The sequence below is a fragment of the Anas platyrhynchos genome, chromosome 21, assembly GCF_047663525.1.
Source record: "Anas platyrhynchos isolate ZD024472 breed Pekin duck chromosome 21, IASCAAS_PekinDuck_T2T, whole genome shotgun sequence".
NCBI lineage: Eukaryota > Metazoa > Chordata > Aves > Anseriformes > Anatidae > Anas > Anas platyrhynchos.
Genome location: NC_092607.1, coordinates 9,022,466 through 9,160,900, shown reverse-complemented (window position 1 = coordinate 9,160,900; position 138,435 = coordinate 9,022,466). Strand labels below are relative to the sequence as shown.

At 47.0% G+C, this 138,435-nt stretch overlaps 6 protein-coding genes and 1 long non-coding RNA gene across 37 annotated transcripts in view; 5 read left to right on the top strand and 2 right to left on the bottom strand.

Annotated features, from left to right (window-relative positions):
• ROMO1 (reactive oxygen species modulator 1) overlaps positions 1 to 3,397 on the bottom strand; it is a 4,702-nt gene extending 1,305 nt beyond the window's left edge. Inside the window, exons 1-2 of the mRNA XM_027442906.2 lie at positions 3,263 to 3,397; positions 649 to 779 (exon numbers count right to left, since the gene is read on the bottom strand). Of these exons, the coding sequence (XP_027298707.1) occupies positions 649 to 779 (131 nt within the window). The 5' untranslated portion in view covers positions 3,263 to 3,397. The remainder of the gene's footprint in view (positions 1 to 648; positions 780 to 3,262) is intronic.
• On the top strand, positions 3,362 to 16,587 carry NFS1 (NFS1 cysteine desulfurase). The gene is made up of 12 exons (XM_027442905.3): positions 3,362 to 3,532; positions 3,763 to 3,879; positions 4,500 to 4,583; positions 6,060 to 6,212; positions 7,243 to 7,336; positions 9,013 to 9,147; positions 10,414 to 10,571; positions 12,156 to 12,261; positions 12,425 to 12,506; positions 13,862 to 13,945; positions 14,067 to 14,156; positions 14,798 to 16,587. The coding sequence occupies exons 1-12, from the start codon at positions 3,362 to 3,364 to the stop codon at positions 14,859 to 14,861; spliced, it is 1,338 nt and encodes a 445-aa protein (XP_027298706.1). The 3' UTR covers positions 14,862 to 16,587.
• Positions 16,588 to 20,671: 4,084 nt separating this feature from the next.
• On the top strand, positions 20,672 to 61,011 carry RBM12 (RNA binding motif protein 12). Of its 6 annotated transcripts, XM_072026418.1 has the most exons (18): positions 20,675 to 20,832; positions 23,462 to 23,544; positions 27,943 to 30,595; positions 46,825 to 46,953; positions 47,212 to 47,391; positions 48,157 to 48,231; positions 48,469 to 48,540; positions 49,176 to 49,259; positions 49,751 to 49,840; positions 53,185 to 53,283; positions 54,187 to 54,273; positions 54,375 to 54,434; positions 54,869 to 55,002; positions 55,671 to 55,725; positions 55,804 to 55,855; positions 57,625 to 57,758; positions 59,138 to 59,374; positions 60,197 to 61,011. In XM_072026418.1, exons 3-18 carry the CDS (start codon positions 27,965 to 27,967, stop codon positions 60,311 to 60,313), a joined length of 4,236 nt encoding a protein of 1,411 aa, XP_071882519.1. In that variant the 5' UTR covers positions 20,675 to 20,832; positions 23,462 to 23,544; positions 27,943 to 27,964; the 3' UTR covers positions 60,314 to 61,011. The 6 variants fall into 6 exon arrangements, with proteins under 6 accessions (XP_027328818.2, XP_071882519.1, XP_027328817.2 ...); XM_027473016.3 differs by lacking the exon at positions 27,943 to 30,595 and having other exon boundaries at positions 20,676 to 20,832; XM_027473018.3 differs by lacking the exon at positions 27,943 to 30,595 and having other exon boundaries at positions 20,692 to 20,832; positions 23,494 to 23,544.
• Positions 61,012 to 64,507: 3,496 nt separating this feature from the next.
• On the top strand, positions 64,508 to 109,460 carry LOC101792763 (fer-1-like protein 4). Its single transcript, XM_027473012.3, has 45 exons — positions 64,508 to 64,903; positions 65,013 to 65,068; positions 66,314 to 66,402; positions 67,493 to 67,592; positions 69,262 to 69,353; positions 69,973 to 70,014; positions 70,115 to 70,282; positions 70,563 to 70,623; positions 71,670 to 71,801; positions 71,958 to 72,020; positions 73,167 to 73,251; positions 73,526 to 73,685; positions 73,891 to 74,074; positions 74,715 to 74,901; positions 75,120 to 75,484; positions 76,178 to 76,286; positions 76,504 to 76,702; positions 77,443 to 77,563; positions 78,145 to 78,245; positions 78,805 to 78,892; positions 79,271 to 79,387; positions 80,452 to 80,604; positions 80,859 to 81,042; positions 81,600 to 81,724; positions 82,132 to 82,266; positions 83,417 to 83,590; positions 83,833 to 83,949; positions 84,308 to 84,469; positions 84,895 to 85,057; positions 86,076 to 86,167; positions 86,580 to 86,711; positions 87,339 to 87,387; positions 88,240 to 88,346; positions 88,711 to 88,842; positions 91,245 to 91,355; positions 91,828 to 91,955; positions 92,437 to 92,607; positions 93,437 to 93,591; positions 102,678 to 102,856; positions 103,939 to 104,024; positions 104,975 to 105,073; positions 105,323 to 105,564; positions 106,822 to 107,102; positions 107,794 to 107,894; positions 108,429 to 109,460. The coding sequence occupies exons 1-45, from the start codon at positions 64,825 to 64,827 to the stop codon at positions 108,607 to 108,609; spliced, it is 6,057 nt and encodes a 2,018-aa protein (XP_027328813.3). The 5' UTR covers positions 64,508 to 64,824; the 3' UTR covers positions 108,610 to 109,460.
• LOC139999204 (uncharacterized) lies at positions 95,740 to 101,472 on the bottom strand. Its single transcript, XR_011804430.1, has 2 exons — positions 101,008 to 101,472; positions 95,740 to 97,682 (listed from the first exon to the last, which is right to left on the bottom strand). It is a non-coding gene; the product is annotated as an uncharacterized lncRNA (long non-coding RNA).
• Positions 109,461 to 110,635: 1,175 nt separating the features above from the next.
• LOC101802747 (arf-GAP with SH3 domain, ANK repeat and PH domain-containing protein 1-like) lies at positions 110,636 to 132,392 on the top strand. The gene is made up of 26 exons (XM_021271314.4): positions 110,636 to 110,807; positions 112,678 to 112,750; positions 113,004 to 113,149; positions 114,056 to 114,130; positions 115,663 to 115,712; positions 115,827 to 115,956; positions 116,429 to 116,514; positions 116,957 to 117,032; positions 118,394 to 118,480; positions 118,616 to 118,716; positions 119,867 to 119,936; positions 120,395 to 120,482; positions 120,896 to 120,944; positions 121,250 to 121,413; positions 121,548 to 121,681; positions 122,212 to 122,303; positions 123,564 to 123,741; positions 124,577 to 124,662; positions 125,002 to 125,117; positions 125,867 to 125,934; positions 126,399 to 126,506; positions 126,656 to 126,860; positions 127,493 to 127,669; positions 128,123 to 128,268; positions 129,107 to 129,229; positions 130,447 to 132,392. Exons 1-26 carry the CDS (start codon positions 110,682 to 110,684, stop codon positions 130,519 to 130,521), a joined length of 2,829 nt encoding a protein of 942 aa, XP_021126989.4. The 5' UTR covers positions 110,636 to 110,681; the 3' UTR covers positions 130,522 to 132,392.
• A 459-nt stretch (positions 132,393 to 132,851) lies between these two features.
• Positions 132,852 to 138,103, top strand: LOC101802936 (CMP-N-acetylneuraminate-beta-galactosamide-alpha-2,3-sialyltransferase 2). Of its 26 annotated transcripts, none has more exons than XM_072026426.1 (10): positions 132,860 to 132,993; positions 133,892 to 133,975; positions 134,311 to 134,406; positions 134,628 to 134,876; positions 134,991 to 135,272; positions 135,484 to 135,674; positions 135,804 to 135,983; positions 136,381 to 136,426; positions 136,751 to 136,870; positions 137,317 to 138,103. In XM_072026426.1, the coding sequence occupies exons 5-10, from the start codon at positions 135,003 to 135,005 to the stop codon at positions 137,482 to 137,484; spliced, it is 975 nt and encodes a 324-aa protein (XP_071882527.1). In that variant the 5' UTR covers positions 132,860 to 132,993; positions 133,892 to 133,975; positions 134,311 to 134,406; positions 134,628 to 134,876; positions 134,991 to 135,002; the 3' UTR covers positions 137,485 to 138,103. The 26 variants fall into 26 exon arrangements, with proteins under 26 accessions (XP_071882531.1, XP_071882527.1, XP_071882525.1 ...); XM_072026424.1 differs by having other exon boundaries at positions 134,066 to 134,406; XM_072026427.1 differs by having other exon boundaries at positions 132,904 to 132,922.
• The last annotated feature ends 332 nt before the right edge of the window (positions 138,104 to 138,435 follow it).

Sequence of the window (138,435 nt, the reverse complement as noted above, 5' to 3'; positions counted from 1 at the left end):
AGATTAAAAATCCTCAAGCACAAAGAGTTCTACAAAATGCTAAGGCACTTATTCCCTTTAATGGACAAAGAGTGCCAAAACCAGTCAGTGAGCAGCACAAGAGCTAGCAGCGCAGCAGTGAGCATTTTGTTTCTCCATGCTGTTACGCTGGATAGTGAGGGAAAGGTGGACTATTGCACCACAGGGTTGTGCCAATGACAACCACCAGCTCTTGCAATCATGACTCCAGGTAATTAATTGCCTCTGTGCATGGGTGCAGGACGCCCAAGCCAACACGGCACAAACACCTGAGAGCCTGCAGAGTACCTCAGACAAGCCTGAGAGCTAAGACATGGCTACATGTGGATCTGCACTGAGAATTCACCCAGCTCCTCTTGGAGCAGCATTTTGACAGCTCAGCAGTGCTTCCCAAAACAACCTCCACCACAAGTGGCAGGGAAAGGTCTGCGTAACTGTGATCCACTTGTACACAGTTACGGGTGGTACCTGTCCATCCCAGAACAGGCCAACTTCATCCACGGGCAAAGTTTCATCTCTGTGACAAATAAGAACCAGACCTGTGCCTCCCATCCTAGCCCAGAGCAGGAAACATTTCTCCCTGGCTGCGGCTGTCGTGCCCTATCCATGGGAGCCGTTTCTGTGGCATACCTGAGGCAGGAAAACGTGCCGAACAGCGCTCCTGCTGCCATGCCCACAGCAAAGCCCATCATGAAACCCATCTTTACTCTGTCAAAGCAGCTGGGCTGTGATTGCCCGTACGGGCCCACGGTCACAGGCATCTAGAAAACAAAGCACACATACAAGAAAAAACACAGATGGATTTACTGCCACACCCCACACACTTCTACAACCAAACTGGGCTGGAAAGCGGCAACTGTGAGGTCATGGAATCATTGAATGGCTCGGGTTGGAAAGGGCCTTAAAGATCATCTAACTCCAGACGCCCTGCCGTGGGCAGGGATGCCACCCACTAGATCAGGTTGGCCAAAGCCCCATCCAGCCTGGCCTTTAAAGCCTCCAGGGAACACCACAGCTTCTCTGGGCAACCTGTTCCAGTGCCTCACCCCCCTCTGAGTGTGAAGAACTTCCTCCTAACCACTAGTCTAAATCTCCCTTTTAGTTTAAGATCTCTCCCCCTTGTCCTATCATTACCTACCTAAGTAAAGACTCCTTCTCCATCTTTTCATAAGACTCCTTTTAGTACTAAAAGGTTGTGATTAGGTCTCCCTGGAGCCTTCTCTTATCCAGGCTGAACAGCCCCAGCTCTCTCAGCCTTCTTCATAGAAGAGGTGCTCCAGCCCTCTGATCATCTTTGTAGCCCTCCTCTGGACTCGCTCTAACAGGTCTACGTCTTTTTTTGTGCTGGAGCCCCAGACCGAGATGCAGGACTCCAAGTGGGGCCTCACAACGGCAGAGCAGAGGGGCATGATCACCTCCTTCCACCTGTTACCCTCTCCTCTTTTGATGCAGCCCAGGATGCAGTTGGCCTTCTGTGGTATCAACCACACCTCTCAGCTTGGCGGCATCTGCAAGCTTGCTGAGCATGCACTCGATCCCCCTGTCTATGTGGTTGATAAAGATATGAAACAGCACCGGTCCTAGGGACAGACCCCTGAGGGACACCGCTCGTCACCAGCCTCCACCTGGGCACGGAGCCGTTGAGCACCACTCTGGGTATGGCCTTCAGGCCCATTCCTTATCCACGGAATGGTCCACGCACCAAATCCACATCACTCCAAGCTGGAGATCAGGATGCCATGTGGGACCGTGTCAAAGGCCTTACACAAGGCCAGGTAGAGGACATCGGTCGGTCTTCCCGTGTCAACTGACTCAGTCACTCCATCCTAGAAGGCCACCAGATCGGTCAGACACAATTTGCCCTTGGTGAAGCTGTCCTGGCTGTCTCGGAGCGCCTCCTTGTCCTGCGTGTGCCTTGACATTGCTGCCAGGAGGGATTTGTTCCATGATCTTCCCAGGCACAGAGATGAGGCTCACTGGTCTGTAGCTCCCCAGGTCTTCCTTTCTACCCTTTTTTAGAATAGGAGTGATGTTTCCCTTTTTTCCAGTTACTGGGGACTTCACTTGACTGCCATGATTTTTCAGATATGATGGAGAGAGACTTGGTTACTATATCATCCAGTTCCCTCAGGACCCTGGGATGCATGTCATCAGGCCCCATAGACTTGTAGTTGTTAAATTGCATCAGGAGGTCCCAAACTTGCTCTTTCCTTACGGTGGGAGGGACTCTGCTCCCCCTGCCCCCACCTAGAGGTTTGGGGTCTTGAGTGATGTGGCCAGTCAGGCAGCAGCCATGGAGCCGATCGACCCTGCAGGTGTCCTGGGTCTGGCTGGGATGGCGTTAACTTTCCCTGCAGCAGCCCACACAGCGCTGTGCTCTGCACTCGTAGCCAGAACAGCAGTGGGATCACCCCAGTGCTGTGCCTGCTGCTGAGCAGGGCTGGCACAGCATCGGGACTCCCTCTAACCCCCAGAGCCAGCAGGCTGGGGGTGGGCGAGGTGAGGAAGGAACATCACCAGGGCAGCTGACCTAAACCAACCCAAGGGATGTTCCATACCATGTGGGGTCACACTCAGCAATAAAAGGTGGAAAGAGGAAGAAGAGGGGAAGGGTGGGCTCCTGTTGTGAAAACGTCTGTCCTCCCAAACACCGGCTACATGCATTGAGGCCCTGCTGCAAGGACGTGGTCGAGTATCGCTCGTTGGTGGGAAGCAGAGAGGAATTTCTTTCCTCTGCACTTCCACACGGCCTTTGCTTGTTTTTTGTTTGTTTGCTTGCTTTTTCCTTTCCCCCTTTCTCTTTTTCCCCTTTAGTTAAATTATTTAATCATTAATAAACTTCCCCTAGTAATTATTTTCCCTTCAATTCAACCATCCTTATCTCAACCCGTCAGCTGTTCCTTTCCTTTTCCTCTCCTCCCGAGCAGGGGCACTCAGGGAGCTGTGGCGGCGTCCAGCGGCCCAGCCCGACAGATCCACCACAGCAGGGGGCTCGCTCCGGGGCCCTGCCCGCACCGCAGCCGCTGTGTTTTCCGCCTGTTTTTCCCTCACTTTTCGGGATTTCGTCACTCCGCTCCCCGAGCCCCGCTCCCCGGGGAGCCCCCCGTCAGCGTTCGCGCCCCGGGCAGCTCCTGGCACCGGCGCGGCCCCGCTTCTCCCCCCACCCCCGGGCCCGCGCCGCAGCCACCTCACGGCGGCCCCGACCCCCGCGGCCCGGCCCGGCCCGGCCCGGCCCTGCCCGTACCTCGCCGCCGCCCTCTCCGCTCTCCGCTTCCGTCGCTGCCGGGACGTGGGCGGAAGGGGCGGGCAGGGCCCGGTGTGTCCCGGCACAGCCCCCTCGGCCATGCTGCTGTGGCGGCGCCTGGCGGCCCTGAGGGCGGCCCCCGGCCCCCGGCGGCTCTCGGTGGCGGCGAGACCGGGACCGGCACCGGCACCCTCTTCCCCAGAGCCAAGCAGCGATGGCGAGGGCGCCCTGCGGCCGCTGTACATGGACGTCCAGGCCACCACCCCCCTGGTGCGTGCTCGGGCCCTGGCGCTGCGGTTTGCGAGGCCGGCGCCGTCCTCCTTCTGCCGAGTCCCCGTCTCCTCCCCGTCCCCTCCCCGGCCCAGCGCTGTCCCAGGCCCTGGTTGGTGTCGTCCTTTGTGGCACCTCCTGCTTCTCCTCAGAAATCCCTCTTTCTGCTGTGTTTGTTTGAAGAAATGCGTGTGTTTGCTCCTTGTCGCTGAGCAGTTTGTGTCCTGCAGGATCCCAGGGTCCTGGACAGCATGCTGCCCTACCTGACAGCCTACTACGGCAACCCACACTCCCGGACACACGCCTACGGCTGGGAGAGCGAGGCCGCTGTGGAGAAAGCCAGGCGGGTGAGTGGGGGCTCCAGGCAGCCCGTGGTTTTCCTGCTGGCGAGGGCATCTGGTGCCAAAAGACGATCAAAAGCGGTGATGATTCTGTGATAAAGCCTTTTGTGTGAGTTAGTCGTCTGCAGGCTGGATTGGGCAAATTCCTTTCCTCTGTGTTGAGCTATTCTTTGGCAGACGTATTGAAAGGAAAAGCAGTGATATTAGAGCAATTTGAAACGGCAGAAAGCAATACCTCAGGCAAAGATGCCTCAGAATTTTGGGTCTCCTGAGGGTCATGAGTGTGCTGCTGCAGTAAGGGGACTAATGTCCTCATTCTCCTGGTCTTTGATAAGTATTTTTGTTGTTTATTTTGGAAGCAGTATATACTGTTTTCTTGTGTACTTATTTTTTTACGTTAATTTATGACAGGCTAATGCTTAATGCCATTGCTAATAATGATTATGAGCTTCTCGTGTATTTTGTATTAATGGAGATGATTGTATCTGCAGCATAACTTTGTTAGATGCTAGTTGTGACCCTTCTGAGACTCTAAAGTGTATTCTTGAAAACATTTTGACTGTGTTATGGTATGGTGAATTCGTTGCATTTTATAATAAATCAAATTTGCATGTTTTTTTCAACAGCAAGTTGCGGATTTAATAGGAGCTGATTCAAGAGAAATTATCTTTACTAGCGGTGCTACAGAATCAAATAACATGGCAATTAAGGTAAAAGGTTTATGCTGATAGATATTTTGTTAAAACTATACTGTTAAGAACTGTGCACATCTTTCAACAAATTAAACCAGTCCTCTTCAGTGTTTTCCTAAACTATTTGGATGAGGACTTGAAGGTTTTTTGAGCAAGTTTGCAGACGGTACCAAATTGAGTGGAGCTGTTGACTCTGTCTAGGGGGGCGAGGCCTTGCAGAGAGATCTGAACAAATTAGGGAGCTGAGCAATCACCAACAGCATGAAGTTTAACAAGAGCAAGTGCTGGATTCTGCACCTGGGAAGGGGTAACCCTGGCTATATGTACAGACCAGGGGATGAGATGCTGGAGAGCAGCCCCGCAGAAAGGGACCTGGGGGTTTTGGTTAACAGCAAGCTGAACATGAGTCAGCAGTGTGCCCTGGCAGCCAGGAGGGCCAACTATATCCTGAGGTGCATCAAGCACAGCGCTGTTAGCCGATAGTGGGAGGTGATTGTCCCACTTTGCTCTGCACTGGTGCGGCCTCACCTTGAGTACTGTGTGCAGTTTTGGGTGCCACAGTATGAGAAAGATTTAAAACTGCCTGAGTGTCCAAAGGAGGGCTACAAAGATGGTGAAGGGTGTAGAGGGCAAGATGTATGAGAAGCAGCTGAGGTCCGTTGGTGTGTTCAGCCCAGAGAAGAGGAGGATGCAGCTCCCTTCCAAGGGGAGCAGAGGGGCAGGTGCTGAGCTCTGCTCCCTGGGGACAGCGACAGGACCTAAGAGAGCAGCATGGAGCTGCAACAGGGGAAGGTCAGGCTGTACCCAGGACATGGTTTTGAGGACAGTATACAATACTCAATGTTTTGGTTTCTTCTTGGGGTTAGGGGCTGTTTTGTGGTAAAAAAGCACCTCAGTGTTCCACCATTGGCCCAATGATTCACTAAAATTCTTTGGGTTTAGTTTTCCTTTGTCATGCTGATTTAAAATGCATTTCCATTGAGTCTGAACAAAACTAGTTCGTGTGGCTTTTTTTTTTTTTTATTCAATTTTATTTTACATGGAAGTAAAACATACACTTAACTTATGTGCACCAAGTACAGCTCTTTTGTTTACATAATTTAAATCTTTACAACAAAACAGTGGTGGTGATTGCAAACTTTTCTTTGCTAAGATTGTGTTTTAACCTTTAATCTAGAGTCTGTGGTTGTTCAGAGGTCTCATTATATATGACTCATAACAAATTTCTGAAAAGTGCTTCTGTTAATAAGCAGTGTCAAGAATTTATATCTATTAGCATTTCCATAGGCTTTTTTTTGAAGTGAGATGCTGTAGTGCAACAAGTACTCATGAAAGTATCTAGTATGAATTACAGCTCTGTGCATTTCACAGTCAAGATTGCATTATTTTTATAATATCTAAATAGCAATTTCTTGTTTTTGTGCATTTTATATAAAGCTTGCTCTCTTCGGTGTTGTAACAGCAAATTTCTTGTTCATGTATTGTGCCTGACAGGGTGTCGCAAGATTCTATAAATCGAGAAATAAGCACATCATTACTACGCAAACAGAGCACAAGTGTGTGTTGGATTCTTGCCGCTCCTTAGAGGCAGAAGGTTTTCGTGTCACGTATCTGCCTGTTCAAAAAAATGGGCTGATAGATTTGAAGGTAGGTTATTTACTGACAGATGGTGAAAATGGAAGATCTTTTTGCTTCAAACTGGTGCTGAAGAAGACCTTGTGACCCCTGAATAATAAAGAGAGAAAGGATGATAAATAGCACACCGTAGAAGGAGAGTCACAGTCAAATTTGTGATGGCTGTAGCAGGATTTTCTGTTCTGTCGTGTGCTCTAGATGTTTCTCAACCAGAGTCCATTCCTCATCCCAATCTGCTGGCAGTTGTGTCCATGTAGGTAGAACTGTCACATACCCTGTGGGTGGCTGCTGTGGAGCGGGATTTGATAAAAGAGTTAGTGATGAAATTTCATGACCTGAGCTGCCCAAGGCATCAAACACAATGACTGCGAAGCTCCCTTCTGGTTTCTGTCTATCAATTGACCCTTCTGGGTATAAGGGCTGCAGTCCTGGGATTTAGAAGTGTGTATGCTTATTTCATCAGTTGTGTCCTGTAATACAAGTCAGCATCAGTTTTGCTTGTAGGCCTGTCATCTGGCTTGGAGAGAGTTTGTGGGGATGTGGAGGGGAGTGATCAGGCTGGCAGGCACAAAAGTGTTAATTAAGTTTTATAAGAACTTTGCTGGCAGACTCCTCCTTTGTGTGATATTTTTGCGTATATGGTACAATTCCTTTGTAGTCAGCCTTACTTTGTCTAGATGTGGGTTAAGATGGCTTGTGGGTGTTTAATTCTTAAAACAAAAAATAGTTCATGGAATATACAAGACACGTGGCAAAAACTTTTGCTGACTTGATCGCGTCAGGTGGCTCTGTGCATACCACGGTTAGGATATGCAGAAATGCAGTTTGTCACGCTCCTCTTCCTGCAGGTATCCCATGTTTGTGTGGATTAGTTAAACATGTTCAACAGTCACTGGGTCTGTTTGTCAGAAGCCACAGGGATTGTTGACTGTGTGCTAGTTAGGGGGCTGGTTAAGACTTGCTAGCAAAATGGATGTGTGCTTCAAGAATCTTTTGCTTCTGCTTTTAGTCATAACTTCTGTCTGCTTGAATATTTCATCAGGAGCTGGAGGCTGCGTTCCAGCCAGACACGGGTTTGGTTTCTGTAATGACTGTCAATAATGAAATAGGAGTGAAGCAGCCAATTCATGACATTGGTAAGTAGATGCTTGCTTCCAGAGGATAGCTAATGGCACTTTGCTTCATTTTACTTATTTTTTTTTCACAGAAAAATGCTACAGAGTCATGCTGATGTAATACAGTTAAGGATTAAGTAATGTGCTGTTCCAAATAAGTATTTTAAAAGGGGAATAAGTATAAAATTCAGTAATGATTATAGCCTTGTAATAGAGTGGCTGCATTGTTTCCAGTGTTATTCTGAATTTCTGAAATGTTCTGAACGGTGGTGAGGCATGGGAACAGGTTGCCCAGAGAGGTTGTGGATGCCCCATTCCTGGAGGTGTTCAAGGCCAGCCTGGATCAGGCCCTGAGCAACCTGATCTAGTGGGTGGCATCCCTGGCTATGGCAGCGGGGCTGGAACTAGATGATCTTTAAGGTCCCTTCCAGCCCAAGCTATTCTATGATTCGATGCAGCTCCCAGGATCCCACTCTGATTGTGTGATAAGAGCTTCTGTGACAGTGACCCCAAAACATCCTCCCTGTTCCGTATTAAAGATGTCCTTTTTTAAGATGTTTGAGTTTGTAGGCAGGTTTTAGGCCTTGGTGCCTGTCCTGCATGATTCTGGCAGGTGTTGTTTTGCCAGGCTGTGGCAGCTGTCCTGTTGTGCAGCTGTCTTTCCTCTTGCTTAACTGCTGCCTTGGTTTTTTTCCTCTTTAACCTTTATTGCGCTCAAGGCAACATTTTCTTGGTTTTCAAGGTTACATTTCTTCACTATAGAAAAGTAATTGACCATCAGTTAATTGTTTATAGCTTTGAGGACTCTATTTTCATTCTGTGCCTGTGCTCTCAAGGCCATTACGGTTGTCCCACATTCAAATGCCAGTGTTCTGATAATGCCTTGATAACAAGTTGAGTAGGCCAGGACTAAGGCCTTGCAGAGTAAGCCTTGTGAAGGTTGTGGCCTCGTATTAGCAGTAGTAATGCTGTTCCTGCTGGACCACAGGGGGCCAAATCTGTTGTGCAGAGAAGTCTGGAATGCATCTGTGCAAAGTATTGATTCTATGGAAGATGAGTTACGAGTTTTTTGATGACAAGAATAGTGAATATTTAAGTTCGCTGCCTATGAACATTACATAATTCTGTCCCTCAGGGTATTATCAGGCTTGAGTCAGTTCAGATGTGGGTCATCAGCGTGTGTTCAGAGAATGGTTTTGGAGCTGAGTATTGTAAAACTTGGAAAATAGAGCAAATGGCATAAAAACACTTGGCAAGAATGAGCATGCAAGTAAGGCTAGCTTGTACTGGACTGACAGTGAGAAGAAAAAGAATCAATGTGACAATTTTAATTTTGTCCAGCTGTGGAGTCATCTGGGGAAACTTAGGTGTCTAGTTTGGCCATTTATACTTAAACAAGGCTGTGCTTTGATAGGTCTTCTGAGAAGTGGGATTGTTTCCAAACCCACACCTTTTAACTATTCAACTGAAGAAATACACTTTAGTGTTACCTGCTGACCTACCTAAAACTGTGCCCAGCTAGGCGCCAGCTAGAACACTTTGATGTAGTGTAAAAGAGATGTGAAATACACATTTCTTCCTTTGTCACCTCAGAATTAGTCCCTTTTATAAACTGATGCTTTATTGGAGTTTTTGGAATTTTAACAATTAGATGAGATAATGTGTTTTTCTTTCATGCTTTTGTGTTTTTATTACAGGTGAGATCTGCCGTGCACGTAAAGTTTTCTTCCACACAGATGCTGCGCAAGCAATTGGTAAAATTCCTATGGATGTGAACGACATGAAAATTGATCTAATGAGCATCAGTGGCCATAAAATTTATGGGCCCAAAGGTATTTATTGAAGAGCTTTTCTGAAGATTTGTAGTTCTCATGCTTGCCTTAGAAGGTAACTACATGAGTGTATAACCTAAGCCTGTCTGTGACAGTGACTATTGCTACTCAAACTGTAGAAAATTGTTCCAGAATGGGTAGTGGACTGACTTTGGAGTAGTTCAGGCAGTGCTGTAAGGCTAACAGCTGTGATAAGTGGATCTCATACTTACTGGTTGTGAGGTGGCTTTGTTGAAAGAAGAAATGGTGTCTTATAATGATGGCAGCATTAGGATGAGTGGCTCTTCAGAAGTCATCTGCATGGTGTGAAGCAGCTTTGATACTGCAGTGGTTGAAATGAAATCACAGTGCTGTAGGGCTACGTTTAAATCCAAGTGTAACTTGCAACATGGAGATCAAAACATTAAGTGGAAAGTTTAAATTCTTGGTGATTTTGGTCATCTTCTATACTGAATTGCTTCTTCCTATCCATCCCCTTTTGTGCACCTTCCATGCAGAATGGGGTTTACAATCCAGCTAAGGGTTTTGTAGCTGACTCTCAAATACTAAAAGTTTAGCTATTATTAGCTATTGCAGTCCATTTAGTCTGTAACACTTCATGTAGAAAGACAGAAATAACTTTGCTGTATTCCGTGTGCTATTCAGAAACAAAAGGCAAAATGATTTCTTATTTTTTCAATATACATGTATAGAGCTGAAGATGTAACTCTGGACAAGCATTATGTTTTCAAACACTAACTTTGGACAGGTGACAGACAAATTTTCCCAACTTCTTATGACCAGAAGTTGCAGCCATTCTTCCTGTGGTGACAGTCACTGGTTAGGTGTATGCCAAAGCACATGAAGGTGTGGAAATCAAGTTTCTAGGTGAGGAGACTTGTGGGTTAAATTAGGTGGCTGTAAAAACTGCCTCATCCAATCTGCCCGTTGGAGATCAGTGCCACTGAGAAACATACGGACTGGGGGATTAAAGGCTGGAGTACCAAGTCTTTAGGTGCCTCAAGTATGCTGGGAGAAACCGAACTTCTCCCATGTCTGAAGCTCTGGGAGCCTGACTTAGAAGGAACATGAATGGTGGGAACAAACCTCATTTTCTAAAAAATACTGTGCTTCTGTATGCATTCACTACATTTTTCTCCAGTGAGGTGTCCAGATACATGTTTGCTGTGGGAACAAGGAATGTTTCCAAATCCTGGGAGTCCCTTCTCCTAATTCCAGAACTGTGCGTGTATACCACATAAATCCAACTGTTTTCCTTGTTTGAAGGGGTCGGTGCTGTCTATGTTCGCCGTCGACCGCGCGTGAGACTAGAACCCCTGCAGAGTGGGGGAGGCCAGGAGAGAGGACTGCGATCTGGGACTGTGCCCACTCCGTTAGCAGTGGGCCTTGGGGCAGCGTGTGAAGTGGCACAGCAAGAGATGGAGGTATGTGGGAGAGCGTTTGACCTGGACGACTGAAAATAATATAACAGGGCCAGCTGGATCTTAGGTTCCTTAGGTCTTTTTGTGTCCTTGTGTGTGAACTAAATTTGATTATCTTATTATAACATTAAAAGTTTTGGGATCTTGAAGTGTAACTGGAAGTTGATTTTCAGCTTTCTTAAATTCCTTTTTTCTTGAAGGGGTTTGAATTTTGTTTTACAACAGATTTATAGTTGGCTGTTTTAGTGAACTACAGCTTTAAGTGCTTGTGTTTGTTTCTCTGTTCTGCCCCAATGTATTAGCAGCCTCTCTGAAGCTGAACAGATATGTAATATATATTGGAACAATAAGATTTTCAAATCAACTATTCCAGCCTATTATCTATTGTACTGGATGATCTTTAAAGGTCCTTTCCAAGCCAAACCTTTCTATGATTTTGTGATTCTGTTAAATGTATTTATGTTCAAGTTTACTGCAGCTTTGCAACTAAAAATGTTACGGTGTCTTCTTTTTCTTGGTCATTTATATGTAAAATATATATACCTATAACCTATGTAAAACCTATATACCTAACCTATATAAAAGGTTATTTGCTAGACCTGGTGTTTAAGGCTCTGCATGCTGCTGTACCTGTTTATGCACCAATGCATTCCTCACAGCTGGAACGTAAAAAACATTTAAATACTGCCAGTGGGATACATAGGCTAGGATATCTGTACAAATCAAATGGAGGTTTTTCCTGGGAGGCAGGCAGAGATCTTCTATCTGAGCTGTGTGGTTATGGAAGCCTTGTTGCTGGTGGGAGAGCTTGCAGAGCCTGAATTTTTGAATTCTACAGGAGCCTCAAATCTAGAATCTTTTTCTAATCTCTGAGAATTTTGACATTAAACAAACAAACAAAAAAGTCATATTTGAGAATGCCTTATTTCTCTTCAAAGCTTTTTTGAGAATGTGACCAGGCGATTATAAACAAATATGAATTGCACGTGTGTATCTGACCATTTCTGTACCCTAGAGCTGATACTATACCTTACTGCTTTTTTAGTGTAAGTGACCTCAGGCTTTAGTTTAGAATGAGATTATGCTCATGGGCAGTTCTCATTTAGGAGGTTATGTGTTGTAAAGTCACATTATGGTTGGGTTCACAGTAATATGTGAGTGTGTGTTGTTATGTAATACAGTTTGAGAGCTTCTAAGAAAGTAAGAGACACTTTTACCACAGTAGATGCACTTTCTTGCGTTGCAAAATAAGTCATTTTTTGTATTGCCTAACTTGTCTTTAAGCGCAAATAGCTTGCTGTGTTTACAAAAGACAATTTGACAATTTGTGTGTTTATAGATCTTTCTGAATGATTTTTAATGTTTTTGAAGACTGAAATAGTTAGGATCAAACTGGTAATATTCTCTTTTAAACTGTCACTAGAGTACTGAAAGCTTTAAGTTTCAAACGTGTTCTTTCCCCAGTCTAACCAAATGCAGCTACTTCAGTCTACTCATGGCTGCTCATGAACTGTTTGAGTGAGCTCAGACATGCTAGAATTAGTGATCTGTTGATTTTTTTGCTGTCTTTTCTGGTTTCTTTGCTAGTATGACCATAAGCGAATCTCACAATTGGCAGAGCGACTGGTTACAAAAATAATGAGTGAAGTTCCTGATGTGGTTATGAATGGAGATAGAGAACATCGTTATCCAGGTAACATTAGCAGAATCCTGACCCTATTAGCTGGCTCCTTGTTGTTAATGTCCATGAATAATGGAGATTAGCCACATGCTGTGCAAGTACTGCCATGCAGATTTGCTCTAGATTTCTGTTGCTGGGAATTCTCCATTTTTCTATTTCATTTATTTTTATGTAGGATGCATCAATTTGTCTTTTGCATATGTGGAAGGAGAGAGTCTTCTGATGGCTCTGAAAGATGTGGCTCTATCTTCAGGGAGGTAGGTGGAATATGTAGGAAGGAGAGCAGTGTCTTATAGAGAAATGAATGTAATGTCTGCTGTAAAGTTACTAATAGGGAGTGGTCTCCACTGTGCCCTGTACTTTCTTGTTTGGTTGATGAGTCAGCCTGGCATTGACTGCATTCTGAGAAAGTGTTTCTCTTCAGTGGCACATTGCAAAGGAAGGTCAAATGTATTCATCCTAAAAGCAAAAAAGCAGAAATTCCTATCTGCCAGCTTTGCAGATTCGTTAACTGTGGTCTAAGTGGCCTTGACTTGTAGCTGCCAGTGACACTTGCATTCTAAAGGCTACCATCATTTGATCCACTACAGCTTCTGTCCTTCAGCAGGATTTTACACAAGTGAAATTTTCATATAACTAGAATCTAGTGAGTCTGGACACATATCTGAATTAAATTAGTTAATAGTGCCAAAGTTTAATGCAAAAGTAGAAAGAAAATTTAATACACTCTTACAGAGCTGTGTCGACTCTACAAGAGTGACCAATGACATTTCTAAGACCAACTTCATGCTTATGATGAAGTTAATGAAGTGTAAAGATGCCCTCCTTTCCACACCTTTTGAGAACAAAGCAGTTAGAAATGCATATCTTAATTAGAAATGTGTTGACACTATGAACAGAGAGAACAAGTTTTCACATGACTGTGAAGCCCAACACTTCTGTCGTGTTAAATCTCTTCTGAGGCTCTGCTTTGTGCACATTTTTAAGCAGTCCTATGGTTTGTGCTGCACGTTGCTACCTGTGAAAATTAAGTAACATGTAACCAGTTTTTCCTACTGCTTTGAGGTGGAAATTCTGCCTCCTGACTTTATGTAGCTATATCATCTTGTTCTATATTCCTCTGTGCACTGTTTTTCATTGACAGCAATACAAATCAGATAGCAATTTATAAAGCCTTTTTTTCTTTTTTAATGTGCCCATTTATAGGTTATCATCTGTGGCTATTTCTGCCTTGGCTCTTGTCTTCTTTCCACAGCCTTCACTTCAGCTACCTCAGTCTGCAATACTACTGCTTCTGTTTGGCATTGTGTTAATTCTTAGAACATTATTTATGCTCTCTCTTCTTTCCTCATGCTCCTAACTTATTACCCTCAGTCCCTTCTAATGCATCCCCTTCTGTACTTTTTCCTTAGCAGCAGAAATACCACTCTTCTTGCTCCTGTTGTTCACTCATAGTTTCCAAAAGGCTGGGGAACCTGCTATATAGGTTATTGTAAAGATTCACAGCAATATTGAATGTCTGTAAATGACCTGTTCTTTGTTGGAGATTAGTGAAACATAGAATCTGTGCGTGGATAGAAGTGTGAAATTGACCTTTTTTCCCTTTCCTTAGTGCTTGCACATCAGCTTCTCTGGAGCCTTCCTATGTTTTGCGGGCGATTGGAACAGATGAAGACTTGGCTCACTCCTCTATAAGGTGTGTGGAGTGGTCTTCCCTGTTGCTTCCAAATATGCTTCTTTTCTGCTGAAAGTATGTGGTGGTTTTGTTTCACCCATCTGTAGGCACACTATTCCAGTTCTTAATGTTTCTCTTTTAGATTTGGCATTGGTCGTTTCACTACTGAAGAAGAAGTAGATTATACAGTGCAGAAGTGCATCCAGCACGTTAAGAGGCTTAGGGAAATGAGGTGAGCCATCCTCTTATTGAACTTAAAGGCTTTGTAGGTATGATAATCATTTGAGGAATTGGATTTAGTTGAAAGTAATTGTTTATTTTAAAAATCTGTCAGTGTCCCTGTATATAGGCAAGTAGTATTGTCAGAGTATGTAGTGGGCCAGATCTTAACAGTAGCAAAAAAATTTTTGAGCAAACAAACGTTTTAACCATTTTTCTCCCAGATCCTGCCATTGTCAAGGAAACAGCGTGAGTAGGGCAAGCGCATAGGGTGGTTACCTAGAATTTTCTAAGCTAGGGGTGGTATTACTGTGTTTATGTATTTTGTTTTATTTTGGGAACACTGAAATATTCCTGATTTATCTGGCCATTATCAAATAGGAGGGCTCAGTCTCTAGGAAGCACATGTACTTTATGCCTAAAATGCAGGAAATGAGCTGCGGCACCTGCCCTCTCCCCTTTTGTATTTTGTCCAAGGGTAGCACATGTGAAGCTCACTGACCTCCAGAAGGGGAAGATAGATAGATAGATAGATAGATCGATCGATCTTAATTTTTGTGTAGTTGATGAAATTGCCTGTTTGGTTATTGTTTTTGATGTTGTCGTCCAGTGAATTTTAGATTTAGATAACATTCATTTTTCTCTTCTTCACAGTCCTCTCTGGGAAATGGTGCAGGATGGAATTGACCTCAAAAGCATTAAATGGACGCAGCACTGAGAACACAAGCTCTATCCACTGAGAAAACAAGCTCTATCCTTGGACTAGATGGACGTGGATTAAAATGCATTTTCTGTACATTCCTGAACAAAAATCATGCAGCACTTTTCTGTTTTCTTTTTTTTTGTCACTTGCAATTTAGATGGAAAACTGTCTTTTCTGGTAACAGTCTTAAAAAGCCAAAATGAAAGAAGTCTTTATTCTGGAGAAAGGCAGGATGATATCAAACCCACTACATTTATATTTACCCACAGAAATTTATGCTGAGACATAATTTATTTCGAAATGTATTTCCTAATGTGAAAAATGAGATCAGCGTGTTACTCCTGTGTTTGTGGAATTCTGGTGAGAGGTTCCTTCTCAAGCATCCTGTATAGCCATTCTGCTTGCAGTACAGACCTGTTGGCAGGCCTCCAGTTCATTTTGTTTGAGGCGAGTACCCCTACAACTGCAGATGTTTTTGTGCTGCTTAAATATTTTGTGAAATTCTCACACAGTAAGAAGTTCAGTGTTTCTAGAGGAAAAGGATGCCTCAGTGTGACTAGGTGCCTTCACAGTTAAGTTGTATGTGGAGTTAAGATTTTTTTTTTACCAAAAAACTGTGTTTTGCTATTTTCTTTTTTTTGGGGGGGAGGGGAACTTGGGTGATGCTCGCACAGGTCAATGTGCATTAATCCAAATTTTAACATGTTTCAGTGTTACAGAACTTAAAATACAATGATGATGCACTTTGCTATCCCTTCCGCTGTGTTTTTTTCAATGCAGTTTTTATATAAAAAGGAAAACTTGAATGACTGTGAGAGGGGAATATGCAGAATATGTCAGCTTCAGTTGCAATACCAGTTTAGTTGGAACTTTGGCGGTGGTGGTGGGGAAGCACATGAAGTGCAGTGTTTTCCGTGTTTTTTTGTTTTGTTTTGTTTTGTTTTCATTTGTAGTGAGTCCTTTGCCATTACTTTGCTTATGGACACTTGGCTTCTGTCACTTTTGGGGGCCTTGCTCAATTGAGCCTGGGTGTTTTGTCTTTAGATAAGAACATCTGGTTCTGGATTTCTCTTTCCATGCCAGAGTTTACTTCTGTCATATCTGAGACTTCCACAGGAATCCATGCCCTGCAAGTGATGGGGAGAAGTGTCTGTAAAATGGGTTTGAGATTAATTCATATCAGTGTTTCTTCTTTCTTATTTTTTTGATGTTTCCAGTAGGAGACTTAACCCAGTAATCCGAAGTGCCTTTGTATCAGTTGCATAAGCAGACAGCTCTCAGATCGGTTGGTTGATGGATGCTGTAGTAGCTGTTGAATTTAATATACCTTATAGACAATATGTCACCAGTTCTGGATAGTTTCTGCGTTGAGGAAGAACCGCTTTACATAGAAGCTAAAGCTAAGTCTCACGGGGTGGATTGTATTACAAAAGCTTGTTTGTTTTTCTGTTACCAAGGACAGATTTGGTTGTTTGTAATGTGAAGCTAATCCTGAATTGTTCTATTTGAATTTATCAGCTTTAGCAGCTTTAATATTGTAAGACTGGCATATTATGTTTCATCACAACATTTTTAAAACTTCCATATGTGTAACTGGATTTTAGAGGTGTTTGTTTTATATTTTATCCTTGCGCCATGTATGGTTTCTGGATTAAGCATGTAATAGTGTGCTTTGGAACTATATGTTTATGAAATTGTTCTTTGTGTTTCATGAATGATAAAAATGCAGATAACACTTAAACTTGGCTACTTTCAATCTCTGTTAGTGACTGTAAACTTAGAGTAATATCAAGAAAAAAGTTTAGGACACTAATTATTTTGGGGGGATCTTCCTTTCTGGCTGTACCTCTGCAGCATAATCATTAAGTTGCTAAGTTGCAGCCTCCCATTAGAGAGCAGCGAAAGATAGACTCCTAAGTTTTCTGTGAACGCTTATACAAGCCCTTTCTGTCATCTAGTTGACATTTGACTTTTGATGAGTCACTCCTCTCAAACTTAATGTCCAAGCTGATCTAATATATTTTTTAAAACTCACACAGCCTAGTTTGTGATTATTTGGAGAAAAGGGAACTCAAATCTTGAAGATCCTTAGTGCCTTTTATATTTGAAATATTAGTATATTAATGCTACATGTAAAGGTTTGGGCAACACATTCACACTATTAACTAATGTTTGTTTAAATATGCTTATAGGTCAAGATGTGTAAAAATAATGGAGATAATTCTCATGAGAGAAATACCAAGGATGAATGTTTAGTTCTAAACCAGTGAATGCAATTAAAGCTTTTTGTACAGGGAAGTAAGCTTGTTTGGAAGCGGGATGTTTACAAATGGAACCACTTGTAACCTGAACCACTTGTAACCTGTGGGGCTTTGTGGGCTTTTTTGATGATTAATTGCAGCCATCTGCAGGACATTAATAATATGAGCTGAAAAAGGTGAAGATTTAGTGTCATCGTTCTGTGAGAGTCATAAAAATTGAGGCAGTAACAGACAGGAATGAAATAAACTTTCAGTAGTATAAGATAGTTAGGAAATATGCGAGGAAAGCAAAAAAAAAAATAATAAAAATGCCCTTGATGGGTTTTAGCACTTCTAAAAGCTGACAGAACATACTACCTAACTACAAAAGCAATGTTTCTCCAGGAAGGCTAATACAGAAGTAGACAGTTACCCGTTTTAGACTTGTGGAGACAGAGAAGAAGAGGGTAGGTTAAAAGACTTGTTGACAGTGCTATACAGCCAGCCAAAAGCTGTTACTGGGAATTTTAAAAATGACAAATTAACATAAAAGTTCTCAACACAATATTACCTCATTTTGGATCCCATATCTGCCTGATTAACTGGACTGCTGTTCTCTGCTGTGACTTAAGTTACTTTCCAACTGCTTTCAGGTCGAATTGGTTTTGCTAATAGTATGTACACCACGTGCTTGGAAAAGGTACAGTTTTGCAAAGCTGAGTTCCCCAAAGTTGGCCTTAATAGATCTTCACCACTGAAGACAGTTTTGATTAAATCTCAGGATGGTAAATAAGGTTCCACGCTGGAAGAAAGTGAATGTCACTTTTCAAAATGGACAAGCTGAACGCTTGGAAGAACTGAGCACTGACAGCTGATCTTCCACACTCCTGTCCAAAAGAGTAATGAAAAAAGTTTGGTACAAGATACTCTAATAAGAAGCAAATCTCTTTCTTTAAACAATCAAAGTGGTTTTGTGCTACGTAGGTGTAGTAAAACATTTAAACAAAAGATTTAATTTAGGGAGGTGAGATATTTTTAAAAATAACTACACAGTTATCAATAAAGCAATTTGAAACAAATATCTGATTTACACATTTCAAATACAGATACAAATGAGGAATGAAAAAAAATATCTGGGAAGGTTTTGTAAGGATTATTTATATTGAACATTTGTAAAAATGATCTGGGAACAATTAAAACTTGTAGTTGGCACATAGTAGTCAGGAAAAAAAAAAAAAAAAGGTAGTACAAGCTCTTTGATAAGCTGGATTCATTCACCCAAAATCCATCCTTGTACAGAGGAATGAATAGGAGTGCGAAGGGATACAAACCATGTGGTGGTAGCACGGGGGCCCTGCTGAGCAGCCTCACCCCAACACCTCACCACAAAATGGCCTGGCCCCTGCTGCTGCTAGGTGATGAGAAACAGCCAAGGCAACCCAGCTGATGGATTCTCAAGAGTCAGTAGGAAAATAAATAAATTGCTATATGAGGTGATTATTTTTGTTTCTTGCAGGAGGCTATGCAGCGTTTATTTATTTATTTATTTTCTCCTCTGTTAGAAATGCATTATCTATATCCATGGAGGTGCTGTGGCAGAGTATCTCCTGAGGAGCGTTGGCTGCTCTTCAGGTTGGGATGCTCTCTGGTTATGCGCACTGCAAGGAAATTCAATCAACAAAGTGTAAATTCCCGGTAGACTGGAAGCTGGCAAATGTTGTGCCGATTTTCAAGAAGGGTCAGAAAGAAGACCCTAGCAATTACAGGCCTGTCAGTCTCACATCAGTGCCTGGTAAAATCATGGAGAAGATGGTTCTCGAACGTATTGAGGCGCACCTGGGGGACAATGCAGTCATTGGTCCCAGCCAGCATGGGTTTGTGAAGGGTAGGTCCTGCCTAACTAACCTGATTTCCTTTTATGATAAGATCACCCGTATGGTGGACCAAGGGAAACCAGCTGATGTGATTTTTTTGGACTTCAGCAAGGCTTTTGACACGGTTTCCCATAGGATCCTACTGGACAAAATGTCCAGCATACAGCTAAATAAAAACATCATACGATGGGTGAGCAATTGGCTAACGGGCAGGGCCCAAAGGGTTATGGTAAATGGGGCTGCGTCAGGCTGGCGGGCGGTCACCAGTGGGGTCCCTCAAGGCTCCATTTTAGGGCCGGTACTTTTCAATATTTTTATAAATGATCTGGATGTAGGAATAGAAGGCATTTTGAGCAAGTTTGCTGATGACACCAAACTTGGAGGAGTTGTGGACTCGAATGAGGGTGGAAAGGCCTTGCAGAGGGATCTGGATAGGTTGGAGAGCTGGGCGATCGCCAACCGCATGAAGTTCAATAAGAGCAAGTGCCGGGTCCTGCACCTGGGACGGGGAAACCCTGGCTGCACGTACAGACTGGGCGATGAGACGCTGGAGAGCAGCCTTGAAGAGAGGGATCTGGGGGTCGTGGTAGACAGCAAGTTCAATATGAGCCGGCAGTGTGCCCTGGCAGCCAGGAGGGCCAACCGTATCCTGGGGTGCATCAAGCACGGCATCGCTAGTAGGTCGAGGGAGGTGATTGTCCCGCTCTACTCTGCGCTGGTGCGGCCTCACCTCGAGTACTGTGTGCAGTTCTGGGCACCACAGTATAAAAAGGACATGAAACTGTTGGAGAGTGTCCAGAGGAGGGCTACGAAGATGGTGAAAGGCCTGGAGGGGAAGATGTACGAGGAACGGCTGAGGGCACTGGGCCTGTTCAGCCTGGAGAAGAGGAGGCTGAGGGGAGACCTCATCGCAGTCTACAACTTCCTCGTAAGGGGGTGTCGAGAGGCAGGAGACCTTTTCTCCATTAACACCAGTGACAGGACCCGCGGGAACGGAGTTAAGCTGAGGCAGGGGAAGTTTAGGCTGGACATCAGGAAGGGGTTCTTCACAGAGAGAGTGGTTGCACACTGGAACAGGCTCCCCAGGGAAGTGGTCACTGCACCGAGCCTGACTGAATTTAAGAAGAGATTGGACTGTGCACTTAGTCACATGGTCTGAACTTGGGTAGACCTGTGCGGTGTCAAGAGTTGGACTTGATGATCCTTAAGGGTCCCTTCCAACTCCGGATATTCTATGATTCTATGATTCTAAATACAGCAAAGGGAAGTTGCAACCAAAAGGGCATCAATTCAGGGTAATCTGACTTAATTCTGCAACACGTCTCCAAGTGAAGGAGTCAGGAACAACCTGTCTCCTCAGGGCTCTTGTATTCGTTAAAAATTTGATGCCTCTGCTTCCTCAGCAGTTACACCCATGCTCGCTTGTACTGCCTTTAATTTCCACAAAACGTGTCATATCATCATTGTACTGTTATTGTGCCAGAGCCAACGATACACATCGTCTGGCAAAGATCCGACATCGCTCTGCTCAGCCTTCTACCTCTGACTTTGCCTTAAAAAACGGCAGCGCTGCCTCCACACCCGCGCGTCCCCGCCCCTCCCCGCCCCACCCCAGCCACCCCTGAGACGAGGCGCGGCGCTGGCGTTGCGCATGCGCCGGCCGCCCCCGCTCTCGGCCCTTTCCGCCCCGGGCCCGCTGCGCGCACCGCGAGGCTCCGCCCCCCGAGCCCCGGCCCCGCCCCTCCCTGGCGGCGCCGCAGCGAGGCGGCCATTTTGTGGCGCTGCGCGGTCGGTGGCGCTGGGCTCGGCGCGCAGCGGGGCCCGGGGGCGGTTTGGCTCCGCTCTCCGCCTTTGTCCCGTGCAGAGCCCTCGGTAAGAGCGCGGCGGCGCCCGGGCGGGCCGGGCCCGCGCCTCCCGCCCGCCCCGCGTTGCGCTGCGCTGCGGGCCCGCGGCGTGGCGAGGCGAGGCGAGGCGAGGGGAGGGAGGCCGGGCGCGGCGCGGCTGGCACGCGGCCCCGCGCACAAAGGGCCGGGCCGGGCCGGGGGCGCCGAGCGGGCGCCGAGCGGGCGCCGCTGCCGCCTGGCCGGGGCCGGGGGGCCCGGGCCGCGCCCCCGCCGCCCCCGCTCCCTGTCCTCTCCTCTCCCCTCGCCTCCGCCCGCGGCCCAGGTGAGTAGGAGCGCGCCGAGCGCCGGCGCCGCGGGGCCCGGCCGTTGGGGGCGGCCGAGTGACCTTGCGGCGGCGCCGGGGCCGCGGGGCCCGGGAGAGAGGCGCCGAACGGGCCCGGGGGAGCGGCGGGGCCGGGGCCCGGCGGGGGCTGCGGCGGGAGGTGCGCGGCCGGGGAGGGGCCGGCGGCGGAGCCCGGCCCCGGCGGCCTCAGGAAGCGGCGCGGGGCCGCTCCCGGCGGGGCTCTGCGGGGTGGGGGGCGGCTCCGCGCCCGGCCCCGGGGGCGAAGCGGGGCGAGCGCTCTGTGTGGTGCGGGGCAGGAGGTCCCCGGTGCTTGCGGCGCTGCCACCGCGCCTCGGGGTTACCTTGTGAGCGTTAGGGAGGCTGCCGCACAGCGCTTTCAGTCTGTTTTCCAGCAATGAAAATCAGCTCTGGGGGAAGAAGTGTGCTGGAGTGGGTCCCCCTGCCTAGTGTCTCTGAGCTGTCTCAAAAAGTCTCTCGGCTCTTGTTTTACCAGTCGTTCCTGGACTTATACATTTTTCTTAGCGACTTTCTTACCCCCTCGATGTGCTGGGTTAAGGCAGGAATATGGACAGGGTGCACGCCTTCAAAGGTTCCTTCGCCAGGGGTTCTGTGTTCACTGGAGGGCGGATATCCATGCACAGCCGGTGACAGCATGTTGTGGTGACCCTCTCCCGTGAAGTCGCAGAGGTGTGGTGTTGAACCACCTGTGCTCTGGTCGATGTTTGCTTTGTTAACATGCTCTTACGTGTCAGGTTGACTGGAAGGGATGTCTTAATGAGAGCAATGAGTGTTCTTTGAGAGAATTCAGTTATGAACAAAAATAGATGATGCTTGCTGGAAAGCTTAAATATACAGCAGAGCTTTATACCTTTTCTGAAGAAAACCAACCGCTTGGTTTGGTTTGTGTTGTGTTTCACATTGTAGTGTGTTGTCTTAGTCCTCTACAAATCCTCAGCTTGTTGTCAAAGGGAACACCTGCAATGTTGTGGTTGATTGATTGGAAGTATCTTAAACGACTTTTTTATTTGAAAAGTTCCTTGCGCATGAAAGATTTATCTGCTTCTTGAAAAGCAGATAAGCTTTTGCACAAAACTGTTTTTGAGGTTGTTACATTTTTTTCTTACCTGTGTTGTAAACTACTGTTTAAAACTGCTAGAAATGAAAGTATATAGTTGAATACATAGTTGAATCCTCTAATATGGGATTGCCTGCTTTTCGTAAAGGTATAATAAAAAGTCTTATTTTCGTAAATACATTTGCCATTTTAATGAGTCTGGAGAGCATAGTTTTGTCGTCTCATTTGTGAGCCTGCTGTTAAATGTCCTTGAAGATCTGTGAATATCTGCACTTGTTTTAATTCCCTCTGTTAAGGAGTTTGTGGATGGTTTAGTAGTAATTCTGTCCGTAACTTTGCTCTGATAAGGATGCTTATAACTGAAAACTGATTGTTTGGGTTTTGTGAGAAGGAGGCAGTTAGTTTTTAGCATGTTTCTTTTCTGGGTAGCATTCCACAGAAGGAAAACTTCAGCATGAGGTGGTCTGCTAAGCAATGAAAGAGTAAGAGGTTTTCCGTCCCTTCTTTTAAATGCAAAATGTGTATGTTGCTACTTAAACTGTTTAGCTTTTTTTTTTTTTTTTTGCGAGTTGTAATCCTAGGAAGACGCTTTGTACTTTCAAAGATGGAAAAAAAAAATGTTAATTTCATCAGGGTTTGGATTATAAAGTGGCAGATTACAAAGTGTGGTATCTCTCAGGGAGTTCTTACCGTGTGCTCTGTTGAGGTGACTTGCCTAGAGGTGTCTGTGAGGTGTTGCTTATTTTCACCAGTTTGTGTGACTCTTGAAGAGTTCTTCGCATGCAGCTGTAGGGAGACTTTCTGAGTTATGGGTTTTCTTCCTTTTTTCAAGTTAGAAAATGCACCTTGGAGAAAGAAATATTGATGGAGCAACAGCTTGTTAAAATTCAGAATTTAAGTCTTTGCTTCTTAACCTTTGCCTTTGAAAGAGTGACTTGTTCATCTGTTAGGAATGGGAAAATTTGAAAGATTCTTTGAATGTTTGCTGGTTCTTCCTATATTCTTTGAAGAAGGCATGTACTTGTGTCATTAACTATATAGCCACTGCAATGCAGTTACCAAAAAGTGATACAGGGATAAGGTATTAGAAAATGCACTCTTACTCTTGTGTCTGTTCTATGTCACAGTGCCTTGTGGTGGTCACAGGTTTGAACTTTCTGTATATACAGTTCTTTGTGGACTGTTACTGCTGTTGTGTTGCCTGCATTGATTTTTGCCTCCATTTATTCTTTATTGCAGTCTAAAAGTTGGTTTTAATTGGTTGCCCACAGGATTGGCTTGGCTTCTGCTACTTGTTAAGAAAAAAACATCTGTCTTTGCAGGTAAGAGACTTTGAATTGAAGACTTCTTTTTATGCTTATTGAGTATATCTTAAGAAATAATTGAAGCTTTTGGAATCTGTGAATCGGTATCAAAACATTTGGGTCAAATTATCTGTAGCTGGTCTTATTCCTTTGACTCCCACTGGTGATGGTTGTTCTGGCAGTGTGGTTCTTGTAAAATAGAATTTTCTGCCAAACTGATGTTTTGTTGTTTCATCAGCATGTGGTAGTCTGTAACATTCTCTCAAGTTATTCTGCACTGTTTGAAAATGTAGCTGTTGGAGTGCAGAAGCTAATTCAGAAGGTTCTATTTTGCTTTTGCAGTATTTAAAGGGATCAGATAGTTATCTGTCAGCTAATTCGAATTATGCTAATCTAATGGGTTAATTTTAGCATTAAAAAAATAAATCTAAAAAACAAATAAAAGCTGTACTCTGCAGTCTTAGGTATTGCTACGTAGTCCCAGCCTGGGTATTTCAAATTCTTGCTACAGCAGCAGTGTTACTCCAGTTCTTAGCCTTCATCCAGGAACTGCCAGGTACGCTGTGTATGTACCATGTAGGCATTGTACTTCACAGGGAGTAAGTTGAATCTTCTTAGTCCTGAATTGAAAAAATACATGCATCTGCCTTTACATGCATCAGCCTTTACATGCATAAAGGCTAGTCCGGTGTTGTTTTACCAACTGATGTATGTGACCCAACATTTCTGTTTGTTTTACTGACTAGTGCCTGGGGGAAGAAACCATCTTGTATACACCCTTTCATAGTGTAACATCCACATCTTAAAAGATGGTGCTGTTAAGATTGATCAGATGACTTGGATTAATTCTAGTCAGCTCCTTTTAATTTCTGACCTCAAGTTGTTAATGGGGATGGCTTGTCCATAGTAGAACTTGAGGATCTAGTCTCCAAGATCTACAAAACAACAACAAAAAAAGGCGTTTGCCTTAAAGCATCTGTTTATACAGGAGGGAAAGCAGGCAGCCTGAGAATTGCTCTTATAGCCCAAGAAACTGCCTTCAGTGCATACCTTAGAGGCGCTAACAGCCCGTTCCTGCCTGGTGTTGCCTCTGCACGTATATTTGTCTTTAACAAGTGACCAGTGAAATACTTGACAGGACTTTGCTTTTAGTGTTAGTTTGAAAATTAGAGCGAGTGACTTATTGTCTCCTAAGTGCATTTTGAAATAAATCTGACTTGTATGTAAAAATGTGAAATTTGGCCCTTTTGTTATTATTCTGATGTTTAGTATTTAAAACACAGAAGCAAAACTATTGCTTTTTTAAAGCAGTGAAATCCTGATAACTCAAAACCTAGCTGCTGCAAAACTTAAAGTATATATTTTTTGACAAAAATATATTACAACTTTTATGCCATGTCCCTGTTAGCTCTTGTTTAATATTGAGTGCTTGTTTAATGTCATGCATGGCATTAGTTACTCAGAGATCACTGCAGCTAGTTTTCCCAGTGACTGTATGCCTCTGTCACTGTGTTCTCTTGTCAGTAGTGATTGAGTGGACCTAAATAGTATATTCAGTAATAATACTTTGTTTCTTAGCATTTATAAGGAACCTTTGAATTCAGTGCAAGACTGAGCTGCTAATATTATCCCAGAAGCTGTCAATGTTTTCAGATGCTTGAACTCATAAGAATTCTTTTTGTAACCTTATCTGTTAATTTGCCTACTGGGTTAGGTTCATAGAATCTAGTAAACTAGTAAATACAGTTACCTAACAGGCTGTTGATTCTGATGTATTCTACACCAGCACATCTGGGGGAAAATTCCCTCCCAAGATGGCTTTGTTCAACTAATGGCCAGATCAGATTGTCATGCCTTTTGCATTAGTAAGGAAGTACCTATGAAAAAGTAATCTTCCATTTAACAGAGGAAAAAAAAAAAACTTAAAATGTCTGACTGCATAAAAACTTCTGAAATTAATTTATTTGTATAATAGGTAATACAGAAAAAATGTAAACCTCTTAGCAAGTTATACTATTATGCTATTTTTTTTTTTTTAAAGAATAAATGCAGAAACAGGGTTGCTTTTATAACCCGTGGTTGTCTCAGAGTCATCTAATTTGAAAGCAGTCCTGTTGTATAATCTGGTAAACTCTTATATTTTGCAGTTGCCTTTAGCGTGGCTTCCTTTAAGAAAGAAGAATTTTTAACTCCCAATTTCAGAGGTTGCTGCTGATGCTAGGCAAATTTAAAATAAAGCTACAGAATCACTGAAAAATATTGTGGTTTTATAACAGTGCAGAAAGTCTCATGATTCATTAGATGTGTACTTATCATAGATAGTTCTTTGACCTGTTTATTTTTCATGTGGACTTTTTTTTTTCTGTTGGAAAGTGATTGGGCAATGAACATGATTCTCTAGTTAAATGTGTGACTAGAAGAGATAAATGCTAAGTGTTGCTTTATTACGTTGCTGTGAGTAGGGAAAGTTGATTTTTTAAAAAACAATCCTTGAAGGTTAGCATATATTTTCCTTCCTGTTGCTGTCGTTCCTTGGTGAAGTAGGGGGTTTTCTAGTGGTATGTAGAAGTAGATTTTTCAGATGTTTTCATGTTCATCTTGGAAGTTCCAGTGTATTGTTCAAGATGGTCTAGCAAGGAATCAGATGTTCACGTACGCTGGGCAGAGCAGCAGAGCTGACGCTGTGCCAAGGAGCTTCTCTGCTATTGGCAAGGGTCTCCCCATGCTTGGCTCCTGTCAGCTGGATGTGGGCCAGTGCCCTCCAACAGCGGTGTGTTGCTTGAGGTCATTACTGCACAGAAGGGGTTAACTCTGGTTTATGGGCAACAGAACAAAATATTTAAGTACTCATTTGAGTAACCAGCGTGCAAACAGAAGAATTTTTTCAGTTCTTCCCTATGGAAGAATTATTACTCTTGTTTTCATTACATACTGAATTCAGCCTTATGCCACGTAGTTAAATTGTTGGATAGTGACTTTACCTAGTAGTTTAGGATGTAATCAAGGTGTTTCTACTCTAAACTGTTTGGAATACCTGGGCAGGCAAATGTAGCTGACTTCAAAATTGGATACAGTACTCAACTGAATGTGAATGTTATGAGATAACTATCAGTTGGTCATATCTTTGGTGTATAGCCTAAAAGATGGTCTTTCTGGTGGTGCTCTGCCTCTTGGTGTTGCATTGTATCATCTGGTTCATCCTCAATTTCAAATGTCTACTGAATATTTTAATGCCACATACATGTGACCTTAGAGGTCTTCCATGCAGTTACTGAACTGGTTTGTGCTCTAGGAAGTCAAGAAGCTTCAGAGGTAAGGTGGTTCAGATGAAACAAGGCGCTACTGCTGAGCATTTAGGATAAGAGGCTGGCTTTGGAACTGGTGAATCGTGCTAGTATTATTATGCTGCTTTCAGACTTCAGTGAAGCTTTGTCAAGAATAAGTGAGAATTACCTAGTTTTCTGTTTATCTTGTACTTCTGATGTGACCGCAGGTTGTTCTTTAGAATGTATGCAAGGTAACTTGAAATCTAGATGTTCAAAATCAATCTTAAGTGTCCACTAGCCTCAGCTGCAGAGGTAGAAGTCATTTACTCATGCCAGAGATTGAAAATGCAATATTATACTGAATATCTACAGCTATTACAGTTATGGCTCGATTTTTTTTTTTTTTTTTTGAAATCTTCAAGGCCATATATCCAGCTAGGATATGCACATGTGTTGTTCTAGTTCAGGTGGGGTCTGTATAGTCACAAAATGTCTTGGGCTATTTTACAGCTGTTAGCTTCACTCTTGCCTTGACCCCTTGCTTCTGCTAGGAGTAAAATCTAACGTTGCTGTAATGTAGATGGCCTCTGTCAGGATGGATAGTGATTTATGCTGTTGTCCATAATGGGTTTTTGTTCATAACTCCCTGTATGTTCTCAGTCCTCTTCACCTGCCTGGAGATAAAATCTCTCACCAACTGAAAAGAATAACTTTTTATTGCTCAGAGGTGTACAGAATTCTTGGCAGTCACTTTGCCAGGTACAGTGGATACCATATCAGTGTATGGTAACTTAATTTTGTCTGCTTGGCTAAAATGCATTTAGCTTATGTTCCATTAAATACTCAACTATTGATGTGATAGTTCTAATCTATGCTGTTCCCTGGTTTTCTTTCCACTGACACTTACGGGTCTCGGTTTAACAGTTGCTTTGGAATTTCTAGTGCAAAATGTATACTAATTGTTTTGGTAAATGTTTAATACTTCAGTCTGCGTGAAGTAAACACGAATAAGGAACTTGCAATATAAACATGCTTAATCTTTGCAAGATGTTAGGAGTATGTAAACAAATGTAGTAGATGGTGTCTGTAGGTAATTGCATGGTGTCATAAACAGTAGTCTGACATAGCCGTTGCCTTTTCTCATCTGCAGGTGTGTGTTGTTTCAGCGCAGCATGGCTGTGGTCATCCGCTTGCAAGGTCTCCCGATTGTGGCGGGGACCATGGACATTCGCCACTTCTTCTCTGGATTGACCATTCCTGATGGGGGCGTGCATATTGTAGGGGGTGAACTGGGTGAGGCTTTCATCGTTTTTGCCACTGATGAAGATGCAAGGCTTGGTATGATGCGCACAGGTGGTACAATTAAAGGGTCTAAAGTAACACTATTACTAAGCAGTAAAACCGAAATGCAAAACATGATAGAACTCAGTCGTAGGCGTTTTGAAACTGCCAATCTAGATATGCCACCAGCAAATGCTAGCAGGTCAGGACCACCACCTAGTTCTGGAATGAGTGGAAGGGTTAACTTGCCCACTACTGTACCTAACTTTAATAACCCTTCTCCTAGTGTAGTAACAGCTTCAACTACTGTGCATGAGAGCAATAAAAACATATCCACATTTTCTACTGCCAGTATGGGGACTGCACCTCCAAATCTTGGGAGTACCTTTGGTAGCCCAACATTTAGCTCGACTATACCTAGTACAGCGTCCCCGATGAATACAGTACCTCCTCCACCAATCCCTCCTATTCCAGCTATGCCATCTTTGCCACCAATGCCTTCTATTCCCCCAATCCCTGTTCCTCCTCCTGTGCCCACACTGCCTCCTGTTCCTCCGGTTCCCCCAATACCCCCTGTGCCCCCTGTACCCCCGATGACGCCTATGCCTCCCATATCGGGAATGCCTCCTATGAATCCTCCACCCGTAGCACCTTTACCCACTGGAATGAATGGGTCTGGAGCAGCAGTGAATATGAACAGCGGCTTGAATCCATTGTTTATTGGTCCCATGAATCCTGTAAATCCTATCCAGATGAATTCTCAAAATAGTGTCAAACCAATTCCAATCAATCCAGACGATTTGTATGTCAGCGTTCATGGAATGCCCTTTTCTGCAACAGAATCTGATGTGAAAGACTTTTTCCTTGGGCTCCGTGTGGATGCAGTCCATATGCTGAAGGATCATGTAGGTCGAAATAATGGAAACGGACTAGTTAAGTTCTTTTCTCCTCAAGATACGTTTGAAGCACTGAAGCGAAACAGAATGCTGATGATTCAGCGCTATGTTGAAGTTAGTCCTGCAACAGAGAGACAGTGGGTGGCTGCTGGAGGCCACATAACTTTCAAGCAAACCATGGGTCCCTCTGGGCAACCGCACCCTCCTCCTCCACAGGCTCATTCTAGGTCCAAATCTCCTAGCGGACAGAAAAGGTCACGATCTAGATCTCCCCATGAACAGGGTTTCTGTGTTTATTTGAAAGGTCTTCCATTTGAATCGGAGAACAAACATGTAATAGATTTTTTTAAAAAGCTGGATATAGTTGAAGACAGCATCTATATAGCTTATGGACCTAATGGGAAGGCAATTGGAGAGGGTTTTGTTGAGTTCAGAAATGAAGCTGATTACAAAGCAGCTTTGTGTCATCATAAGCAGTACATAGGGAATCGCTTCATTCAAGTTCATCCAATTACTAAAAAGGCAATGTTAGAAAAGATAGAGCTGATTCGTAAAAGATTGCAGAACTTTAACTATGACCAGAGAGAAATCATCATGAATGCTGAGGCAGAGTCAGGTATGCCAAAATTGTGTGCACATATATCTAATATTCCGTACAATATAACAAAAATGGAAATCCTTCAGTTTCTAGAGGGACTGGCAGTAGAAGAAAACTCCGTACAAATTCTTGTTGATAATAATGGGCAAGGCTTAGGACAAGCACTGGTTCAGTTTAAAGCTGAAGATGATGCTCGTAAGGCAGAGCGTTTGCACCGTAAAAAGCTGAATGGAAGAGATGTTGTGTTACGTTTGATTACTGTAGAAGAAATGAGAGATATCGAGAGAAACCCACAGTCTCAAGGGAAAAAGATACTGAAAATACCAATACAAGGAAATGCACCTGTGCCCGGAGCACAGGCCCCTGCTGCGGAGGAGCATGCCTTCTTGGGGGGGAATCCTAAAGAAGCGAACAATGGCCCTCCGTTTAATTTCCCTGGTAACTTTAGTGGGTCTGGCGCATTTGGTCCTCCTCTGCCACCACCTGGATTAGGTGGCTTTCCTGATGCTAGACCAGGAATACCTGCAGTCGCAAGTAGTGGTTTGCCTGCTGCAGGTATTGAGGTCCCAGGTTTTGCAGGTGGTCCTGGTAATTTGAGTGGACCGTCAGGTTTTGGAGGGGGCCCTCAGGGTTTTGGTAATGGTCCTGGCAATTTAAGTGGACCCCCCAATTTTGGTGGTGGCCCTCCAGGAATTACTGGTGGTCTTGGGCATTTAAGTGGACCTCCGGCGTTTGGACCTGGACCGGGAAACATACATATTAGTGGACCCCCAGGTTTTGGAACAGGGTCTGGGAAGCCAGGACCAACTGTCATAAAAGTGCAAAATATGCCCTTTACTGTTTCGGTGGATGAAATTCTGGATTTCTTTTATGGTTACCAAGTGATCCCTAGTTCAGTGTGCTTAAAATACAACGAGAAAGGCATGCCCACAGGAGAAGCAATGGTTGCATTTGAGTCTCGTGATGAAGCAATGGCAGCTGTTGTTGATTTAAATGACAGGCCTATAGGCTCAAGAAAAGTAAAACTTGTTTTAGGGTAGCTGTTAATATGAAGTAGTTGTAGAATAGATATTCATAGTGCTGTGATAAATGCATCCGGATTGGTTTTTATAGTATTTCCAGGATAGAACCTGTGGATTGTTTAAACTGTAAACCAGACTTGTTTTGATAAGACAGAGCACTGGGTTAGCCATTACAGAAGAAACACTGCAAGGATACGCGCGCAGTGGATTTTCCCGTACAAATGTGTGGAGAAGGTAGGCAGATTGCTTTTCATCATAGAGGTTTGGTGAACTATACTGGACACAGTGCTTATCAAGGAATCTAGATTGGTTTTATGTAGTTTCGGATAAGGGAAATAGATGAAGTCAGTGAAGCTCTTCAGTGGGTGCTCTTGCAAGCCATTGTAAAATAGATAGCTATTTCTAGATTTGGTTAAAAGCTGGCTGAATTTGCTTTGTTTACAGGTCAAAGCTTTGTTTCAAGTCCTGATTTTACCCTTCCAATTGAATGAATTCTCAGTGTACACAGATTCATTGTTTTGTGTATGTATCTTTATTTTTTTCCAAGATTCTCGCTGTACGAACAGTTGAATTATGCCCATTGCTGATATGTCTACCGAACTAATTCCTTTAAGTATGAGCAGAATCGTTCTGTAAAATTCAAGCTGTTCTTTGTGGAATAACCTTTAGTTATTTATATATTGCAATTATAACTGTGCAGAATAAGACTTTTGCCACAAGTATAGCTAACCTCGAACATCATATGAGTTTTATAGTACACTTAAAACGTTTTCAGTAGAAGTAACAACTTGAAAATACTCATTATTGTTTAAGTAGCTTGATTTGTTAGGATTACATGAACCAGTTGGGATGGGATCTTTGACACTAGTTGGATATTGATGTTGTATTTCTCATGTGTCTTTTGAACTACTTACATAGAGTCTCTGCTAAGAGAACCAAAGTGGTGATTATTAGTAGAAGATTGGAGTCCAGCTAAAGTTTTAAATTAGTTTATATATGAAAGAAGCTTTTATCTTCAGCAACTCTGTCGTGAATTATTGCTATGGGTGAATTCAGAGATAAAATTTATTTTTTTCCAAAACTTGAAAATACTGAGTTTACTATATATTTTTGCAATAAACTTGTGCTGTTGTATTTAAGTCTGTAAAGAGTTGCCATTTTCTTTGCTGTGCAGTAAAACCTTTCATGGAAAAATGGAGAATTGGAAAGGAAGTAATTCACAAGTTGGAAAGTAGAAACTTTTGGTTCATCCTTGCTTGGCTTATGATAAATTTTAAGACTTGGGCATTGCCTGAAAAATCCTGCTATTCCCTGCAAATCATTGTACTTAAACATGGTAATCTTTAAACTGTTTTGTTTTTTGGACAAGAAAAACAGTGCCTTTTGGTGTTGCATATCATGGAACACTGAAGTGTGTTGTCAGGCAAAATTGAGAGGTGCAAGTGGCAACAGTTTTATTCATGTGGTATGTAGGAGAGATTTGGAAACCTGTGCGGCGCTGCATCCTGAGAGGATTTCACAGTACAGGAATATGTGGAAGGATTGTATAAAGGTGTACTTCAATAAAGAGGCGGTCACATCACACAGATGCTTCTGTAATTCATTAGCATAATTTTGTTTTTTGACAGATTATTAGGTGGTCCCAACTTTGGAAAAGTCATGTGATTTGTATATACTGTTTAAAATTAAGCCTTCTGTTAATAAAACTGTCTGTCTCTGAAGCTTCATGTTATGCGTTTCAACAGTCTTTGGGAGTAATGTTTCAACAGCAGATCTGTTTTTCTTTGAAAGTCTGAAAGTACTCTTGCTGATGTCAGAAAGATGTGTGATTAGGAGTCAAGCCTTTCAGTTTATTTTTAAAATTTTGCTCTTTGTTTTTTAAACAACTTTTATTAAAGTTTCATACTATATTGGAGTTACTTGGGTGCTTGTTTCTTCATGTTTCACATTAGAATAAAATTACTGAAAAGGAAAACTTGGCTTCATTGTTCACAGAATTGATTTAAGATATTAGCGTGTGTTGACTTGCAGAAACTGGTGATAACTTTTTCAAGTTCAAATGAATCACAGCAATGCTTGCCTTGTTGTGAAATGTAATTAAACTACAGGTGTCTGGAATTAGATACACAGATTTTTTTATTTACTTTTGATATCATTTCTCTTGATTCTCTTGGTAATGGCTACAGGGTTACTGGTGTTTGTGTTAGACACAGCATATTCTGTGAAACATGCTTCTGTGTGTGTTCCTTTGAACTTTCTAAAAGTGCAGCTTTGTTTTGGAAATCATTTTCTGATTCTTGATTTTCTGTATGGATAAGGATATTTAAATGCTTATTTAAAAATGTGTAAATGAATATAAAAAGCCATTGGTGTTTGGAACATGGACACGGATGGAATGCTTAAGTGAAGGATTTGGGGCAGGGAAGGGGCTCCTCGTTTTGCCAATCAGTTGGTGTTCCTTTTCTTTTTTGTGTAAATGAGTAAAGAACCATTCTCAAGTGTAGGCCCTTGGAAAAAGCAGAAGTCCTAACATATTTAGAATTTCAGCATGTAGTATAAACAACATGGCTGCTGTCCTGAATTGTTACAGATCTTCTAAAGTGTAGATAAAGATCTATATCAAGTATTAGTTTTAAATAATAGTTAGAGGTTTCCTATAAACATAGGAACAGTTTCATAGTAGAAGCAGTCTTAAACTGAATGTTGTGATAAACTATGGAGGATACTCTGATATCAAACTATGTAACTGGATGTGATGAAATTCTTTATTTTGCAGATATTTATTTATGTGAACAGCCTTAAAAATAAGGGGTAGGACCTTAGGGGTCTTGTCTCCACTGTGCAAAGTGTGTAACTGCCCTCTCATACACTTCAATGCTGTTTGCTAACAAGAGGTAGTATTAGAAGGAATTAGCTGCTCTGGCTTTGATGCTTTGAGTGCCAGAACTGATGTCCTGTATGGCCTGGTTGGAACAATACAGTGAAACTGGTGTCACGCCTTCCTCCAATTATGGAAAGAAGGTACTTGTGTTTATGCAACTGGCTAAGTTGGTGTTTTTAGCAGTTCCTTAAGTGTTTGTGTCGAAGTACTACTTGTTAAAACTACTTGTTAAAATAAGTGATAGAGCGTTACATATTTTTGTCACGTTGTGTGTGTTTAACAGCAATCATATCATTGACAAGAAAAAGCATGGCTATAATAAATTATTCAATGAGAAATTTGTGACCCACGCAGGAGAACTGTAACAGTTACGTGAAAGCATAACATCAAGGCTACCAAGTTTTCAAGTAGTTACACGTAAATGTTCCAATCAGATTTGTTTAAAAAAAAATCTGAACTTGCTAATACTATAGAAAACACTTCAATAGAGAATTGATGTTAGTGTTGCCGTATTTTCAGTGTAGGCTTCTAAGCAGTTTGAGGCTTTATTGTTTTAAGAAGGATGAAAGCTATTCCTTTTTTTTATAAGCAGTGTTCCTTTCATAGTGTTAAATGTTCTTGAATGTTCATGCTTTGAATTTGTTGCAAATAGAGAGGAAGGTTGATGCAAAAATGAAGACTGGTTGTGCTCCAGTTGATCTTGACGGTCTGCCTTGTAAAGAACATACCTGCTGGTCGGTTGTGCTAAATTGTTCAGGCTGTCCTTGAAGATATTGTTTCTACTATATAAAATTGTTGGCATCTTTCCCTGAGACTGTTGGTATACTAAAGACTGCAGACTCTAGAGAAAAATATATTTTTTTTCTGGTTACCAAGGTACACGAATGGTGCATTAACTGTAAATCATGATTTCAGTGTCTGTATCTTGTTCCTCCTCAGTCTTCTAGCATGGTGGTTCCAAAGCCGCTTCCAGCAGTGAATGGTGTCGGTCCTCAATGTCTTGTTGAGCTGTGTGCGCCTCTGAACGTTGTTGGCCTTCTAGTCTTTAAACTTGGAACAACTTTATGTTATGGACCTACTATTTGGACTGTGGACCACTATTTGAGAGTAGTTGTTTCTAGATGATTATCCAGGTACTACATGGGTTAGGCCCTAAATCAGAGGATTGCAATTTGTTTCATACAAAGACCAGTGCAAGCAAAAGGTCAGCTTCTAACTTTGATAACTGTTGGAACGAGGCAGTTTTGAACCTGGACTGGTATAATAGGAAACAATTTTAAATTTTGTTTCTGTGAGAGGTTTTTCAGAAATGGTGCCTTGGGCCTGGAAGCAGTGTTGCCAGATAAATGCTTGGCTTTGCCCCTTGCAGGTTTGCTGGTGCTGCTTTCTGTTTTGTGGGTGTGTGCTCTCTTGCATGTCTTTGGGAAATCTGAGATGGTTTGCGTATGGAGTTGAATGTTTCTTCCTCTTGGTGAAAGAGGAAGTGAAGCTGCCTTTTAAATGCTTCTGAAGGAATGGTAACCTCAAGGGAGCTCTTGATACCTGTTTTCGGCAGTGATAACATGATGTTGAAAGATTTGGCTTTCCTCAGTTGGTCATATGTATTTGACTAAGGCTTGCGGCTGCATATGGAGCTCCCCTTTTCTTTCCCTAACTTTTGATCAGGTAGGTATGCTCTAGCTTGTTTTCTATATAGATGACTTCTCAGAGCTTTGTTCCTATATGGAATGCATTTGGGTGTTGTTTGTGTTTGGAGTGCTTCACACATTCCTGATTTAAATTCTTCTCTCTCATGGATTTAAATACCAAATGTAAAAACACATAGTTCTAGAAGTGTTTCTTTTCCATTGCTCCAGACTGAACGCAGGTGGTGGTTCACAGGTGGTAGACGGTTTAGTTGTGACTCTTGTTTTCACCGGGTGGCACTCACTTGTGTGCAGTTTCCTTTGTCGTTCTTTTGTTTTTATATATGTATACACAGCATGGCAGTTCAGGAGAGAAGCAAGCAGGCAGCTTCTTTCATTGCTGTAGGTCAAAGCTTCTTCCTTTTTGGCTGGTTTTCTCTTGTATGCTCTCACATGTATAGCTATTTGAAGATAGCCTTAGCAGTTGCATCTCAAACACGTTAATGCAAGCTTTCAAATTGGGAGAGATTTTTTTTTATGAGAGTATTTTCCACAAAATCAGTTTTATAACTCTGAATTTACTACTTTCATGCTAACTTCACTGTTTTTGCCCAGCTTTTGGGAGGAATTTTGTTAAGTTACCAATGAACTAGACTGTTGTTCTTCATTTACTGGGTAGTAGATTACTGCCAGGATAACTTGATAGGGTGGGGATAACAAGCGTTTTCTTGGCCTTTACTGTACATGGTTGAGGGACTGTAATTTCCCTGTAAATTCTGAAATGGAAAAATTAGGACTTGGCAGGCTTGCAACAGGGAAACAGGAATTGATCCTGCGTGAAACTTGCATGGTTGGCAGAGTCAGGTTTTTGGACCTGTCGCTGCTTCTGGAAGCCTAGTGACCTTTTGAAATCTTCCTATTGTAGTTACAGTGTCTTTAATCAAAGAATCTGTAGGATGGTATGACTTTGATTTCTGACCATCTGAAGGTAGGTAGAACTTCCAGCTATCTGTTTCATGGTTACACACAATTAGTTTCATGTCAGTCATTTCTCATTATATACAATTATGTGGATGTAGTGTTGCTCTGTGTGATAGTAGAAAGCTTAGAAATGTTTTCTAGCCACATAGAAATGAAGACAGATTTGGGGATGGAAACTTGCAATGTGGTCAGAACCTAACCTACTTCAAAAATTCCTTTTAGGAAACTTTAAGTGCCTTTTTCGGTTAAAAACTTGTGGAATTGTTCTTGCTTGCTGAGGAAGATTTCAAGCCTCTATATAGCACCTACTTATTTGGTTACCTGCTTGCTTTGACAGCATCTGCGAGAACATGTTCCATAAAATCATCTTTTACAAAAAACATCGTTTTCAGAAGTTACTAAAATGTCACTGCTTGTTTTGACAGGACAATGGATATGGAATGTGAGAAGTCCTTTCTTGTTTGGCAGGAGACTCAACTCAAACTTCTTTTACGTTTCTTATACAGTTTCATTATTGGCCAAATGTCTCTAATAAAAGGACAATATTTATAAATCCCATGTTCTTGAGGAAAGCTAAATGCAACTAGCTACAAAAGCAAAGAGGCTAATGAAAGTAAATCAGACACTAGCAGTTCATTGAATATAGGGAAAACCTCCTCATCAAGGGGCGGAGGGGAGGTAGAGTTATTAAATATTGCCAGTTAACCTGTCTAGGACCCCCTCCTTCCCCTTATTACAGCATTCCTGCAGAGACAGTCTTCTGTCTTAGGTCTAGTTTTCTAAGAATGAAAGGAGCGGGTTTTAGAGCATAGAGTTTTTCATCTGTGGACCTGAACACTTTTCAGAGGTGAGGTAAGTGTGTGTGCAGGGTGGTGGTGCGTAGTGAGCTTGTCCTTCAGGTCACTGTTAAATCAATGGCAGAAGCAACTTAATGAAGCATCAGCTTTCACATCAGTGAAAAGTTGCTAGGGTTAAAGTGGAGGTAGAAGTTTCACCTTGGCTTTAGTAAAAAAAAAAAAAAAAAAAAAAAGCCAAAAACAAAACAGAAAGCCACAAAGTGATGCCTTAATCTAATGAAAACTATTTGTGGTCCAAAAACTTCGCACTGGGCTTGTGTGAAAAAAGAGCAAAATAAAACAGTGAGTAGCCAGTTAAACTTTTAAACTAATATGAGATTTAAATTGAATTATTAATGGTAGAATATGAGGTCTGTAATTGATCTAAATGGCTTGCTGTTTACTAATAGGAACAGTTAAATGTGGATACTTCACAATCTTACATTTTCTTAAGCTTTAAATCGGAACTGTTCCAGATGGTCAGTTGTTCAAAGACACTGTAGTTCTTTTACTTTTGTCAGTGATACTACCTGCGTATGCATAAAAGCATTTTGAGTGAATTGCATGTTGTTAAGGCATCTCAGAAAAATTTTAAAGTATGTTTGATAAAGTACATACCACCTAACAATGTACTGCACAAAGGCCCTGAATTTTTTTTGAAGGAGGTTTGTCATCCAGCTTCGCATCCATCCCCCTGGATAACTGACACCATATTTTTGTTAGTGATAATCCAAATAGCATTTATTCCTTGCAGTGCAAGCTAAGTGTCATGCTATTTCTTTGAATGTGGTGGTGTTTAGCTATTCTACTCCTGGCAGCAGAAAGGAGAGTGTGTAAGCAGTGTCTTCCTTCTGCTGGATGGTTCATGCTTTAGCATGAAACTTCTTGTGAAAATTTGTGTTTAGATGTGTGTTTACGAAAGTAACTTAAGTCAGAAATGTAAGTTTTCTGATACAGAAGTACTGTGATTTAAACAAAAGCAATGATAAATTACTATGAAATATCAGCTGTTTTGGTGCAGTGACCTGGCTGAATATGACTGTAGCGTTGTCATTAAATTCTGTTATGAACTGGAAGGTGAAAGGCAAGAGTGGTCCCTGTAATAGAGATCTGTGCATGCTGTGGTGAGGTGATGGAAGTATATAACAGTCCCTTCTCCCTTGCTAGTCTTGAAAAGGTGGCATGAACCCGTTGTTCTTGAATGTTTTTAAAGAGCAGCCCACACTCCATGGTTATTTGCATCTATAATATAAAAACAGATGTTGTTGTAATCCTTTTGTGATCTTCAAATCCTGCTGCTGCATTAGGTACGCATAAAAACCCTGTCGATGAAGAATCTGCGAACAAACTGTTAGTGTGCTGAGTCTTGGCACCTAAGTCCTGGCATCTTACTTGTCTTAGGCATTTGGCTGTTCTCCTACAGAGGCAGCCCTCTGGTGCCCAGAGAAGCTGCAACTTGTGATGTGAGTTTCCAGGTTCCATCTAATGGTGGTAACTCCAAGTTCTCTCTCTATGTAGAGTAAAAGTAATTCATGCTTTTACAGCTGTTAAATCTACACTTCTTTTTTATCAAATAACTATTACTTGCTAAATGAACTTTCCACTGCCCTAGTTTGGTCATGTTCATTAAAAACATTGGAATGGTTTATTTCTCTTGGAGAAAATAAGATAAAGTCAAATTTACTGACAACAGACTTATTTAGGGAAGAGGCTGAAAATCTGCAGAGTATACACTACAGAGAGCAGACATAGAGTAAGCACTTTAAGAGATGTCTGTTTGCAGTTATGGCATCTGTCTCCTAAATGAAGGAAGAGTATATGTTCGTTTTGGACCACTTGTGCTGGGATAAGTAGAGTAGTTTGACCTTGCAGCTCTAATAGGTGACTTCATGCTGCTGGGAAGGTAGACTGGCAGGAGATGTTGGATCTGAAGGAGAACAGAAAAGGGACACATGGTAAATGTCTTGTGCTTTCGTAGTGCTTTTCTTCACCTGGCCTTTTAAATATTCCTGTTGTTAGTCTGAATGGGGGAGGAGGGGAAAACAAACAACTTTGAGTTCCTTTACCAAATCCTTTCCTTGGTTGTATTTCCTTGATATCAGGCTCTTGTGGTGGTGGCTTTTCACAGTTTGTTTTTTTTTTTTGAAGCATTATTCTGCAACAGATTAGGATGGAGAAGTGAAGATATCCAACTAAACACGGTAATAATTAAGTGTCAGAAAAGTATTGGGAATGTGAATCTTTACCTTGAGAAAAGGACATACTCGGAGGAGCAAACGTTGAAAGACTGTGTTGGCATATGAGGCTAAACTAGCAATGAATACATTTTAAGAAGTTGGTTGCTTATGAGCCCTGCAGAAGAAGTATTACAGGGTTTGTTTCTGGATCGTATTTCAGAGGAGTTAAAGTCCATGGAAGAGAAAGCCTTGGAGATGTAGAATGATTCTATAAAGAGAGAAAAACTTGAGAGGTAGCTTCTGCTTCATGTTCGTACTCATTCTCTAGGAAAGGTTGTCACTGTGCGGTAATAACTCCAGAGCAACCCAGAACTGTCTGTCCAAAGTTCATCTGGGAAATCTCAACCTTTTTTGTCATAATTCTGGAGTTCAATAAAAACAAGAAACATGGCCCATTTTTCATTAAGTGATCACCGGAATTCTTAAGCTGCATGAATTCATTTGATAAAACAGCAAAGGCTTTTGGTAAAAGTGTATACTGCTGACATGTTCCATAAAAGTTTTATTTTGAAGCCATGCTGTTGGTGCAGTATGTACTAGTCTGAAGAGATGTACTTCAGTGACTTCTGCCTCACCGTCACCTGTATAACGTTGTGTCTGCGTTTGAGGGAGTAGATAAAGTCATGCAGGCTCTAGAGTAAGAATGGGATGCGTTGGGCATTGGTTTTCCAGCTCTTGAGAAAGGTAGAGGATGCTAGAGGAAGCAGAAGAATGAACACCAAGAAGTATCCTCAAAAATCACGGATGTGTGTAAGTAAGAAGGGGTATGTTGAAGTACCTGTAGGCCCTGTTGCAGCATAGTGTAATAGAGGAGGAATATGGTGCAGTCTTCAGTCTCTGCTGGAGGAGTTGATGCTCAACGTGGAAGTCTGAGCCATAACCAGCTTAATTCATTTGGGGCACGGGACAGAATCTTCACGTTTGTCCCTGAGATTGGAATAGTTAAGTTTCAATAGAAAAAATGAAGCCTTCCTTGAGAAAGGCAGAAGTGTGTAAAATGCGTTGTGTTATTACAAAGGTCAGAGTGGTTGAGCTGGGTTGTTGTTTTTTTTTTTAAATCAAGTTCATTATATTTTGGTAATTTTTGAGAGTCACAGGGCAAAAAGTATAGCAGCTGAATATGTATGTAGAAAGTACAGAAAAAGTCTTACTTGGTGGGTGAACTTAGTGAGCAATTCAAGGGTTGCAGTTACATGTTCCACATTAAGCCAAATGAATGATTGACTCTAAAGCCCTAACTTGCTTTCGGTTAGTTTTTCAATACTTTTTTTTTAGTTTGCTGTTAAGCGTTACGGGGAACTGCTTTTTCTTTCACAGGAGGAGCTTGTAAAACTAGCTCTTTAAGATTGTATCTTTATAATTGGCTTAACTTTGAGGTGTTAGCTTGTCATACACTACGATCGGGTTCAAACTAGTATTTGAAATAGAATCAGAGTTGATCTGTTCATTTACTTCATCAAAATGAGACTATACTAAAAAAGTCACAGGCTTTTCTTCTGACCTTGTTGGTTATGATTACGTGGACTTTTTTTTTAAACTGTCCTAAACTTGTTATTTTTATTAGCATAAATGAGATTTGTCCCTGCTCAGTCATTTCCTGGACCTCTCCCAAAGGTCAGGTTGCCACAGCACCACTACAGCATGTGGGCCAGGAGGCCACCTTCAGGTACAGAAAACCTAATTCTGGTGGTGATCCTGGAGCTTCTGGCTCATGTGGAGACAGCTCAGTAAGTAGAAGTAGGTCATAACTTCCATCTATATTCAGTAGTGTCGTGGGCATGTTGTAATCAATAAATCTACTCTCCTATGGCTTGGAGTCAAATTTGGAGCTCAGAAACGCTTGCCTGTGTTGGCAGCTGGCCACCTACCTACCTCGGTCAGGGCTTGGGTCACTTCTATGTCAGCACAGCCAGACATTGTGCCCTTCAGAAACGCGTGCCAGCTTGCCCTTGCTTGGGGGCCATGTGCCCGTCCTCGTGGCTGCTTTTCCCAGGTGTTCAGGCTGCTGGGTGGAGCACAGGTAACGCATCAGGCTGGCACCTGGCTTGGTTAGAGCACCTTGGTTAGAAAGGTGCTTTTATTGTTTTCTTTAATGATTAGCAGATAGCTTGTTTCACGTTTCTTGTCAAGTTTGTAATAATGGCTAAGCAACCTCCTTTTTCCAAAGTTTTGATTAATCAATTAAGATGCATGATGCCAGATAACATGAAACACTGCATATAAAGAACAGAATTTGTTACCTGCATGTAGAAATTTCTACTGCTAGTCCTACCTTTCCCCTTCCCAATCCCTAGGAGTAATGAAAGGGTGGAAAATTGTAACTCTTCAGTGGTCTGGGCTGTGGGGCCCATGGGAGATCCAGAGTGCTGCAGAGGAGCTGTAATCACTAGTAATTTTTGTGCACTGTCCTCCCCACACGGGTCTCATGACTTCATCTCTGAATGAAGATGCTTTTTAGTGCATCTAGTGATGCAAAATCTAGCTTTATTATTTCTGGCAGGGCCTCATGAGGCTTGGGAAAGTACGATCATATTAAGATTTTTATTTTGGTAATACATATAAAAAGTGGAGCTGACACTACTTCTGCACTCTGCACCAGTGTTGATTTTGTAATATTAAAATCTGAAATGTTACAGCCTGTCCTCTGAAAAGTGAACTAGTAACCTGAGAAAGCATTACATCTGACAGTCTGTGCACATAGGGATCTTGGGAGAAAAGAAAACCTTTTTTGAAGAAATAAGGGTGATAAATGCAAGATATTAGATTTCACTAAGCAAGGGACAACCCTAAGGTTACCTTAGGGTAACCCCTTAGGTTACCTTAAGGTTGTTGGGAAATTATGATTTATTAACTGGGAATTTGTTACAAGTGCTAGGTGTATTGAGTTGTTGGGAAGCATGACACCAAAATGGTGAAGCTGGTATTGCTGGTGCATTTTGCTAACAGAATTGCTGGTGTTTGTGGTGTTTGTAAGCACAATGTAGGGTGGAAGCTATAGCCAGAATAGTACCAAATAACCTCATTGAGTACAGTTATTTCTGAGCACGTGCATTAAAACTTCAAGCTCAAGTTCTAACAAAAATCTTAAGTTGATGTGTAGTATTTCTTGTAAATTGATGTAGTATGAATGTTGTATACAGAGATGCAGTTGAGAATTTATTAGTGATAACTGAAAATAAACTGAAGGTTTTCTTGTGCAAAATCCTTGCTTATATGACTTCCTCTGTGGAGCAGTGAAACCAAGCTGACCCAAGACTGTCTGGATTCTGTGTTACCATTGACATTCCTCTCTCCAGAAGGCGTCGCTCCTGGCTCTACTAAATGATGGCCCTCATATTGCAGGGAGATAAGTACAGAGAAGTTTGTTTATGCCTCAAACACCAATACATGACACTTCTGGGAAATGTGAAACCCTTCAAGGTTATGAATTTGTACAGTTAAAATCTTTAAGTAGGGCTTTTTTCAAGTGTAGGTGGGCATTGTTTTCTTTTATTTGTTTTATTCTCTTTTAAGCGTTGGTACATAAGCAGAATCAGTAGAGGAATAATAGTGAGAGAAGTATAAGGTACTACTAGGCTCATCTGTGGAGTTAATGTTGTTTACATTGGAGAATGCTCTTTTCTGTGTGAAAACTTGTTTTTTTCTATAAAAATGTGAGAATTGTTGGAAATTCTGAAAAGCTTGTATAAAATTCCAGAAAGTAGCAGATAATGGATTAGTCTTCTACATGTATAGCATGCATCTCCTACACGGTTTTCCTAGAATGCAGCTTTTTTTTTTTTTTGGGGGGGGGGGGGGGGGGGGGTCTTGGTTACATTATTTAGGACCTTGCTGCAGTTCCTCCAACTTATTTATTGGTGTGCCTCCATTTAGTGTAGAACAGTTTGGAAATAATGAAATGGCATTTACTTTTCTGTGTGTATTACAACTCCTGGAATTCATGATCATCTTCACAGTGCAGAGGTGGTATGTGTAGTAAGACTTAATCATTTTGACATTTTTAAACTGGACTTCAGTTTGGTTGTCTGAGCAGTTCTTAATGCATATGTAGTTCTTAAGGGTCTGGAGCTGATTTGTGTTTTCTAGAAAACTGGGAATGACTTCTGGTTGAGCAGTGAAAAACTTCTATGGAGTACTAGTGGTTTACGAGCACAGGATCTTGCATAGACTTCTGTGGGTTGTAACCTGCTCTTGAGTTCATAGGAATAACACAGGTGATGTAAGACCATATTTTGAAGAAAATATATTATGTGATGTCCTAACTAAAGGCAAAAACATAGGAGTCTGATGGATCTGAAGCCGGGTGCTGGAAACTCTTCCCTTGAGAAAGGAGTGTGCAGAATTCAGCTCAAGGTGAAACTTCATGGGTGATACCTCTCAACAGTGAGATCCCCGAGGTGTGAGAGCATTGGATCAGATGTGTGCAGCTGTTCTCAGTGTAAATTGTTGATCTTGGTGGTGTAACATCAGTTGTGATTTTACAAGCCTTTTCTAACGGCAACACTTACCCAGTGGCTTGCTTATGTTGCCTTTTTTTTTCTGAACCTGTTATGCTATGATGCATCCACTGGCTCTGTTTTATATATTCTAAACAGAATTTGAATATATCTGTTTGGAGTTCATTTTTACTTGGCGAACTCTGAATTTGTGCAGCTAGAATAGCGCTGTGATTCCCAGATCATGCTGTACTTTAATTTGCCTGCGGCAAGTTGTTTGATAAATTGTTGTTGCAAGCTATTAAGGATCATTTTCTAATAAATACTTTCTAAGTTGGATGTGTTTTAATACCTTTATGAAAACCAGTTTGCTTTATCGGCTGTTTTCATTTTGGGAATATCCTTTGTCTTTGAACTTCTTGAAACCAGAAGTTTCAAATAAAACATCAATATCAGTCATCTAGGGTTGTTGTGAGGTGAAAATAAGAAATCAATGCATTTTGGAGTTTCTGGAACTGTTGAAAAAAGGATTTTTTTGATTGTCACAACAAATGTAAACAGTATTCTGTCATTAAAGATAAATTATTGGAATTCTACAAGCTAAATATATTGTGTGTATGAATGGATACATAAACGTGTGCTTTATGAAAACTCAGACAACGTGAAATTTATTTTTGCAATTGTTGACTTGAATCTTCAAGGTAAATGAGATTATTTGGTTCTTTGAATGCACATCAGGGAATAAAAGTAAGGCTATTAATAAAACTAGAACAAACAAAACCCAAGTTCACCTAGAGAGAGGCCAGGCATATCTTCAGGCTTGACTGAAATAAACTGTCTTGACAGATCACCTACTTCTTCCTCTTTCTGCTGAGATACGTAGAGTAGTTCATGATCAGGATTTTTCTGTTTTATTTTCTAAAGGAATGGATTAGAACTGGAGAACACCGTACAGTGTATTTGAAAAGCTGTGAAGTATAAAAAAAAAAAAGCTTAGTGTGGGCTTTTGAAGGATGTCTGTAGGCAGCAACATATAAACAAATGCTGGCAAAGATTCAAACTGATACTTTCAAATGAAACGTGAGTATTTTATCTCGATCTGCTGAGGAGCTACCGCTCCTCTTTTCATAAGGGTGCATCACCTGGTGCCCTGCACTCACCAAATAGAACAGGAAGACGTAATTGGAAAGGATCCTTTCTGGTCTAACTACAGAAACAATCCATCTGGGCTGTGTTGCAAAGGATTTCTTACGTTTTAAAATCTAGAATAGCAGAACAAGACATCTGTGTGTGGTGTACTGAAAGACAGTTCCTTGAGACAGTGGAGTAATTTCATGGTTTCACTACTACAGATGTGAGAAGAGATTCAGGTAGCATGTGGGAGGTGATTGTGAAGACTGGTGCTTCACTTTACCTTCTGGCTTTCTTGTGTGGTTTAACGGTTCCTAATGCAAGCTCTAAACTTTCCTCATCAGTGTTTCTGTAACACGGTGTTGAACAAATGGTTAGGGACTCATTCTACATGCAAATTCAGACCTATAGTAATGTTCCCTTCTGGGAAGGGATGGCTGTTGTCCGGCGATGCCAGAAGATTTTGGGGAGACATTTCTTTGACGTTTTCAACTTGATTCCTGATCACTTTGTGCTGTACAGGGGAGGGAAAGTGGTTACATGATGGTACAGAAGTCTGTTGCAATACAGAAAATAAAGAGGAGAACTGTTGGCCCTGCAGCCAAGGCTAGCTGTCCTGATCTTTGTCAAACAATGTCATGTGGATGCGTATGGCTGTTTGTAGAACTGCAGGCTATGCAGAGGTGAGACTTTGTGTGAAGTTAGCCGGTCTGGTGGAACAACACGTGTAGGTAATGAAAAACTGATACCTGTAACTGTTGTGATTTTAGAAGAAACGTGGTATTAAAGATAATGATGGTGGTTTTTTGTGAATCTTATTTGAGATCGGATGAAGCAGAAGTGGAAGACAGAGGGTTCTAACTAGTCGTTTGAACAGTGCAGACTACTTCACGTTAGCCTCTTTGATACTGGGGTTAAAGCAGATGATGATGACCTTAGAAAGATGAACAGTTATCCTCTTTGTCTAAAGCTTTGCTAATTCTTATTCGGCACAGTGTTTGTCCTGCTGCAATTACTACAGCTGTAGTGTATTAAGTGACGTGGGTAACATCTGTCAGGGGAGATTGCAGATTGGGAGGGCTGAATGGTGCTCTAAGGGGATCAAAAGGTGTCTAATAAAAGTTCATCTCTTTATTGAGATAATTAATATTTACACCATGCAAGTATGAGAAAGCTATGTGGATAGGCGAATACCAGAAAGGCCAAACAAATCTACCTTGCTGAAGTAGCTTCTCTACGGAAAAAATCACACTTTAAAGCATTTCTTAGAACTTTCAAGCAGCACAATATTTTATTTGCTACTGGAAGGCTTATTTTCAGTTTTGATGATTGTAGCTGTTCCTTCAGCAAAACTGGCCTTAATCTGAAATGCAATAAAACTATCACTTCTGTTTTTGGGAAGGCAGCACCTGAAGAAAGGGGGCTTTGTAGCATGTAAGGACAAGACCCGAGGCAGAGCTTGCCCGCTGGGGGGTTGTCCAGCCGCCCTGCTCTTAGGCCTTTTTGCTTCTGCGGCTTCTGTGCTGCGTGCAGGAGCCTCCCCGAGCAGATTTCCTGTCAGTGTGAGAGCAAGGGGGAGGCTGAGGGGGGAGTGTCTGCACAGGCAGAGCGGGAGCTTCAGCAACTGCCGTACTGAACCACCAGCTGCCCCCTTCAAAGGGCAAAAAAGTGCCGTCGTTTTACACCCGCCCCCTCATAGAGAAAGCTCAAGGCCTGAGGGAGAATCGCGGGGCGGCCCCGAGTCCTCCCTGGCCCCTTTCTGCCCGGAGCTGGCACCGCCGTCGCCGCGTCCCTGTGGGCAGCGGGAGCCCTAAAGCAGGGGGCGAGGCAGAGCTCGGCCGGGGGGGAGGAGGGAGCGGAGCCCGGCCCGGGCGCTGCGGCGCGGGCAGAGGCGCCTCCATCTTGCTGGGACGGGGGCCGGCAGCCGGCCCTGCCCGGCGAGGGACCCGCGGCTGGGCTGGCGGCTCGGAGCCCCGGGCGGGCTGAGGGTGGCGGCCCGGCCCCACTGCGGGGCGGGACCGCCCGGGGCCGCGCTGCCGCCGCCGCGAGCACCTTGCGGGGTCGGGAGCGGCCGCCGGGCCTGACCCTTTCTGCGCTTCTGCCCGCAGATGGCGCAGTGCGTGAGCAGGGTGGAGCTGTCCGTGTCCTGCCAGAACCTCCTCGACCGGGACGTCGGCTCCAAGTCGGATCCCCTCTGCGTCCTGCTGCAGGACGTGGGCGGCCGCCAGTGGGCTGAGGTACGGAGGCGGCAGCGCCCTCCGCGGTGCGGTCGGGTCCGCGCTCGGCGTTCCCGGGGCTCGTGGGGTGGGGTCGTCGGGGTCCTGCTGCTGTTGGCTTCGTTCGCTGCTCGTGTGCTCGCCTGGAGATGTGGCAGGGCCGTGGTTTGGCTGCTCCAGCACGTGCTGTCCTTTCTGTGCTCAGAGTGCGCTGTGTTCCTGGCCTCCTGCTGTTCTTTTTTGCCTTTTTTCTTCAACTTTGTTTCTGTGTTTGTACAGTTAGATCGCACGGAGAGGATAAAGAATTGCCAAAACCCTGAATTTTCAAAGAAGCTGGTTGTCGACTACTACTTCGAGAAAGTGCAGAAGTTGAAATTCGGGGTGTATGACATTGACAACAAGTCCCCTGATCTAAACGACGATGACTACCTTGGAGGGATCGAGTGCACGCTGGGACAGGTATGCAGGGGAACACGTGAAGCGATGTACAGTGTAACAGCAAGCACCGGGTTTGTTGTGAAAAACTGGAAGCAAGGCTGGTTTATGAAAGGCTTTGACACATTCACGTTTCAAAACGTCTTGTTCCTTATGCTTATTTAGCATATTGGTTTGTGTCCCTGCTGAATGTAGTTAGAGAAATCACGTTGAGTGCAAAGTGAAGGTTAGATGTGCATGGTTTACCAGTCGTTATGGAATGTAAGAAGCAATTGTAGCACTAATGGGAGATTGGGAATGAGGAAGGCGTGGAGCCTGGAGAACTCTAACAGAGCCTTTTTGGTTTCCTTTGCACAAAAAGATCGTCGGACCATAAATTCAGGGACTGTCTGAAATTCTGCAGTTGATTCCTGAAGAGGAGTTTGTATTGTTGGGTAGGAGAAGAAAGGTGGTATTTGGGATATTAAAGAAAGACTTGATTAGCTAAATAGTCTTTTCTGATTTTCAGCAGCTGTTTGACTACTTGTAATGTAAATATATTGGGGGAAGCAATAATAGGAGACTAATGTAAAACTTGAGATGTACTAGTGGATATTATTTTGTGGATAGGGAGGGAAAATTTTAAGACTGCTTAATCATTTCAGAAGCACAAACTAGTATTTGTCACTGCAGGAAATGGACTTAAACCCTTTAGAGCTTTTTAGGAGAGTTTTAAAAAATTCATCCTAAAGAGTAATTCTTTGTTTTTTGTCTACCTTGATGTTTATAATATCTGTCTTTTAACCTCAGGTTGTGTCCAGCTCAGTGTTCACTCGACCTTTGGAACTGAAGGAGGGAAAGCCAGCAGGAAAAGGCACCATAACGGTAAATGACCTGGTTGTGCGTGGAAAAAATGATTTCTTTTTCTTTGGTATGTGGTCTGGGACAAAGTAACGTTTCTGGTTTTGTTTGTCTAATTTCAAATTCTGCATGTGTACAGGAAAGGTATGCATTTGTAACCATACACAGAGTTTCTCCAAGCGCAAAGCATAAGCAAAACTCTGTAGGGTGTGTGTGTGTGTATATGTGTATATATTTATATTTTTTTTCCTTTTGGCACAGATTTCAGCAGAGGAGATTAAAGATACCAGGGTTGTCTATTTAGAAATTGAAGCCCGAAACTTGGACAAAAAGGTATTGATTGATTTATTTTTAATGATACTTCATGCTTCTGTAGGTTTTGCTAGCAAAAAGGCAGTAACTGTAAAAATAGTCAGTCTCACTGTGTTGTAAACCTTCAACTAAGCTCTGTAATCCTTGTGTAAGAAAGGCTTGCTGTGTTTTCTTACTGATAATGAAGTGAACTAGAGACATAATAACATGCTGAAAAATACAGTCTTAGATGCGAATTTCAACCACCAGGTTTTGGTTCTGGAGGATTGTTTTGGAATAATGTATGTGTTAGTATATTAAATAATTGTCTAGATTGTTGTAACTGTGCAGTTAACTGGGCTTTCTGTAATGATATTAAAGCAGAAGAGGTAGAAATTCAGATCAGCTACCTTGATGTTATATTAAGCCAAGCAGAATGGCACAATTCATCGTAACAAAATACTCTGAGGAAGCACTGTCTTGGAATCAGAGATGATGTATTATGATGGCTTTGAAAGTGCTGCAGTTTAAAAGAGAAAAACAAAATGAAAGAGGAAAACAAATGTATAGCTTGTTTGACTGTGGTTTGTTTGAAATGTTATGTACTGATGAGCTAGCTGTTCTCTCATTTGAGTAAAACACGAGTCTGATGAGTTCTGTCGGGGTTTTGTTTGCAGGATTTCCTAGGTAAATCGGATCCGTTTTTGGAGCTGTACAAGCAGGGCGATGCTGGAATGTGGCAGTTGGTCTACAGATCAGAGGTAGTATTTCTACACTGATGTGTTTCTTAGTGTTGAGTTGATCTGACAGCTTGCTCCTACCTACCAAAAGCAGGAATGTGTTGCTACTGGTCATGCCATGCACCAGTTCTGTGATGAAATTTGTATTGTACCCAAAAAAAAAAAGGGATTTGGCTCACTGACCTGGAAGAAAATGGTTAATTTGCTGCCTGGTCAGTGGGTTAAGCTGGGTTGATGAAGAGTCCAACCGTGCACCAGGGGAGAAAAGTGGTAGGACTCTTCTGCCTTTCAGTGGCGATGATTGGCGTGGCTCTACAATTGAACCCTACTTTGTATTTCTATCTTCTATTTCTAATAGAACTTTTTGCTTGGCGTTCCATACATTGTCAAGGTGGAACTGACTGGGGCTGTTCAGATAGCCCCACAGAAGTACAGAACCCTCATGATATGTTTCTTAGTAACTTGCATACTGCATCCCTCATATGACATTATGCTGTCATTTTTTTTTTAAGGTGATTAAGAACAACTTAAATCCGTGCTGGAGGAAGTTCAGTGTTCCCTTGCAGACGTTCTGTGGTGCTGATTTTAATAAACCTATCAAGGTACAGCCTTCAGAATTTGAAATTCTGTTGTTGTAAGAAACCCAATCTGTTGCTATCTAAACTATGAGTAATCAAGTTGTCTAATCATATTTAAAATTTTAGGTTGCCCTTCTGGAATAATAAGAGTATGGCACATAAGTGATTATATGTCTATTAAGTATGAAGTCTGTCCTAAAACATTGTGAGTTGTCAAATTGAGAAGTTAGGGAATGCAGAAGTGACACTCTTCCTAATGATTCATCGTCATAAGAATTATAAATGATTATTTGGCTATTCTGGCTAGCATTTCAGGTTGGGGACTTTCTGTTTAATTGTGGTTTTCTAACACTAAGTAAAAACTGTGAGACTTGTACTTGATAAGCTTGAATTTATTAGGATACTGACAGAGTGGGCAGCTAACAGCTTTGTCCATTCATGAGAATGGTGGTCTTATTACAGCTGTTTTTCTTTGTTTGAACAAGAAATTTGGTTTTGAGTCAGAAATGAAGTTCCTTGTAGTCTTGCGTATGATGATTAATGTTCTCTGGTCCTGAATTACGGAGGTGGTAGCAGACCAATTACAACTTTCTACAAGTTTCTACAAAAATAATCTGTTAGCAAATTAATTCAATTTCTGTTCTAAGCAATGCACTGATAATACAAAGGCATTTAAAGCCATAACTAGTCTTACGTTGAGTATAGTCTCTGTTTATCTAACTCCTAAACACTTTCCGTTTGCAGAATTTTCCTGCCTCACCCTGTTTGTGAAGAAACCTCATGCTAGAAGTTTGATTTGAAAGGTTTAACAAAAAGCAATGCATGCTAACCTTTTAATTTGTGCAGCATGAGAGATTGAAAGAATTACTGAGATTATTAACCTGGAAATAGATGTTCAAATTTGCTGAGTTTGTTGAATATGTGACAGTGTTCTCAGTGGCAGTCGTGAGCTTTTGCTCTAGGGTAGTCAACAGTCTTAGGTCAGAAAGAAGTCTTGGTCCAAAAATTCTGAAATAAATGTGGAAAGGAAGTGGCAAAGAGATGTATGTTACCTTGTCAAAACTGACATGACATGGCATGATTTAGACATCATATTACTGAAGTTTAAGTTTCTACAGTCTAAATTCCTTTTTTTTTTTTTTTTTTTGGAAGCTTTCTGTGCTTTGGGATTCACTTTGAAAAGCTGTTCTAAAAAATTTTAATTTAAGATTTTTGCTGTTAGTTCCTTTCAGATAAAATTGTTGATGCATGTGCAAATAACATATTAAGTTTCACAGTGCATCAGAGAAAAAGGATTAAATTTTCCTTTTTTCCCTACGGATTATGGAAGTTGATCATAAAAGGGACTTGAGACAGGTGGGAACAGTAGCACTAAAGAATGTAAAACTGCACTGGAGATGTGTTTTTCATTTGGTATGTGATGCTCTGAATCTCTTGTTCGAGGCTTCCTAAGATCTTTTTGGAACAGTTACGTGTAGAAAAATGATTGCTGAATGGAGAAGTCCTTGTACTTCAACATAATGGAAATGTCCATGCATGTGCATAAATCAGTTTGTTGTGTCTCGTAAACATTAGCTTTGCTAGCAACGCATGATACTTCTGTAGTGGGGAACGTGCACTAAATGTGCGTCTGTAAACATAAATCTTTAGGTCAAATTAACGATGCTGCCTAATATTTTGGTAATTCTTTCTTTGCTGTGATGCAGTCATGTTGTTTTTGTTCCCTGCTAAAGAACAGCTCAGATTTTTGAAACAATGTAATCTTCTTACAGTTTCTTCAAGAAAAAGGGCAAATAAAAGCAGTTTTTCTTCCCCATAATTGTTTAAATAGAAATAGTAAACGTAAGATTTAAACAAACAAAACTCCCTTCCAGTCCATGCATTTGATGGCATGTGCATAAAGGCGAATCAATTTTCTGTGAATGTCAGAAATTTTTCTTGTAGATTGAAGGGGGCCTTTGACCCACTGGATATATTTCATAGTTCTTAATGAATATTGCGTTGTTCAGTTGAGAGTAATTGCATACAGTATCTTGCAGTATTGCTATCTGACCCCTGAGGTCAGGCCTTGTTTCAGAAAGCAGTTGTTGGCAGCTTCAGGTACTTGTTCCTACGTCACATCTTCCACGTGTTGTTTGTAGCAGCACCACTCTTCAGACTACATGCTGTGAATCTAAGCCCATTTTAGAAAACCCTTGCAAAAGGAGGTTTGTTTTAAGCTATATCATGCTGTGAATTGATAACAGGAACTGGTCCTAAATATGTATTTTTGGCGTGGACAAGAGCAAGCAGGAGGAAAAAGGGAGGTGCGTAGAGGTGGCAGCAGCTAAAATTCTCTGCAGTTATGTCTCGGCTGTATTAGCACCGAGGACACCCCCAGTCTGTACCTCTGCATGATGGCCCCCTTGAGCAACCTCCCTCACATGGTCAAATCACTTTTGAATGATGTTTTAAACGTTAGAGTTGTTGAGAGAGGCAGAGTGGGGTTCATGGAGGAGCCTGGAGGTTGCTTCCTAGTGAAGCATGCAGAAGAGAGGAATGGAGCAGTGGTGGGTTCGGAAAGACGAAGGGGAAGAAGCATGAGGCCCAATCTCTAAAGTGATCTTGTTTTCCTATTGGAGAGACTGAAGGATAGCATGGTGCTTCCAATTTGGCTAGGTTAGACCACAATTCATCCAGCTTTTTGTATCGATTTCCCACTGAAACCAATGGAATATCCCTTGTGGATTGAAGGCAGTAGGAAACCTTCAAAGAAACCTGTCCTCGAGATTGGTGATGTAGCTATTCGATGCGACTTCCTTATCTAGGTGTCATTTGTAGGTTCGTCTTGTCCCATTGTCCTGAGGAGAAAGCTGTTAGTATTTTTCACTGAGGCAACACCAGTTCCTTGCCTAATAAAAGCAGACCTCATAGCGAGCTTTTGAGTCGGGGTAGTACATGAACTTCAGCAGGGGGGAAAGTAGCTGTCCACAAACTTTTTCTTGACTGACTGCTTCTGGATTTATGTCCTGCTGTACTGTGTATCATGCACGTTCTAAATGCTTCTGTAGTTGTTGATTGGCTGGGGAACTGTTGCCAATGTACATTGTACTGGTTTTGTTCTAAGCCACAGTTGTTACCAGCTTTATTTTTGAATATGTTGGGGTTTTTTTGCATTCTCTACTTCTAACTGAAATTCACGCTGTGTGTCTCTTTTTACTGTGAGATTTCAGTTAGTGATACGGATGACAAGACCAGTTCAGATTTGATGGGGGAATATACTACCATCAGTGCAAAGCTGTTGGAAGCAGAGAGATTCTGTGGTGAGCAGCTGTCATTCTCCCTAATGCAGTACACTTGCCCATTGCTTGCTGTCTCTTCTCTTCCAGGTACAGTGTGCAGATCATGATAGTGATGGGTCACATGACTTGATAGGCATTTTTGAAACTAGCCTGGCTCAGCTGCAGAAAGCAGGTGACGGCTCTCCGGTGAGCTTTCTTAGTTCCTCAATTAAGTCCATATTTCGGTCTTTCACAAACCCTTTTTAGTACTGATCTCTAAGAGATTTTTAGGTTTTGCCTGCAAAACTGATTTTTTTTTTTGGTTGTATCTTCGTATTACTAAGCCAGTATTTGCGGGGGGGAAACCTGACAAGGGGAGGATACTACTGCTTTTCTTGGGTAGTGTTAGCCCTCCTGTTCCTACAGACATCCTTGAGCCCATTGTCTGCTGGCCATGTGCCATTTCTTGCCAGCAATTCTTTGTGCTTTTGCCTCTGCTGAGCCAAGTGGAAACAAAAGAGCTTCTTGTTAATGCTGTAACAGAAGAGCACAGAGGTAGGACTCCTCTCAGGTAACATTTGTGCCTGAGCTGGTTGCCCTTACTAGCACTCTGGTTGCTTTTTTAGCTAGAGGAGAGAATTGGTGTTTCCAAGGGTCTGCCATTAAGAACCTGTGACGTAGGGTTTTTGGCCTCCTTCCTTCCCTCTGCCTGCTTTGCGTTTTCCTCATCTGTTTGTGTTCATTCCTTTCCCTTAACTGATAAAGAATGTGATTATGTTAAGAGAAATGCTTGCGTTTGTGACAGACTTTTTTGTCCTCTGTTACAATGACTGTTCGATGATTCTGTACAGACTAACAGTCATGTCCCAAAGAGGGACTTTCTTGAAGTCTTGACGTATGTGCTTTTGCCTAATGATGGTAGCAAAAACATCAATTTAACTTGTCAAATAACAGCCACAGTAATCACAAACCTTTTTAAAATGAAGTCTCAGAATATTGCCGGGTAACTCTGAAATTGTGTAATGTCTGACACTGTTCTGTTTCAGTAGTTTGCACTGCTGGAAATGCAGGTGTTCTATTACTTGCTTCTTGAATGCTTGCTTTCTGTAGGTGGAATATGAATGCATTCATCCTGAGAAGAAACAGAAGAAAAAGAGCTACAAAAACTCTGGCATTATTAGGATAAAATCCTGCAAGGTAGGAAGATTATTGTCATCGTTTGGCTTTTTTATGTTCTTATTGTAAAGAAATGTGTTTTTGTGGGGAGGAGGTGTAACGCTGTTTGTCTGTTTCTCTAGATTGAAACAGATTATTCATTCCTGGACTACATCATGGGAGGCTGTCAGATTAATTTTACGGTGAGTTGTTTCCCCGCTGCACATCTTGGTAGATGCTAAGACAAGGGCAACGGAGTTGTGGTTAGTACTTCAGTTTGCAGTGTGTGTTTTCTTAGGAAGTGATGAAGACTGCCAAAAAGAAGTAACTGTAGATTTTTACTTTTTGCTATTAAGTAGCAAATTTAATGGATCCTGAGTTTCTTATGCTTCTTTTGAGAAATCAGTTCTCAGTCTGGCAGTGGAAAGGACTACTACTCCTTAGACATGCATGTGACTCTGTCTGAAAAGGTGTGCGGGCTTGTTTGCCCATCCCTGTACGGGACTGTCTTTGTGCCTGGGAGGAAGGGAGCAGTGTGGAGCTAGCCTAGCCCTCTGTTTTTGGTTATGGTTGTTGGTTCTCAATTGCTTATGGTGATGCTTCAGTGACCTGTGTTATCATCTTCTGAACTGATTAGGTGGGCATAGACTTCACTGGCTCCAATGGCGATCCCAAGTCACCAGATTCTCTTCACTACATTAGCCCAGATGGGATAAATGAGTACCTGATTGCCATCTGGAGCGTGGGAAGTGTAGTCCAGGATTATGACACGTATGTAAGAGGCTCTTGATTGATCTAGTCACCACATGAAAATGTGTATTAAATGACACACAGTGTGTCACAGTGGGTGTCATTGATCAAGGCTGATCACTCATTCCAGAGCTGTAGCATTTGGGTGACTGAGATGCTGCCTTTCCTTGGAAGATCCCCACAGGTGCTGCTGCTGCTTCCTCCTGCTTCTGGCATTGCCAGGAAAGGCAATGGCAGCACTGCTTAATTCAGAGTGTTTGCTTGATTTGTCTTCCCATATCTGCCCTTTTATGGCCTGGGTTACTCTAGAATGCTGCTTTAGCTCATTGCTAATCCTTTATTGCTGATGGTGCATTTCAAACACAAGTCTCCTGTTTAATTCATTGGGAACATGTTCAGCCTGCTCTGTCCTTCAGCCAAGCTGTGACTGGGTTGGCTTCTCTCTTGCTACTCTGAAATCTCCCAAGAGTCCTGTAGGATGCTGCATTGAAACAAATTCTGAATCTGTCAGGTCCCTGCCTGAAACCCTTGGGTAGTTGGTTACTGGCCATGGGAAGCTAGGTGGTGTACCCATTCCTCAGGGCAGGAATTGAATCTTGGTCTCCAACTGTTTTCTGGGAATAAAACAGAATACTGAAATATTAAAGAATTGCTGTTTCACAATTCTTCTTGTTACCCTTTCTCCCTAGGGACAAGCTGTTTCCTGCATTTGGATTTGGAGCTCAGGTTCCTCCTAGCTGGCAGGTAAGGCCTTCACAACACTACGCAGTTGCTCTGTTCATCTCTGCATTGTGTCACTGATTGTAACATCCCTATTTCTAGGTGTCTCATGAGTTTGCTTTGAACTTCAATCCCAGCAACCCTTATTGTCAAGGTGAGGACACCTTTTTATTAATATTTCACTGAGAGGGATTGATGTTAGAAGTGTTGCATTTCTTTCATAACTGGTGAAAAGCATATGTAGCATGAAGGCATGCAGCAAGCTACATGTACTCTTACCTGGATGGTGACAAGAGTGTAATTGTGTTGATGCAGATTTCTGTGTGGTCTGCATAAGCTTCAGTGATTGGGACCTGATGGGATTCATCCCAGTGTACCAAGAGAGCTGGCTGATGTCATTGCTAGGCTTCTCTCCGTTATTTTTCAATGGTCTTGGGAATCTGGAGAGGTCCCAGTTGAGTGGCAAATGTTCCAATTTTCAAGAAGGGCAAGAAAGAAGACCCTGGTAATTACAGGGCTGCCAGTCTGTCTCACTTCAGTGTCTGGTAAAATTATAGCAAAAATTATTCTGGGAGTTGTTGAAAAACATCTGAAGGACAATGTGGTCATTGGTCATAGCTAACATAGATTCACGAGGGGAAGGTCCTGCTTAATTTCCTTTTATTGAAAAGGTCACCCATCTAGTATCCCTGCTTGAGCACAGCGGATTAGACCAGATGATGTCCAGAGGTCCCTTCCAACTTAACCATTCTGTTATTCTGTCAGTCTGTGCGGAAATTTTTGTTGCTGCAACTTGGTTACTTTTGTTATGTTAGAGGTGGTAGGGAATTCAGATCAGCAATGTGTCTGTTAGTCACACTTTCAAAGCAACCATCTGCTAAGTCTGTTAGAGATTGTGGTTACTTCTTCAGCAATGTGAATATGTTTGAATGTTATCTTTTAAAGGGTTGTCTCAAAATATTATTTTCCTTAAAGCCATCTTCTTTTGCAGTAGTTGTTTCAGCTAATCTCAATGGCTGGTCTGTAAGCCAGGTTAAGAACTCCTAGGACTAAGGACTCTCTCAGCACGGAGCAGTGCAGAATATTTCTTGAATGAACATTTTTTCCCCAGTTTAGTTTTTCTCTCCGGTCTAAGGTCAAGAAAGAATGGAATCTGAGAACTGGTGTTAAAATCCAAGTGTTTCCTTCATCAGTTCTGTGTTGTCTGCTTCACTGGAATCTGTGCCTTTGCTCTGTGATGGTTCCTGTGCAGTAGTTCAGAGGTAAAGCACTAAAACATGTGGTGGACAAGGTGAGCAGCAGCAGTAAATGAAAGTACATAAATACAAGTTAATATGGGGATCCATCTAAATTGCTCTCCACAAGAAAATACACCATTTAAGATCACATTTATAGGGAAAACAACAACAACAACAACAACAAAAAAAAAAGAAAAGCTTCTTGCAGGGGAAAATCCTTAGAGGTTTCTCTTATAGAAATGTTTAAATCCAGGTGTCACTGTGCACAAGAGAAAAATAAGCAGTTAACTATTCCAGAGAGTTTCTGACCTTGTTGTCTAATTAGATGGTAAGCAATTAAACGAGAAACTGGATGACAGAGTAGAAAGGACACGGTCATAAGCATGCCTTCACTAGATTATTTTTCCATCAACTTCCATGAACTTTATTATGTTGGAAGCATAAAGAATAATGTAAAGTATACAGAATGGTGAAGAAATCCGGAAATCTTGTCTCTACAGATGTCCACTGGTTTTAGACCTTTGCTTTGTATATTCGCTGCTATCCTGATGTTTATTTGTCCTTTCGGAGTTCACAGCTGTGTGTGAGTGATTATCGTTTTGCTTCACTATTCAGTAATGCTTATAGAATAATTACTGGAGAAATTGTGAGGCTCTTCTGGCAGCTTGCATTTCTTGTGTTACAGGGATCCAAGGAATAGTTGATGCCTACCGCCAGATCCTTCCTCAGATACGACTCTATGGGCCAACCAACTTCTCTCCCATTATAAACCATGTGGCAAGGTTTGCTGCACACTCAGCACAACAAGGAACTGCTTCTGTGAGTCCATGTCGTTTCCTGCAAATGGGTGATGTTTCTGTTTCCTGTGTTCACGATGGGATAGAATTGTATGGTAAAGTGATGCATTCTTCTTCCTCAGGATCTCAAGTTTGGTCTTGTCTTACCAGCTTCCAAAGAAGTTGTTGCTACTCCCTTGGTTCATATGTGAACCTGTACCAGTGAAGTATGCAGGGGTCCCGTGTTGGCTTTTAGACCAATTGGTCTTTGTCAGCAGTTGCCTCACCCTAACCTCTCTCGCCAGACTCCATCACCCGTAGGGAGAGCACACAGTATAAAGGGGCCCTGTGTATTTTATTCCAAACAACGTTTCACTTGAGCATGTACACAAAGACCACCTAAGAAATGTCAGAGAGCTTGACTATTTGTCCCACCGTGTTTGCATGCAGAATCAAAATATCTAGAGGGCCAAACTACCAAAGTAGTGTGAGAATTGGCAAATCAGTACGCTAACCGTGTTGCAGAACGCCCATACTACATCTGCAGTTGCATTGCATGTCTCATTTGTGTGTTGGCATGGCCATGACTGCTGCTAAAATTCAACTCCATATCTTAAAACTTTATTGTACTAAAGGATGAAGGGATCATATTTCCTGATGTATTTAACTGATTCCATTTTTGACCACTCAATTAGAAGGAATTTTGATGTTCACTCTGATACTTTATGGTCTTAGCTGTACAAGGATTTTGAGTTCTACATAAGTTTGTGCATACATCAAATTAATTTCCCACACTGTGGGGTGCTTGGTCCAGGGACAGCCATTTATTATATTTTTGAGGGTGTTTTTTAGCTATTCATACAATTGGGGGAAATCTGATCTTTCTTAAGCTCCTGTGTTCTTCCCCTTCTGTCATTTCTAGAATGTCATCATGTCATGACGTTTGTCACTGCTGTATGTTCAGATTTCTAATACTTATTTAAATTACTAATAACTAAAAAAGTTTTTTTGAATTACAAACGGATATTGAATAATGTATTCTATCCTTTTTGAGATGTCAGTGAATAAAGCAGCACCCATCAGTGAGTTATTTATGCACCTTTGTTGATTTAGGATTACTTTGGTCATTGCTAGTATATTCTGACAACTGGTGTAATTGTTTTTTATAAATTGAATGTAAGCCTGTATCTTTTATCTAATGCAGAGGATTCCCCTGAAAAGCACAAGGAAAGGTGGTTTGCATAAGAAAAAATGGGAATAAACAAAAGTTTGTTTAACGTTCTGTTCTTGTCTTATCCACTGCACAATCTGCTTGCTTTTTTAGAGTAAGAAATTGCTTCATTTGCTTTCAGTTATGTGAGCTTTGGTGCTTAACTCCCTAACTGAGTATTTTCTTTTTTTTTTTTTTTTTTTTTTTTTTAGCAATATTTTATCTTGCTGATCATCACAGATGGAGAGATCACTGATCTGGATCAAACCAGGCAAGCAATTGTTAATGCATCTAAGCTGCCGATGTCTATCATTATTGTTGGAGTTGGTAAAGCTGATTTCAAAGCAATGGAGTTTCTTGATGGGGACAATGGCATCCTGAAATCCATAACAGGAGAGCCAGCTGCACGGGACATTGTTCAGTTTGTGCCTTTCCAGCAGTTCAAAAATGTAAGTTGTTTTTAACTTCGTGTGAATTCTGCTGCTAACATATGTGCAGTTATTACATCCAAAAAATTAGCATGTGTCTAGGCAGCTTATTAATGTTGCAGGCACCAAAGTGTATGGTAAAGCACTGTCCAAACTGTTTCTTGTGAGAGTAGAGATATATGTGCTTCTGGATTCAAAACTGTGTGCCTCATAACTCTATTGCAGCTTTTCTTAGAGAGTTCTCATTGTATCATTACTATCTCTTGGCTATTGCAGTGTTACAAGGAGTAAAGGTGTTTTCTCTCCTGGGATGCAAGTATTTAGTTAAGGAAGTGAGATCATTTGTCTCAGTTTCTGTTGTTGAGTCCCATGAGCAATTTAAGCTGAGATGGAATCTTTCCTGCTATTGAAAGCAGTCCTATCATTCTCCAGCTCCTCCCTGCTTTTTCTGATGGGAAACTAGCGTTCATGCATGTTACACAGTGAATGAGGTTGAAGAATGGAGTTAAATGGAAACCCAAAATAAGACAAATTGGTAGTGGCTGGGGCAGTGTCCCACCCAGATCAAGGCCATATGAAGGCTGTGTGAGTCTGGGCTTGGGGTAGGAACAAGCGATTTTCAGCAAGAGTACTCTTTGAGACTGACTGCAAGTGCTCCTAAGACTGCAGCAAGACTGAACCAGAGGGAGTGAGACGTGGACGAAAGGCAGATTGTGCTGTCTTTTCAACTTTGCTTGCCTGGCAGGTGGGGACTGCAGTCTGAATTCTGTAAGAGAATATGTCACTGGGCTGGTAATCCCATTCCCTGCAGTATCTTTGATTTATTCTCACTGTTCCTTGCAGGCTCCCCGAGAAGCTCTTTCCCAGATGGTCCTGGCTGAAGTACCAAAGCAGCTGGTTTCATACTATAAATTGCAGGGGTGGCCACCTGTGAAGCTGCCGGAAACGAAGAAGATGTAGATTGCATCCTCACCATAGCCATATGTATCACTGCGGTGAAGAGAGCTGTCTGCACTCACACTCTTCCCTTGCACACTTGGTGCCTTAAGGTCGTACCATTCACGCTAATACTCTTACCTGCTTATACTCTGTATGTTTGATCTTTCCTGTTCCTAACTGCAAGAAATGTAAATAAGGAAGAAATGCAACTGCTGGCAGTTCTTGTCAAAGAAAAATAAACCTTGTTGGTTTTATGCCTTGGAATAGTGATACATCATACCATGCATACTTGGCACGGCCCACCTGCTGCCTGGTGTTAGAGTGGGCACATGCACTGAACTGCTCACGCAACACTGCTTCAGTGTTCATTAGGACAATCATATATACAGTAATGATACTCTGTACATGTTCCTTGATAATTTTTTTTTATTCTATCAAGCTGCCTTGGGAATGGGGACCCATCTGCATTGGTTGGTATGAAAGTCAGTTGGCTAGATGCCTGAGGTAGTTCCTGTTGTGCCTTCATAAGGTGCCAGTATATTTTTTATATGTAAAGGTTTATTTTTAAATTTCAGTTACTATACTTTGCAATCATCTTATTTTTTTAATCACAGTTTTGTATTAGCAAAAATTGCTTCTGTGGAGATAAAGGAAGTTGGACTTGTCATTGCACTACAAGCTGTCATCACTTTCATAAATAAATAATGTGCTGTCATTTACAGGCATGTCTGGTCTCATTTCATTTCTGGGGTTTTTCTTTTGTTTTCCAGCAATGTTTATGTGTGGTTTAAGGAAAATATTTGCTATGGTATTAGCCTTGGTCATTCAGCCTAGGTTGAGCATGAACAGCTGCAAAGCAGAACAAGTTGTCTGTATCATTAGTTTTGTTACCTGTTAATCACTAAGACTGCTGAATGTATATCCTGCAGCCCTGTCCTGCAGAGATGAGCTGTTTCTTTACTGTGAAATTATGAAAGAATTTGTCTGTTCTACTGCACACACCAGGAAATTGTGAGAAGAAATTGGAAGACTGCCTTGGTGATTCAGCCTATGAAAATGGTAGGGCACAAATGTGTGAAAGCAGAACCATGGTGTGGATCCGTATCTTCAACTGGACTGGTCATTATGGATTGTATTTGCCAGCTAACTAATTCATAGCTTGTGCTTGAAGGGCAGCTGGTCTAGGACCAACCACTACTCAGCAAAGAAAACTTACGTTAGTTTTTCATTCAAACATTGTGGTGACCACGATGTATTCTTCCAGTTTCTATAGGCAGCAGCAGCTTCCTTACTCTAGAGGAAGCTGGACTGTCTCGCCTGAAACAGTCCATCCTCTAGCCTGCAACACCCAGTTTTCTTGCACTTAGATTCTTGAGAGAAAGCAAGCAATCTCTCTAGTTGAGTGTCTGCATAAACTGAAATGTGTTAAAAGCATGGAAGAGAGGGAGGAAAACTGCCAAGTCATCTCAGAAACTGCCCTGTGGTTTTCTACTCGTGTTTTCAGCTTATTACAACCTGTAGGCAGAGCTCTCCTTCACCCTTAGGTGTACAAACAAATCTGAGTCCAGTATGTGTATACATGTGTGTGTCTTTTCTTGCCTTTTTAAAATGTTTTTCTTTAAAGGAGGCTTACAGCAGTAATTCTGAGATTTCAACAATCCTTTGGCCCAAGTAATACCAGTGGCATTACATAGTCTTTGGTTTCAGTTTAACATTTTTTTGGCAAGAAGCTATGAACATATTGTGACTTTCCTCCAGCCTTTAGAGGCAGAGTATGAGCTCTGAGACAGCAGAATGCATAGTGAGAAATGCATTTTGCCTCTCCTTTTTAAATAAGTCCCTGCTCAAAAGGAGGAAAAAGAATCCTTCCTAGTATCTATCTGTCTTCAATGGCTATGAAGGGAGCTTAGAAAATCTGTTCCTTAGCTGGCTGAGGTGACTGCAGATGCTGGATTTGATGATAGGGGTGACTTTCCCTGTTTGGGAGAGGAAAAAAAAAAGATGCGGTAGAGGCTGTTATGAGGAACTTCCTTCTTTTGCAGTTGGAGGTGCTGCTTACCTGCAGGAAAGTGGCTGAAACGTGAATGAGCAACAGGATGGAAGCCTGTCACTGGAGGAGGAGAAGAGCTGCATGGCTCTACGCTGAGATAAAAAGCCACAGGAGGGTCAAACTTGGAAGCTGCTAAAGCAGGATGGTATGGTTCTGACTGGTTTCTCTCATTCTTGACTCTCCCTAGGGCTCCTGTTCTAGACAAAGTGGAGGCTGCTGCTGGGCAGTTCCGTCTGAGGCTGGGATGCTTTGTGCCTTGTGCTGCCCTGGGTGTAGCTGGAATGCAGGCTTGCAGCATGACTTGCTCAAGGCAGATAAGAGCTCAGGTTTCCTTCTCCGTGAGGCTTTGCTTTTCTCCATTCCACATCCCTCTTTGGTTTTATGTCCTCCTTTACTTGTTCAGGCTGTGTCCTGTTGGACTCCTGTTCATGAGTTGTTCCTATGTGCAGACAATCTACATTCAGCTGAGAGGTATGGCGCAGGGGGCACCTTGCTCTCCAGAACTGCTGCCACCCATTCTTCATGATGCATCTGGACTTGAGAGCCATTCCACCCTTGCCTTTTGGACTGTTTTCAGGCAAGAGTCTCACTCTGAGGAGCTGCCCCTTCAAGGGCTACACTTCCTTGTGGGCATGCTGCTCTATCCAGAGAAAAAGAACAGCTGCAGACCTACCTCCAATTTAGTAAAGCCTGTGCCTTCAGCTGTAGCTGCACTATCCTTGTCATCAAGAGAGGAGCTTGATTTGTGTTTCTTAGTTTTGAGATACACATTGGAGGATCACATGTTCTGTTCTGGCCAGGGTCCTTCTCACAGCCTCTGCTGAAGGAACAAAAGCAGCAGGATCTTGCTGCAGGCACAAGGGTAGTGCACTGTCCTGTGACGGGCTTGGAGCTGTGGTTGCATGAAGAGCCTGTTGGGGCCTGAGGACCTTCAGAACCCCTCAGAAGTCTGCTTACCCTAGCCTTGGCCATAGATTGGGGAAGCATGTGGGCACTTCCTGTCACCAAAGGTATTTTAGCCTTGGGGCTTTGTATAAATGGAAAGCTATTTATGTGGGAGCTCCTCAGGGAGCTATTACTTCTAGGACACCTGGCAATAATACTCATGACACTTCAGGTCAGAGTTTGCCATGCATACAGAGCTTCCTCCAGGCTCTAAGGGGTAAGGAAGCTATGCAAACTCCCTGAGGAGAAGATGACTTGTGATCTCCTTTGAGCAAGTACCAGGTTTGTCTGTCAGCAACACTCTTTGGTGGTCTGAATGCCTGCTTCAACAATCTGAATTACATCCCTTCTACCCCTCCAGCCACAACTGGGTTAAGGAGTCAGTGCATTCAGCTTTCTGTGCTGCTGCCTTAGACTGAATAGTTCATACGTTTGGGTTCCCAAATGTGGTGCCAGACACTGCCCACCTGCTGTGCTTCATTGCTATGCAGTGAAGCTGTATCCTTGTCTGCCATGGCTCATTTCTACTGCCACCAGCACCTCTTTCCTGGTTCTTGAGTAACCTGCTGGATAAGGTGAAGATAAAGTAGGTAGCCGCAGGGCTGGCTCTGGAGCAGCCCAGCATTGCCCAGGCATGATTCAGTCACTTGGTGTTTGTGGAGCTGAATTAGCTGCTCTGACCCTGTGGAACGTGCCCTTTATGGCAGGCATGCAGGCAGGTGTTTTGGCACAGGGTCCTGAGTGGGAGACCCTCAGGATAAAGAAATATTTGCAAAATCCTGCTGAACTCATGATAACACAATTTGATCTAGCCTGTGCCTGGGCTCCAGCTTCTCTCATTTATGAGTTCTTGCACAGGTGAGCTGTGAGCTGCAGCTGAGCCTGGCAAAAATGGGGAGCGCAGCAGGAACTGCAGCCACTAGGGGTTGGTGGCCCATGACCTGTCCCAGGTGGCTCCCATTCCCCACCCTCCCAGTTTGCTGTGGAGGGTTCTGATTGCTGCAGCTGTGATCTGTGCTATGGAAGCCATCGGGCTGGGGGACAAGAGGGGCTGCAGCTCCAGTTCCAGAGGTCCTGGGCGCCTGTCCAGGGACAGATCTGAGCTCCATCCTCACCATGTTGCTCCGCCACTAGCAGTGCACTGAGGCCGGTGTCCTCCAGCTTTGGAGGAAGCCCTTGTCCCCGCTGCACCACCGTGCCTGTTGTGAGGCATGGCTGAGATGGCCTCCCATTGCAGGGGTTCCCCGGGCCATGTTCCCCATGCTGTTGGTGCGGCTGCAGGGCACAAGGATGACACCATCAAGGCCTGGCTACTGCAAAACAAGCCCGCAAGCCCCCTGTGGCCAAGTGTTCCCCTCTGCTTGGCTCTGCGACAGTGGGGAGCCATTGCCTGCCGAGTGCCAGCCTTGTGAGCGGGGACAGGGAGGGGACGGCTAAACCGGCCGGTTGAGCCGGGGCTGAGTCACACAGCGGGTGGAGCAGGCCGAGGAGCGGGAGCAGGCCGAGGAGCGGGGCAGCGCTGCTGGCCGGCGGCTCCATGGCGCTCAGTGTCGGTGTCCGGCGGCTCTCCCACCTGCCAGGCCGTGGCGAGCGGCAGGTGCAGCTCAGCTTCCGAGGTGGGCCCCGTGGGCAGGGAGGGAGGCATGGCGGGGGGCTGTCATCCCGGCGGTTGAGCGGGGCTGTGCTGGTTGTGGCAGAGCCTAAGCCTTCTATCTCTTTCCCAAGGCTTCACGCAGAAGACGAGGAAAATCCGCTGCGGCTCAGAGGCCGTGTTCGGGGAGGTGAGTGTTGTGACAACTGGTGAGGACCAGGGCAGTGGGCACTGGGGTGTAGGGACAGGGACCGGGACCGGGTGGCCCCTTGGTCAATGCCTTGTGGGGCAGGAGGTGAGTGAGGATGGGGTGTGTATCTCAGGGTAGGATGGGAAGCCTTCCTCCCTGTGCCCATCTTCACTGTCCCATGCTGGAGCCTGTGGTGCCTGGCTGTCAGGACTTGCAGGAGAGTCCCATCTCTCATCTCCTGTCCCATCAGGATGTCTCTGTGTTGCCTGAGGCACCAACATCTGGGGCAATCTGTAACGTGCATGGCATTAACCTAATATGCCTTTTGGAAAGCCTGGCTGCTCTTGCAGAAACGAGCCCTCCCCAAAACAATTTTTCAGATCAGTGAGCCCAATCGGCACCAAGCCACAGGGTGGGTAGGAGCAGGACTCAGGGCAGCAGGGATCTGTCCCTCTCACCAGCCACCAGCTGGACAGTTTGGGAGCGGGGTGAATCACAGCCTCACACATCTTCGCAGCGTGCCTGTGCTTGGTGGCTCCCTGCCCGCCTGTCACCCCCTGTCCACCTCCCTCATGTGCTGGAGGCTTCAAATGGAGGCAGTGAGAGATGGCAGCAAAGGGAGGGACATGGTGTGGCATCCCTGGGAGCAGCTAAGTTCTGGGACGTCCTTAGCTGAAAGTTGGTGCATATAAAACAAGGGGATGGGGAAATGGCTCTGGGCCCGACTGCTTCCAGTAGGGTGAGGGGAAGTGCTTTGCAGATGTGGGCAGAAGCTGCCTTCCTCTCAGCAGGAGCTGGGAGGCTTTGGGAGGTCCTGCAGAAAAGGAGCACGTGAAGCTTTCTGTGGCTAGATAGCCTCACTTTTAGGAGGAGAGAACAATAAATGACTGTAACAAAACACCTCTTTGGACCTTGCCCTGTCCAAGGCTGGCTTTGCCACATCTTCCAGGTGCCTGTAAGGACTGATCTTTCTAATATAAAACTGAGCAGAAGCCCCTTACCTTCCAGAGAGCTCAGCTCACAGCTTCCCAGTGCCATGAGCCTGCTCTGGCCCTGCAGGGACTCAGGTGCTTGAGGCAGGTCCCAGTTTTCATCTCCCTCCTGTTAGCTCCATCATGATCTTCGATACTGCGGGGAAATTCATGTCACTGACAATTCTACTTTATCCAGTATCTGCACTGCACCTCCCAGTGCTGCAGAAGCAGCGAGAGCTGAGGAGATTCACTGTGTACTGTTTGCTTGCAGCTCTTTCGCTGGCCTCACTATGGGAAGCTCATCATGGGAGAGGTGCTCTCCATCAAGGTTTACAACTGCAGCAAGGTTTTCAGTAACAGGTAGGTCCTGTAGTTGTTGGTGACCAGCAGAGGTGGGGGAAGAAGTGTACTGGACTTTAAATGAGATCAGAAAGGATTTTTTGGAATTGATGGGAGGAAGACAAACAGGATACAATTTATAGAAGAGGGGTGAAGCTGGTTGTTCTGATGCAGCAGCAGTGCTATGTGTACAAAGTCAAATAAGAATGTTATTTGCTGTAACAGAGCAGAAAATGTGGCTGAACTTTGTGCCACTGTTTACTGGATGCTTTCCTTATCGGAGATAGATCGGAGGAATTGTCTCTGACTGAAATGTCAATAGAGACTGCTTTAGGACAAACTGATGAACAGTAACAAGTCACTCAGTCCTGATGGTGCTGAGCAAAGAAGTTCAATGGGAAACACCTGGACTGGCATCATCTATCCATGCTGATGGGCAGAGTAATGGTGGGTGACAGAGATTACAGTTTCAGAACATTTGGTCAGTGCTCTGGGATGCTCAAAAGTAGAAAGAGGGTAGAAGAACAGAAGGGAAAGTCTTGTTATGCTGCTGTACCGGTGAGAGGCTCCTTCCTCCAGGGAAGAGAGGAGGCAGGCTCTGCATCTTGGAGAAGAAGAGGTGAGAAGGGACATGGGGGAGGTCTGGGGGTGACTGGGGATGATTGCTCCTATCTGCATTCTGGGTGGGCTGTGATGCACTCCAAAGGCTCTGAAAGCAGTGGGGCGCTCTGTTTCATACTGGGCTTAGCTCAGCTGCTGGCACAGCTGCCACAGGGAGCTAGAGGATAAAATAAGAGTGGACTCCAGACAGCAGTGACACAAGCTGCTGAACTCCACACGCGTTATCACCACTTGCAGGGAGCGGGGATGGTCCTTCCCCAGCAAGAGGTCCCTTTGGGCTGGGTGGATTTTGGCCTGACTTGCTGTAGACATACCTGCAGTCCTGAGCTTATTTTCTGGTGATGTATTTCTGTGTGTAAAGCCTCTGCTTCTCAGCTGGCTGCAGAACATGAGGGTCAGTCCAGCTGCTGGACCCCTGGTGCTCTCCTCCCCCAGGATGAAAGCACTGATGCTGTGCATTATGTTGCTGCAGCCTGTGATTTTGTTACAGGCTTCTTGGTACCCTTGTCCTCAGCCTCCAGCACCTGATGACATCTGGGAGGCTGATCCTCCGGGAGGCCCTTGTGGACAGGAACCACAGCATCACCAGTGTAAGTCCTTTATGGGCAGCCTGGGGATGGGCACTGCTCCATCACTCATCTGAGCAGGTGTAAAGGCCTATAAGCATTCAGAAAGGCTTTGTAGGAAACCTCTGGAGCTTTCCAGGTGGATCTGGGGCTGATGAGGAGCACAAGGTGCTGCTTGGAGCCCTGTCTGTGCAGGGGTGCAGCCACTTCACCCCTCTGAAGTGGCTCTTTGAAGGTTCTTAAGTGCTTGGGGTGGGCTGGGGGACCTGAGGACCTGCTGAGTGGGTAAATGGGGAGTGGGAGACTTAACAACACCTCTCTGGGACTGAGGGGTGTGTGCAGGACTTGGTATTTCATCTCCTTCCAACACTGTGCCTGGGCAGTTTTTGAGTTAAACATGAAGTCTTAATGGTGGTCTGTAGCAGCAGAAGTGTCTTTGATGCCTGCCTGCCCCTCTGCTCCATGGCTCCTGCTCCCCTCCTGCCCTGGTGCCGGGGTTCACTAGCCCTTTGTGCTGGCAGAAGGTGAACACAAGCAGAAAACGAGCTGTTCCCTGCCCACACAGTGTGAGGCACAGTTCAGTGAGCTCTGGATGGCCAGGGCTGGGTGCCAGGGCAGGGCTGGAGGAGAGGTGGAGGCAGACAGAGCTTGGTGCTGCTGGCAGCCCTGTGAAGTGCTGCACCTCTGTTTGTCCTTCCTTTGGGCAATATGAGTCACCCCCGCGGTGACAAGGTGCAGTGACCACAAGCCCAGGAGGAAGCTGGGCATTACCAGGATGATTTTTAGCCTACTGCAGCTCACTGTGGGAATGTTTGTGCTGACAAAGGGAGAGGGGGCCAGGCTGACCAGCTGGCAGCTGGCAGTGCTTTGGAGGGACTGAGCTGGGGCACTTACACTGTCATAAGGTCAGAGCTGCTCTTTTGCCCGAACCCTTTGCTCAGCTGCCTCTTCCCTTGTGCTAAAAGCAGTGCCCTAGTCCAACCAAAATCCAAGAGCTTTCATTTTTGATGGGTTAGTTTTTGTCTGGGTCAGACTAGGCAGAAAAACATAAGTGGGACAAGAGCAGCTGGAGACCCTCAGCTCAGCTGGGAAAAGATGAGTCCCTGAAGGAAAGAGGCTGCTTCAACTGCTGCTCCTTCTGCCAACTGTGAACAAGATCCTGCTATTCCAAGTCCTGTTCTTCCCTGGAACCATGGGAACTTGAGTTATTTGTACCCCTTTTTAACTCCTGGTGCTTTAAAGGGGCTTCAGAGCCTCAGCTAGTCACCTAGTCTTATCCCAAGGTTCTGCCTCCATCCAGCTTCTGCTGCTGCGTCTCCCAGCTGTTTGCTTCCCAGGGTTGTATTTCTCTCCCCAGAGACATCCCTTTTCTAGGGCCTGAGCTGTGGACCCAGCTCATACATCCTCTTCAGCCTACTGAGAGGTAGATTTGGAAACTTGATTCAGCTTTTATTCAGGCTTTGGAAAGCTGTAGGGGATGGAGTTTGGTTAACTCCAGCTTGCTGATGGAGACAAGCAAGGAGAATCTGATGAAATTAGGCTTTTCAGGGGTTGTGACGTTCCTCTTTTGCCTTCTTTCCACCCACATCTCACTTGTTTTTACCTTCCACACATCTATGCCTGTTTTTGTTGGCATTTCTGCAGGTGTTGTGTGGCTGCCAACCTCTCAGGCAATTTAATTTTCTGGTTTTAGATCTACATTGAGTTGGATTTGCGCTACCAACCTCCAGATGGCTCAGCTGGGACCTGGGTTGAAGAGGACTTTGTCTATCAGATGAAAGACAGGTATTGAAATCCTGGGAGGGGAAAATTTCCAGGTGGTGTTTACAGCTGCCTTTGTCAAGGGCAACCAAGAGCTCTTTGAGATGCAATCCAGCCTCGCTGACTCTCCACCTCTAGCCAGGCTGATGCATTTCTGCTCTACATTAGCAGTAAGTGACCAAGGCTCTTGGAAATAAAACATCTTGCATTCACAAAGAAGACGCTTTGTGGTTGACTGGAATAACCCACTGCATCCCAGGAGCCCCTTTGGACTCCCAGGCATTTCTGCAGCCTTCCTGGCTGATAGGAGCAAGACTTTGTGGTTGCAAAGCTGCAGAGAGCATGGCTTTGCACCGTAGCAGCCCCAGGCACCCTGCACACAGGTGGAGCTCAAAGGTACCCAAAGCTAGTGGGTGTCAGGGCAGGCAGGATGACAAGGTCCAGGGAGCATCACTTCTGAAGTGTCTAGAGGCAAAGCAGAGGGTGTGTAGGGTGGGAAGAGAAAAAACATCAATTTGGAGAATGCTTGTGTTAAGGTGTGGTGGTCAGGAGACAAGCAGGAGCATGGTTTTGTCACTGTTTCCTAAGTGCATTGGTTAAGAGTTCTTTTTTTTCAGTAAAATATCTTTTTTTTTCCTTACAGTTCAGAGTTAATCATCCACAATCCTGGATTTGAGGAGCCGGAGTAAGTATCTGTGCTTGAGGTTATCCACTCACCCTCCCGCATGGAGGAGAGTCCACAACCCACTCATCAACACTGATGGTGATGTGGTGGGGGATTTCAGGGCAGCCAAGGGGCCAAGAGCAAATGAGATGGACAGAAAGGCAGCTGCACTGGGCAGGAAGCTAGCAAAGGGCCTGGAGACTGAGGAGGAGGAGGAAGAGGAGGAAGAAGACTTTTATGATGTATCTGACATGGAGGTCTCGGGCATTGTCTTCAGCCCCGTGAAGAGGTATCTGTGGTTGTGCTCTTCCTGCATGGGCTGTGGAGTGGGAGGTGCCAGCTCCTGGGGTGACTGCTGGGGGCAATCCTGCATCTCGTGGCATTTTGCTTCCATAAAATATCAGAAAATTTCAGTGTTCCCAAACAGATCCCGATCTGCTTTGGATTTGCTCATTCTTGGGTTGAGGGGCTGTTACTTGCTGGGTTCTCAAGTTGCTTCCCTTGGTGGGGTCTAACTTAGGTCCATGCAGTTGAAGGGACAAGCTCACCCAGGTTGTTTTTCTGTGCAGCCGTTCCAGACTTTGCTCCGCACGGGACCTGTTTGCCACCCCAACCCCACAGAGCTTCCAGGTACTGCAACACTGGGTGTGTGTCCCTGCAGTTACCACTGACCCCGCAGTAGGTCCCTCACTGCCTTCCTGTGGGCCTGAGCTTCTCCAGTTGCTGTATACTCCAGCATGGCCTCTAGCATGAAGAGACCTTCTTGCTTTGTGTGACTTCCCTGGGCAAGGTCTAAGATTCCCTGAATGTCTGCATCCAGCATCCACAAGCACTAGCTCCAAAACCAGCCGGTCCAGGACAGAATTTCTTTTTGGGCCCCATAGGGTGGGTGAACAGGAGAAAGGAATCACCCTAACACCCAGAGTATTGTAGCAAAACACAGCCTGAGCAGAGCTTTGGAGAGCTCCTGGGCATGGCTGGTGCCTGCCAACCTTCTCAGGACCTTCCACAGGCCCTCATGGATGCCTGTGGGATATGGCTGGGGGTGGATGTCTGCTGCAGGGGCTTTTTCAGACACCCCAGGAGGATGACTCTGGACGGTGCTCTACACCAGGTTGATTTGAAACCACTGTTTGGAAGTGGGGTTCAGTCACAACTTTTGCCCTTCAGATTTCAGGGCCAGGTCATAGGCTGGATATAGCTTCAAATCCTATCCTGGTTCTGAGTAAACATGGACTTGCATCCTGGTCTTTTGTTTTTCAGGGCTGGGTCTTATCCATCTAGCAGAAAGCTTTTGTGGGGGTGGAATTTCCTACCTTCCTTTCCTTGAAGCTATTACTCTTCAATCTAATGACTAGCTAATTGCTTATACTGTGAGAACATTTCTCCCACATTTTAGACCTGTAACCAGTCAACAGCAAATGAGACAGCCATGTTCCAGACAGTTCCAGACACATGTCAAAGATGTGGGCTTAATTTCCTTGCCTGTCTGAAATGAAGAAATGTCTCAAATACCAGTTTGATTTGTTGCTGGCCAGAGAAGATTTCAGCAGCTGTGCTCTTGCCTGTTCTGAGGGCCCTGCATGTTTGCATACTGGTATTGTTGGAACAAGCTCAGAATGGAGCCAGAGAGAAGCAGAGTGTTGATGTGATGGTTTTCTCCCACATTTCCTCAGGTTGGGATTAATATCATTGAAGCACAGAAGCTGGTAGGGGTGAACATTAACCCCTTTGTGGTAGTCAAGGTTGGAGAGGAGAAGAGGCACACAGTGACACAGAAGTCAACAAATTGCCCTTTCTACAATGAGGTATGTGTTATGGAGAAAGGCTTCATCATCATTGTGTCCCAAGTGGCCAAGGCCATCCATACCTGAGGTGCTCTGGGTGCGGCTGCTCTCAGGAAAAGACATTTATGGGGTTCTGTTGGGAGCCCATGGCTCAGCTGTCTTTCTCTTCTCTTTTAGTACTTTTTGTTTGAATTCCATGAGCCAAGGGAAGTTTTATTTCACAGACTCATAGAGATTTCAGTAAGTATGTCTTCCTCATGGTGCTTCGTTTGTAACTGGTACAGTCTGCTGCTTCTGTGTGTGAATGCTGGGAGTGATGGGCAAAGCAAGGCTAATACTACCAGCCAGGTTTAGCAGGCAGAGTCAGCGGCCCAGAGAATATGTGGATGCTCCATCCCTGGAGGTGTTCAAGACCAGGCTGGACAAGGCTCTGGGCAACCTGATCTAGTGGGTGGCATCCCTCCCCATGGCAGGCGGCTTGAACTGGATAATCTTTAAGGTGTCTTCCAACTCAAGACGGTACATGATTCTATAAGCTGCGACACAAGGAGACCAAAGGACCTTCCCATGGTCACAGTGGGGCAGAGATCCATCCCTGGCCCTGCCCTGAGCCAGTGCTGGGCAGTGCTGCCTTCTCACCTCCCCACTTCCAGGTTTTTTCTGCCTCCAGTGACTGCAGTGGAACCTCTGGTGTAGTTTCTCTGCTGTCACCTTGCTGCCCCACTGGTTTTAGGGTCCTACAGTCCCTTGCTCAGAAGTCTGATCCCTGCAGGGTGTGGAGGCCAATGTAGGGTGAGCACAGGGGAGCTCAGCAGTGATTTCTGCTTGTAGGAGAGCCCAGCCAGGCAGACAGGGGTCTTAAAAATCCCCTTGTCCAAAGCACTATGGGGCTTTTCTCAAGGTAGCTAAACCCAGCCAGTACCTTCTTTGCCATCTGATCTCTGGTGTTTTCCCTCCAAAAGTCTGCACATCCTTTCTGCCTGTGTGGGCTCAGCAAGCATTGAGTATGGCTTGGGTTTTGTGAGAGAAGCTGGTCTGGTGTGGACACAGGGATTCCCTGCAGGAAAGCAGGTCTGCCCTTTGTTCTTTGTAGGTGTTTAGCTTATCTGGGGCTGGCAGAAGAAGCCAACTTGGTTGCAAGTCATGAATTTGCCTTGGCCCAGGTTTGGCTGTGGGCTGCAGGCTGGTAGGCTTTGCAGGAATGGTTTGGTCAGGGATGGGTTTGGCCCAGGGCTAACTTAGATGGAGGTCAATGTGCATGAGGAGCTTGCAGCTGCTACCTGAGCTGTGAGTTGGAACAGGCATCTGCTAGCATCCCATCCTCCTTGGGGATGTCTGGATGTGTTGCCCAGCTGCCCGCATCTCTTGTATTTCTGCTGTCTGCAGGTTTTTCACTCAAAGAACATACCATTTCTGGCAACATGCATAGGAACATTCAAGATGGACATTGTAACAGTGTACAGCCAACCAGGTATGACTGACTGCACAGCGTACCTGCTCCTTGCCCCAACTTCATTTGAAGCTGAGACTTCCTTCAGGCACTGCTGGGCCTGGTGAGGGTCCTGTCTTTAAATCACTGTGTTTAAATAAGGACCAGCACTCACTTCTCCTCCAGCCTTTCTGTAGGCTTGTGAGACCTCCTGCACCTTCAGAGGGAGGGTTGGGGCAATGTTTGTGCAGACATCATTGGATGTGAAATGGTAACCAAGACTTTTTTATAACGAATCCCTTCCCTTCTCTCTCAGACCACAGTTTTTTCCATAAATGGGCTGTTATCAGTGACCCCACAGACACTCGGGCAGGTGTGAAAGGCTTTGTGAAGTGCAACATCTCTGTCACTGCACGCGGGGACATTGTGGGCTCCCTTCCCACCTCCTCCAGCAGCCATGTTGAGGATATTGAAAGGTGGGTGCAGCAGGGTCTTGCATGACCCCGGGGGAAAACAATCATGTCTCTCTTCATGCCACATTTTTTTTCCCCATTAATCCCTCTTCTGATGGGGGAAGACCTTTGGTGGGGCAGGATCCAAACATCCTGCCAGCCAGGTCATTTGCTGGCATCACATTTCCTGGGCTCCATGCAAGAGCTGGAACATGAATTTGTGTTTCAGGAACCTGCTGCTGCCTAAGAGAGTCCCTGCAGAGAGACCCTGGGCCAGGGTCTGTATCAAGCTGTATCGTGCTGAGGGCCTGCCCAGCATGAGCGCAGGCATCATGGGTGGTTTCTCCAAGATCATAGGGGAGAAAAAAGTGTTTATTGACCCATATGTGCAGGTCTCATTCTGTGGGCAGCAGGTGAGTCTGTCTACTGGGAGATCTGCGTGGGGACGGGCTGATCCTCCCTTGTCTGTGTCAGCCCATGCTGGGCTGCTGCTGGTGGCAGTGACGCTGTGACATGGCAATCCCACTGGAGACAGGCTGGAATAGCCCAAGCCTAAACACGGGGAGAAGGTCAAATAAATCCCAGAGCAGAAGTGCTCCATAGGGGGCTGAACTCAGTTTGGCACCCTTGGGAGAGTTTACTTAGCTAATGGACCATTTTCTTGCACCAATAGCTGAGGTTTCTGTCCCATTAAGAAGAGAAGTTGCTAGGCCAGCCAGCTGCTCTCACTCAGTCCCTGGTTAGCCTAGTGGCTCTCCCACGGGACCCTATGACATCTCTGGGTCTGGTGGTGTTGCTTGTTTGTGGTCAGTGTTTCCCTTGGCTGTGCAGCGCTTGGCCAGGGCCTTGGGACAGCTCCCCCTGATGAATAGCAGAGAGCAATAGCTGGGACCTGGGGGAAGGGGCAGGGACCTGGCCATCTCCAGATCCTGCCAGGTACCACCTGTAGGCATGGCAGGGGGCATGCCATTTGCAGATGGGCCCTGAGGCATCCCTTGCTCTGGCTGCTGGTCTGGTTGGTACTGCGTGGCTTTCACACTTTATCCTTCCCAGGGGGAGACATCAGTGGAGAGCAACACCACTGAGCCTGAGTGGAATGAGCAGATCAGCTTCATCGAGATGTTCCCACCTCTTGCCAAGAAGATAAAAGTCCGGGTGCTGGATGATGCCAATGTTGGTGATGTAGCCATCGCCACGCACTACATTGACCTGCAGCAGATCTCAGACCCTGGCAGGAATGGTGAGGCCTGGCATGGCTGCTCCCCTGGGGCAGGGTGGCATGGGCAGGCCTGTGCTGGACACCCACTGCTCAGGCCACGGTGGTTTCCTGGAGGTGGAAAGCAGAAGTGTGTCTGGGCAGAACATGCTCACATTGTGTGTCCTGGGCTGTCTGCTTGAGGGAAAGGTCTATGCAGCAGCACTTTGTGGTGTAATTAGACCTTGGCCCTGTCACTGCAGGCTTTAACCCCACGTTTGGCCCAGCATGGGTGAATCTGTATGGCTCCCCCCAAAATTCAGCTCTGAGAGACATCCACAAGGACCTGAATGAGGGTGTGGGTGAGGGAATCTTCTACCGTGGGCGCATCCTCATGGCCATCACAGTGGAGATTTTCAGCAGCCCCAGTGTGGCAGAGAGGAAGCTCGTGGACAAGATGAAAAGTGCCCTAAGCAAACCAAAGCTGAAGAAGAAAAGTAAAAAATCCAAGGAGAAAACCAAAGAGCTGAGCCAGCTGCAGGGAGAGGAGGAGGCTGGGGGCTCTCAGGAGGCTGAGCAACCTGGGGAGGTCATTGTGGAGGTGGAGGAGCTTCATCCACTACCTGTGGTGAGTCCTGCTGAGCTGGCATGAGCTGCCCCATGCTAACCTGATGCATGCGTAGGCTAATGGGAAAAGGCAGTGGGGACGCTGGCTGGTGTAACAGTGCCAGAGCAAACCCAACCTGCCCACTGCTATGCCATCAAGGGCTCTCTGAGCTGCTGCAAGGGCCAAGGCTCCACCTGCAGCCCCACAACTGCCTCTCTCGGTGAGGCTGGAGCACCCCTGCATGCATCACATGCATGCATCAGTCTTTCCTATGCCAGGAAAGGCTCTCATGTGGGTGCTATTCCCAGGGCATAGCCACCTTAGAGGACATGCTTCTTTCCAGAGTCAAGGAGCTGCTAGCTGGCTCTGTGTCTCCACTTGGTCTCTAAAAGGTGGATAAGCAGCGGCTGTATGGGTACAGAAGCCATCCCTTAGCCTACAAACATCTTCAGTAGCATTACACAAGCTGATGGCAGAGCATCTGCCAGAGCCACTGCTCCATAATACACCCTTGGGATGTCCAGACAAGCTTGCTCTATGCCTGGCAGCCCAGTGGCGCTGACCTCAGCAGTGTCCTGGTGATGTCCTTGGTGCCCTGGCAAGGCCCTCAGGAGTGCTGGCAGGCACCAGCCATGCCCTGCTGCTCTCCGAAATCTCTGCTGAGGCAGAGTTCTATTACGCAAGGCTTGGGCTGATTTCTCTCTCCTTGCCCAGAATGCGCTGGGGAAGAAAGAGGAATTCCTTCTCTTTGCTGCCTTCTTTGAAGCCACGATGATGGACTCCTCACTTGGCTCCAAGCCTGTCAGCTTTGAGGTCTCTATAGGTATGTATTCCCCAGGATTTCGCAGCTCCATCTCGGACCTCCTTGTTGTCCATGTGATAATTTGATGGTTGGATGGTACTGAAGTGCTGGTTCTGAAAGCAGTGCACACCCATGTGCTTCTCTTGGGAATGTGATCGCACTGATTTTGCAAGCTGGTTAACTCATTGTTTAATACTGATCCCACTTACCTGTTTGCTCTTTAATGCCTATATTCAAGGAAACTATGGCAAAGCTGAAGAGGTTGTGACCAAAGTACATAAAAAAGGGGAGAAGGGAGAAGGGAGAGAAGAAAAGCAGCCTTTGCTGGACCTTGGTTCTGACAGTGAGACGGATGTTGAAGTCCTGGGCCCAGTTTTGGCCCCGTTGAACAAATCAGTGACAAAGAGCCAGAAACCAGAGACCATGGAGTATGACAGGTGAGTCTTCTTTCTCTCTCCCTTGCCTTGGTCCTGAACTTCCCAGTTTTGTTATTCCAGATGCTATTAGTGCTCAGCAATGTGAGTACTGTGCAAGTGTTTCTCTGCTTTGCAACCCTGCAGCTTGCCATACCCTAGCTGGCTGTTGTTGCCCATTAGCTCTACAGGCCCCATGGTGTCTGCATGATGTCTACAGATGATGGCCAAGGACAGGGCCACAGGGAACTGTAACCCATCAATAACAGCAGTCCGTTTTCTGGTTGATAAACAGCAGCGCAAGGGCTTGATTCCAGCGTGGAGGAAGGAGAGGAGTGCTCTGGCACATGTGCTCCTATGTTGTGAGACACACACAAGCTCTTCTAATGAGATGTCTACTCTGGGAATGCTGCCTGTCTCATCCCATGGGCCTGGCAAGGTCTTGGTATTTGTGTTCTGAGCCCTGTGCCTGCTCCTACTCAATCTCATAGCATCAGGGAATCTCAGCAGCATCCCACACTGCCATCAGCCTCGTTCATCTGGGCACATGATGCACCATCTGCTAGAAACCCCTTGCATTGGTTTGGGATGCCAAAGGGCTAGTCTAACAGTTTGAAACTATGTCCGTGGTACAGAGCCCAAAACAGCTGGTTCTCTGTGAGGAAGACAGAGTCCAGATGCTGCTCCTTGTGCAAGTGCTGCCATGTGACATGGCGCGTGTGCTTTCTGCAAACAGCAGCCATAATCTCCTGTGCTGCCCCTAGGTCATACAGCTGCCTGCCCATGACACATGAGAAACCCTGCGTGTACATGTGGAGCTACTGGGAGGATCACACCTGGAGACTCTGCATTTCCAACTGGATTGTCAAGCTGGCAGAACGCCTGGTAGCATGTGTGGGGAGGCTCTTGGGGCACAGGGCTTCCTGTCTCATGGTCGTTTTACTCACATCATGCACAGCTGCTCTTCAAGATATTTACCTCACACTTTGCCCCCACCTCCCCCACCCCAACCCCCTGCCATGTGAGTCCGTGTCTCTTGTGGGGCTCCATCCCACCTGCCCCAGCCTGGCAATGTCTCCTGGAAAGTGGCAGTGCCAGACAATGACAGAGAGCTGCTCTGCTGCCAGTCCTGCACTGGGGAGATGCTGCTGTAAATGGGCTCTCAGCCTCTGGTGAGATCATTTCCCAGGGCTTTGTCTTTCCTGCTCGGGCTTAGAAATCTGAAAGCAAAGCTCACAGTTGTGTGTTTTGGTGACTGCTCAAGACTGAAGCACATAGTGTTGTTACAAACAGTGTTCAGGTTATCCTTAAGTCTCAGAGTCTCTGGCAGTGCAGCACTGACCTGACATGCTAGCTCTGTCCCGGCTCTGCAGAATGGCACATTTGAGGCAAACACATCCTTGCCATGCTTTTCTCTGACCCCACGGCCAGGTGCAATGTTCCTAAATGTTATACTCTCCCCACAGGAGCAGGGGCTAGATGATGTGGAGAAGCTCATGAGAAGGCCAAAGGCTAAAGCAGAAGAGAGGCTCCGAGAAGTGCTGGAGGAATTTGCAGCTGGGTGCAGGTTCTCATGTCCCTGATTTCCTGATTTTTGACTTTGGGTTAGGAGGCTATATTCTGTCCTACCTGGGCTGTGCACAGCCTGCAGTCTGATTTCAAGAGGAGGATGAGTGGAAGGAAAGTGGGACAACCTGGGGAAAAGACCCCATTATTCTGCAAGCTCAGAGAGAACACCACATAGCACCACACCTGGGAAGCATGGGGGTAACAGGCTGCAGCCTTGATGTTCCTGATCTCCTGTGTGTTTCTTAAGTGTTAGGACATTTCCTTCACTCTTTCAAGAGACTCATGTTTCAATCATTGCAACTGCCTGGTGGGGTCCAATATGCACATCAGTCCCTAGCCTTGGAATGGGGACATTAAAGACAGTGCCTTGAGTGCTGAGCAAATTCCAGTGTACCTTCTGATCAAAGAGGTTACGGAAAATAAGGCATTACAGAGATGAGGTTCCTGATGCCTCCAGATTAGTAGCAGGGGTTTGGAACCTGTGGCCCTGCTGTGTAAACTGTGCTCCCCTGCAGGGTGTATGGGTTGCAGAGCCTGTACTGCTTTTCTCATTGCAGGCAATATTCACTCAGCGCAGAGAGAAAAACAATGGCACATCCAAACAACCTTGACAGATGTCGGACGAAATACATGATGCGCAACATTGTAAGCTGTGGGATTTGAGGGTGGTGGAGGGAGCCAGTGTAATCCTCACTTTGGGGGATGCTTCTGGAGGGCCATCTAGAATTGATGCTAATTGATCTGCCCCAAACGATGCAAAAGCTCACAGACTTCTCTTACTGGCTGGTATCAGCAGAACTGATGAGTTACTGGAGTCTCCAGTTCTCAGCACCCTTCACTAAATGGCTCAGTACAGGTTCATGAGGTTTGTTCTCAACAACTGGCAAGCGAACTGGTGGATGCCAGGGTGCAACAGGGCAGGGTGGACATGGCCTCTGCTTCCCCACAGAGCACCTGTGAGGGCTGCCAGTGTTATATGCATGGGTCACGGCAGGGCATGTAACAACTCTGCTGTCTGTTCAGATCCTGTATGCGAAGCAGGGACTCCGTGTGAGGCGGCAGCTGACTCGAGCCAATGTCAAGGAGAAGGTTAAGGAGATGAGGAGAATCCTGGCCAAGCTACGCTTCATGGCTCAAGAGGTACAGCTGCTCTTGGAGCACTCAATTTCCAACCTGGAGAGGGCATGGGCAAGGAGAGGGTGCTGAGCTTTTTACCAGCCTGAAATGGGGCTTTTTCTTTGAAATCTTTCCCTGACGTGTAAAATCCTAATTTCTAGTTGCTGGAAGTTATCATGCAATGGCCCTCATGAGGGATGAGGCCTCGCAGCCTTGCTGGACCAGTGGTGACAGAGCAGGAGTCCAAGGGCTCAGTGGTGGCTCGGAGGCAGAGCTGGGTCAGCTCCAGGCAGCCAGGACCCTCCTGCCCTCCCTGCCTGGCCCCAGGCCATGCCCACAGTGGGGATGCAGGAAGCCTGCCTGGGAAATCAGCCTTGCCTTGCCCTACATGCAGTCCCCCTGGGGACCAACACCAGACCTTCCTGCAAATTAAAACTTGTATTGCAATAAGGTCTCTCATCTATAAGAGAGACTCTCTTTGTTCAGAGTCTCACTGGCTCTATTTTAAAAATCTCTGGAAAATAAGTGCATACTTTTAGTGTAAACCAGGGTGCACTGTTTGCTGGAACTAAGTGACCAGATGTTGATGCAATTCAGAGAAGCCTTTCAACAAGTGAAGTTCAATCTTTATCACACTTTTAAGTAAGTGAGGGCAGACTTCAAGCAAGTAGAGCCTAGGGTTTAAAAGAAGTAATTGTTTACATCCGCGCATGTCCTTCATTTGCAAGCCTGTTCTGAGTCCAAACTGCATTTGTACCCTGGGTGCTGGTATTGCTGGATTGCCAGCAGGTGTGGTTTGGTTCCATGGATGAGCACTTGGGCTGCTGTTCTCCAGCCTCATGAGGGCTCCCTCTCCCCAGCGTGGGATGAGGGTGAGTGTGTCCTGCTGGTGTTTGTAATGAAAATTAGGGAGGATCACAAATCCTTCCAGGAAAACTGCAGAGCCATGCTGCAGGGCTGAGTTTCAGAAGCAAGTGCCCAGCATTAGGCCCGGTCACTTGCTTCTGGATCTCCGAAGTGCTATGCAGCCACCAGCCCCATGTTCATCAGGAGACTTTCACTGCTCTGCCTCCCTTTCCTCCCTCCAGCCCCAGTGCACCCTCCCTGACATTCTCATCTGGATGCTCAGCAACAACCGGCGTGTGGCATACGCAAGAGTCCCTGCACAGAACATCCTCTACTCAGTAGTCGAAGAGGAGAAAGGCAAGGACTGTGCAAAGATCCAGACTGTCTTTTTGAAGGTATAGTTTATACTAAAACAGCATGTTCTTGCTTCCTTCTTGCTGCTTCCCCCTATTTTCTTCTTAGCCCTCCTTTCTGTCATCTTGGTGGCTGCAAGGAGATGCAGCTCTTGCTCCACCAGTGATGATTGCCTCTGCCGAAATGTTGCCATGTCTCCTGTGCTCTGTGGCTGGTCACAGGCCAACACCAGTGGTCTTAGTCTGAAGGTGGCATGGCTGGGATGGGCAACCTGCTAAACGTCCTGCACTCTCAGGTCCCCGGGCTGCATACTGGACAGATCTTTGCCAAACTGGAAATCTACATGTGGCTTGGGGTTACCAAATATGCAAAGAACTGCATGGTGGAGCTGCCCAAGGAGTTCAAGTACCTCTCTGAGAGTGGGCAGGAGATCACCCAGTTATCGGTCTACAGCCTTCCCAGCCGACTCAGCAGGGATGGTGAGTTCCATGGCTTAACCATAAGTGGGCAAGTAGAGAGATATGTCCTGCCCCAGGGTCAGTGTCTGAGGAGTAGGACCTGACCCATCGTCTCAACGTTATCTTTGAGGTGTGACTGGGGCAGGCAGGTCCAGTTTGTTCTGATGAGGATGTGTTCACACACTCACAGCTGCAGCAGCTGGCAAGATGGGGGCTTCCTAGGCACTGAATGTTGTGCCAAACTGGCAATGAGCATGAGGTCTGCCCCTTTGCTGAGACTCAGTGGTGCTCCCCAGTGGCAGATACTCACAGGAAATCACTGCACATTTCACATGTGTTATTCCCAGGGGCAATTCCCAGGTCTGGGGAGCCTGCCGAGCTTCTCTTGCTTGGTCAAAGCTTTAAAGGCCTTCTGAGACCTGTAGTGAGTACCCCTAGAAGTGGTACCCTTGTGGGATGCACCCAGTCTTATCTGGCTGGACCGTGCTCTTCCTAATTTATGTATTTAATTTTTTTTTTTTGGCCTGAGGTAGGGCTGGACCAGGGAACTGTGAACTCTCTTCTCTTTTTCTTACCAGATTTCAGCTATTTCCAGCTCCGAGCCCATCTGTATCAGGCTCGAGGGATCCTCCCTGCAGGTGACAATGGCCTTTCTGATCCATTTGCAAGAGTGGTGTTTTCAACTTATTGCCAGACCACCAGGGTGAGACCCCTCAAACTCCTGTTTCTGCCTTCTTGGAGAGTTGGGGACAGAAAAAATCATCATACCCTCCTTGACATGTTGAAAGCCAGTGCTTTGTCAGTCCTCTGGGAAATTTTGTAACTCCATGCATGACGTATTTTTGTGCTCTGGGCAGTGTGGCAACTTTCAGGGAACATTTGACAGAACAGCCAACCAGAGCATGGTCTCAAGGGCTGATTGCCATTTGCCAGTTGGCCCCAAGTGCTTGTACCATCTCATGCTATTACCATCTCTTCTGCCAGGCACTATCTCTGTGCAGCTGTGGGGGAGAGGAGATCAGTTCATGTTTTCCCCACTCTCTTTACAAAGTGCATGTGATTTGTTTCCATGGCCTGTGGTAGGCTCAGGCCTCCTGTCTTTGTCTGCAGACAGTGGAGGAGACACTGAGCCCAATGTGGAATGAGTTACTTCTGTTTGACCAGCTCATTATTGATGGGAAAAGAGAAGAGTTGAAAACAGAGACACCCATTGTTATAGTCAATCTCTTCAACCACAGTAAATTTGTAAGTATGGCCACACAGCCCTCCTGCTGTCCCTTCAATGACAGGGAAGGTAGAAGAGCAATATGTGGGTGCTGCAAGCAGGCACTTAGGAGCCACATCTCTGGTTCCTGGTCTGCTGGTGGCAGTGAGTCCTGGGGGCTGTGACTGAGATTTTCTGCAGCCTTTTGCTATGAGCTGGGATGAAGCTGCTGGCTATGGGCTACAGATGGCTCAGAGATGCTCCAAGCCAGGTCCTGACGACTCCTTGGTGGATCTAGGATCTCCCCGCTTTGGAAAAGCAGTGTGCCTCTCCCAGCTGTCTGCCCTGCTTCCTTAGTGGGCTCTCGATGAAGCGGGCTTGCAGCCACGGGAAGGTGATGTAGATCTCAGGACTGTTCTTTCCCCTCTGTCATCTCCCCTCCCTCCTCAGTCTTCCCCTTTCCCCCTTCACTAGTACTCTGAAGTCACACTCTTCTCCTGGGGCCTCATTATTATCACAAAGGGAATGGTGTAACTGGACTTTCCCATGCACTGGACTCTCCCATGTAGCTCAGCAGCTTTCCTAGGCCCTGTCTGGGGCTCCCCAGTAAAAGAAAGTCACTGACATACTAGAGCGAGACCAGGTGAGGCCACCAAGATGTCTGGAACTAGAGCATAGGACAGAGCAAGGAGAGACTGAGGGCCAGGAAAAGAGGAGGCAAAGGGGGCATCTTATTGCTGTCTGCAGCTGGCTAATGGGAGAGAGTAAAGATGGAGCCAGACTGCTCTTGGAGGTACACAGGGACAGGATGACAGGCAGTGGACACAAGTTGGAACAAGAAAAAAATGCCAACTTAATATAAGTTTCACAATGATAGCATTTAAATGCTGAGCCTAGAGCTCAGATAGCTTGTGGGATCTCCATCTTTGGAGACATTCAAACCCTGACTGGAGAAAACTCTGAGGAACCTGATCTAGCTTTGATGACCTCTGGTCCATGGTCCCATGCCACTTGTCCAGTTCTATATTGAAGCAGACCCGGAGTTAAGAGGAGTTGCTGCTCCAGGCTCTGGATGGAGCAGAGGGTGAAGAAGAGTTCTGATGCTGGCTCAGGTGGCTGGAATTAGTGGTGGTCTTTCCTCTGAGGTGGTGATATAATGCAGGGATAATTTCACCCATTCCTTTCCTGCAGGGCTCTCCTGAGTTCCTTGGCCAAGCCTTTGCTGTCCCACATGTGAAGCTGGTTGATGAGCCATACAGCAAACCTGCCCTGCAGTTCTTTGATGTCTACAAAGGCACCAAAGCGGCTGGGGAGCTCGTTGCCACTTTTGAGCTGATTGAGCTGGATTACAGTGGCTATTTGGAGGTAATGGACTTTGAGGAAGATGCACATGGTAGCCAGCACTAAGGGGAGAGCTCCAAGGGGTGCAGAGCTGGTTGCATGGGGCTCACCAAAGGATTCTCTGTTGAAATTCAACTGGCTATCAACTGAAAGGAAGCTGCAGGGACAGAGCCTGTGGGCACAGAACAAGAGGGGAGGGAGAGGGGACATGGTGTAGAGGAGAAATGTCTTTCACTGCTCAGTGTGTCCTGGCTCTGTCTGTTCAGCCATCATTGCCTGAGGATGTGGAGCCCAAGGAGCCCAGCTATTTGGAAGACCCCCGTGATGGACGATTCATTATCCCAGAGGGCATCCGTCCAGTGCTGAAGGAGTTTCGCATAGAGGTGAGCTGCCTTCTGCAGGGCTGGCTCCTACAACAGATGGCACAGCCAGCCAGCCCATGGACAGGGCAGGGCTTGGGGAGGGAGTTGGGTTTGGGGCTCAAATCTGCCTTCAAGACCTGAGCAGATGCCAGGAAAGGAGGTACTTGACATTCAGGAGAAATCACCTCAGCGGTTTAACAATCAAAGCTGTTGTGTTTGTGCCTGCAGCATGAGTTTGGGTCCATGTGGCCACCTTGGGAGAGTGGTTTCATGCCTCTCTTGGGGTCTGTGCTGAGTGTGTTGGCACCTGCAGGCAGGGCTACATGGCTGGGCTGCGCCTGGCACATCTGGAGCAGACCAGCAGCTTTGTGTGCTTTAGATCCTGTTCTGGGGCCTGCGGGGCCTGAAGCGGGTCAACTTGTTTGAGGTGGATCAGCCCCAGGTGATCATTGAATGTGCTGGCAAGAAGGTGGAGTCGGAGGTAATTGTGGCCTACAAGGAGAACCCCAGTTTCACCGAGGTGGTCAAATACATGGATGTGGTAAGTAGTAGGAAGGGGGCTCCTACCATGCTGGGGTGCACCATGGCTGTCCTGCACCCATGTACAGTCTGCTTGCTCAGGGTGAGGGCACAGGAGGGGAACTGCCCCCAGGGTTTTGGTCTCCCACGGCCACACAGTTTGGCTGCAGATCAAAACCTTTGGGAAGAAGCTCACTGAGAGCAGTCTCAGCTGTTTGTCACATTATCCTGTGCAATGTGCTCTAGGTGATCCTGCTCGGTGGGGGGGTTGGACTAGGTGATGTTCAGAGGTCCCTTCCAACCTTGGCCATTCTGTGATTCTGTCACCATGAGGCTCTGGTCTTAGGGCAGAGCTGTAAGGGTTCTCATCAGACCTCCTTGTGTGTGGTGGGTCTGCCACTGGTATTGCCCTCACTCCTGCAAACCCCTTGCATGGCTCTTTTGCAGGAGCTCCCTGAGCAGGTCTACCTGCACCCTCCCCTCAGCATCTTTGTTGTGGAAAAGCGGGCATTTGGGCGCACCGTGCTGGTGGGAACCCATGTTGTGTCCGACGTGATGAAATTCTCTCCAAGAGAACTTGAAGAAGAGGAAACAGAAGATGTGCCCAGAGGTGAGCTGCTCAGTGAGGTTCCTGTGGAGGCAGCAGACAGATTCTGCCCATGGCAGAGATCTTCTACCCCTCTTCTCTGTAGCCAGACAGCAAAGTCCTCATCCAAGAACCATAAATATGCTGAATAAAAGCATAGCCCAAGGCAGGTTAGCCTTGGAGGCTGTGGTCCTCTAAGACGGGTTTTGGGAAAGTGGTTGCAGCCAAGCAATGGCATAAGGCTGATCTCTTTGGGGTTGGCAGAGGGTAGTTTGCAGACTGTTCTCTCCAAGGTTAGCTTATCATATGCCTCCCCACCACATCGACAGGACTCTTCACCTGTGGATATGCCATCTCTTTGGAGCCTTTTTCCCAGCCACTGTTTGTCTTACAGTTGTGGAAATCAGAGGAGGTAGAATGGCTTGTGAATATGTCTTAATCCAGACGGCCATTTAGCTGGGGCTAGATATTACACGGTAACTTATTCCCGTGAGAAGTCTGTGTCTGGAATCAGAGTTTTTTAGTCTGTGAAGGACTATTGAATTCACCTATTCCAAACCTATATGTAACTGAACTGGAGGGCTGTCCCCAGCGAGACCTCTGTCAAGCTTTAGGAAGTGTGAGCTGGTCCACTACAACCAAGGATTTGGGTCAAGGACTACTCATTTGGGAATAGATTAACCCAATAGCTCTCTGACAGCAACAACCAAAGCTCCTGATCTGTGAGTATGTAAATAAATACGATATGAAGACTAAGAAGCAAAAGATTGATCTGTGGTAGTTTCCAAATAGGGCAAGTGTATCTCATAAATCTGAATTCTTACTAGTCAGTAATGCATGTAGATGATGGTGGCTAGTCTTAGCAATGTACTTGGTTTTCCAGTAAAATTTTGGCACAATCTGCTATCAAAAGCTTTAAAAGAAATTACATCATGATGGGTAAGAGAGGGGTTTTTCCTGTGAAATAACAATTGAACAAAGTTGGGAAGCTGTGGGCAGAACTAAATGCATGAGAACATGATGCTCTTTCTCTTCATCTCAGCTAGGAAAGCCTCATCCCAGCATCTTCCCTCTAAGATTGGCCCTGCTACTGGTGACCGAGGTCCCAGCATTCACCCCTTGTGTCTGGTAAAGGTGAGTGATGTGTTGACCCAGGGAATTTTGAGGCTTGAAAGTCCAAACTGAAGGTTACAAACAAAAAGTTCTGAAGTTCAGAGTTAAGTTTCAACCACCAGCTTTTGCTCTGGACTCAAACACTGATCTTCCCCTGGCTGTCTCCTGGAAGAGTTTCATGCCTGCTTCTGCTGGTCATTGACACTGCTGCATGTTTGGGCTGTGGCATAAGGAAAAGAGCTGTGTTGCCTTGTGCCATGAATACTGATGCTTTCGTAGCAAAGCATGAACCCAGGCTACACGTAGCTTTGCACCTCCTGTGCTCTGCATGAAAGCTGAGCCTTTGCTGGGGCTACCAGGGTACTAGTGCAGGATGTGTAGGTGTCCTGTGTTATCTTTGCCTCCCTCTGAGCCCTTGCTCTGTGCTTTTAAGGCTCCTTTAAAGAAGATTCCTATTAATAAGATTGCAAAGAAAGAGAATGAATATGAAGAGGAGAAACCAGACCTGGAAGAACTGGATTGGTGGTCCAAATACTATGAGTCCCTGAAGGAGCTGTATAACCAGGTAATCTCTTGTCACAGCTGCCAGCCGAGGGGAGAAGTGTCTGCACTGGCTTGAGGAAGACGATTTTGTCAGCACAGAGTGCCACAGTAGCCCTGTGGCATGGATCTGCAGGAAGATGTATGCTTTTGAGTGTCAAGCACTCTTAAGGTAGTCAGGTATCAAAGACTGACCAGGTGGGCTGATATCTGCAGGCAGGGGATGTTGAAGCATCCCTGAGGCTGAATGATTTTGATAATGTGACTGGGATCATGTTAAGACACTCCTGAAAATGTGCCATTGCTGATCTGAGCTGCAGTGCAGGGACTTTCATGCAGTGCAGAGACTTTCACTCTGTCTTCCCAGGGTGGGCTATGGGGGCAGGTCTGCCACAAATTTCCTTGCTTACCTTGCTTCTCCAATATCCCAATCAAAAAAGGCAATAAGAAGATCTGCGGAGAGGAAAAGTTATTTCCTTCAGGTATGCTGATAAAGTACTCATTGAACACCCTCCTGCAAAAATGTTAATGCTAAATGATCTCAGTCTGGATATTGCTGACTACTTGGCAGTAAGCTTTGGAAGTGTCCTATGCTTGGATAGAGAAGCCATTGTGGTCAGCAATGTGGGGTGACTGTCTGTGTGTGTTTCAGACATGCATTGATGAGGAAGATGCTGAGAATGATGACCTGAATGATGCAGGTGAGTCTTCTGTGGGGAGAGACAGGCTCTACACTGCCCTAGAGGGTGGTGGGCTTGTGGTAATGGGATCTGAGGGGCAACAGTTTTGCGACATTCAGCAAAAGCAACACAAAAGGAAGCAGAGAGATTAGAAATATTGGCACAGGCTAATCAGCCATTTCAAGTTGAAAACACTAAACTTGCCTCGAGAAAATTTTGAAAATTTTGTTGAATCAAGAGCCTTCCTGAGTGAGCAAAACTCTGCAGAAAAATTGGCTGCAAGTATCATGGGATTGCCATGATGGGATCAGGAAGTAAAAGTGGAATGGGCAGAAAGGATGATGAAAAGGAAAAACTGCCTGGGAGCTGGGCTTCACTCTGCCTGTGGATACTCACCTTGGATAAAAAATAAACTCAGAAAAACATCAATAATAAGCAGAGGATCTAAGGACAGTGTTACAGCTGTAGGCTCAGGTTTGCTGAGGCGTAAGCAGTGACTAGCCTAGCAATGATCTGAATTGTTGAGACAGTAAGTATAGAAATTATGTGAATCCTATGGAAGTGTCCAGTCACCTGTGGAAGGTTTCAGGCACCTTCCTCTATTTGCTCTGTCCTTGCCCACTTTCTTCTTGAAGAACAGCCATTCAGGTAGGCAGGTCTGTGCTGATTTTTGTCCTCTCATGCATACTTGTCTTGCTGGGAGAGCTGAGATGTTGTGAGAACACATGTTATGGAGAGCAATAACTACTTAGCCTGACACAAGTCAAAGACCTGGCTGAAAGCAAAAGCTGTTGCTGAGGTCATTTCATGGATGGGCACTTGCCATGATGGGAGAGATCAGAGCATTTCCCAGTCTCCTATTGACACTTCTAGATGGAGGCAATTTAAATGCAGCCTACATTGACATGGAAGCAGAAGATGAGGCAGTAACTGAAGCTGAACCTGCTCGACCCAAGAGGAAGCTCATTGCCACCCTTCAAGTGAGTATTGGGGTGACAGATCTGGCCTCTTTCAATCCATGCCCTTTTTCCATGTTGTCCTCACTTTCCTGCAGTGGAGGTTGGAATGGGATAGAGAACCTGATCCAGTAGTGTGCACTGGGCCCCATCTTTGCTGGGCTCTGAAACAGCTAGTGGGATCCTGAAGTTCAACTGGGATGCATGTGCTCATCAGAGGATGGGCCTGGGGTCATAAAGAAAACCTAGCACTGAGTAATACTGGGGTAAGGCAGGACAAGGTGAAATGGTCAAAGCAGGGGAAAGATGGTCTTTCGCTTCTTAAAGGGGACTCTTCTTCCCTCAAGATATCAGGAAAAGTCCTAAGATGACTTTCTACTTCTTACAGATCTATAACTCTGAGCTGGAAAATGAGTTTGGTAATTTTGAAGACTGGCTGTGTATTTTTCCCCTTCATCGTGGCAAAGCAAATGAAGATGAAGATGGAAATGAGGATGAACATTTTGTGGGGAAGTACAAGGTATCGTTTGAATAACGTTTGTGCTGTATATGGAAGAAAATTCTTAGGGTGACCTGTGTCTCAGAGAATTCAGATGCCAGCAAAGCCTCAGCGAGGATGAGTGTGTCCAAATATGTGAGGCATGGCCAGGGTACTATAGGGGCCTGTCAAAATAAGTATGTGCTGTGGTCTTTTGTTAGCTGATAAATCCACTTCCTTTAGATTTTTTTTTTATTTTTATTTATTTATTTATTTATTTTACCTCTTAAGAAAGAGAGAGTATGAAGCATGAAGGAACACTTACCCTGGTTGAGGCCTCTGGGTATGTTTAGTATGTAAATAAGTATTAGTGAGTTTCACTGTTTGCAAAATTAACAAAACTTGTCTAAAATAAGCATCATTCTCCCACAGAGGAGCTCTTGAAGACCGAAACATCAACTACAAAGGTTGATTTATGAAGGTCCCTAGGTAACCTTTGGCATCTTCCTGCCTTTGGTACCTTTGGCAGTCCAGTTACGTGCTTGGAAATGTTCAGATCTTCTGGCATCGGCAGTGGCCTGAGAGCCTAACCTGCAAACAGGGATGGCCTGGGCCATATAGGCATGATGGTGCTTTTGTAAAGGGCTGTCCCCATGGGCACAGGGTGTCTGTTGTCTGCATGGGCAATGGCTCTGATTTCCCAGCTGGCAAGAGGGGCTGATCTTGGTGGCTCCAATCCCATCTGAGATGTTCTCTTTTGTATCTGATCATTATCATTGGGAGTATCCCTCCATACTCAGGAGACCTGGAAGGCCCAGCTGATCAATACATGGCTGAGAGGCTGGTGCAATTGCAGGAATTTGGGATTTTTTGATCATGGGGAATTTTACTCAGCACCTGACCTGATGGCTATCGATGGGTCCCACCTGTCTCAGAGAGGGAAACAGGTTCTAGCTCAGGAGTTGGCAGGGCTTATTGAGAGGGCTTTAAAGTAGGTATGAAGGGGAAAAGAGATGCAATGAGGCTTGATAGAGGTGAGCCTGGGGGAGGAGTCCTAGAGTGAGGTTCTTAGTGTGAGGGCAATGGCACAACTGAAGTGTATCTACAGCAATGCACACAGCATGGGCAACTAACAGGAGGAGCTGGATGCCATTGTGCAGCAGGGAAACTGTAACTTCATCACCAACACTGACACATGGTGGGATCACTCCCACAACTGGAGTGCTGCAATGGATGGCTACAAGCTCTTCAGAAGGGACAGGCAACTTAGGAGGGGAGGTGACGTGACTATATTAGAGAATGTTTCGATGTTGTTGAGCTCAGGGTTGGGAATGATAAGGCAGAGTCCCTGTGCGTAAGGATCAGGAGGTTGGCCAACAAGGCGGACGTCCTGGTGGGGGTCTGTAATAGACTGCCAAACCATGATGAAGAGGCAGAAGAGGCGTTCTGTAAGCAGCTGGCAGAAGCCACTCAATTGTCAGCGCTTGTTCTCATGGGGGACTTCAACTTCCCGGACACGTGCTGGAAATACAACACAGCCCTGAGGAAGCAGCCTAGAAAGTTCCTGGAGTACGTGGAGGACAGCTTCCTGACTCAGCTGGTTAGTGAGCCTACCAGAGGGGTGCCCTGCCAGTGGGATGAGGTTTAACATGGCTAAGTGCTGGGCCCTGCACGTTGGCCACAACAACCCTGTGCAGTGCTACAGGCTTGGGGCAGAGTGGCTCAAAAGCTGTGCAGAGGAAAAGGATCTGGGGGTGTTGGTTGATGCTTGCCTCAACATGAGCCAGCAGTGTGCCTAGGTGGCCAGAAAGCCAGTGGTATCCTGGCTTGTCTCAGGAATAGTGCAGTCAGCAGGACCAGAGAGGTGATCGTCTGTCTGTACTCTGCTGTGGTGAGGCTGCACCTTGAGCACTGTGTTCAGTTCTGGGCTCCTCAGTACAAGAAGGACATAGAGGCCCTGGAACATGTCCAGAGAAGGGCTGTGAAAGTAGTGAAGGACCCGGAAGACAAGTCCTATGAGGAGCAGCTGAGGGAGCTGGGATTGTTTAGTCAGGAGAAGAGGAGGCTCAGGGGAGACCTTCTTGCTCTCTACAACTCCCAGCAAGGAAATTGTGGGGAGCTGGGGGTCAGCCTCTTCTTGCAGATGACTAGGGATAGGACTAGAGGGAACGGGCTCAAGTTGCGCCGGGGAGGTTTAGGTTGGAAATTAGTAGAAATTTATTCTCAGAAAGAGTAGTCAGGCATTGGAACAGGTTGCCCAGGGAGTTGGTGGTGTCACTGTCCCTGGTGGTGTTTAGGGAAAGGTTGGATGTGGTGCTTAGGGACATGGTTTAGAGGGTAACATTGATAGTAGGGTGATGGTTGGACCAGATGATCTTGGAGGTCTTTTCCAACCTTAACGATTCTATGATTCTATGATTCTATCTGCAGTGTCTTTATTGCAGGGTTCCTTCTATGTCTACCCTACTGTGGAAGCCAGCAAGGAGCCAAGGGTCTCCCAGGGTGTTCCAAGGAACAGGCCCATCAAGGTTCTTATTAGAGTTTATATTGTTAAGGTAAGTCTCTTGTGGTGGTGACAGTAATGCTTAGAGGTCTATCCCTTCCTAAGAACCTCCTGCCATTCTCCACTTAGTAAATTTGAGCAGTGGCACTTGTGAAAGGCTCGATACTGGCTTACAGGCTCTGCTTGGCCAGTTGGAGTCTGTTAAGTGAGGGCTTGCATTTATTCCTTGTCCATGGAGAGCCTTCTGGGCTTTGTATCTTCATGAGGTGCTAAGAATCTAGATGGGCATTGCCTGGCTCCTGTAATCTGCCTTGAGACAGTGAGCAACCAGGCGGGCTGGCAGCTGGAGACATCTGTTTCTTGTTAAATGGGGATTTGCATGGCAGCAAATGTGTTGCACTTGCTGGGGCAGCTAGTGGAGAGACCTGACCAGTGAGCTTGGGTGGTCTCAGGCCCCACACAGTGTCTGCCATGCATGTTGCTCTCTGCAGCTGATGTATGGCTGTACCTCTTGTGTATTCCAGGCTACAAACCTGTCTCCAGCAGACCCCAATGGCAAAGCAGACCCCTATGTGGTGGTGACAGTGGGGCAGGAGCGGAAGGACACCAAGGAGCGATACATCCCAAAGCAGCTCAATCCTGTGTTTGGAGAGTATGCAGAAAGTTTTCCTCTAGTAGGATGAATGGGAATAGTGTAAATATAGGGCTCAGGCTATGGCCAAGTGTTTGCAGTCTTCTGTTTCTCTCTGCTGGAGAATCTTGTGCTATAACACAAAGGTGCCAGACATGTCTCCTGCCTTCATCTGTCACAGGAGTGTTTGGGTTTAGGAGTGAAGCACTCAAAGGACTAGATTTATCAGACAAAGTAGCAAGCCAAGCAGCAACAGAGCTTTGGAGATGTTTGTCCTTACCTCCAACAAGGAGCTCTGTCCAACAGCATACACTCCTGGATAAATAACTCCTGTGTTTGAATATGCACACTAAAAACTCCACACACTGAACTTTGCAGAGCCAAATTCTATCAGAGTCTTAGGGTTGGCAAATATAGTTCTTAAATGGGTAGGATGGGTGAAACAGAGCATGTATTTCATATCTCCTTGCTAACTGCACTTTCCCAATCTTCTTCTGTCCAGAGTCGTGGAGCTGACAGTCTCCTTTCCCATGGAATCAGAGCTCACTGTGGCAATATTTGACCATGATTTGGTTGGATCTGATGATCTGATTGGGGAGACCAAGATTGATTTGGAGAATCGATTCTACAGCAAGCACAGGGCCAACTGTGGAGTGGCTTTGCAGTATGACATGTAGGTACTAGTCTGACACATTAGGGCCATGAGAGTTCTACTCGCTTACTGTTCAGGTGGGTAACAGAGCACCTGCAGTTCTGGAGGATGACTCTTGCATCCACGGTATCCTTTGAGCAGGTGTCATGCAGATGCACTACAAGGAATATGGATAAGTCCATCTCCTTTTATTATTATTATTTTTGTTTCCTACCCGTTTCCTGTGATAGATCTAACTGCTACTGCAGAAGGACACATTTTGCATGTAGTAGAAAAAAAAATCTTTAATGCTTTCATATGAAAGCATTGTTATGTGAAATAAATTTTGATTTAACAGTGTTGTAATTTTGACCTCTTTCAGAAAGTAAGGCAGTTTCTTTAGAACTAGATGATTCTGTGAGCACCCAGGCTCATGATGTCTATTTTTCTTTGTCCTCATGTAATATATATTCTCTGGTGTATTTTTCTGGTGGGTTTGGCCACATTTTCTGTAAACATTTTTCTCCCTTGTTACTTGATAATTAGCTGTTGGAATTGAGCTGTTAATTAGCTGTTGGAATTGAGTTCCCAGAACAGCTAACACCTCTCTCCCAGTTCGGAGCTGCAGCTGGAATTGCTGCTGTTGCTGCTCTGACGCCAATGGTTCTGTGAGGTGCAACCCTGGCTTGTTCTGGGAGAGGAAAGCTTGTTAAGCTTTTCATTCATTAAGCTTCTTTGTGTCTGTGGTTTCCTCAGTGAAACTCTGAGCAGGAAGCTTGTGACATAGCCTGTGTTGGAAGGACAGGGGATCTCCTAAACTATGAAAAAAACCTGTCATGTCTAAACTATATGTGTTCTCCCTTCCACACAGAGATGGCTACAACATGTGGCGAGATGCTTTCAAGCCCACACAGATCCTGGATAGCTTATGCAAGAAAACCTCACTACCTGCAGCAGAGTACAGACAGGAGGAGGTCAAAGTGGGCAATAAAATCTTCAAGGTTCCTCCAGAGGCATTTCCTGAAGGTACAGAGGCCATGGCTACTCCTGTGCTCGGTGGTGAACTGGGCTGGGAACCCAACCCAACAGCCTCTCTTCCCTGAAGTGTCCAGGCTAGTTGGGCTGTTTGCCCCCACTTTGCACCCTGCCCATATTTCTGGGTCACTGTTGGGAGCATCCTCAGCACTCAGTAGCCTGGCTTTGGTGGATGATGGTGTTGCAATGGGGGAGATGTGATCCAGGCCATTAGGTCCCAAAGCAGCTTCTCAGTGAGTGGAACATTTCTTCTGCAAAGTAAACCCTCTCGCACAGCAGTGCATGGGCATTTGATCCTTGTTCAGCCAGAGAAGGTGTAGCTTATCCTAGTGGCTGACACTGTTATGGAGGTTTATTTCCATCTGCTTGTGACCACCATCACCAAGACATTGGGCGGGGGGGAGAAGGGGAGACTTTTTCAGTCTCCTTTCCTTCTCCTAGATGGCTTCATCCTTCAGGGATGCTCTCTGCTTCTGGTGGTTTTGGGTGCTTTGAGTAACACCCCACTGCTCCTCACTATTTATTTCCTCCTTATGGGCAGCTTCCACATATCCTTTGTTATTTTTTTCTTCCTTACTGGAATTATAAGCTGTGAGTTGGGGCCACAGGTGACCAAGAACATGGTGACTTACACCCTTTTCCAGCAGTGATGCAGAACCTTCCTGAACGTAGGTGTCGCGTTAAAGGGGTGTAGCTGATTAACCGTTACGGGCCCGGTTGGATTCAGAGTACTGAACCAGTCGGACATTCACCAAAACTGGGGGTCCGTTCGGACATTCACCAAAAACGTAATAACCACCTGGGGGTCCGCTCAGACATTCACCAAAAACGTATTAACCACTTGGGGGTCCGTTCAGACATTCACCAACAATGCATTAACCGTCTGGGGGTCTGGTTAGATTCAGAACACTGAACTATCACGGATAACCACCCTCACCCTAGTTGCATTAATGAGAGCTATCACAATGCAATCAAGTATGGTTTATTACAGCAACAGATAATCAGGTTCTTTTGGATTGCCGGTGATAGTGACTATCTGCAAAAGCAAGCTAGTATGCATGAAATACACAGGTGTTACAGGTGTTCTAGGTGCGTATTCTAGGTGCGTGTTCTAGGTGCGTGTTCTAGGTGCGTGTTCTAGGTGCGTGTTCTAGGTGTGGGTTCTAGGTGCGGGTTCTAGGTGCGGGTTCTAGGTGTGGGTTCTAGGTGCGTGTTCTAGGTGCGTGTTCTAGGTGCGGGTTCTAGGTGCGGGTTCTAGGTGCGGGTTCTAGGTGCGGGTTCTAGGTGTTCTAGGTGTTACAGGTGCGCAGCCTAGAAATAAACGCGTTAAAAGGATCAAAGACTCTATAGAGATTTATAAGCAAATATTCAGATCTCACCCAAAGGCGTCCCAATGGGGGGGGAAGAGAGGCTCAGCCCGTCGACTGATCCCAGGAGTCAGGAGGTCCTAAGGATGTTGTATGTCCTCGGGATGGTATCTCCCCTGACGATGGTATCTTCCCTAACATCCCCTCTCTCTTGGGCCAATTTATATTATTTTCTGTCTTTTAGGTGGAGCTTGAGTGGCTCTAGTCAAGCATATCTTAGTTATGATTGGTGTAAAGTTTTCCCGTTTCCGTTTAAAGTAATAGGCTCCGAGAAATTCAGAGCGCATGCTCAGTGAGGGGTGGTCGCACCTTGGAGGCGGGTAGCTTTTGGGATGGAGGTGTGTTTTGGTATTATAATGATATTATAATGAGCAAAAAGTACACTAGGGTACAGCATTTGTCAAAACATGACAGGTCTTTGGCTTAGGGTGGCAAAAAGTGCAGCTTTGTGCACAAGAACAATCGAGGCCCCACCTGATTACAGAGCCTAGCCGTGGTGTCTCCACTCCACTCTACGCTCCGTGGTGTTCCTTAGGGCTAGCACACCAAGTTTCCCCAGCGCGATAGCATCTAAGGTTGGGAGCCTAGGGAATGCTCAGATAATGTAGTTATGCCCTACCCTGAAAGCCTCTTCAATGCTGTACCTTTTCCTTAAAAGTGTGAATGTTAGTTTTATTTTCCTAGTTACTTCAGGCATTTACACCACATAATCCACCCCGTGACTATAGTCACTCAAGCTTCACGACAGTTGGAATATGTCAGGGACATCACATACATTCTCGGATTGAGGTTTACCGAGTGTATGTACATTGTGTAGGGATGCTAAACGTTTCATCATAAACCAGAGTTTAACATACAAACTAATTGTCAGTATAAAACATAACACAGTGAGTATTAGCAGAACAATAACAGGGTGAAGCATCTTGTTGAAGATTCCCTTGGCAGCTGGCAACCATCCAAACAAATTGTCCCACCAACGGTGTCTCTCATCTCTCTTCACTCTTTCCATCACTCGATGTATTTCTTGTGCATCATGATGGACAGTAATCAGAGTCTTTTGTCCATTTTCTCGGACTTGAGTCATCAGCTGCTTCAGGTCCTCATGTACCAGCAATTTCTTCACCAAGGTGAGGTTCATTCCAATAGGAGTAGGCAGCAGTTCATGAAGCAGAATATAATTAGATGCAATAAGTTGATAGGAAGTGACAGGAACTGAGTATTTAAAATCACATCCTAGAATTTTGGTAAAATTGCAAACACAGACATTAGAGAGATTACTGGTATTTACCACTGTATTATCTACGACTATAGAATCACAATGAGTTCTCATACAAACACAACCTTTCCCAATATATATAAGTACAGTTTCAAGGGTTTCATTAGGATGTATCTCAAAGTGGCAAATATTTTGCTCAGTGTCAAGACAAATGTCTTGAGATTCCAGTGTGTTACTTTCACAGATGAAACCTTTTTGTTCACGCACAATGCATGCATTTACATCAATTGTTTGCCACTTTCCTCCCTTCTGATGGGCCCATACTTTATGCTCTTTAGGATAAAGTATAGTTCCATTATGATTGAGTCCTAATGCAATGATTGGATATACATTGTATATGGTGGCATTACTTATAGTAAGTATAAAGGCAACAATTTTATCATTTTCTGCATAATGGGTAAAGTTGACTAATTGCCACCAAGCTTGAAATTCTTTTTCAAATTCTGAAGCATTATCCCAAATCAATTTTCGAATTTCAGTGGGCAAAATTTTTCCTTCTCCCTCTCTAATAATAGCTGCTGCTACAGATTGTATCCATAACTGCGCTTGGATACAGCTCAAGGCAAGGGAGGTATTGCCTTGGGTTTTTCCAAGGGCATTTACAATTAATTGATGATCATTTTCCTCAATTTGTTCCCAATGGGGCAAAACATCTGATAGAAGCCATTGATTTGCTCCTAAAGCCAATAAGGATGATTTTATTGGTTGTTCCAGTTTCCTTAGGTCATCTGTAGTAGCAGTTATTCTACTCATTAAGACCTCAGCATCAATGTTATTTAATATACATAATCCTGTTCCCAATAACCTAGTTGCATCCTGTGGCCCTTTTTTAGGGACCAACTAGGGTCAAAGAGAATTTGTTGTTGTCCCATATTTTTAATTATGTAAGGACCTGTGTTGAAGATGGAAGGAGTTAGACCAATGGGAGGCTGAGTCGGTTCGTTTTCAAATATCTGCAGGGGCAGAGGCTTCATATCCTTTGACCATGAATTCAAATAGTAATTCTGTGCCTCTGTAGCCCCAAAGACAGTACACAATTATAGGTTTGGTGAAAGTAAAATTGTACCAGCAATCAAAATTTGGTTCAGTTATTTGGCAACCAATTTGTATTGTTTGTCCAGACATGGCTTAAAGTTCAGCCATTCTTAGAGAATCATTCCAACTCCATTCATCTTTTGAAAATATTTTGTTTCCATGTAGAACTAAAGTAGAGAGATTTAGGTCCTTTCTGTTTTGAGATGTTCCAGTGACTGTGCTATACTGTGACAATACATGGTTAAATGCCACGGTGAAACACCTCAGCTCCATGCACAGCCACAGTAGCTAAGTTTCCTTTAAGGTCTGTAATTGCATCAAGGTCAGGGTAAAGCATAGCATCATTAATCCAAACTGTTGATTCGTCATCTTCCAGCTGTCCATATACAGTTCGCTCAGGATTCCTGTGAACACAAAAGAAAATAAAATATGCTTGGTTGTATTCAACCGGCAGGGTTAGAAAGAGGGTGAAATAGCAATCTTTGATTTCCCATGCATAGAAATATTAGGGAGTAGTTAGCACTATTGCTACTGTTAGAAACACAGAGGGCTTACACTATCTCTGCCATGTTTGGAACTGTGGCAGTCAAAGGACAAATGTTAGCATTCAACTGTCTGTAATCCACTGTAAAATGCCATTGCCTGGTTGGTTTCTTTACTGGCCACACTGGTGAATTGTAAGGTGAATGGGTCCTTTTAATAATGCCTCTTTTTTCCAATTTTGTTACCACCCAGTCAATCCCCATAAGATTTTAGCAGGGGATAGGGATATGGATGTTTGTAACAGGCTCAGTCTCAAGGTGCCTGAATCCCTTTGATGTGTCGCGAAACTCCACACAGTTCCATCAGGGAGTTTCCACATACAACCATGCAGTATGTCAAATCCTAAAATATTAGTGTATGCAGCACCAACTAATACTTCTACCCTGGTTAATTTTTGTTCCTCTGGCAACCAGAGTGAAATTTTTTGCAGTGGGGCATTGTTTTTCCACACCATTGATTCCCGTGAATTTAACCCTGCGTTGACCAGGTGTTATGCTCAGGGTTTGTGCTGTCTCATGTGTAATTACTGACATTTGAGCCCCAGTATCAATAAGAAAATTTACCAATATTTTTCGGGGTCCAACAGGAATGGCAATGATAGGGTCAGATTGTTCATTAGAGAGCCATTGAATTGCTAATACCCGCCGAGCAGGGTGGCTCACTGCCCTCCCCGGGGATAGGAGTTTTTTTGCTGAGATTCTGTTTTGTCACTTAAGCTTGGTGCCGAAGGTGTACATTCTTTACGGACGGGATTTTTTCCTGTTAGGCAATCCCCTCCATCTGGAACATTTTTCTTACCCAGAGATTGGACTAATGTACGGAGGTCATCTAGAGAAGCACCACGCAAGAGTGGTCGGGATGCACCCAAAGCTAGGGCCTTACGCCAGAGCTCATCCCGTTCTTTATTAAATTTGAACCTGTTTTTAAAATTAGGGTATCTGGGATTTTTAGTGTGGATTTGGCGGACTCACCGAGAGTGATCTTGGGGCTTAATATTGGATGAATTAATCCAGCCCATTTGGCGTCCGTACTTATCTATGTCTTGTACCAATTCACTCCAGGTGGGAATAGGGGAGTTAGGATTCTGCCTACAACCACTATCATCATCCCTACAAGCAGCTAGTATATGATCTTGGGTGTTTGCTACAAACATCTTAAGACAATCAGGGAGTCCACGGATGAGAGGGGTTAACCGAATTGGATCAATAGGAGCTAACATCGGGGATTTCCTAAATTCATCTCTTTCATATATCGCCTGAATGCAGGCTGCTTTCTGTACTGCTACAGCCAGGTCAGCTCCTGGTGTGGTGGTTAAAAATACTCCAGGTCTCCAAAAGCCTCCTACCTCTTCCTCACTCAACATCATTCGATCTCCTCCTTTAAGAGAAACTCGACACACATACTCAACTTCTGATTCCCCTGATCGCCTTGAGAACTTCTCCTGTATTTTAACCAACTCTGCTGGTGGCAACGGAATCGTTCGCACAGTAGTGCGAATTTCATCATTATCATCAACAGTAGTCTCAGTCTTAACCAAAGGCCTCAAGGAAATGGATTGGGGTTTAGAATCAGAAATCTCTTCAACGCCATCATCACTGTCAGACCAGAAATCACTGTCCCAGCTTTCAGGTTCTGCACTATGCAGCACTCCACGAATCTGCTTGACCGGAGCGCAAGGCTGTACTTTATTTAACAGATGACTAACCCTCTCCAGCAATTGTTTAAGATGATTATTCTCATGCACAAGTTTATCATTTTCACTCACAAGTTTGTCATTCTCAATGGAAAGTTTATTATTTTCATCCAAAAGTTTATCCACTCTGATTCCTAATGTTTTTCCCGTCTCCCTTTCAAAGGCCAATGATGACTTCAACACATCAATCTCTGATTTCAAAGCTGTATGTTCCGCATCAGAGATCAGTTTGGGAGCAGGAGTTTCCTTAGCTTTTTGCCGAGCACAAGACAAACAAGCTCCTAACACAGCACAAATCGCACCTTTACCCTTTCTTTGACCAATCTTTCGTGAAGCCTGACACTGTTCAATGCGCTCTACCACTTTCTCCTCAACTTTCCAAAACTTTTGGGAAAACTCCTTCCCTGCCTGGGAAGGGGCACATTTATATTTTTGCAGTAGTTTATCCATAGCAATCCTGCCGACTACGCCAATTTTACTGTCGCGTTAAAGGGGTGTAGCTGATTAACCGTTACGGGCCCGGTTGGATTCAGAGTACTGAACCAGTCGGACATTCACCAAAACTGGGGGTCCGTTCGGACATTCACCAAAAACGTAATAACCACCTGGGGGTCCGCTCAGACATTCACCAAAAACGTATTAACCACTTGGGGGTCCGTTCAGACATTCACCAACAATGCATTAACCGTCTGGGGGTCTGGTTAGATTCAGAACACTGAACTATCACGGATAACCACCCTCACCCTAGTTGCATTAATGAGAGCTATCACAATGCAATCAAGTATGGTTTATTACAGCAACAGATAATCAGGTTCTTTTGGATTGCCGGTGATAGTGACTATCTGCAAAAGCAAGCTAGTATGCATGAAATACACAGGTGTTACAGGTGTTCTAGGTGCGTGTTCTAGGTGCGTGTTCTAGGTGCGTGTTCTAGGTGCGTGTTCTAGGTGCGTGTTCTAGGTGTGGGTTCTAGGTGCGGGTTCTAGGTGTGGGTTCTAGGTGTGGGTTCTAGGTGCGTGTTCTAGGTGTGGGTTCTAGGTGCGGGTTCTAGGTGTGGGTTCTAGGTGTGGGTTCTAGGTGCGGGTTCTAGGTGTGGGTTCTAGGTGCGGGTTCTAGGTGTGGGTTCTAGGTGCGGGTTCTAGGTGTGGGTTCTAGGTGCGGGTTCTAGGTGTGGGTTCTAGGTGCGGGTTCTAGGTGTGGGTTCTAGGTGCGTGTTCTAGGTGCGTGTTCTAGGTGCGGGTTCTAGGTGCGGGTTCTAGGTGCGGGTTCTAGGTGTGGGTTCTAGGTGCGGGTTCTAGGTGTGGGTTCTAGGTGCGGGTTCTAGGTGCGGGTTCTAGGTGTGGGTTCTAGGTGTGGGTTCTAGGTGCGGGTTCTAGGTGCGGGTTCTAGGTGTTCTAGGTGTTCTAGGTGTTACAGGTGCGCAGCCTAGAAATAAACGCGTTAAAAGGATCAAAGACTCTATAGAGATTTATAAGCAAATATTCAGATCTCACCCAAAGGCGTCCCAATGGGGGGGGAAGAGAGGCTCAGCCCGTCGACTGATCCCAGGAGTCAGGAGGTCCTAAGGATGTTGTATGTCCTCGGGATGGTATCTCCCCTGACGATGGTATCTTCCCTAACATCCCCTCTCTCTTGGGCCAATTTATATTATTTTCTGTCTTTTAGGTGGAGCTTGAGTGGCTCTAGTCAAGCATATCTTAGTTATGATTGGTGTAAAGTTTTCCCGTTTCCGTTTAAAGTAATAGGCTCCGAGAAATTCAGAGCGCATGCTCAGTGAGGGGTGGTCGCACCTTGGAGGCGGGTAGCTTTTGGGATGGAGGTGTGTTTTGGTATTATAATGATATTATAATGAGCAAAAAGTACACTAGGGTACAGCATTTGTCAAAACATGACAGGTCTTTGGCTTAGGGTGGCAAAAAGTGCAGCTTTGTGCACAAGAACAATCGAGGCCCCACCTGATTACAGAGCCTAGCCGTGGTGTCTCCACTCCACTCTACGCTCCGTGGTGTTCCTTAGGGCTAGCACACCAAGTTTCCCCAGCGCGATAGCATCTAAGGTTGGGAGCCTAGGGAATGCTCAGATAATGTAGTTATGCCCTACCCTGAAAGCCTCTTCAATGCTGTACCTTTTCCTTAAAAGTGTGAATGTTAGTTTTATTTTCCTAGTTACTTCAGGCATTTACACCACAGTAGGCCTGTCCCTTCTGAGCATGTTCCCTCTGGTGACAAACACTCATGCAGTGAGACCAGCCTGGAGAAACGGATGGAGCATATGTGGCCTGCTTGTGGATGACTGGATCTTGTGAGGCAATGCTATGTTGCCTGCAGAAAGGATGCTTTCTGTGTCCATCCTGCCCAAAGAGCAGGACACTTTCGTGTGTTCAGACAACTTTACCTTCTGCTTGTTCCTCTGCTTTCTGCTGGTCTCTAAGGGTAGGTTGTGTCATGAATGGGAAATAAATCCCACTCAGGAGAGGACAAGGCTGCCCTGGGGACCTCTCTCATGATCAGAGCTTGTTTGGGATGGTTTTGGTTTCAGAGTGATATCCAAAGGACAGGTGTTCACTTTAAACCTGGGAGTGAGTGGGTTAGTATGTCCTTGCCCATTGGTTCCTGTTTTCCTCCCCACCAGCGGGCTTTACTTTGGTCTTGAACTGCTATTTGCCTTCATGCTATGCCAAATGAGTCAGTCAGCAGCACAGATGTTAATTCATGAAGGCCACGGCCATATGTCATTGCTAAGTGACAAGTAGTGCTTCCTGGAACACTTTCAGGGCAAAACTGCTTATCTGAGGGTCTGCTTGAACCACAACAGAAACATGAGGGCTTAAACTGCCCCAGAGGGTCACATCCTGCTCAGCATCCCATGGATCCTTTTCCCAAGGCTATAGTAAATGCTTTTTTGCCCTTTTCGTCTTATTTCTCTTAGCTTGCTCATCTTCTGCTTACCATTTTTCTCATCATCGCAGCATATTGAACTCTTTCCCTTCATTCTTACCCTTCTGCTTCTCCAGTGTTTGTTTGTTTGTTTGTTTGTTTCTTCTGGGGAGCTGCTTGTTTGCCCAGTCCATCATCTATGCATACCTGTGCCGGTGACTAATTTCCTGAAGCAGCTCTTTTCAGCCATATTCCTTCATCTTCTGCCTGGCTCTGTCCTGCTGCAGAGGTGTCTGCAAGGAACCAGAGAGGAGTGGCAGATGAGAACTGGTCAGTGGATGATGAACATAAGGCTTTGTACGTCCTGCAGCACTGGGAAGAGATGCCAGGATGTGGGTACAAGCTGGTACCAGAGCATGTAGAGATCCGGTCCCTTTACAACCCAGAGAACCCTGGGCTCGTACAGGTGAGTTGTGTCTCCTTGTCCAACGTAGACTTTTCTCTGGCAAGGACTTTTGGGGTGGCTGGTCCCCAGCTCCTTGGCTGGTCCCCTGTTGTCCCTTTGTCTCTTTATTGTGGCACAAGTCCCATGCCCTGCCCCTTCCTCGGTGGGCAACTGGAGCTGTGTGCATGTCCGGCCCTGCTATGGAAGGAGGACTGCTCCCCTTGTGTGTTTTTTGTTCAGATCCACCCTCGGAGTTCTAGTGGAGCTCCTGGACCTCTCTTAATTGATGTTGTGGTCACAATGTTGGTGGCCAGGAGTTCTTCCTGATTCCTCAGGCCACACAGCTACTCCAATGAGGATACTGTGTGGGTGGCAAGGGACCTGGTCTGCCATGGTCGGTGGTAGTGTCCTTGCCTTTCCCTGCCTCTTCCTCTGCTTTAGCCCCTGTCATTGCTCCTTTGTTCCCCTGCAAATGCTCCGTTCTGCCCCCTTGTCTTCTTCCTGCTCTCCCATACCATCACCGTAGAGCAGGGCCTTGGAAGTAACATTGGTGCCTCCTGACCCAGGGACCCGGGCTGGGGTCCCAGCTCCCTTTGCTGTTCAGACAGCAGAAGCTGCTCCCACACTTTGAGCTAGATGTGAGCATGCCTGCAGGGAGTGTGGGACAGCAGCTCCAAGAGGAGGTGTTTCCTTCTGCTGGTGCCAGTGGGCATACATTGAACCCTGTCTGGTGGCTCATCCATCACAGAGCACCTGGAGCCGGAGAGCCAAGATGCTCTGCAGAGTGACTGGCCTGTGCTGCAGCCAGGCTGCCCTTGCAGTTTCCAGCCTGGAAAGATGTTTGTGTTTGAAATAGACTCAGTTCAGCTGAGATGTTTTTTCTTGGCAGCAGGGTGGGGAGGTAAAGAAGGAATTTTGAGTAGTTCCAATTTTTTTCCCCAACCCATTCTAAAATACAGTCACACAAAGCTCTGAAGCTCTGGGGTGGGGAGGAAAGAGACAAGTAGTGGCTTTCTGGTGAAAGCTTTCCTTGCAGGTCCAATCCTTTGCTCCTTGAAGGGTGGTCAGTCTTCTGAAACCTCTCTGCTCTCTTCTCTCATCAGGGCTCCTTGCACATGTGGATTGACATGTTTCCAAATGATGTCCCTGCACCACCACCAGTCAATATCAAGCCTCGACTGCCTATCAGGTAGCACCCCTGGGAGCAGAGCTAGGACCAGTGAGCCCATGTGGAGGGTTACTGTCCCCAGCTGTGCCTGATGGGATGTGCTGCAAAGTCCTGTGGAGACCAATTGTGCTTTCTGGCACACAGCACTCTGCTTCAGTTCTGGGCGTAGGATGGGGTCTTGGTGCATTGGCGTGGGGCACAAGTGCTTCAGCTGCACAAGTGCTTGTGAAGGGCAGGGTTAAACTCCTTGAATGGTGGACATAGAGGAGATGGAAATCCAGGTCTGAGCTATTCACATAGTTCTTTTCTGGCTAGTGAATGGAAGTCCTCTGGGTGGTGCCTGGAGAAGTGAAATTGAAGGAGGTGATCTGTTGTTTTCAGTGATCTAATGAGACTATTCAGGTGACAGGTCTGGGTTCTTCTCAGAGGTGCATGTGAAAGGACATGAGATAATGGACACAACTTGCAGCAAGGGAAACTCCAACTAGATATAGTTCACTATGAGTGTGAGGAAGCTTTGGGACAGGGACCCAAGGAACTGGAGAAGTGCTGGGGTATTCAGCCTTGGAGATATTCATAACTCATAAGGACAAGGCCCTGAGCAATCTGATCTACTGTGGAGTTAGAGAAGGAAGTTGGAGTGGAGACTGTGGAGGTCTCTTTCTGTCTAAGCCTTTCTGTGTCCCTGTGGTGCTGGGTGGGCTTGTGCCACACCAGGAATTAGCTTTGCATAAACTGCTTGTTTGGTCTGTGGGTGTTCATCTTGCAGGGCTGTAACCCAGCAAAAAAGCAAAGGCTTTGTGCAGGGCAATGAGACTGCTGGGCTGGGCAGGTACAGAGGAGCCTTGTCACGGTACCACAGGGCTAGGAGGGTTCAGGTTCTACTGTTCCGCTGGTGTAGACTTGATCTGCCCCTCCAGGCACCAAATATGAGAGTAGGTGTCTCACCCACCTCTGTGTCCCTCCCACAGCTATGAATTGCGCGTAATTATCTGGAACACAGAAGATGTAATCCTTGATGATGTCAACCCAATAACTGGAGAGCCTTCTAGCGACATCTACGTGAAAAGGTCTGACGGGAGCCGGCAGGAGGACAGATCCTGGCTGTCCAGCTCTCTGCTCTGCCCCTCACTTCCTCCTCCGAACCTCTGCTCCTCCCTGCCCCTGCACTGAATGGTGTTAGCCCCAAAGATGGTGGTCAGGTGTTGGTGCTGTTTGACCCTTCCTTTCCTGCTACCCCATGGGTATCCCCTCCATGTTTCTACTCTGTCTTTGGGACTGAGTGACAGGGGTAGGAGATAACTGAGTTTCTCCTGCAGCTGGATAAAGGGACTCGACCATGACAAGCAGGAGACGGATGTTCACTTTAACTCCTTGACTGGGGAGGGCAATTTCAACTGGAGATTCATCTTTCGTTTCAACTATCTCCCAACTGAGAAAGAGATCACCTACAAGAAGAAGGATTCTGTCTTTTCAGTGGAGGAATCAGAGTTTCGTGAACCAGCTGTTCTGGTCCTCCAGGTCTGGGATTATGACAGGATTTCAGCGAATGACTTTCTAGGTATGGTATGGTCTGCTGGGAGTGGGGTGGCTGTCCCTCACCTTGCTGGAGTATTACAGCATTTTCCTGGGGGTCCAACTCTTCAATAAAAGACACCAGATGTGCCAGATCAAGCTCTTCAGCTCAGCAGTAACCTGGGCTGGCTTTTGACATGTGAGTGATAGGCAGAGCATGGTGGTGCACAGCTGCCCCATGGAAACACATTGAGCTGGCATGCTTGTCCCAGGGCCTTGCTGGGACTACACCCAACAAGCACCTTGTACCTCCATGTGATGCTTTCAGTGGTGATTTGTTCAGCAGTGCTACTTGGGCACTAAAGAAAGTGTTAGAGAGCAATGCCAGTGCTTCCTGGCAAGCAGAGTCTCAGGAATGTTTAGGCAGGAAGGGGTCTGCAGTCTATTGTAAGCTGTCTGCTGCAAGTAGGGAGATGCAATGTAGGTCAGGTTGCTCAGAGCCTTGTCTGGGGGAATTTTGACAATCTCCAAGAATGGAGATGCCAGCATCCCTCTGGGCCCCTCTTCTATGCTGCACCATTTTCATCATTCTCAAATTGCTCTACCTATCTCTAATTAGAGTTTTCCTTGCTGCAGCTTGTGCCTGTTGCCTTACGTGATCTAGTTAGCTGACACCTCTCTTGTGTTTGGGGGTCCAAAAATGAACACAATACTGATACACAGTCTCACCAGAGCTGAGCAGGGGGGAATTCCCATTTCCCTTGGTTGCTCGCCAATACAGACCAGTATGTGATAAGACCTACTTGCTGCAAGGCCTGAGTGCTGAACTGGGGCAGAAGCTCCTTCCAAGGAAGACAGTAGAAGGCCAAACAGGGGAGTGAACTGAGGCTGTTTCAGGTATAGGTCAGAGGTGAAAACCTCAATAAGTTTTCCAGATTTTACAATTCCTTATTAAAGTCTGCAGGAACAAGGGGAGAAGAGGAGCTTGGTGTGTGAGGAGAGCAGGGTGGAACATGGCATTGTTTTCACAATAACCCACTGTACCACATGCAAGCCAAACTGGCCACATCAGACTGAGGAGACAAGACCTGTAGCTTCTGCCTCTTAATCTCCAACTCTTGGACTGGTCCTTTCCTATGCTGAGCTTCGTGTTCTCCACCTATAAATGTGCAATACACTGTTAGACCATTGCAGCAGCTGGGACATGCTAGTGGTGGTAGGAGCATGGCTGAGACAAGCCAACTGGTACATGAGATTTACCGCAGGGTTTCACCATGAGCTTTTCTCTTTATGGTGCCTGCAGGCTCCATCGAGCTGAAGCTGCATGACATGGTGCGGGCAGCCAAGAGCTCAGAGCATTGCACCATCAAGATGGCAAAGGAGAATGCTACACCTCGCTTCTCCATCTTCCGAAACAAGCGCATGCGTGGCTGGTGGCCCTTCATCAGACTTGAAGATCAAGAAGACAAGGAAAGAGAGGAGAGGAGAGCCAAGCAGAAAAGGAAGAAAAAGAAGTGGAGCAGCTCTGTCAAACAAGAAGACATTGAGTTCACAGACTCCATTGGGAACAAGTACCTCCTGACGGTAAGGCAGGGCATTAGCAGAGGTGAGCAGAGAGCCAGTGACATGCCTTTTCCATGACATGGCTACCTGTCTTGTGTGCACATAATCTGCAGAGGCAGCAATGGCCTAGTTGCCCAGAACGTCATGTAGGATCTTGGGGACCTGTCCCATCTGCTGCAAGTCCAGTGTTTTATCTACCCAGAGGTGCCAGCCAGAGTGGTGTGCTGGTGGTGTCTTCACGTCTTCTGAGCTTCCTGTAGAGCAGTTCTCAGCAAGAGGCACCTGGATCCCCATCAACCAGACAGGACAGCAGAAAGTTAGACATGTCCTAGGGTCTCTGCCAACCCCAGAGAGGCAGGTGATGAATATCCCTGAGTGGGCTAGCTGCTGATGGCCCTGCTAGTGGACCATTGCTTGTCCCCATGGCTGACTTGTTTTCAGTACCAGTGTGAGAGGTTGCAGCCAAATTCAGATAACTGGGGAGTGCATTATAATTTAGTGTCTTCCCTGCCAAATGCTTAATTTTCAGCCAGACCACAGTTTCCTCTGGTTGTAAAGTAAGAGACTCTGCAGCTAACAACTGGAAGGAAAAGTTAATTCCTCTCCAAGTGGCACTGGGAGAAAAATAGCCAGTCTAGACAAGGCACATGGATAGCAAGCTGCTTCGTGAAGCAGCACATGCAGCTGTGGCTCAGGCATGTTCCCTCTCCAGGGTAAGGTGGAAGCGGAGTTCCAACTGCTGACCGTGGAGGAGGCTGAGAAAAATCCTGTTGGTTTGGGTCGAAAAGAGCCCGAACCCCTGGAAAAGCCTAAGTGAGTATCTGCATTCATCACCTTTTAGACTGGTTGGCTGGTGTCAGGGGTATCTGTGTTTTTGGCAGCAGTGTGGCAAGAGGGAGAATCTGCTCACCAGGAAGTTCAGAGCAATTGAAGGACAAGGTGGTGGGATCTGCAGGACTGGGTATGCCAGCACTTCCCAGAGCTTTGGTGGGTCCAGCAGAACTTGTGATAGCCGCAGCTGGGCCAGGGCTGATCTCAAGAGGGTACTCAGGGCAGCTGTGCTGTAACATCACCTGTATGAAGGGCACCTCTCATTTAACCATTTGAACATACCTGTTAGCCATGGGGGTGCAGAACAGCTCTGCTGGGGCTGTCCTGAGGCTCAGGAGCCAGCTCTGCTGTCAACAGTGCTTTCACAGGGACTGTAGTTGTTGTAGCCCCCAGGGTAATCCTTTCTGGAAGCAGCAGGAAGAGCCTGTGATGTTGGCAGGGCACCAGTGCAGAAGAGCTTATGTGCTGTTCTGTGGCTTGAGCCTCTGCTGATCTCTTTATCCATTTATGTTCCAGCCGGCCAAAAACTTCTTTCAACTGGTTTGTGAATCCTATGAAGACCTTTGTGTTCTTCATCTGGAAGCGATACAAGAAGTACATAATTGTGCTGTTCCTGGTTGCTCTTCTGACTGTCTTCCTGGTTTTATTGATCTATACCATGCCTGGATACATCAGTGAGAAGATCATCAATGGATAAATGGTCTCCAGAACAGGACTATTCAAAGACAAGGGTGATTATTGCAAGACTTGAGGCTGGACCAGAAAGTTTAAGGAAACCCTGCAGGTGCACAGGCAACCTTCAGGGTGAGAGGCCTGGAGAAGTGGCCTCTCTATGAGGAGTCATGTTTCTTGCTAGATCCCCATGAGATGCTAAGAACCCAAGTAGCCAACCTACTAAATAAGGCAAACTCCTTCAAAGACAGTTACAGCTGTGGGAAAAAAAAAATGTTCGTTGTTGACTTCGGGGGGATGGTGGGGATAGGATCACAGATGGGGCTGGCTCCACAGACATGGCAGCTGAAGTCAGCTTTCGCCATTGAGAGCCATTCTGGAAGGGATGGGGACATACAGAGCTATCTGTGCCCTGGCTGGACAATACCTGGCACTTCTCAGGCCTCCTCCTGCCCGAGGAATTTAGAATGCATTGTATGGGGAAAGGCAGGTCTGCTGGAGGGAGAGCCTGGTGGAGTGGGAGCTGGAAAATCTTTGAATGGGGATTGCCAGGGTGCTGCTGCTGGGAGAGGGGGACAATATAGCCAAGGTAACCATGAGCTCTTGTTGTTTCAAGAGCATGGGAACAGAGAGGTCAGCTCTGGACAGGGTGGCACTCCCTGGGACACAGGCTGTTTCTGGTGGTCATGCCTCACAAGTTATTTAACAGCGTTCTCTGCATGTGCTGGGCTGGGTATCAGGCTTGCTTCAAATTTAATTTTGGATCTTCGTTTCCACCGGGATAGAGATATAGAATCATATAATGGTTTGGGTTGGGAGGGAATTTAAAGGTCATCCAGTTCCAACCCAATTCCAATAAAAACTCCTTGGATGCTCTCTCTGACATTGCTTGGGTTTCCTAGATGTTCCCCCAGAGTCCCGCTGTTGCAGGCAGCCTTCCTGAGGCACCTCTGTCCTTCCTTCCAGGTAGCCCAGCGCTGGGATGTCAGCTTAGGGTCGTCAGCATGAATCTGCATTATGGTGTTGGGCTGATGTAAATTAGATGAGTCTTGTTCTCAGCATGGCCTCCATTGCCCCAGGGTTCCTGTCATCTGCACAGACGTTGCTGACACACGCTCTGACATAATTGGATCTCAAGTCAAGGTGCTTCACCATGAGGTTTGACAGGATGGATGCCTTCCTAGTGCAGGAGGTGACAGTGCAGAGTGACAGTGGCATATCCAGTGAAATGAAGTGACAGTGTTTGTTGTTGTTGTTATTGAAAACAGTTGGCTACTTTGTCTTTTGAATGGAGCAGGAATGGAACAAGTTGTGGGGAGAAAATATCCAGCTGTGGAGAGCCAGGCAGGCAGGGTAAGGAGTGGGTGCAGACTCTGGCTGGGACCCTGCAGCTGGGTGTGGGTGAGGGGCAGGCACAGTGCTCCCTGGGGCAGGGGGGTGGTGTTTGCTCCAGGATGGCAAAGGGGAGCCCCCTCTTCCCACCCCTCAGGGACCCCTGGGCTGCAGGGGAGCAAGTGGGTTGTGAAGGACTCAGGGCATGCAGCACCCACCCAGGGGCCTGGGGTGTGACCACTGCTCCTAGCGCAGCGTCACCCCGGCTTTCTGCAGGGGCTGTTGCATGGATCATCACCTTCACAAGTGGCACATGGTGCACTCCAAAATGCCCAGTGTATCACATCGATGTTTGTTGTGCCCCAGCAGGTGCGGTGCACCTCAGCAGTACCTGGTGCACCCCAGGACACCCATGCACACCAGCATGCCATGTGCACACCCCTGAGCTCCTGGGCTCTTGCAGCTGCATTCAGCTGCACTCTCCACTGCACCACCAGGCTTTGACTTGAAATAAAGCATGTCTGTCTCAGCTTCCCTTCAATTTAGGATTGCAGGATTTGCAGCTGTGCCACTCTGTGCATGTATGTGTGCAATGGGCGTGCATGCCTGTCCGGGCTGTGGGTGTGCAAGGCAAGGGGCTCTCCCCTGCTCTTGCTGCTGGCAGCAGCATGACCCCATCCTCTGCCCTGTTCCCCTGCCTGGCCCCAGTGTGGCCTCGGCTCCCACCAGCAGTTCCTTTTCCTGGCACCGCCTCACTGCAGCACCATGGCGGCCCTCATCTCGGTGTGCGACTTCATGCAGCAGGTGCAGGAGGACCTCAGCTCGCCCACCACCTCCACCTTCACCAGCCACATGGGCCACTGCAAGGCCACTGCTAACAGCCTGGAGGAGGTGAGCAGGGGATGGAGACCACAGTGGGGGCACCCCCAAGGGGGCTTGGGGGTGGCAGGCCCCATGATGGTCCTGCAGGATCTGTGCTCGTACAGGCATCACCGTGTCATTTGTCACCATGAACAGAGAGCGGTGTGAGTACCTCTGGGTGCTGGTGTGTGTTGCAAAAGGCACAGAGCGAAGGCCTGGCAGAGGCGGGTGAGGGGCTGTGGTGGCCGGGGGACAGACACGGATCAGTGGGGACAAACGCAAAAGGGGTTTTGTGGGAAGGCTGTGTCTCATACCCAGCTCACACTGCTCTGTAGAGAGAAGACAGAGCACTTTAGCCAGTATCACCCTAAAAACAAAACAGAATTAAAGGAAGTTGTTGGGGTGGTGGGAGGGTTACCTTGCTTGTCCGAGGCTGAACTGTGCAATACACCAATGTGGGACCTTCGGCAGCCCAATGCAATTAAAAAATCCATGGAGAAAGGGTGAGGGCTGGTGGCTGAGTGCAGTATCCAATGCAAAACTTACGTGGGCCAAATGCCTTTGCTTCCAGACCCTGATATGCATTGGCAGGTTCTGGGCAGAAGGGGGAAGGGACTACTGTGTGGTCTGGAGGCCCCATGCCCCTTGGTACCTCCTCCTGCTTGGTCTGATAAATGGACTGGGACCAACTAAATAGCATCACCACCACATCACCTCTCATTATTTTGTAGTTTCAGCGGATGAAGGGAAGGTGTCTAAGGCTTTACCAGGGTCTGTCAGTGGATTGTGACCCCCTGTACTGTTCTGAAGTCCCCCAGTGCCTGGGGTCAATTATCTCTGCAGACTTTGAATGGTTCTGCAACTCCATAGATCAGTGGTAGCTACCGAGGCTTTTCTCTCGGCCCTCTGGAGGCCAGAATTTACTCAGAAGCCTTGTGCATGGGGCAATTTCCTTGTGTTGCTTAAGTTTCAACTGTTGCTCTATTATGCATGCTCAAGGCAAAGTGAAAACTTCTGTCCATTAAAACAGAGCTGTCATGTCAGGAAGCTGTGGTTAGAGAGAAAGATGTACACTGCTGAAATTGGTGCTGTCTGCAGAGTTCTTGATTCAGGACTCATGACAGAGGGGACAGAAAACACAAGGCCATGGCTCCCACTGCCGAATGGCAACAAACCCTGGCCAGGCCTGCAGTAAAAGCAGCAGGCTGGTGCTGAGCTGGGATATAAGGGGACCACATTTCATCTTTGGCAACACAGCCCTGGAGGGCTGGACCAGGTAGATGGCAAGGGAAAAAAAGTGGAAAGCTGAAATAAGGCCTTGAAGTATGCCTGTGGCTGCCTCCTGGAGAGCCAGCACTCCTCAGGGTCTTGTCAAGACCTAGGTCAGCCTCCATTTGAGGGTTTGGCCTGAAAACTCAGTCCTAAACACATCTGGGCGAGAGGATGCTAAGGGTTGTGGGTGGCAGCTTATTCCCGGGGAATAAGAGTTCAGGAAAAAATATAGGAAGATAACTTTCCAGCTTAATGCTCTCTGAATACCTAAATGTTTATGGTGAAATCCCTCAGATGACGTGGTCTTTACTGTGCTGACCCATACAGAGCCTGACTCACATCCTCTTCTGCTATTAGGGTTCAGCTGCATGGCTTGGTTGATGTGGTGCACACCAGAGGTGGTACCCAGCCCCCCCTGCTGTTAAACAGTCCTTTTTCTAAAATATTATCTGATTCTCTCTCAGTAACTCTTTTACGCACTGGTATTTAAGATACTCATAGACAATTACCACTAGACCATCACCTACCTGCAGTCTGGCCTGGGGATGCTGAGGCTTGGGCTGAACTCTGCGGATTACAGAAATGTGTGTATGGATGCAGTCAATGACCATAACTTCTGCATTTCTAGGCCTTGGATGCAGACCGAGCTGTGCTGCAGAAGATGAGGAAAGCAGCCAAGGCGGAGCACAGCTGTGGACAAGGTCAGGGCAGAGCAGAGGCTGGAAGCTGCAATGGGTGGCCAGGGGGAGTCCTTGCTACAGGCTGGGTTGTCTACCGGCAGCAGAGAATACCGGTCCCCGGGGTTCCTATAGCTGGGTAGTGGGTATGCGGGGCAGCAGGAGGCAGTGGGAGCTGGCTCTGGAGCTTGATCAGAGCTGGGCATGGTGGCTTTTGGCAGGGAGTATATCCTGACCTTCCTTCTGCACTCACTGGAGACCATCCATGTTTTCCCAGATCTCATCAACCACCTGGCAGCCCACATTGCTGCCCAGGAGAAGTTCTCAGCCAACTACCAGCTGGAGGGTGAGGAGCAGCTGGCCAATGCCTTCAGCACCTTCGCAGCCTTCTCCCAGGAGCTGCTGACCGCTGTCAGGAGCCTGGTAGGCAGCTCTGTCCCCTGTGTGACCATCGAGCAGGGCCCCTGGCTTGCAGGGGTATGTGGGTGGGGAGGGTCCCCAGGAAGAGTCTCTGGTCCCTAGCCTTGAGGCCCAAGCTCATCCCTTTCCTAGACCAAGGCAGGAGCCCATGGTGAGCAGCAGTCGCAGAGCTGGTGATACAGCCTACATGGCCAGGACTTGGTGCTGACCTCAGGCTGATCAGAAGAGGCGAGCTTATGGTGGCCATGTCAGAGCCAGGTGGGCTGCAGCATGTGGAGGATGGGTGTCCCCACCATGCACATGATGCCAACAGGGAAAGGGGTGTACTCAGGAATCCTGCCCTTGTGCCTAAGGCAGGCTCTAATGATTTTGGAGGGTACTGTGTGAAGCCTTGCCAAGGAGCCATCCTCTGCACCCGTTTTCAGAGGCTCATTATGAGTTGGGGTACCTCTCAAGCTCTTCAGGAACAGCTACAAGAGTTTTCAGGAGACAGAAAGCTCTGTTGTGGGCACATTTGCCTAAACTTGGCCTTTTCCTTGTGCTGAAATGACACAGTTTGGGTTAGCAAGGAGCTGGGAGAGCCTTGGGGATCACAGAAATGCTGGCTGCAAGGGTACACTGGAGGTTTCCAGTACAGTGTCCTGTATGAAGCCATGCTCTCCCCAGCACTGGCTTAGGCTGGCTGTGAGTTTTTTCCAGCTTGGTAATTTCCAAGGGTGGAGGCTTTTAGCTGGCTATTTTCCAAAGTGGTTCCTTCTGTGCACTCACAAGCAGATGTTGAAGCAAAATGTGTCCAGTGACACCTGTTGGTAACCTGGCTACAGGTATCAGCAAGGATGTGGAGCATCCCCTGCTATCCTGACTGGCTTGGGCAGTGTCAGCTGCATGATCTCTCTCTTTTCTTTCCAGTTGCAGAGTTTGTACCACAACATTAACTTTTCCCTGGAGTCGTTAATAAAGGGCGACATGAAAGAGCTCAAAGGGGTAAGCAGAAGCTGAAGGTGCTGCTCGGCAGCGGGACTGTTGAACAAGAGGGCAGAGCAGGTACCAGCTGTGGGGGCTTGACCCCGGTTCATGTCCTAGGGAACCCCACTAGGGTAAGCATGAATGCACTCAGCTCTATGATGAGGCCCCCGTGCTGGCTGGGCAAACCAGCTCAGGAGGAGCAGGGACAGTGCTGCTGCTCCCTGGAGCAGATCTGTGCTATTGCTCCAGTGCCATCTTCCACCGCACCTGCGGATACTCTGACAAGCATCCCATGTTTTCTTCTCCATATTTTTTCTTTTTTTTTTTTTTTTCTCTCTAATTGCCAAATATTGAAACAAACCCTTAGGCATCCCATTGGGAGCTAGTGCTACACAGGAGCAGCAAAATGGAAGGAGAGAGCAAATTCTGGAACTTTTAGCATGTAATATGATAAAAGAATATAAATTGTGAAGGAAAAAAGTCTGCTATTTACATTAAGGACAATGTGACAATGTCAAGAAGACATTAGAAACCCAGAAAATCATTCAGAGAGAGAGGAATAAAAACAGCTGCCCATAAGAAGTCATGATTAAGCTGAAGGCATTTTTAATGCGAATCAACAGGAATCACAGCCTGACCTGAATCTGTTTGACATTTTTCATTAGAATGGAGACAAACACAAGATCTGCCCTTATAAGGTTCTGCCTTGACATAAAGAAATTTCTCCTTGAGGGATAGAGAAGCCTTGGGACAAGAAGCCAGATAGAATGTGGGGTCTCTCTCCCTGGGAGTTTTCAACAACCACCTTGACAAAGCCTGGCCCTAATTCAGTGATGCCCCAGCTTGGAGCATGAGGCTGGGCTGGAGACCTCCTGAAGTCCCCCCTCCAACCTGAGGGCCTTACCCAGGGGATTTACCCCATCTTTCTGTGAGACAGAGGTCTGCAGAGCAGTAAGCAGTGAGAAAAGAGAAGTGTGGCATAAATGCATTTAATGGACAAATGCGGTTGTATGTAGCAAGACAGTAAAATCACATGATGTTAGATGAGAAACATATAAGGAATGAACTTGTAGCAGCAAGACTAATTCACTATTGAATGAGTACTCAAGGAAGAATCAGTCTGACAATGTTGCCAGCTTTAGGTGGGTTTCTGATGTCTTTCTGAGAGGTGTTTGTTTTAGTTAAACACAATGTTCTGGCTTCAAAGGCTGAGAAGCTGGTTGCTACTTTCTGGGTTGTGTGCATTTTAGCAATTCCTTCTGCCCTTAAAAATGTGAGTCTGTGAAAGGTTTCATACCTAGGTACTGCATATTTGTGTGGGTGCAAGCACACGCCTGTGAGTGACCTGCACTGGTGAGTGCACTTGTTCACTGCACATGTGGCAGAGGTGAGGGAGAGCCTTCCTGGGGAGGGACAGTCCTGTGGACAGCCATATCTTGGGTCTGTGGGGCTTTACTGCCAGGGTGACCTTGTGGGAATGCAGTATGCTCAGGGTGAGGAAGGGTCTGTCCTGATCATAGTCATCAAACAGTACCTTTGGCTGTTCCTAGGAGTTCAAGAAGCCCTTTGAGAAGGCCTGCAAAGACTATGAGAGCAAACTGTAAGTTGTCAGGCTTCCTTGCCCTGAGACGTGGACCTGGAGGCTTGTTTTTGGCTGCTTTCACTAGAGAGCAGTCAGACGGAGCCTTTCAAGTTTCTCTCCTCTTTCCTTGAGCGCGAAGATTGAGAAGGAGAAGCGCGAGCTGGCGAAGCAGCATGGCATGGTGCGGAGCGAGCTGTGCAGTGGGGAGATTGCTGAGGAGATGGAGAAGGAGCGCAGGACCTTCCAGTTAAACATGTGTGAGGTAAGGACAGGGACAGGGCAGGTGGGAGCAGCTGGGACATGGCACATACCCCACAGGTCTGTCTGGCTCCTCCCTGCCCTAGTTCTTTGTGGTCTGCCCACATGGTCCCTCAGTTGGAGAGCTGCCTGGGTTGAAGTAGGCTCAAGCCAACCTTGGATAGGGGCTGATCAAGGAGTTTAGATGAAGCAAGAGCCTATATTAACCTGGCAGTAGAGATGCAACTGCACCCATCATGGGTCCATCGCTCTCTTGGCCAGATCAGGGCACTTATGTTCATGGGCCCTGCCTGCCACAAACTTCTCACCCCAGAAAAGCCACATAAGCTGCTCCTATCAGGGCCTGACTACCAGGAAGAGCCACAACACACTGCTCTTCGCTGGTAATGGGGGTAGGGAGTGGGCATAAAGACAAGCATGTGAAAGACATTTCTCTCTAAGTTAAACCTTCAGTCACTGTGTCATTTTCCCTTCAGTATCTAATCAAAGTGAATGAGATCAAAACCAAGAAAGGGATCGACTTGCTCCAAAACCACATCAAGCACTGCAGCTCACAGTTCAAGTAAGATGACTGTCATCCTGCCTTCACTCCCCTTCACTCCAGAAGTGCTGGTTTTAGAGGGAATCTGGGAGGTGGTTTAATTTGCAGGACCTAGAGGTCTTGCAGTTGAGTTGGCCTATTCTCTAACATGCCAAAAATTGTCTTCTCCTGGAGGTGGTGGAGACAAGGATCTCAATGTTGTGTGCCTACTCTCTTTAGTCTGACATACTTCATATGACAATATAGGACAGACAGCAGGCAGCTTTCACTGAAATCTGGGATGTGAAGAAGACAGTGCTGAGCACTCTCCCTGACTGTAACTGCTTCAAAGTATATTTAATAAGAAAGCTTTTTTTTTTTTTTAACAATGAAACAAAAGCTTGGGACAGCCCAGTGCTGGCTTTACAGCCAGCACTAAGAGCAGGATTTCAGACTGTGCTCTTACGTTAGCCTCCCCTCTCAGTTTTTTCCAGGAATGTTTAAATGCAACAGCAAAACTGAAGAATTTTACAGAGAAGCTCATCCCAGAGCTGCAGAGTGTGAGTATTCATCTGAGGTTGGGTGCGTCAAGGGGGTGCAGGCTGGAGAGTGGGGATGTCTGCCCCAGGGCTTCCTCTTCCTTCCAGATGAGAAAGTTCTGGGGACTTTCTCATCTGTCGTCATTTCCTGAGCCTGCAATGTGTAATGTGACCCTTTGAGGGGAAATGCAGCCATCACTGGGAGTGGGGAAGTTTTGGTGTCATACCCCAGGGCACAGAATAATATTAAGAAGAAACATAGAACTGGATACCGCAGGCACTGACGTATTCAACTGTCATAGCTGCTCTTCAGGCTTTCAAGTTTCTCATCTGTGCTCCTGGCTTTCCTGCCCATTGCTACTAATTGAAGCTCATCATGCTCTTCATTGGGGGCTTTGTCTTGCTGGAGAAATTCTCACAGGGCTGTGTAAGCCTTGTGACCTTCAGCTTTTGACTTTGGGCTCTGGCAATCATACATGGCCAGGAGACAGGAAGAAGTTTTTCAAAATGGCAAAGTCTATGGTGGGATTTCAGAGCCTGAACACTGCTGGTACCAAGTCCCTCGAGTACTGCAGAAGGTTTATGTTAGCATTTCTAGACCTGAGATCTAGTTTGCCTTGCTCCTCCTTTTCCAAACCTCCTCATAAGTCATGATTTGGGGGGGTCTGGGCTATGATCCTCACCCACAGACTGTGACAGTGTCATTTGTAGTCATTTCCCTGGTCCTGTAGTGCTGCTCTCCTCTGGGCAACTGCGATTTTGTTTGAAGCCATCTGCTCTAGGGGAATTATTCTGCTTCTTTCATAGTGTAATCATTCATATTGAAATTAAAATTCATTATTTAAATAACAAAAAGAGAGGACATGCCACCCTGGAGTGAGGTAACTGAGCACAGCAAACAGCATCTTCTGGGTCGTTCATGCAGACCTAACACCAGTCTTTATTTCAAGGCCATAGTCCTCTACCAAGATCCCTGGTGGAAATGAACTTTTTGATGGCGTGGTGGCTTTTTAATTACTGACACTACCAAACTGGAGGAAGAAAAACAAACAAACCCTACAGCGTCCTTCAAGCTGTTGGTTGTTTTTGCACCACAGAGAGCTTCAGACTGTTGTTTTCTCAGAAAATAACACGGTGGCTGAAGTGCAGACTGCCTTTGCCATGTTGCCGGGGGTTGTGCCTGCTCCCTCACGGAAGTTTCTGTTGAACAGCTTCATGCACAGGCACCACGGTATTGCAGGGGAGGAGCGATCACCTCCCACCTCAGGAATGGGGCTCGCAATGGACCTGGGGAAGTGACGAGGCTGAGGGGCACAGGGCAGGGGCACGGGGCTCTCCTCCTCCTCCCACGTGAACTCTTGCTGTGTTTTGGTACCCTGCAGCTGAAGGCCAGGCAGGACGAGGAGAAGAAGCAGCTGTGTGCCCTTCGGGATCAGCTGAGGGCAGTGTTGCAGCTGGAGCAGAAGGAGGTAAAGCCAGATCCTTCTTCCCAGGGGAGCACCCTCACAGGGCACCGGTTACCCTGTCACTCCTTCCCTCCTGCCCAAAGCAGCCCCAGCTGCCTTCTGGTGTGATCCTGGCTGCTATTCCTCTCCTTCTGCTAGGATACTGGGAGCAAGCAAGCACGGTACAACATGCACCAGCTGCAAGGGAACAAGCAGTATGGCACGGAGAAGACAGGGACCCTCTTCAAGAAAAGTGATGGGTAAGTTGGGATTCGGCGTGTCCCTTATGGTTGTACGTTGGTCCTCTGTGGCCAGCACAGGGCTCACCCAGCCCGACGTCCTCTTCTGGAGTGATAGCAAGGGCTGAAGAGCGGGACAAGCTGCATGAAGGTGTGCTTGGCACTGTCCCAGTCTCCCAAAGCTTTATACACAGGGCTGCAGGCAGCTAGTGTCCATTCCATGGCCCTCAGGGCATTTCTCTCATGTGAAACTGCCTAGTGCCCTCTGAAGCTCCTCATGGATGGGGTGAGGACTTATACACAGGCTGGGTGAAGTTTTCTGCTCTTTCACATGCCTGCCTCCTGGCCCTGACATGTCCCTTGCTTTTCCAACCCTCTGACCCCACAGATCAGTACTGGGCTCAGCTTCCTGCATGAGATTTGGGAGAAGGAACACAAATGTTGTGTGGCTTACCAGCAGCGCAGATCAATGCCACCTTGGAGATGGCATCAAGGGCCACAGGAGAAAGACAGCAGGGAACAAAGGTTCCCCTTGTGCTGCTTCAGACCCATCCTGTGCCCATGCCCAGGAGTCAGATCATGAGCTCTGCTGTCGTTGAAGAGAGGCACTCCAACCGGTGTATGTGAGCCTGAGGGCTGGGGACCTGCACTGGGAGATGAGCAGTCCTGGGAAGGGTCTTGAATGGTCCTAGAAAAACCTGAAACTGGACCGAAAATAATGAACTGAAGCTCAGGAGTCCACTTCACTGCAGGTTGAAGTTCAGTCTCTCCCCCTTTTTGGGTGTATCTCCTCCATCCTTCTCCCATTTACAGTCTTGGAGGTGTTAGGAGCAGCTTGGAGGTAATGATCCTGGCTGTTTGCTGGGGACATATGCAAAGGTCTGCGTGCTCTGTAGCAGGACCTGCTGCTCCAAGCAATGCTCTGTGTCCGCATTGCCTCTGCCGCAGCTGTGTTACCCATCTGTACAAGCCTGTTCTTATGCCATATGATGGGCCCTTCTCAGTTCAAAGCAGACCAAGAATGACAGACTCTGGCAGTATGGATAGGATGGCTGATGAGAGCCATGTTCCCACGCTGTCCCTTGCACAGCTCTTATGCTCACCAGCACTCCTGCTCCTCTGCCTGGAGGGTTGTTTGTGTCCTCTCATCCCACCCTCTGCTCATTTCCAGGCTGAGAAAAGTCTGGCAGAAGAGGAAATGCACCATCAGGAATGGCTACCTGACCATCTCTCACAGCATGGTAGGAATTGGTTCTTCTACCCTGCTCTGCTCCTGCCGGGGAGCTGCTGCCTGCCCCTGCTGGGTCAGCTGAGCCCCTGCTGCCCAACACTCCAGTGGCTTCTGGGGACCCAGCAGAGCCCTCGTGCCTGGCACTTGCACTGCTTGTCTGCCCTGCCGAAGCAGACTTCCCACTGAGATCTGAATCCCTTTGACCCAAGGGACAAATATGGGAGGCCCTCACTTGCCTGTGTGCATGGAGGGAGTGAGCCTGAGGACCCGGCACCCTCAGCATGGGTTGGCTGTTGGGAAAGAAAAGGTCCACATTACTGCTTCTTGCATTACTCCTGAAAGCAGAATCAAGGATGAAGTGCTGGGGGCAAGGCAGGTCCGTGGCTCTGGAGCCAGGTGGCGATTGCCACTGCTGGGCCACCACCATTTGATGCCACGAGGCCTGAGTCTTCCTTGTTCCACTCATAGCCCAACCGCCCGCCAGCCAAGTTGAACCTACTGACCTGCCAGGTGAAGCTGAATGCGGAAGACAAGAAATGCTTTGACCTGGTTTCATGTGAGTGCTGGTGCCTGTCCCATGGCTCCTCCAGAAAGTGCCTGGAGGGTGGTGGTGCTTCGGGTTCAGAGACTGAGTGCAGGCAGGGAGGAAGTGAAGCTCTCAGCTTTGGGTCAGCTTGCGAAGTTGTGGTGGGGGGCAGCTGTGCTCAGAAGCAGCAGTGAACACACAGGGCATGAGACGGGCATTGCAGCAGTGTGTGTGTGTGTGTGTGTGGACTGCGAGAGCACAGTTCCTGTGCAGCATCTTAGCCAACACCAGCATCCCTCAATCCCAACACGGGAGAAGGTCCCTTTGCTGGGGGAGCATTATGGAGGGGCCAGGTGGGAAGGGGGTGGCTGTCACCCCGCCGAGCCTGGTGGGCAGGATGGGTGAGCGCAGCGCCCAGGGAAGCACGGCTCTGTGTGTTTCAGACAACCGCACGTACCGCTTCCTGGCAGAGGATGAGCAGGACTGTGTCGCGTAAGTACTGCCAGCAAAGAGCAGCTCAGTGGCAAACAGAAAATGCTTGTCCATCTGCCGATGGGGAGACAGCTCTTCAGCTAATTAAACAGATCACTGCTGCCCTTGTTTGATGCCCTTCCCATCCTTGGTGTGTCCTCATTGCTTTGGGGGCTGGCAGCAAGCAGGTCATGGTGCCCCACAAAGTTTTCTGGCACCATTTTTCTGCTGGAGTCCTGTGGGGAAACTTTGTGCTTGGTGGCTCCATGCAGAGCCAGGCTCTCCCCTGCGGGGCCCCACTCCTAAGTCACTTTCTGCCCACGCAGCTGGGTGTCTGTCCTCAGCAACAGCAAGGAGGAGGCGCTGAATGTGGCCTTCAGCAAGGTGCAGGGCGGAGGGGAGAGCAGCAGGGAGGAGCTGACCCGGGCCATCATCAAGGAGGTCAGAGGCATGCCTGGGAACAGGGAGTGCTGTGACTGCTCAGCACCGGGTGAGAGCCAGCTGTTTGCCTTCCCTTCATGCTCCAGCATCTCTCTGCTGCTGGTCCTGCTGTGCAGCTTGTGCCCTAAGCAGTGGGATGAGAGGCAGGAGATGGGCGTGAACCTAGCAGTGTTGTCTCTGCAGATCCCACCTGGCTCTCCATTAACTTGGGCATCCTGATCTGCATTGAGTGCTCTGGGATTCACAGAGAGATGGGTGTGCATGTCTCCCGCATCCAGTCACTGTCTCTGGACAAGCTGGCAACCTCTGAATTGCTGGTAGGATGCTGCTGGTGTGCTCTGTCCACTGGCCTTCTCATTCTTCTGCTGTGGTCTTTCTGAAACCAGCCTAACTCTGTTAGGTTTAGGGGCCCATACCAAGCTGTAATGCCTGGAGTTTCATGGTTACTGTGGTAGGAACTGTTATCTTCAAGAAGAGGAGGAGAGTATTACTTTGCTGTTCCTGGGTCACCCATCTCCCCCAGCTTTGTCCCGTGGTGCAGGGCAGGACCAAGCCCAAACTGGGATAGAGCAGTGTGGGGTGGACAGGGGCTGGAGGCTTTTCATGGTGCTATTTTAGTTTTGGGACCATTACATGCTCAGATCCATGCATGCAATGCATGTTGGAGCTGGGAGATATCAGCAGTAGGAGTCAGGACAGAGCCTCTGGCTGTGGGACACAAACATCCCCACACCCCTTGACATCCCCCATACCTGGCCAGCATCTCAGCCCCAAGCTTCCTCTCCTGCTGCCACACGTGTGATGCTGCTGCATGTCCCATGTCACCTCTAGCTGGGCTGTTTTGCAGCTGGCAAGGAACATCAGCAACGTTGGCTTCAATGACATCATGGAAGCGAATCTTCCCAGCTACTCTGCCAAGCCTGCGGTGCACAGTGACATGTGAGTTGCTCTGCAAGAGCTGGTATTTGTGGTCATGCTCAGCAGTCCTGCTTGCTCCCTGCAGTGACCAGGCATGTAGCACTGCCCGATCTCCTCCCCAGGCTGTAACTTCTCTTTAGAAGCAATTTCATCAAGCCCAGCAGGAAAGGTTTGATAAAAGAGAACGGAGGAGTGAGGAAGAGCCAGTCAGGATTGAAGAGACAAAGCTGGAAAGGGAAAGGCAAGAAGAGAAACCTAAAGTGGAGCTGCCAATCAGGACGGCTCTGTGGCTGTGCACATCTGTAGGGAGGATGGCCCTTCCACCACAGGTGGGAGGGTGGAGTGGGGACAGTGACTTACCTGGTGCACTGCAGTAATCCACAGAGCTCGGGTGGTGGCTGGTTCCAGCAGTAGCTGAGGGCTTCTCCAGGGCTTAGTGTCACAAATCTGAGCTTCAGCAGAGTTCTTGAGGGAAACCCATAGCTGGGGTTATCAGGGCTGAGGGGACATTCAGGAGCATGGAGAGGCAGACCAGGCACAATCCAGGTCCATTCCAGGTATGTAAGGCCCAACTAGGGAACCTTTTAGACAGCATGGATCTACACTGCAGTAAATAGATGAGCAAGAATTGGGCACGTGGTTGGCAGACAGCAGGGAGAACCAGAAAATGCAACTGCAGGAGTGGGGTCAGGGTTGCCAGATCCAGCACTGGACTTGGCTGCTAAGAAAACAAACTGTTTGCAGTAATAATAATCGCCCTTCTGTGATCACCTTTTCTGTTGGGAGTGCTCCAGTGCCCCTGGGTCACACCTGCTGCCCCCCAGATCTTCTGGCTGGTCACTGCTTCTGCTGCTCTTGCACCCTCCATCTGGACAGCTTGCTTGGCCAGTCCTCCTCCAGAAGCCATTCCCGATCCTTGCGTACTCTTTCCCAGCTCACACCTGGTGCTTCCCCAGCATCTCATTGCCAGGGAGCTGAGCCCAGTGCAGAGCTCTTCTCTGCTTGGAGAAGAGGCGATAGAGGGGTCTGGAAGTGGTGAGCGTGTGGGAGAGTGGGAGATGAACTGATGCTTCCCTGTCCCTCTCAGCTAGACCTCAGGGCATTGGAGGAAGGTGGTGGGAGCCCTGCTAGAAGCAAGGACAGGAAAGGTGCTACGTTGCCTGGCAGATCTGCAGGAGAGACAGGGAGAGCAGCTGGAGCAGCAGGAGAGGAGGGAACGCCCCTGTAGGCTCATGGGGTCACTCCAGGGCTCCTAACTCTCATTTGGCTGGTCTCTGCCAGGGCCTTCCGGAAAAATTTCATCATTTCCAAGTATGTTGAGAAGAAATATGCCAAGAGGAGCCCTGCTTCTCAGTGTCCAAACCTCCCAGAAGCCGTCAAGAATAAGGACATATTTTCTTTACTCCAAGCTTATGCAGAGAACATGGATTTGAGCGAGCCTGTGCAGGCACCTCTGCAGGTATGGCACCTGGTGGGTGGCACCATCATCAGGGGAACAAAACAAGGGGCTCCTACAGGCAGCTGCACAAGCTGGGGATGCAGGGAGCAGACCCTAGTAGCTTCTACCCACAGAAGGCAGTGGGATGTTTTGGGGGTGTTTGGGAATGTTTTGTTCTTTGACAAAAGAACCTGCAGAGTGAGGAAGGCCATGGCAGAGGGGGGTTTTCGCAGTTGCTGTGCCATCTCCTTTCCCAGCAAGGACACTGGTGGGTGTTCTCCCAAGTACAACTGAAGGAGCAAAATGCTGCCATGAACAAGAATGGGATCTCCTAGGACAAACTGGCAGGCAAGGACCAGTTCCACAGGGAGCAGCTGTTATGCACCCCGAAATCATTACCTTGATGAAGGTCTGCTGCTGGCCTGAGGAAAAAAAAAGTTACCTTTCTTTGCTGTTTCTAAATGTGAAAAGGGATAGATTCTTCATGAAGAAGAATAGATTCCTCATGAAGCCAACACAAATATATAATAAAGGTTCTGGGTAAAGGGCAGATGATAAGCAAATGAGTAGCTAAGCCTCTGAGAAAAATGAGCAAGCTGTGCACAGAGGACAAAGAATAGGTGAGAGTGTGCAGAAAACCTTTCTGGAGAAACATGGCTCTATGGCTCCACGCTTTTACTCAGTTCACATGAGCCTTGGTGGGCATGGCTCCAAAAAGACAAGTAAAACCTGTTTCTATTCACCTGTCAGGGATTTTAATTGTGTAAAGAACAGTTCTTGAAAGACAGAGCTCTTCTCTGGGATGCCAGTGTTGGCAGACCCATCCTGTTTTTTGCTGTTTCTGTCTTGGTTACAGGAACCTGGGGAGACCATTCTCCACCTGGCAGTGCTGTTGTCTGACCAAACCTCATTGCATATTGTTGATTTTCTCGTCCAGAACAGGTAAGTTTAAGACACCCAGTCAGCTTGTCGTGACTAAGCCACTGCTAGTGAAACGTGCAAGGCTCATGGGCTTCTCCAAAATGCTCCCAAAGAAAAGAAGAAGCACCAGGGCAGGCCTCCCAGCAAATGTGCCTTGGGGTGGACTTGGGGTAGCCATCCCTAGATCAGAGGGGCCTTACCTTCCCTCATGTCCTCTGGGTTGAGGTGCAACAGTGGTGGTGACCGCCTCTTCTCAAGCACTCTCCAGGAGACCTGGGGAAGAATGATGTGTAGGCCAGCATGTGGCTGGGGCCAGCAGCTCTCCTCAGATTTGCTGACAATATCCACCTTTTGCTGCAGTGGGAGCCTGGAAAAGCAGACTGTGGTGGGGAACACGCCACTTCACTACTGCTGCACTCACAACAAACCCGAGTGTCTCAAACTGCTGCTGAAGGCCAAAGCCAGCATTGCCATCGGTGAGTGGCCATGGGATCCCTAAGTCTTCTAGCTCTTCTCTGCGAATACCACCCTGACCTTGCTGGAGTGCTCAACAGGGCTAGTCTGAGGCTGGGGAGGTTTGGGAGAGGCCAGTTAGTGACAGTGTTCTGGGGACCCTGCCCATGGGCTGACAGGCCCTTAACTTTCATTTTTAGAGCCAACCCTGCAATGCTGGAGAGCAGGTAGGAGGGCTGCCAAAACGCAGGTGCCCTGGAGCCCAGTCACAGGTCCTGTCATTTATAGTGTCTATGAATGGCCTCTTCACAACACAGAAGTGAACTTTAAAGCTGGGATCCTGGGTGACATGGGAGGTCACAAATGTTTTTACCATCTGGTACCAGCTGAGTGGGTGGGTGTTCTGAGTCATGCTTCATGGGCACTCCTGAGATGTAAACCATCTCCGTAAACCATCATACTGACTCTTTGTTTCAATCTGGGCTTAGGCTGTCCCTTCTCTTCAGATAATTTTTCCTGTACTTGTTTGTCCCCAGAAGCAGCATGTAGATGTGATGGGATCTGAAGGATCTGTTGATCTTGGTGCCATCAGCACCTCACTCAGCTCCTCTGAGGGTCTCTTCCTGCTTCTGGGGCTCCTGAGCTGGACATGTCCTCTCCTCCTTCCCCCACGACCGTAACATTTCTGCTGCAAGTCTCCACAGGCTTCCTGCATGCAGAACTGCCCTTCACTTCTCTGAAAATGGTTCAAGGTTGCCCTTTCCCCCCACAGCTAACAAAGCAGGAGAGACAGCCCTGGACATTGCCCGGAGGACAAGACATTCCCAGTGTGAACTGCTGGTAGGACATGGTGTCTCAGCCCCTGGTTTTGGGGCACATGCTGGCAGCAGAGCATGGCTGGGGAAGACACTGCATGGATGCTTGGCGCAGGGCCACCCACATCCTTCAGCATCTCCACTGCTGGTGTGGGACACAGAGGGGGGTGCCAAGGGGTCTGGCAAGTGCTGGAACTGCTGGTGCGGGGTCCCTCAGGGCTGGGCAGTTTGGGACAGGCCAGGCAGTGGGACCTGAAGCTGTACCAAGCCATATGGGGTGAGAGCATCTCCTTGGCAAGTCTAAGCCCTGCTTTGGCCATGTCCCAGCATGTATGTTTGGAGACCTTTGCAAAATCCCCAGCCTGCTGGATGGGAAGCACCACTCACAGCTTGCAGTTGTTTTCTGGACAATCAAAGTGTCGGTCAGGGATGGGGCTGGTGTGGCAGGACATGGCTGGTGGGTCCTCAAGGGACTCCTCAATGCTCCAGCTGTTGCAGGCCCAGAACAACCAGTTCAACCCGCGCGTCGATGTAGAGTATGAGTGGTGGCTGGGCCAAGACGACATGTATGAGAGCGATGAAGACCTGGATGAGAAGGTGAGGCCCCTCCATGGGCCTGAAACTCTGGAGGACTCGAGTCTATGCATGTCACCACAGGCCCTGCTCCCACCACACTGGAGCAGGCGCTCCTGTACTGGCTGATCGCCCTTGCCACGTGCACTAACTTATGAATATCTGTTTCCTAGCTGGGTCTTATGAAGAGGGGGTCTGCCCATCCCCAGAGCTGCTGCCAGCCCCCTGCTACTGCCTCCAGGCTGGAAGCAGCAGAGCCAGTGCCCCAGGGGAGGCAGCTGGACATCTACGCCCTGCCACACACCCACCTCCACAGCCTGGACATGCCACCAGCCCTCCCTTACCTGCCTTCCTTCCCACCCCAGCGGGCAATGTCAGGTGAGATCCTGCGTAGGGTGGTGGGGTGAGCTGCTGGAGCCCATGCAGCCTGGTTGCATCAGCAAAAGATGGGACCCTAATGAGGTGTGAGGGGCTGTCTGGTGCCGTAGGATGCCCTTCTGTCCTCTTCTCCTTGAGGGAGGAAGGCTGGCTTGTGCTGGCTGGTTTTGCCTAGCACTGAGCCCCACTTTGAGGAACAGCATGGTGTATCCTTACCCTTGGTGCGTTCCTGAGCGCTGCGGCTGTTGGGAAAGGCAGAGGTGAACATGTTTAGAGTCAGAGCTGGGAAGAAAAAGCTGCCAGCAGAAACATCAGCATTGCAGTTCTGCTCCTTAGTAAGATGGGATCCTGCTGCCCTTGCCCATTCTTTCCATGGTGTGTCCCAGCTCTGAGAGCTGGAGCTCCCCAGTTCCTCAAGCTGTTCTGCTTTCTGGGAGACTTGCCAAGTCCTGCCTTACCTCCCCTCCATCTGTCCTAACTGTGGCTCCAACCTCACAAATTTCTCAAGTCAGACGTGCAAGTAGAGAAATGATTATTCCTGTTGATGCATTTGTCCAAGTTTTCCCCCAGAGTTTTGCTTTTAGAAGCTCTGCTTGCTGCTGACCCGTGATCTGTTTTTGCTCCCTTTTTAGTTCCTGAGGGGTCACGTCCTCGTCTTCTTACCAGCTCATCCAACTTTGCTGAGGACACACGAACCAGAAGGAGCCCCCCGCTGCCTCTCATCATCAAGCACAAGCGTACATCCTCAGAGCCAGCTCCTTGGGTCCCACTTAGCCCTGAGAAACCAAGTCTTGCCATCCTGGCTTCGGGTAATGAACAGATCAGCCCAGAAGGGGCAAGAACAGGCCATGCCATGGGGATTGGCCATGCTGGTGGGTCTGTGGCCCAGCACCTGCTAGATCAGACTGGTCATGGCTTGTTGAGCTGGGTTACTTGGGGGGCACATTGGAGCTGCACGGCCCAGCTCCCACCACTGACGGCTCTGCCTAGTGATGCTTTTCCTCACCCCAGACTCCACTCTAAGTTTTTCTGCTTCTTAAGCACATCCTCTTCCCCTGGTGCCCCTCTTAACCCCAGAGCCAGATCCTGTTTCCCTTCCTGCTTTCCATCTCAGACAGCTGGGGTACTTTTTTCTCACACTGTGACAAGGAGCAGGACTGTGCTGCACAGTGTTGCCCAAGAGTGGTGGTTGTTGTTGTCAACAGGTGTTGTCCACCTGTGTTTAAAGGTAGGAGGACGTGACCACCCTGCTTGTGTTGTAGGTGCCCTGAAGGCCATGGACTGCCTCTACGCGTCTGTTCCCAGCAAAGCTGGACAGCCTGGCCCACACCAATCCCTCCAAGAGCCAGAGCCATGTTGTGGATATCCCCCACATGTCCCACCTCCTCTTCCTCAGAGGAGCAGTTTGGTAGGTGGTCATGGGCCAGGATCAGCTTAGCTCGGCTCCCAGGTCTGCCCGGATTTATCACCTCTGGTTTTGAAGTCAGCTGGAGCTGGTCCCAGCAGCCGCTCCTCCCAGCACCTCTACTGTGCCTCACTGGCTTTGACATCTTCCCAACAGATGCTGGGAATTATGTGCATGGGAATGGCAGGTCCCTCCCAATGCACGCTTGGACCCATGGAGATTGCTGTTATTTGCTGCTAACCAAAATCCGCATGATGCTCCAGTGCCTTTTGAGAAAAGCCTTGTTTGTGAATTCAGGTTGTTGGCAGATCAGGGTGCACTTCTGGACAAGGACAAGGGATCCATGTCCACCTTGGCCCAGCCTCTGTGCCCCAGGGAACATCCTTCTCCCCAGCCCTTTCATTAGGGGGACCTTGCTTGGGTTGCTTGGGCCTGGGTTGTGCTGAGCAGCACCCCTGCCTCCTTGCACAGAGCTGCTCTGGGAACTGGGGCCCCAAACAGTGTGTCCACCACTGCCGCAGTCCTGGAGAAGAGGAGCAAGTGCCTCTGGACAGATGCCCAAGCAGAAAGAAGCCTCTTCTGGGGCTCTGTCCCATCCAAACTCCCAGCAAGTGCTTGCCCACCTCTGCCCTCCCTCCTTCAGGGGAGGGTGGGGTAGGATCATAGAGTCATAGAATATCCTGAGTTGGAAGGAACCCACAAGGGTCATCCCACAAGGGTCATCGAGTCCAGAAGCTGGACTCGATCAAGAAGTAAGGCACTAAATTTATTTTACTAGTGTGTGGCAAAGGTGTGGCACAAGGGATGGAGGAGGCCTGACAATGCTCTCTCCTGCTTGCAGAACAAGCTGCTGCTTCGCAGGGTCCGCGCTCTTTATGACTGCAATGCTGACCGGGAAGATGAGCTGACTTTCCGCACAGGCGAGATCATTGTGGTGTCTGAAAAGGAGGACAGCAACTGGTGGGTGAGTGAACCCATGTGTGCTGGACAGCATTGGGATGCGCACAATTCCCCTCTTCATGCATCTCTTGCCTCAGTCCCAGGACTGTCACACCAGTTATCATTTCCTGCTTTGCTTCTGTCTCTCCATTTTCCATCTTTTCCTTGACACCTGGGCAACCTACTCTGCATCCTCACATCCTGCATGGACCTCCCACCTCTAGTCTGCTCTGCTGCTGGGACAGGTGCCAGCATGTTCCCCTCCCTCTCCTCATGGCCTGGTCAGTCCCCTCACCCTGCAGCAGCTTCTTTGTCCCCCCCCCTTGCATCCCCAGCCAGCTACCCTCTGTGTGGGCATCAGAGGCTGCTCTCCTGTGGGCTGCTGTTGGCCCACTCCAAGGCAGGCAGCTCCTCAGCCCTGATGTGAGGAGAGCATAGGACGTCTTGCCCACTACCATGCTGGCTGGTGTCTCCAAAACAGGACTTCCTTGCCAGCTGCGGTGGCTTCTGCAGCCTCAGCAGAGCCAAAAGGATCCTGTTGTGTCACAAGTTTCTTGCATACCTCTGGGTTTGTAATCCTGCAAACCGTGAGCTATCTGCTCTTGCTGGCAGCAGCATGGTTCCTCCAGGGCAGCGAGTAGGGTTGGGCATGGGTGTAAATGCACACCTCACTTACCCCCTGAGGACTTAAGCAGTAAGCAGTGATTACAGTTGTGGTTTCCTTATCCTTCAAACAATTGCAAACAGCAATTGCAGCACTTTAGGAGAAGCAAATTCAAAAGCTTCATTGTTTGTAGCTAATAACTGATAACCCTCATTTTAAAATGACACCTAATTTCTAACCCAAATGTGTCCAAATTCTCCATTCCACCATCAAATATATATTTTATATCGGAGAAGAGCTTTTTCTCCTGGATGTTGGTCTGAAAAAGTATTTATAGGCAGCAGTCAAACCTCCTCTTGAGATTCTGCTCCATAAACTATGTAGAAAACTCTTCTGCTCCCTTCTGTAACATCACATTTTGCAATTTGTACATATTCCATCTGTTTGCTTATCTTTCTGTTGCACAGGTATCTCCCATGCCAGGCTCAGCCCCCCCCAGTGCCGCATGGAGACACAGTCTCAGTCCCTCCTCTTGTGCGATGGTTCTCTCTGTTCAATCTTCCTTTTCTCAACCAGCCACAGCATCCTGCAGAGCACTGTTTGGGCTCACACCTCCTTTTTTTCCTTTCTCCTTGCAGAAAGGCTGGATTGAAGGACAGCCTCACAGGCGAGGTGCCTTCCCTGCTTCATTCGTTCATGTGCTCAATGAATAGGAGCCATTTTGATTCAGGAGGGTAGAACTGATAAGCCACTTGAAATGCGACTCTCCCCCAGAACTCCACCTGTGCCCCTGGTCCCAGCATCGCCTCTCCTCCCACAGCCAACCTGCCCCAGAGCACCCCCTGGACAACAGCACTGGGTCCCCAGAGCCCCACATGCCACAGTTTGAGCAGCCTCTGGGGCTGAGGTGCAGGCAGCAGGCACAGAACAGGCCACTGTGCTTTCCCCAAGTGTGGAGAAATTGCCTAAAGTAACTAGGAAAATTAAACTAATATTCACATTTTAAAGAAGATGTACAGCATTGAAAAAGCTTCCAGGGTGGAGTGTAGCTGCACTCCCTAGGCCTCCAACCTTAGATGCTATTGCACTGGGGGAACCTGGTGTGCTGACTGTGAGGAACAATATGGAGCGTAGAGCGGAGACATCGCGGCTAGGCTCTGTGACCAGGTGGGGACCCGACTGTTCTTATGCACACCGAGACCGGTAAGCTACCCTGAGCCAATGACCTGTCATATTTTTGACAAAATGCTGTACCCTAGTGCACTTTTGCTCATTATAATATCATTATAATACCAAAACACACCTCCATCCCAAAAGCTACACGCCTCCAAGGTGCAACCACCCCTCACTGAGCACACGCTCTGAGTTTCTCAGAGCCTATACCTTCAAATGAAAGTGAGAAAAGTTTTTACCAATCATAACCAAGATATGATTGACTAGAGTCACACAAGCTCCACCTTAAAGATAGAAAATAATATAAATTGGCTTAAGAGAAAGGGGATGTTAGGGAAGATACCATCACGAAGGATACCTTCTGACTTCTGGGATCAGTTGATGGGCTGAGCCTCTCTTCCCCCCTCACTGGGACACCATGGGGTAAGATTTGAACACTTGGTTATACCAGGTGTCTATGCAGAAACATAGAAATCCCTATAGAGCCTTTGTGCCTTTTAAAGCGTTAATAGCCAGGCTGTGTACCTGTGTATTTCATGCATGCTAGCTTGCTTTTGCAGACAGTGAATTTATTGCTGGCAAGCCAAAGAACTTGTGTACCTGTTGCTGTAATAAATTGCAATTAATTGCATTGTTCCTAGCCATGATAGTTCTCATTGAACATGACTGGAGTGAGGGTGTGCTACGTTGTTGGTGAATCTGTGACCATGATTGTTCAATACCCTGAATCTGACCGGACCCATAACAGTTAATCAGCTATGTCCCTTAACGTGACACCAAGCACACTGCCTGTCCCGTGCACTGACCACTCTAATGGAAACAGTGGTGCTGTAGAGCCATGCTGCTGCCCTGCAGAGCTATTGGGCTGCGAGCAGAGCTGTGCTGCTGAGCAAACCCTGGATAGTGGCTTTGGCTGAGGATGGGGCATGGCAGGAGCCTTAAAAATTCAAATGAGCTCAGTGGAGCCAGCAGCACTGAGCACTTGGGCTGTCCTCACTGCTTGCGCTGGGTTGAGACAGGGAACAAGATAAAGGATGTTGATTCTGTAGGTCTTAGCTAGCACAATGGTATATTAACAACCTCAAAGATAAGGATGTAAAGGACTGTATGCATAGATAATGGGACCAGCAAGACCTGCCTTGACTGCTGAAGTCTGTCGAAGAAAGAAAAGGTCAGAAGTTTAGCAACAAGGAAGACTTCTGGCCTTCAACAAAAGACCACCAGAGTACACCAGATGACCACCCAAGGACTCCAGTACACGTGAAGAGGGGTGGGAACCTATTTTAATGATTCTTCGGTGATCTGATGAATATGCAAGAGACTTACAGGAAATAAAATGAATAGGTATATAGCCCACTAATATAAGCACACTACCCGTATGGTGCTGTAATAAAGAATACCTGCTTAATAACTTTGATAACTGAGTTTTCACTGTGTCAAGGTTTCAGTGTTGGTGCTCTGGAAAACCTGCTCCGTGTCCGCTCAGTGCAATGCTTCAGGCTGCAGGATGATGGAGAGGCCCTGTGAGTCTGCTGCCAATAAATACTAGTGCTTCAGGAGTTTGTGTTGTGCAGGGCTGTTCTGGTTTAGGTTTCTATCTCTTTCCCCTTTGCCAGTCCCCCTCAGGCATCAAACCCCCTTATGGGCAGCAGAGCAAAGCAGGGCTGACCTCCCCTTGAGTGAAATCGGAACAGTTTAGATTGCACGGCTTTTCTCCATGGGCCAGCTTTTTCCAGTTGCCAAGGCACATTTTACAGCCTTCCTTACTCCTTCCTGAGCCAAAATCCTGTCCAGGTGACCTAAAGAAACCAGCTGACGAGGCACCGGGTGCACAAGGCTGTCGAGACCTCTGTGTTTTCAGCAGAGGATGAACCATCCCAGCGTAACCTGCAGGGTGCAGGACAGCAAGTCCACGCCAGGCATTTTCTCCCGCCTCCAGAGGTGTGATTTTTATGCTGAATTGCCTGATTTTACGCTGAATACACAGCCCGCAGCTGACTCCACCATTTGCGGTGAGGCTCCGGGCTCCCTCACTTCCCCTTCCTGCGGCAGCCATCACAAATAGCGCTGAGCGCTGCTGAGTGTGGCGGTGTCGCCTCTGCCCAACCGCGCTCAGAGGCACCTCCTCCAGAATGAGAGGGCCAGGCGACAGGGGGATCGCAGCACCCGGGGAGCCCCTTTCCCATCTGCGGGTGTGGGGAGCAGCGTCCCTTGGGACTGAGCGAGGCCAGGGACGGGTCTGTGGGCTGCTGGTGTGCCCCAGTACCTGTGCTGCAGTGCACGTCTGGGTGTGGGGCTGGCGGTGTTTCAGCTGCCACAAGGGTGTGGGTGGCCCTGCTGCAGAGGTCCCGTCAGCAGAGCAGGGGCTGTGTGAGACTGCTTGTCCCTGCCCCCCCACCCCACAGGGCCCTGCCCTGAGCCTCTTGCCTGCGATGGGTGACTGCAAAAAGCTTCATGAACTGTGCTGCCTGATTCCCCTGGCTCTGGGCTTAATGGAGCTGCTGGCACCGACTGTGTGGCCCTCAGCCAGAGCATCCTCCCTCAGGGGCTGCGGGTTAATAAACCCAAGACTGCAAGCTCCTGAACCAGCTTCCCTCCTTCCCCGGGTGACTGCAGGCCTGGCAGGTGTGTCGGAGGGATGCTCTGTGCCTCCAGCACAGCTGCTGGTGGGGGGGGCACAAGCTGACATCGCAGGCTCGGCACTGGGAAGTCTTTGGGGCGCAGAGCTGTCATTTCATGGCCTGCTTTGAAACTGCGCTTCCTGCACAGCCGTGGCTGCGCTTCCGGCATGCTTCTGTTGGCTTGTGCGCACTTCCCCTTGAGAAGTAACATTTAGCTTGCCCGTGGAAGGACCGGCAGGGAGTGACTGCCTGGGACCAGCCAAATCTCCCACCTCTGCTCTTGGCTCAGACTCCTAGGAGGAGCGGTTTTGCCGTCGGGGGCACGTTGCGCAGGTCCATTTTTGGGCAGCTGGCTGGACACCACGGAGAGCAGGTATGTCTGTGCTGTCGGAAATGGTGACTGTGGAGACATGAACCCGGTTCTCACCCGTGGTCCTTTCTCTGGCCTGGATTTGCCTGCAAGAAAGGGGCTGTGGGGAGCACTGAAGCCCCCCCTCCCCATGAGGGGCAGGAGTGGGTCCCCGTCCTTCAGCTTTCCCGGTGCAGTGGTGAACCCCCCAACCTGCTGCTCCTGACACCACGACAGAGGCTGTCCCGCTGTCCTGCTCGTGCACTCACGTGGCTGCCTTGGCCCATGGAGTCAGGTACTGAGGTGCTGGGCATGCTGTGGGGAAGAAAAAAACCAACAAACCTTTTTCTTCTGACTAGCTTTATGGAAGTCCTTTTAGATGGAGGACAGGAACGTCACTCACAGCTAAGGCTATTGAAGAAAGGTCCGCACAGACACACACACGCACGCACCAGGTAACCACTTCTTGGTCCCCCTTGCCGGTGGAGATTTGGTGCTCCTGAAGCCTCAGAGTCCCCGGGCTACCAGGGAGCAAGTGCCTGGCCGGCCATGCAGCACCTGCATGCTCCACTCCGCGAGTGGTGGCGGGGAGGCTTCCTGCGGGGAGGCTGCCGGGCTCTCTGCCCGCATGGGGAGTTGGTGTGGGAGGCGTGGGAGCCGCTTTACTGGTGCACAGCCTCCACTCTGCAGGGAGCCAGAGGCAGGCTCAGGGCTGAGATGAAGAAGCTTTGCCACCACTCATCCATAGCATCATTCACAGACGCTAAAAGTGCAGCAGGCAGAGCGTGGCGCCTAGCATAGCATGTGTTGCCAGCTGGCCCTGACCTGACCTGCGTAACTGTCACAGTGTCAGGAGCAGAGCACAGCAATAAGGCCATTGAACGGTTTGGAAAGGAGACCCGAATTTCAGGTCTATAGTGGGAAGGTGAGTGGTGAAGTGGTCGCAGGGTGGGACCCCAGTGTGTCCCAGGAGTCTGGGCAGAGTCCTGCTCCTGCCAGCAGTGCCACTGCCACCAATCCTGGTGTCATCTTGCTGCAGGTGGCATGAGGGATGCAGTGCCGGAAGCGCACACAGGTGGTGCTGGCCCTGTGCCTGCTGCTCGTGCTGTGGCAGTCTTTCCAAGCCTCCATTTCTGGCCTTGGCCACCTTCTGTTCACTCCCTCTCTCTCTGCTGCCCGTCGCCCACCCCAGCCCACTGCCCGCTGCTCCCCCAGCACCAACACCTCCGCCTGGTTCAACGCTCACTACGACGCAGCCGTGAGGCCCCTGCTGACAGGTGCAGCCCACGAGCTCTCCCTGGATGTGGTTCAGTGGTGGCTGGTGAGTGGGCGCGTGGATGGGTGCTTGAGGACTTTCCTGGGCTCCCCAAATATGCATTCAGAGGATTCTTCCATGCCCATTGCCCTCCCCTCCCCCCCTCCCCCCAATCCCCCTCTTCATTCCCCTCATCCTTCTCCATGGCACTCAGGGAGGAGGGCGGGCTCCAGGCTGGGGGGGCTGATGCTATCTGTCCCTGCCTGTGCTCCCCCAGACCCTGCAGGGCCCCTCCGACAGCAGCCAGCTCCAGGCCATAATCCAGGAGCTTTTCACCGTCCTTCCGGCCCTGAAGGGAAGCGTGTGGGACCCATCCCAATGCAGGCGCTGCGCTGTGGTGGGCAACTCAGGGAGGCTGAAGGGGTCCCACCACGGCCCACGGATTGATGCTCACGACTGGGTGCTGAGGTGGGTGATATGAGGGTTCACATCGCCTCCTTGCTGCTGGCCAGGGTCAAACTACATCCCTGCCCAGCAGCCCGGGTCTAGCACGGCATGCACATTCCTTACGGGCCATGCCTTCCTGCTGTCTCCCAGGATGAACAGAGCCAAGACAGCAGGCTTTGAAATGGATGTTGGCACGAGGACAACCCATCACTTCATGTACCCAGAGAGTGCGATGAACCTCTGGCCTGGCGTCCACCTTGTCCTAGTCCCTTTTAAGCCTCTGGACCTGAAGTGGGTGACCAGTGCCTTCTCCACAGGAGAGCTCTCACGGTGCGTCCCCTCTGCCGTCCTGGGGCCTTGGGGATGGCACCTCTCTTGCTGAGGAGCCTGGAGCATGGTGTAGGAGGCAAAGGGCTCAGAGTCCCTTGAAAAATGCTCTGCCCCCTCTGCACTGCAATGTGGGGAACCAGGTGCTGAGAGGTCCCCATGGGTCTTGGGCATCCTGCATCCCTGTAGCCCGGTGAGCAGGATGGTGTCTGTCCCCACCGCGGGGCTGTGGGCTTGATGCTTCCCTTTCCAAGGCCAGGCCAAGGGACACCACGGGGCCAGCTCAGGGGTTGGGGGGAGTGCCATTGGCCTGGTGTTGGTGGTCGCAGCACACCAGCTACTCCTGAAGGATTGGCAGCTCAGGTGTGTCACACTGATGGCTGTCCTCTGGCTTTTGCAGCACCTACATGAGAGTGAAACAGTTCATCAAAGCTGACAGAGACAAGGTAAGGGCTGGGCAGGCACCTAGTGAGCATCCCCTCTGCTCAAGCACCTGATGCTGGAACTTTGGGACAAGGGGGATGAAGGGTTGGTGGCCACCAGTGACCTGGCACTGCCTTTGGCTGTGAGGTGACCCCAGAAGTTTCTGCAAGGCAGTGCAGGATTTACAGCCAACTCCTCGTGTCCAGGCAGAGGCTGGGTGTGTTTTCTGGGAAGGAGGCAGCAAGAGGGGTGGGGGCAGAGCTGGCAAGAGGGAGGACTCGTGTCTGTGCTGGTGGCAGGGTCTGGCTGGTCCATTTGCAGCTTATTGCTCCTCTGCCCTTGCTCAGGTGCTGATCCTGAACCCGGCTTTCCTGAAGTACATCCATGAGACCTGGCTGCAGGGCCACGGCAGGTATCCCTCCACTGGCTTCACAGCGCTGCTGTTTGCCTTGCATGCCTGCCAACAGGTGAGTGCAGCCGCAGGTGCTCTGCTCTCACGGGGAGAAGGCTTTTCCTTGCAGCTGTGGAGAATTTCCTTTGCTGCAAGTTGTCTGTTACCCCTCGTGGTATTTTTGTTGGGTCTGGATCCAGCTCCCCTATAACACCACGCTGGTGCAGGGAGGCGCAAACTGGATGCAGCACTCAACCCACAGCCTCACAGTGTGGCGTGTGGGTGGACATTTGTGGCCCTCAGCTGCTGGCCACGCTCTTGCTGGTGGAACCCGGGACGTGGTCAGCTTGGCTGTGCCCCCTCACCCCATCCATTTCTCCCAGGCCCTGGTGCTCCGTGCCCAGAGAGGCCTTCTCCCACTCTGCAGTGACGGCTCTGCTAGAGGGGGAGGCAGGCACTCGCTGCAGGCTCTTGGGCTAACCGAGTGCCCATGCAGCAATGGCTCTGCTGGCCTGCCCGCAGGTCTCTGTGTTTGGCTTTGGAGCAGACAGCAAAGGGAACTGGCATCACTACTGGGAAGAAAACCGTTGGTCCGGAGCCTTTCGCAGGACGAGGGTCCACGACGCTGATGTTGAATTCAGCCTCATCCAGAGACTGGCAGCTGAAGGCAGAATTTTATTCTACAAATGACACATACCCAAGAAACTGAAGACAAGCTGCTAGCACAAGAACTGGCTGCTGGCAGCTGGCGCAGCTCTGTAGATTGCTTCTCCCCTGTGCTGCTGTGTGCCTGGGCTGGCCATAGCACCTGGCCAGAGGTCTTGGTGTTGGTTGTGCTGGGCCCAGCAGCTTGGCTCCATGAGCATGAGTGGCAGTGGGAGCTCAGTTTAGCCAGGAGGATATTTTCTGCAGGTCCAGGTCTTCACCAAGCAGGACACCGAGGGGCAGAAGTGGGGCTCACTGCTTGCTTTCAGAGCTCTAAGACTGCACGGTTGACAGCCCAGGGAGGCTGCAACTGTGGCCATGTTCACGCAGCCGGCTGTGCCAATGCATCTGTCCATGTGTTGGGGCTCAAAATTTCCCCCCTCTGACGGCTTTGGGGGAGGTTTATTGCTGTTCTTTGGGCAGGCACAGAAGGGCCTTCCTTTTTTTTTTTTTTTTGTATATAACTAAGGAGTATTTTCGTATTGTATCAAAGAAGACTAAGACATGAAAAAAATCAAGTATGCTAAGTCTGAATAAAGCAGACTTAAGTACAGCTAAAATGATCATATGCTGAATAAACTTTGAAAGCGCACGTGGAGCTATTATTATTTGTTATTATTATTTGTTTTGCTTTACTGCTCTTTAAAGGCAGTGCAAGTGATCTCAGCCCTTCTCTGTAGGAAAAGATCGCATATCCTGAAGCCTGAGCGCCATGAAATAGGTTTCCTCCTCCAGAGCAACATTAGCAGATGCTGCGATTGCTGGCGCTCTGCCTCCCTGACCAGGGACAGAAGCAAGCACCTCCCCACGCTCCATTTTTTGCTGATGCACTGGAACACACACTCCCTGTTCTGCAAGCAGGCTGCTAAATTCAAAAGCTTTAGCCACCCAGTTCAAGCAGATTCTTTTAAAGTAGTTGCAAAGAAATAAATAGTT

Excerpts from the sequence above, each read along its gene's own strand:
- NFS1 (XM_027442905.3), top strand. The coding sequence starts at position 3,362 with ATGCTGCTGTGGCGGCGCCTGGCGGCCCTGAGGGCGGCCCCCGGCCCC. Across the intron at positions 3,880-4,499 it reads CTGTGGAGAAAGCCAGGCGG|CAAGTTGCGGATTTAATAGG; the intron begins GTGAGTGGGGGC and ends TTTTTTCAACAG. Across the intron at positions 9,148-10,413 it reads TAAAATTTATGGGCCCAAAG|GGGTCGGTGCTGTCTATGTT; the intron begins GTATTTATTGAA and ends CCTTGTTTGAAG.
- RBM12 (XM_072026418.1), top strand. The coding sequence starts at position 27,965 with ATGGCTGTGGTCATCCGCTTGCAAGGTCTCCCGATTGTGGCGGGGACC. Across the intron at positions 55,726-55,803 it reads AGGTTCCTCCTAGCTGGCAG|GTGTCTCATGAGTTTGCTTT; the intron begins GTAAGGCCTTCA and ends CCCTATTTCTAG. Across the intron at positions 59,375-60,196 it reads CTTTCCAGCAGTTCAAAAAT|GCTCCCCGAGAAGCTCTTTC; the intron begins GTAAGTTGTTTT and ends TGTTCCTTGCAG.
- LOC101792763 (XM_027473012.3), top strand. The coding sequence starts at position 64,825 with ATGGCGCTCAGTGTCGGTGTCCGGCGGCTCTCCCACCTGCCAGGCCGT. Across the intron at positions 76,703-77,442 it reads GAGACCATGGAGTATGACAG|GTCATACAGCTGCCTGCCCA; the intron begins GTGAGTCTTCTT and ends TGCTGCCCCTAG. Across the intron at positions 81,043-81,599 it reads CAGCCGACTCAGCAGGGATG|ATTTCAGCTATTTCCAGCTC; the intron begins GTGAGTTCCATG and ends TTTTCTTACCAG.
- LOC101802747 (XM_021271314.4), top strand. The coding sequence starts at position 110,682 with ATGGCGGCCCTCATCTCGGTGTGCGACTTCATGCAGCAGGTGCAGGAG. Across the intron at positions 118,717-119,866 it reads CTCTTCAAGAAAAGTGATGG|GCTGAGAAAAGTCTGGCAGA; the intron begins GTAAGTTGGGAT and ends GCTCATTTCCAG. Across the intron at positions 120,945-121,249 it reads GATGAGCAGGACTGTGTCGC|CTGGGTGTCTGTCCTCAGCA; the intron begins GTAAGTACTGCC and ends CTGCCCACGCAG.
- LOC101802936 (XM_072026430.1), top strand. The coding sequence starts at position 135,003 with ATGCAGTGCCGGAAGCGCACACAGGTGGTGCTGGCCCTGTGCCTGCTG. Across the intron at positions 135,273-135,483 it reads ATGTGGTTCAGTGGTGGCTG|ACCCTGCAGGGCCCCTCCGA; the intron begins GTGAGTGGGCGC and ends GTGCTCCCCCAG. Across the intron at positions 136,427-136,750 it reads TCAAAGCTGACAGAGACAAG|GTGCTGATCCTGAACCCGGC; the intron begins GTAAGGGCTGGG and ends GCCCTTGCTCAG.